At 50.5% G+C, this 144,179-nt stretch overlaps 2 protein-coding genes across 2 annotated transcripts; one reads left to right on the top strand and one right to left on the bottom strand.

Annotated features, from left to right (window-relative positions):
• Positions 1-23,744: 23,744 nt before the first annotated feature.
• Positions 23,745-28,426, top strand: LOC138793318 (polysialoglycoprotein-like). The gene is made up of 3 exons (XM_069971842.1): positions 23,745-23,791; positions 26,766-27,790; positions 28,119-28,426. The coding sequence occupies exons 1-3, from the start codon at positions 23,745-23,747 to the stop codon at positions 28,424-28,426; spliced, it is 1,380 nt and encodes a 459-aa protein (XP_069827943.1).
• A 1,070-nt stretch (positions 28,427-29,496) lies between these two features.
• On the bottom strand, positions 29,497-111,540 carry CCKBR (cholecystokinin B receptor). Its single transcript, XM_069971877.1, has 5 exons — positions 111,324-111,540; positions 53,515-53,763; positions 48,095-48,356; positions 31,913-32,040; positions 29,497-31,007 (listed from the first exon to the last, which is right to left on the bottom strand). Exons 1-5 carry the CDS (start codon positions 111,490-111,492, stop codon positions 30,475-30,477), a joined length of 1,341 nt encoding a protein of 446 aa, XP_069827978.1. The 5' UTR covers positions 111,493-111,540; the 3' UTR covers positions 29,497-30,474.
• Positions 111,541-144,179: the final 32,639 nt, after the last annotated feature.

The raw sequence follows: 144,179 nt of genomic DNA on the forward strand, positions 1-144,179 counted from the left end.
ACACCAGAGGAGACCACAGGGGGCAAAGACACCAGAGGAGACCACAGGGGGCAAAGACACCAGAGGAGACCACAGGAGGCAAAGACACCAGAGGAGACCACAGGAGGCAAAGACACCAGAGGAGACCACAGGAGGCAAAGATACCAGAGGAGACCACAGGGGGCAAAGACACCAGAGGAGACCACAGGGGGCAAAGACACCAGAGGAGACCACAGGGGGCAAAGATACCAGAGGAGACCACAGGGGGCAAATATACCAGAGGAGACCACAGGAGGCAAAGATACCAGAGGAGACCACAGGGGGCAAAGACACCAGAGGAGACCACAGGGGGGCAAAGACACCAGAGGAGACCACAGGGGGCAGTATAGGAGGGGTCACCGTTACTAGTGGAGACCACAGGGGGCAGTATTGTGTACAGTTCCTCTGTGTATTAGTGATTATTCCCGGTTGCTCTGGTGCAGTAATGGAATCAGATGACGATTATATTATATTACAGTGATGTCCGGGGGGAGGGGGGAGGGGGGACAGCTCTTAGACGGAGAGTAATAGTACAGACCTGCTGCAGAGAGAGACTGCTCTACACCAATCTGTATACAGCCCCCTACACATCATATACAGCAGGGACACCGCCCCCTACACATCATATACAGCAGGAACACCTCCCCCTACACATCATATACAGCAGGGACACCGCCCCCTACACATCATATACAGCAGAGACACCTCCCCCTACACATCATATACAGCAGGGACACCTCCCCCTACACATCATATACAGCAGGGACACCTCCCCTACACATCATATACAGCAGAGACACCGCCCCCTACACATCATATACAGCAGGGACACCTCCCCTACACATCATATACAGCAGGGACACCACCCCCTACACATCATATACAGCAGGGACACCGCCCCGTACACATCATATACAGCAGGGACACCGCCCCCTACACATCATATACAGCAGGGACCCCCGCCCCCTACACATCATATACAGCAGGGACACCGCCCCCTACACATCATATACAGCAGGGACACCTCCCCCTACACATCATATACAGCAGGGACACCGCCCCCTACACATCATATACAGCAGGGACACCGCCCCCTACACATCATATACAGCAGGGACACCGCCCCCTACACATCATATACAGCAGGGACACCTCCCCTACACATCATATACAGCAGGGACACCTCCCCCTACACATCATATACAGCAGGGACACCTCCCCTACACATCATATACAGCAGGGACCCCCGCCCCCTACACATCATATACAGCAGGGACACCTCCCCTACACATCATATACAGCAGGGACACCTCCCCCTACACATCATATACAGCAGGGACACCGCCCCCTACACATCATATACAGCAGGGACACCTCCCCTACACATCATATACAGCAGGGACACTGCCCCCTACACATCATATACAGCAGGGACACCTCCCCTACACATCATATACAGCAGGGACACCTCCCCTACACATCATATACAGCAGGGACACTGCCCCCTACACATCATATACAGCAGGGACACCTCCCCCTACACATCATATACAGCAGGGACACCGCCCCCTACACATCATATACAGCAGGGACACCGCCCCTACACATCATATACAGCAGGAACACCGCCCCCTACACATCATATACAGCAGGGACACCGCCCCTACACATCATATACAGCAGGGACACCTCCCCCTACACATCATATACAGCAGGGACACCTCCCCTACACATCATATACAGCAGGGACCCCCGCCCCCTACACATCATATACAGCAGGGACACCTCCCCTACACATCATATACAGCAGGGACACCTCCCCCTACACATCATATACAGCAGGGACACCTCCCCCTACACATCATATACAGCAGGGACACCTCCCCTACACATCATATACAGCAGGGACACTGCCCCCTACACATCATATACAGCAGGGACACCTCCCCTACACATCATATACAGCAGGGACACCTCCCCTACACATCATATACAGCAGGGACACTGCCCCCTACACATCATATACAGCAGGGACACCTCCCCCTACACATCATATACAGCAGGGACACCGCCCCCTACACATCATATACAGCAGGGACACCGCCCCTACACATCATATACAGCAGGAACACCGCCCCCTACACATCATATACAGCAGGGACACCTCCCCTACACATCATATACAGCAGGGACACCTCCCCTACACATCATATACAGCAGGGACACCTCCCCTACACATCATATACAGCAGGGACACCGCCCCTACACATCATATACAGCAGGGACACCTCCCCTACACATCATATACAGCAGGGACACCTCCCCTACACATCATATACAGCAGGGACACCGCCCCCTACACATCATATACAGCAGGGACACCTCCCCTACACATCATATACAGCAGGGACACCTCCCCTACACATCATATACAGCAGGGACACCGCCCCCTACACATCATATACAGCAGGGACACCGCCCCCTACACATCATATACAGCAGGGACACCGCCCCCTACACATCATATACAGCAGGGACACCTCCTCCTACACATCATATACAGCAGGGACACCGCCCCCTACACATCATATACAGCAGAGACACCGCCCCCTACACATCATATACAGCAGAGACACCTCCCCTACACATCATATACAGCAGGGACACCTCCCCCTACACATCATATACAGCAGGGACACCTCCCCTACACATCATATACAGCAGGAACACCTCCCCCTACACATCATATACAGCAGAGACACCACCCCCTACACATCATATACAGCAGGGACCCCGCCCCCTACACATCATATAGAGCAGGGACACCTCCCCTACACATCATATACAGCAGGGACACCGCCCCCTACACATCATATACAGCAGGGACACCGCCCCCTACACATCATATAGAGCAGGGACACCGCCCCTACACATCATATACAGCAGGGACACCTCCCCTACACATCATATACAGCAGGGACACCTCCCCCTACACATCATATACAGCAGGGACACCGCCCCCTACACATCATATACAGCAGGGACACCTCCCCTACACATCATATACAGCAGGGACACCGCCCCCTACACATCATATACAGCAGGGACACCTCCCCTACACATCATATACAGCAGGGACACCTCCCCTACACATCATATACAGCAGGGACACCGCCCCTACACATCATATACAGCAGGGACACTGCCCCCTACACATCATATACAGCAGGGACACCGCCCCCTACACATCATATACAGCAGGGACACCTCCCCTACACATCATATACAGCAGGGACACCTCCCCTACACATCATATACAGCAGGGACACCGCCCCCTACACATCATATAGAGCAGGGACACCGCCCCCTACACATCATATACAGCAGAGACACCTCCCCCTACACATCATATACAGCAGGAACACCTCCCCTACACATCATATACAGCAGAGACACCGCCCCCTACACATCATATACAGCAGGGACACCTCCCCTACACATCATATACAGCAGGGACACCGCCCCCTACACATCATATACAGCAGGGACACCGCCCCCTACACATCATATACAGCAGAGAGACCACCCCCTACACATCATATACAGCAGGGACCCCGCCCCCTACACATCATATACAGCAGGGACACCGCCCCCTACACATCATATACAGCAGGGACACCGCCCCCTACACATCATATACAGCAGGGACACCGCTTCCTACACATCATATACAGCAGGGACACCGCCCCCTACACATCATATACAGCAGAGACACCACCCCCTACACATCATATACAGCAGGGACCCCGCCCCCTACACATCATATACAGCAGGGACCCCCGCCCCCTACACATCATATACAGCAGGGACACCGCCCCCTACACATCATATACAGCAGGGACACCGCCCCCTACACATCATATACAGCAGGGACACCTCCCCTACACATCATATACAGCAGGGACACCGCCCCTACACATCATATACAGCAGGGACACCTCCCCCTACACATCATATACAGCAGGGACACCGCCCCCTACACATCATATACAGCAGGGACACCGCCCCTACACATCATATACAGCAGGGACACCTCCCCTACACATCATATACAGCAGGAACACCTCCCCCTACACATCATATACAGCAGGGACACCGCCCCCTACACATCATATACAGCAGGGACACCTCCCCCTACACATCATATACAGCAGGGACACCGCCCCCTACACATCATATACAGCAGGGACACCGCCCCCTACACATCATATACAGCAGGGACACCTCCCCTACACATCATATACAGCAGGGACCCCGCCCCCTACACATCATATACAGCAGGGACACCTCCCCTACACATCATATACAGCAGGGACACCGCCCCCTACACATCATATACAGCAGGGACCCCGCCCCTACACATCATATACAGCAGGGACACCTCCCCCTACACATCATATACAGCAGGGACACCTCCCCTACACATCATATACAGCAGGGACACCGCCCCCTACACATCATATACAGCAGGGACACCTCCTCCTACACATCATATACAGCAGAGACACCGCCCCCTACACATCATATACAGCAGGGACACCGCCCCCTACACATCATATACAGCAGGGACACCGCCCCCTACACATCATATACAGCAGGGACACCGCCCCCTACACATCATATACAGCAGGGACACCTCCCCCTACACATCATATACAGCAGGGACACCTCCCCTACACATCATATACAGCAGGGACACCTCCCCCTACACATCATATACAGCAGGGACACCTCCCCTACACATCATATACAGCAGGGACACCTCCCCCTACACATCATATACAGCAGAGACACCGCCCCCTACACATCATATACAGCAGGAACACCGCCCCCTACACATCATATACAGCAGGGACACCGCCCCTACACATCATATACAGCAGGGACACCTCCCCCTACACATCATATACAGCAGGGACACCGCCCCTACACATCATATACAGCAGGGACACCTCCCCTACACATCATATACAGCAGGGACACCTCCCCTACACATCATATACAGCAGGGACACCGCCCCTACACATCATATACAGCAGGGACACCTCCCCTACACATCATATACAGCAGGGACACCGCCCCCTACACATCATATACAGCAGGGACACCTCCCCCTACACATCATATACAGCAGGGACACCTCCCCCTACACATCATATACAGCAGAGACACCGCCCCCTACACATCATATACAGCAGAGACACCGCCCCCTACACATCATATACAGCAGGGACACCTCCCCCTACACATCATATACAGCAGGGACACCGCCCCCTACACATCATATACAGCAGGGACACCTCCCCCTACACATCATATACAGCAGGGACACCTCCCCCTACACATCATATACAGCAGGGACACCGCCCAATGGATGACCCAATGGAAGATGCAATGACTGTGTAGGTGCCGGTACAATTATCACTGAGTCCTGTTACCATAAATAAAATCTTTACTGAAGGAAGGCTTAATACACCAGCTGATAATAGACATCTGACTTGACTAGACAAGATCTGCGCTGAGAGCTTTAGAGGTAGAATAGTAGTGCTGACTTGGTTGCGGGCTGAGAAGTAGAGGAGAGGAGTTTGTCTCGAGAGTCCCAACCCAGTTTAGAAATGTGCTCTGCCAGAACTTTAGAAGAAGTAGAGTACTCAAGAGTAAAAGTATACTTGTGCCTGTGTTTCGGCCTCTGTCGTGATACCACCTATTGCCCTGCAGTGTCGGGTTACCCATCCTAACAGGTTGACACAAGCCCCAGTCCTTGTTACCTGAATTGAGCAAGGTGGACAAAATTACCTGGTTACACCTGCGCTGCGAGATAGAGTATGTAGGCTTGTAGCAACTTTGCTCTATCCGGATCAGTTCCTCTAGCTTTAGCATACTGTCCTGCTCCTTTAGAGACATTAAACGGCGCGGGTTAGGGTGATCTCTGACTTGTCCTCTTTTGAGTGGTTTAGCACCGCATAGTTGAAGTAGTGGTAGCTTTCACGGAAGGAGTCTTTGCGTTTCCCATGTGTGTCCGTCTACTTCCACACTCCAGACTAGACTACACTAGACTTGCTCTCTTTCTCTGACAGGGGACCAGGCATAAGCCAGGGCAGAGCTTGACTACAGCAGGGACTGTCTTGTCTTGCTTCCTCTCTCTACTGAGGCTTAGATAAGACTAAGTGTGGTTGTGCACTTCCTCTCCCCATGTTACAACTTCCTACTGGGTATGTAATAACTCCTGTGAGTGGTGAAGAAGAAAGTGTAGAAAAAAAAGAGGATAGAGATAGGTGGAGAAAAGGAAGAGGTCTCATCGGTGCACAGATCACAAATAAACAATAACCCCTTTCTCGGTACAAATGTGCAATATACAAGTACATATATATATATATATATATTTATTTATAAATTAGTGACATCTAGTGGCAAAACTTAGGCATAACTTCATTACCACTAAACTTTGAGTACAGGCTTTTACAAGGGGTGTACAGACTAGCAACACCTGTGGTGGGACACCACAAGGGGAGGAGGGATGCTTTCAATGTGCATCATGTTCATCCAAGGCCTATTCTAGGGCTGCAAAACCTCCGTAAACACCTTACTCTACTCCAGGGGCGTAACTAGAAATGGCTGGGCCCCATAGAAAACTTTTGATTGGGCCCCCCTTCCTTTCCGACTGACCCTAAACTGTCCACCTGGTGCTGCAGATGATGACAGTTCAGGGGGCCCAGTGTATTGCGGGAGTGGGCAATGGGGCCCTCCTGATGTGGTGGTCCCCATAGCAGCTGCTATAGTGGTAGTTACGCCCCTGCTCTACTCCCCTGCACTCAACACTCCATCACTTTAGTCAACTCTACCTGCATCCTCTGATGGGACATATTGACACAAGGTTTACTCCACCTGCCCCCTATGGTGGACATATTGACGCCAGGTCTACTCTGCCTGCACCCTATGGTGGGACATATCAAGACTGGGTCTAGTCTACCTGCACCCTCTGGTGGGACATATCGAGACCAGATCTACTCCACCTGTGCCCTTTGATAGGAAATATCAAGACAGAGTCTACTCTACCTACACAGTATGGTGGGACATATCAAGAACAAGTCTTCCCCACCTGCACCCTATGGTGGGACATATCGAGACCAGGACTACTCCACCTGCACCCTATGATGGGACATATCGAGACCAGGTCTACTCCACCTGCACCCTGTGGTGGATATATCAAGACCAGGTCTACTGCACCTGCACCCTATAGTGGATATATCCACACCAGGCCTACTCCACCTGCACCCTGTGGTGGGACATATCCACACCAGGCCTACTCCACCTGCACCCTATAGTGGACATATCGAGACCAGGACTACTTCACCTGCACCCTGTGGTGGGGCATATCCACACCAGGACTACTCCACCTGCACCCTATAGTGGACATATCGAGACCAGGACTACTTCACCTGCACCCTGTGGTGGGGCATATCCACACCAGGACTACTCCACCTGCACCCTGTGGGATTTGTCTCTCCAGATGAGATTTTACGGTCCCAGCATTTAGCATCAGTAACGATCACTAATGTTCAAACCCTGAGGAGCGATGACAAGTGGAGTCAGAGGAGGCCATGAAGTCCCTACAGATAAGTCTCCTCCATTCCCATCAGTCACTTGGGGATGTCCCGCATGATGACAGGGACTGTCCGCCAGGCAAATCTCTCATCAGATCATCGGAGTAAATTCCCCAAAACTGCAGTCACTGGTTATGTGAGGTCACAGTGCTTGTAAGTAGAGCTTATATCTGTACGTTCTATCATGTCATGTGCTGCACCGAACTGAGAGCAGTCTATAGGTGAACGTGGGGGGGGGGGTGGTGACACTGCTGGAAGTGGTGGTGGGGGTGACACTGCTGGTAGTGGTGATGGTGACACTGCTGGCAGTGGTGATGGTGACACTGCTGGTAGTGGTGGTGACACTGCTGGTAGTGGTGGTGGTGGTGACACTGCAGGTAGTAGTGGTGATGGTGGTGACACTGCTGGTAGTGGTGATGGTGACACTGCTGGAAGTGGTGATGGTGGTGACACTGCTGGTAGTGATGATGGTGGTGACACTGCTGGTAGTGGTGATGGTGACACTACTGGTAGTGGTGATGGTGGTGATACTGCTGGTAGTGGTGGTGGTGGTGGTGGTGACACTGCAGGTAGTGGTGGTGATGGTGGTGACACTGCTGTAGTGGTGGTGGTGACACTGCTGGTGGTGGTGGTGGTGACACTGCTGGTAGTGGTGATGGTGACAGTGCTGGTAGTGGTGGTGGTGACACTGCTGGTAGTGGTGGTGGTGACACTGCTGGCAGTGGTGATGGTGGTGACACTGCTGGTAGTGGTGGTGGTGACACTGCTGGTAGTGGTGGTGACACTGCTGGTAGTGGTGGTGGTGACACTGCTGGTAGTGGTGATGGTGACAGTGCTGGTAGTGGTGGTGGTGACACTGCTGGTAGTGGTGATGGTGACACTACTGGTAGTGGTGATGGTGGTGATACTGCTGGTAGTGGTGGTGGTGGTGGTGGTGACACTGCAGGTAGTGGTGGTGATGGTGGTGACACTGCTGTAGTGGTGGTGGTGACACTGCTGGTGGTGGTGGTGGTGACACTGCTGGTAGTGGTGATGGTGACAGTGCTGGTAGTGGTGGTGGTGACACTGCTGGTAGTGGTGGTGGTGACACTGCTGGCAGTGGTGATGGTGGTGACACTGCTGGTAGTGGTGGTGGTGACACTGCTGGTAGTGGTGGTGACACTGCTGGTAGTGGTGGTGGTGACACTGCTGGTAGTGGTGATGGTGACAGTGCTGGTAGTGGTGGTGGTGACACTGCTGGTAGTGGTGATGGTGACAGTGCTGGTAGTGGTGGTGGTGACACTGCTGGTAGTGGTGACACTGCTGGCAGTGGTGATGGTGGTGACACTGCTGGTAGTGGTGATGGTGGAGACACTGCTGGTAGTGGTGGTGGTGACACTGCTGGTAGTGGTGATGATGGTGACACTGCTGGTAGTGGTGATGGTGGTGACACTGCTGGTAGTGGTGATGGTGGTGACACTGCTGGCAGTGGTGATGGTGACACTGCTGGTAGTGGTGATGATGGTGACACTGCTGGTAGTGGTGATGGTGGTGACACTGCTGGTAGTGGTGATGGCGGTGACACTGCTGGCAGTGGTGATGGTGGTGACACTGCTGGCAGTGGTGATGGTGGTGACACTGCTGGTAGTGGTGGGGGTGACACTGCTGGTAGTGGTGGTGGCGGTGACACTGCTGGCAGTGGTGATGGTGGTGACACTGCTGGTAGTGGTGATGGTGGAGACACTGCTGGTAGTGGTGGTGGTGACACTGCTGGTAGTGGTGATGATGGTGACACTGCTGGTAGTGGTGATGGTGGTGACACTGCTGGTAGTGGTGATGATGGTGACACTGCTGGTAGTGGTGATGGTGGTGACACTGCTGGTAGTGGTGATGGTGGTGACACTGCTGGTAGTGGTGATGGTGGTGATACTGCTGGTAGTGGTGATGGTGGTGACACTGCTGGTAGTGGTGATGGTGGTGACACTGCTGGCAGTGGTGATGGTGGTGACACTGCTGGTAGTGGTGATGGTGGTGACACTGCTGGTAGTGGTGGTGGCGGTGACACTGCTGGTAGTGGTGATGGTGGTGACACTGCTGGTAGTGGTGATGGTGGTGACACTGCTGGTAGTGGTGATGGTGGTGACACTGCTGGTAGTGGTGATGATGGTGACACTGCTGGTAGTGGTGATGGTGGTGACACTGCTGGTAGTGGTGATGGTGGTGACACTGCTGGCAGTGGTGATGATGGTGACACTGCTGGTAGTGGTGATGGTGACACTGCAGGTAGTGGTGATGGTGGTGACACTGCTGGTAGTGGTGATGGTGGTGACACTGCTGGTAGTGGTGATGGTGGAGACACTGCTGGTAGTGGTGATGGTGGTGACACTGCTGGTAGTGGTGATGGTGACACTGCAGGTAGTGGTGATGGTGGTGACACTGCTGGTAGTGGTGATGGTGGTGATACTGCTGGTAGTGGTGATGGTGGTGACACTGCTGGTAGTGGTGATGGTGGTGACACTGCTGGTAGTGGTGATGGTGGTGAGCCACTCCTCAGACCCTGTGGGAAAGAACACGTCCCCCTCAGTGCACCGATCTGCTGAGATATCCGATGAAGCCATGTCTGCCACTGTGGCATCTGTACTGGTGACCCTCCCAGCTCACCACCAGGAGGCACCATAGGTCTCTGCTACCTCTGGTCCATGTCTATGGTATAGTCTAGGTTTAGAATAAAGGATATACCTTCTTCTAGAAACAACGCCCCCTCTGGTTCATGGCCGTGACTGCTATTGCATCCGATCACGGACTATATCAGATGAAGTGCTCGGAGTCCGGCAGTCTGTCTATAAGGGGGGCTACAAGGACCCTGGAACACAATGTTGTCTGATCCCAGGAATGGAATGATCCGGAACCTCCGCCTACATCTGGCAGCCAGGTCTATAGGAAATGAGTGTGGCCCCTGAGGAAAGGACGCCGGGCCCCCCCATCCTCCCAATCAGCGGCCAAACACGCGCTCAGAAAACACATTTACTGCTTAATGGAGAACTTGGCAGCTGCTGCTCGGCCTCTTATCTCTCCCATTATATCCCCGGCTGGATCCACACCGGCGTTCCCTGCCCCCCCGTCACCCTGTGATGTCACCGCCGCCACCGCGCCCGCATATCAACTACCACCGCTTATTGATTCTTGATAAGGAATTAGACGACACTTTATCTGCAATTACCCTTGAAATTGATAGACTGGGAGCGTGGCAAGAATCCTTCCGGAGGAGGGGGGAGCGGCACATGGGGGAGGAGGGGAGAGAGGCACATGGGGGAGGAGGGGAGAGAGGCACATGGGGGAGGAGAGGAGAGCGGCACATGAAGGAGGGGAGAGCGGCACATGGGGGAGGAGGGGAGAGCAGCGCATGGGGGAGGAGGGGAGAGCGGCACATGGGGGAGGAGAGGAGAGCGGCACATGAAGGAGGGGAGAGCGGCACATGGGGGAGGAGGGGAGAGCGGCACATGGGGGAGGAGGGGGGAGAGGCACATGAGGGAGGAAGGGGGAGCGGCACATGGGGGAGGAGGGGAGAGCGGCACATGGGGGAGGAGAGGAGAGAGGCACATGGGGGAGGAAGGGGGAGCGGCACATGGGGGAGGAGGGGGGAGCGGCACATGGGGGAGGAGGGCAGGAGGGGAGAGCGGCACATGGGGGAGGAGAGGAGAGAGGCACATGGGGGAGGAAGGGGGAGCGGCACATGGGGGAGGAGGGGAGAGAGGCACATGGGGGAGGAGGGGGGAGCGGCACATGGGGGTGGAGGGGGGAGAGGCACATGGGGGAGGAGGGGGGAGCGGCACATGGGGGAGGAGGGGAGAGAGGCACATGGGGGAGGAGGGGAGAGAGGCACATGGGGGAGGAGGGGAGAGCGGCACATGGGGGAGGAGGGGGGAGAGGCACATGGGGGAGGAGGGGAGAGAGGCACATGGGGGTGGAGGGGGGAGCGGCACATGGGGGAGGAGGGGAGAGAGGCACATGGGGGAGGAGGGGGGAGCGGCACTTGGGGGAGGAGGGGAGAGAGGCACATGGGGGAGGAGGGGAGAGCGGCACATGGAGGAGGAGAGGAGAGCGGCACATGGGGGAGGAGGGGAGATCGGCACATGGGGGAGGAGGGGAGAGCGGCACATGGGGGAGGAGAGGAGAGCGGCACATGAAGGAGGGGAGAGCGGCACATGGGGGAGGAGGGGGGGAGCGGCACATGGGGGAGGAGGGGAGAGCGGCGCATGGGGGAGGAGGGGGAGCGGCACATGGGGAGGAGGGGAGAGTGGCACATGGGGGAGGAGGGGAGAGCGGCACATGGGGGAGGAGGGGAGAGCGGCACATGGGGGAGGAGGGCAGGAGGGGAGAGAGGCACATGGGGGAGGAGGAGGGGAGAGCGGCACATGGGGGAGGAGGGGAGAGCGGCACATGGGGGAGGAGGGGAGAGCGGCACATGGGGGAGGAGGGCAGGAGGGGAGAGTGGCACATGGGGGAGGAGAGGAGAGCGGCACATGAAGGAGGGGAGAGCGGCACATGGGGGAGGAGGGGAGAGTGGCACATGGGGGAGGAGGGGAGAGCGGCACATGGGGGAGGAGGGGGGAGCGGCACATGGGGGAGGAGGGCAGGAGGGGAGAGAGGCACATGGGGGAGGAGGGGGGAGCGGCACATGGGGGAGGAGAGGAGAGAGGCACATGGGGGAGGAGGGGGGAGCGGCACATGTGGGAGGAGGGGAAAGAGGCACATGGAGATGGGGGGAGGAGGGGAGAGAGGCACATGGGGGTGGAGGGGGGAGAGGCACATGGGGGAGGAGGGGGGATCGGCACATGGGGGAGGAGGGGGGAGAGGCACATGGGGGAGGAGGGGAGAGCGGCACATGGGGGAGGAGGGGAGAGCGGCACATGGGGGAGGAGGGGAGAGCGGCACATGGGGGAGGAGGGGAAAGCGGCACATGGGGGAGGAGGGGGGAGCGGCACATGGGGGAGGAGGGGGGAGAGGCACATGGGGGAGGAGGGGAGAGCGGCACATGGGGGAGGAGGGGAGAGCGGCACATGGGGGAGGAGGGCAGGAGGGGAGAGAGGCACATGGGGGAGGAGGAGGGAGCGGCACATGCTTTACTCTACAGCTCTGCTCTTTCTCCTCCATGCTTTACACTGCAGCTCTGCTCCTCCTCCTCCATGCTTTACACTACAGCACTGCTCCTCCTCCTCCTCCATGCTTTACACTACAGCTCTGCTCCTCCTCCTCCTCCATGCTTTACACTACAGCACTGCTCCTCCTCCTCCTCCATGCTTTACTCTACAGCTCTGCTCTTTCTCCTCCATGCTTTACACTGCAGCTCTGCTCCTCCTCCTCCATGCTTTACACTACAGCACTGCTCCTCCTCCTCCTCCATGCTTTACACTACAGCTCTGCTCCTCCTCCTCCTCCATGCTTTACACTACAGCACTGCTCCTCCTCCTCCTCCATGCTCTACACTACAGCTCTGCTCCTCCTCCTCCATTTTTTACACTACAGCACTGCTCCTCCTCCTCAATGCTTTACACTACAGCTCTGCTCCTCCTCCTCAATGCTTTACACTACAGCTCTGCTCCTCCTCCTCAATGCTTTACACTACAGCTCTGCTCCTCCTCCTCCATGCTTTACACTACAGCTCTGCTCCTCCTCCATGCTTTATACTACAGCTCTGCTCCTCCTCCTCCATGCTTTACACTACAGCACTGCTCCTCCTCCTCCATGCTTTACACTACAGCACTGCTCCTCCTCCTCCTCCATGCTCTACACTACAGCTCTGCTTCTCCTCCTCCATGCTCTACACTACAGCTCTGCTCCTCCTCCTCCATTTTTTACACTACAGCACTGCTCCTCCTCCTCCATGCTTTACACTACAGCTCTGCTCCTCCTCCTCAATGCTTTACACTACAGCTCTGCTCCTCCTCCTCCATGCTTTATACTACAGCTCTGCTCCTCCTCCATGCTTTGCATGTTCTCCCTGATTCTTATAGCTGTCATGTCATCCTCCACCTCTCTATAACACATTTGGTTATTCCTGGCATGGCGGCAGTGCGGACCCCAGGGACACATCTCAGGGCCGTGTCGTGATCTCTGCCCCCACTGATTTTCACTTCATCTCATTTTTTTTTTATATAAAACAATTTGATGTAAAATTAAAAATCTGCCGGTTCCCACAGAAGGAGAATTCCCCGGAGGTGTGGACATGGGTCCTGGTGGATCAGGGGGTCCCAGGAGGGATCATGGGGGTCACACACAAATATGTCCCTCTTTCATCTCCACGTCTGAAACTATCATCACACAATGTTCCCTCAATCTGTTTATATGAAGAAGGAGGAGGTGGTCGGGCGCTTCGTGCAGAAGATCACTCATGTCTACGAAAGAGAGTTATATGTAACAATGATTTATATGTAAGAAGTGGAATATATATATATATATATATATATATATATACACCCTGAGGTATAAGGTATAACACTGCCCAGATGCTCCTCAGGCTGACCCATTGACGGCTGGGCTTTATAGACCTGTGAAGGTGTCCAGCGGGACGTTTCAATGAGCTCCTCTTTGGGATTGGACCAGATGGGCTTCACTCCTCACCCACAGCAATGAGCCTTGGACCCCATGACCCCGTACCCGGTTGTCTTTCCTTTGGATCCAATAAATCTATCCCCAGTTGCCATTTCTTGTCCCACATGATCCTTTCCCTAGTTGTCCTTCCTTTTCCCCCAGGATTATTTTCCCAGTTTTTCTTTCTAGTCACCCATGACCCTGTTGTCTTTCTTTGGATCTTATGATCGTTTCCCTGGTCACCCTTCCTTGTTCCTCCATACCCTGTCCCTGGTCATCCTTTTATGTTTCTCCGTTACCCTGTCCCTGGTCATTCTACCTTGTTCATTCATACCCTGTCCTCGGTCATCCTTCTTTGTTCCTCTCTACCCTGTCCCCGGTCATCCTTCCTTGTTCCTCCATACCCTGTCCCCGGTCATCCTTCCTTGATCCTCCATACCCTGTCCCCGATCATCCTTCCTTGTTCCTCCATACCCTGTCCCCGGTCATCCTTCCTTGATCCTCCATACCCTGTCCCCGATCATCCTTCCTTGTTCCTCCATACCCTGTCCCCGGTCATCGTTCCTTGATCCTCCATACCCTGTCCCCGATCATCCTTCCTTGTTCCTCCATACCCTGTCCCCGGTCATCGTTCCTTGTTCCTCCATACCCTGTCCCCGGTCATCCTTCCTTGTTCCTCCATACCCTGTCCCTGGTCATCCTTCCTTGATCCTCCATACCCTGTCCCCGATCATCCTTCCTTGTTCCTCCATACCCTGTCCCCGGTCATCCTTCCTTGATCCTCCATACCCTGTCCCTGGTCATCCTTCCTTGTTCCTCCATACCCTGTCTCCGGTCACCCTTCCTTGTTCCTCCATACCCTATCCCTAGTCACCCCTTCTTGTTCCTCCAAACCCTGTCCCTAGTCATCCTTTTATGTTCCTCCGTTACCCTGTCCCTAGTCATCCTTTTATGTTCCTCCGTTACCCTGTCCCTGGTCATCCTTCCTTGGATCCCATGACCTTGCCCTTGGCCATTCTTCCTTGGATTCCATGACTCATGACTTGGATCCCCCATTACCCTTAACCTGGTCATCCTTCCTTGTTCCTCCGTTACCCTTTCCCTGGACATCCTTCCTTGTTCCTCCATACCCTGTCCCTGGTCATCCCTCCTTGGATTCCATGACTCATGACTTGGATCCCCTAACTTTTTCCCCCATTACCCTTTCCCTGGTCATCCTTCCTTGTTCCTCCGTTACCCTTTCCCTGGACATCCTTCCTTGTTCCTCCATACCCTGTCCCTGGTCATCCTTCCTTGTTCCTCCATACCCTGTCTCCGGTCACCCTTCCTTGTTCCTCCATACCCTATCCCTAGTCATCCCTTCTTGTTCCTCCATACCCTGTCCCTGGTCATCCTTTTATGTTTCTTTGTTACCCTGTCCCTGGTCATTCTACCTTGTTCATTCATAACCTGTCCCCGGTCATCCTTCCTTGTTCCTCTATACCCTGTCCCCGGTCATCCTTCCTTGTTCTTCCATACCCTGTCCCCGGTCATCCTTCCTTGTTCCTCCATACCCTGTCCCCGGTCATCCTTCCTTGATCCTCCATACCCTGTCCCCGATCATTCTTCCTTGTTCCTCCATACCCTGTCCCCGATCATCCTTCCTTGATCCTCCATACCCTGTCTCCGGTCACCCTTCCTTGTTCCTCCATACCCTATCCCTAGTCAACCCTTCTTGTTCCTCCATACCCTGTCCCTAGTCATCCTTTTATGTTCCTCCGTTACCCTGTCCCTGGTCATCCTTCCTTGGATCCCATGACCTTGCCCTTGGCCATTCTTCCTTGAATTCCATGACTCATGACTTGGATCCCCTAACTTGTTCCCCCATTACCCTTACCCTGGTCATCCTTCCTTGTTCCTCCGTTACCCTTTCCCTGGACATCCTTCCTTGTTCCTCCATACCCTGTCCCTGGTCATCCTTCCTTGGATCCCCTGTCCCTGGTCATCCTTCCTTGGATTCCATGACTCATGACTTGCATCCCCTAACTTGTTCCCCCATTACCCTTTCCCTGGTCATCCTTCCTTGTTCCTCCGTTACCCTTTCCCTGGACATCCTTCCTTGTTCCTCCATACCCTGTCCCTGGTCATCCTTCCTTGGATCCCCTGTCCCTGGTCATCCTTCCTTGGATTCCATGACTCATGACTTGCATCCCCTAACTTGTTCCCCCATTACCCTTTCCCTGGTCATCCTTCCTTGTTCCTCCGTTACCCTTTCCCTGGACATCCTTCCTTGTTCCTCCATACCCTGTCCCTGGTCATCCTTCCTTGGATCCCATGACCTTGGCCATTGTTCTTTGGATCCCATAACTTGTTCCTCCGTTACCCTTTCCCTGGACATCCTTCCTTGTTCCTCCATACCCTGTCCCTGGTCATCCTTCCTTGCATCCCCTGACCCTGTCCCTGGTCATCCTTCCTTGGATCCCATGACCTTGTCCTTGGCCATTCTTCCTTGGATCCCATAACTTGTTCCCCCATTACCCTTTCCCTGGACATCCTTCCTTGTTCCCCCATACCCTGTCCCTGGTCATCCTTCCTTGGATCCCCTGACCCTGTCCCTGGTCATCCTTCCTTGGATCCCATGACCTTGTCCATTCTTCCTTGGATCCCATAACTTGTTCCCCCATTACCCTTTCCCTGGTCATCCTTCCTTGGATCCCCTGACCCTGGTCATCCTTCCTTGGATCCCATAACTTGTTCCTCGTTACCCTTTCCCTGGACATCCTTCCTTGTTCCTCCATACCCTGTCCCTGGTCATCCTTCCTTGGATCCCATAACTTGTTCCCCCATTACCCTTTCCCTGGTCATCCTTCCTTGGATCCCATGACTCTGTCCCTGGTCATCCTTCCTTGGATCCCATAACTTGTTCCTCGTTACCCTTTCCCTGGACATCCTTCCTTGTTCCCCCATACCCTGTCCCCGGTCATCCTTCCTTGTTCCCCCATACCCTGTCCCTGGTCATCCTTCCTTGGATCCCATGACCTTGGCCATTCTTCCTTGGATCCCATAACTTGTTCCCCCATTACCCTTTCCCTGGACATCCTTCCTTGTTCCCCCATGACCCTGTCCCTGGTCATCCTTCCTTGTAACCCATAACTTGTTCCTCATTACCCTTTCCCTGGACATCCTTCCTTGTTCCTCCATACCCTGTCCCTGGTCATCCTTCCTTGTAACCCATAACTTGTTCCTCATTACCCTTTCCCTGGACATCCTTCCTTGTTCCTCCATACCCTGTCCCTGGTCATCCTTCCTTGGATCCCATGACCTTGTCCTTGGCCATCCTTCCTTGGATCCCATAACTTGTTCCCCCATTACCCTTTCCCTGGACATCCTTCCTTGTTCCCCCATACCCTGTCCCTGGTCATCCTTCCTTGGATCCCATAACTTGTTCCCCCATTACCCTTTCCCTGGTCATCCTTCCTTGGATCCATGACCCTGTCCCTGGTCATCCTTCCTTGGATCCCATAACTTGTTCCTCGTTACCCTTTCCCTGGACATCCTTCCTTGTTCCCCCATACCCTGTCCCCGGTCATCCTTCCTTGTTCCCCCATACCCTGTCCCTGGTCATCCTTCCTTGGATCCCATGACCTTGGCCATTCTTCCTTGGATCCCATAACTTGTTCCCCCATTACCCTTTCCCTGGACATCCTTCCTTGTTCCCCCATGACCCTGTCCCTGGTCATCCTTCCTTGTAACCCATAACTTGTTCCTCATTACCCTTTCCCTGGACATCCTTCCTTGTTCCTCCATACCCTGTCCCTGGTCATCCTTCCTTGCATCCCCTGACCCTGTCCCTGGTCATCCTTCCTTGGATCCCATGACCTTGTCCTTGGCCATTCTTCCTTGGATCCCATAACTTGTTCCCCCATTACCCTTTCCCTGGACATCCTTCCTTGTTCCCCCATACCCTGTCCCTGGTCATCCTTCCTTGGATCCCCTGACCCTGTCCCTGGTCATCCTTCCTTGGATCCCATGACCTTGTCCATTCTTCCTTGGATCCCATAACTTGTTCCCCCATTACCCTTTCCCTGGTCATCCTTCCTTGGATCCCCTGACCCTGGTCATCCTTCCTTGGATCCCATAACTTGTTCCTCGTTACCCTTTCCCTGGACATCCTTCCTTGTTCCTCCATACCCTGTCCCTGGTCATCCTTCCTTGGATCCCATAACTTGTTCCCCCATTACCCTTTCCCTGGTCATCCTTCCTTGGATCCCATGACCCTGTCCCTGGTCATCCTTCCTTGGATCCCATAACTTGTTCCTCGTTACCCTTTCCCTGGACATCCTTCCTTGTTCCCCCATACCCTGTCCCCGGTCATCCTTCCTTGTTCCCCCATACCCTGTCCCTGGTCATCCTTCCTTGGATCCCATGACCTTGGCCATTCTTCCTTGGATCCCATAACTTGTTCCCCCATTACCCTTTCCCTGGACATCCTTCCTTGTTCCCCCATGACCCTGTCCCTGGTCATCCTTCCTTGTAACCCATAACTTGTTCCTCATTACCCTTTCCCTGGACATCCTTCCTTGTTCCTCCATACCCTGTCCCTGGTCATCCTTCCTTGTAACCCATAACTTGTTCCTCATTACCCTTTCCCTGGACATCCTTCCTTGTTCCTCCATACCCTGTCCCTGGTCATCCTTCCTTGGATCCCATGACCTTGTCCTTGGCCATCCTTCCTTGGATCCCATAACTTGTTCCCCCATTACCCTTTCCCTGGACATCCTTCCTTGTTCCCCCATACCCTGTCCCTGGTCATCCTTCCTTGGATCCCATAACTTGTTCCCCCATTACCCTTTCCCTGGTCATCCTTCCTTGGATCCCATGACCCTGTCCCTGGTCATCCTTCCTTGGATCCCATAACTTGTTCCTCGTTACCCTTTCCCTGGACATCCTTCCTTGTTCCCCCATACCCTGTCCCCGGTCATCCTTCCTTGTTCCCCCATACCCTGTCCCTGGTCATCCTTCCTTGGATCCCATGACCTTGGCCATTCTTCCTTGGATCCCATAACTTGTTCCCCCATTACCCTTTCCCTGGACATCCTTCCTTGTTCCCCCATGACCCTGTCCCTGGTCATCCTTCCTTGTAACCCATAACTTGTTCCTCATTACCCTTTCCCTGGACATCCTTCCTTGTTCCTCCATACCCTGTCCCTGGTCATCCTTCCTTGGATCCCATGACCTTGGCCATTCTTCCTTAGGGCTCGTTCCCACTGAGCAAAAGCAGCTGAATTTCTGCGCTGAATCAGCGCTGAAATTTCAGTCGTTAAAATAGGTGCAGAGCTAATTCCCATTGTGTTAAATGGAAATTCTGCTCTGCAGTTCACACAGTGGAATTTCCGCACTGAACTAATCCGCTTTCCGCCAGAAGAATGAACATGTTCATTCTTCCGCTAGCGGAAGCCTATACAAATCAATGGGGCTCTGATTTTCTGTTTCAGCGCGGAATACAAGCGGAAATTACTCGCTGAATCAGCGCGGAAATGGGGAAAAGGGGGTGGGAGGAGGATTCTAGTATATGTTCTGGTATAGTCTAGTTTACTCACCAAATACTCGCTGAAATTCAGCTCTGAATGCATGCGGATTCGGCGCGGATTCCTCGAGTATTCCGCGCTGAATTTGTCAAGAGCTGATTACGAGCTGAACACTTTCCTAGCAGAATACGCAGGGATTCTGCTTACATTCTGCTTATATTCTGCTCGGATTCTGCTTATATTCAGCGTCAGTTGATTTCAGGCGGAAATATTTCCTTGCGTAATCCGCTCCTTTTGCTCTGTGTGAACGTAGCCTTAGATCGCATAACTTGTTCCTCCGTTACCCTTTCCCCGATCATCCTTCCTTGGTCCTCTATGATCCTGTTCCCAGTTGTCCTTCCTTGGACACTTTTGGTCGGCACTGACCTCTACACACCAGGGACCCCACAAGACGGGCTGCTCTGGAGATGATCCCGGGGATGACTATTTGGATCTGGTCACAGTCATATTCTTGCTCCTGTTCCATCATCACCAGTTAATCCCTGACATCCAGTTTTTACTTATATGGCTGATCGGTGTTCACACTATTCCTGACACTTCCCGCAGGATATTAGATGGTCCTGCCTGTACAGCTATGTGAATGGTGTGTGTGTGTGGGGGGTCATCCTCTGCGTCTCCGGTCTCCACTCTCACATCACAGCTTTGTTCTTATCCAGACACTGATCTGGAGATTGGGCAGATATGCGGCTTCTCTCCCTCCAGGACCTTATAGGTTAACAATCCCCGGCCTCGCTGTGACAGTCCTTCCAGCTCTGTCCTGAGATTAAAGCTCATGCATCTGACTGATGGGGGTGTCTCAGCATTACTGACTGTTTCCATATTGGTGGAAGGGAGATCATTCATTGTGTCCTCACATAGACCACCTGCACCCAGCGCTCCAGGCTGTCACTTCATTCACGACAAAACCATTTATCCTCACATCTTTAAATCCACCAAGAAAAGGCGACAAAGGCGAAAGAGAAAGTCACAGGAAATCAGGAAACTCCCTGTCGCTTTCTCCTTATACATCACAGCACATTAAGTAAGATTACAGCTCCGGGTGCCACCAGACAGCGCAGCTACAGACCCCAACACAAAGTCATGTGACCAACCGGGCCATAAACTGGGGTTCATCCCGAAGACCTGTCCTGTTTGGTAAACCACAGGGTACTATATACCCATGGACTCTGTGAGGACCCAGGATGGAGGAGCTGCTATATACCCATGGACTCTGTGAGGACCCAGGATGGAGAAGCTGCTATATACACATGGACTCTGCTGCTATATACCCATGGACTCTGTGAGGACCTGGGATGGAGAAGCTGCTATATACACATGGGGGGAGATTTATCAAACATGGTGTAAACACTGCTAACACTGGAACCTCCCGGGGCCACCATCACTGTGCTGCTAACACTGGAACCTTCCGGGGCCACCATCACTGTGCTGCTAACACTGGGACTTCCCGGGGCCGCCATCACTGTGCTGCTAACACTGGGACCTCCCGGGGCCGCCATCACTGTGCTGCTAACACTGGGACCTCCCGGGGGCCGCCATCACTGTGCTGCTAACACTGGGACCTCCCGGGGCCGCCATCACTGTGCTGCTAACACTGGGACCTCCCGGGGCCGCCATCACTGTGCTGCTAACACTGGAACCTTCTGGGGCCGCCATCACTGTGCTGCTAACACTGGAACCTTCTGGGGCCGCCATCACTGTGCTGCTAACACTGGAACCTCCCGGGGCCGCCATCACTGTGCTGCTAACACTGGAACCTTCTGGGGCCGCCATCACTGTGCTGCTAACACTGGAACCTCCCGGGGCCGCCATCACTGTGCTGCTAACACTGGAACCTCCCGGGGCCGCCATCACTGTGCTGCTAACACTGGGACCTCCATCTCTGTCCGCCATCACCGTGCTGCTAACACTGGAACCTCCCGGGGCCGCCATCACTGTGCTGCTAACACTGGAACCTCCCGGGGCCGCCATCACTGTGCTGCTAACACTGGAACCTCCCGGGGCCGCCATCACCGTGCTGCTAACACTGGAACCTCCCGGGGCCGCCATCACTGTGCTGCTAACACTGGAACCTCCCGGGGCCGCCATCACCGTGCTGCTAACACTGGAACCTCCCGGGGCCGCCATCACTGTGCTGCTAACACTGGAACCTCCCGGGGCCGCCATCACTGTGCTGCTAACACTGGAACCTTCTGGGGCCGCCATCACTGTGCTGCTAACACTGGAACCTTCCGGGGCCGCCATCACTGTGCTGCTAACACTGGGACCTCCCGGGGCCGCCATCACTGTGCTGCTAACACTGGAACCTCCATCTCTGTCCGCCATCACCGTGCTGCTAACACTGGAACCTTCCGGGGCCGCCATCACTGTGCTGCTAACACTGGAACCTTCCGGGGCCGCCATCACTGTGCTACTAACACTAGAACCTTCCGGGGCCGCCATCACTGTGCTGCTAACACTGGAACCTCCCGGGGCCGCCATCACTGTGCTGCTAACACTGGAACCTTCCGGGGCCGCCATCACTGTGCTGCTAACACTGGGACCTCCATCTCTGTCCGCCATCACTGTGCTGCTACTACTGGGACCTCCATCTCTGTCCGCCATCACCGTGCTGCTAACACTGGGGCCGCCACCACCACACTGCTAACACTGGAACCTCCCAGGGCCACCATCACCGTGCTGCTAACACTGGGACCTCCATCTCTCTCCGCCATCACTGTGCTGTTAACACTGGGACCTCCATCTCTGTCCGCCATCTCTCTCCGTCATCACTGTGCTGCTAACACTGGGACCTCCATCTCTGTCCGCCATCTCTCTACGCCATCACCGTGCTGCTAACACTAGGACCTCCATCTCTTTCCGCCATCACTGTGCTGCTAACACTGGGACCTCCATCTCTGTCCGCCATCACTGTGCTGCTAACACTGGGACCTCCATCTCTCTCCGTCATCACTGTGCTGCTAACACTGGGACCTCCATCTCTGTCCGCCATCACTGTCCTGCTAACACTGGGACCTCCATCTCTGTCCGCCATCACTGTGCTGCTAACACTAGGACCCCCTGGGGCCGCCATCTCTCTCCGTCATCACTGTGCTGCTAACACTAGGACCCCCTGGGGCGCCATCTCTCTCCGTCATCACTGTGCTGCTAACACTAGGACCCCCTGGGGCCGCCATCTCTCTCCGTCATCACTGTGCTGCTAACACTAGGACCCCCTGGGGCCGCCATCTCTCTCCGTCATCACTGTGCTGCTAACACTAGGACCCCCTGGGGCCGCCATCTCTCTCCGCCATCACTGTGCTGCTAACACTAGGACCTCCTGGGGCCGCCATCTCTCTCAAGGACTGTGGTGGAGCTACTGTCACTCTACACTGCCCCATCTACTTGCACAATAAGCAGTGACTATTCCTGGGAGGATCGGCAGGCAGCGGTGCAGGTAACATGGAGGCCCCAGCTCTGCTGTAAAGGTTGTAACCAGACCCCTAACAACAAGGTCGCAGCATGCCGGCCCTGGAGCGCATCGTGGGTGTGCAGTGCCGGGAATATCATCTAATCAACTGAGCAAGGACATCAGCGAGTCACAGCTCTGAGGGTAATACTGCAGTCACCCACCTATCACTTCTACCAGGAATATCCCTGAAAGCGACAAGATACATATGGAACCAGATGTAATGTGACAGAGCATGAGGGGGGGAAGACTGCGCCAAAGCTACAGCCAGAGGACAATGGAGGGGAAGACTGGGCCTAAGCTACAGCCAGAGGACAATGGAGGAGAAAGACTGTACTAAAGCTACAGCCAGAGGACAATGGAGGAGAAAGACTGGGCCAAAGTTATGAACAGAGAACAATGGGGGGGGAGACTAGGCCAAAGCTACAGCCAGAGGACAATGGAGGAGAAAGACTGCACCAAAGCTACAGTCAGAGGACAATGGAGGAGAAAGACTGCACCATAGCTAAGACCAGTGGACAATGGAGGTGAAGACTGCACTAAAGCTAAGACCAGAGGACAATGGATGAGAAAGACTGGGCTAAAGCAACAGCCAGAGGACAATGGAGAAGAAAGACTGGGCCAAAGTTATGAACAGAGAACAATGGGGGGGGGGGACTAGGCCAAAGCTACAGCCAGAGGACAATGGAGGAGAAAGACTGCACCAAAGCAACAGCCAGAGGACAATGGAGGAGAAAACTAGGCCAAAGCTATGACCAGAGGACAATGGAGGGGAAGACTGGGCCAAAGCTACAGCCAGAGGACAATGGAAGGGAAGACTGGGCCAAAGCTATGACCAAAGGACAATGGAGGAGAAAGACTGGGCCAAAGCTATGACCAGAGGACAATGGAAGGGAAGACTGCACCAAAGCTATGACCAAAGGACAATGGAGGAGAAAGACTGGGCCAAAGCTACAACCAGAGGACAATGGAGGAGAAGACTGCACCAAAGCTATGACCAGAGGACAATGGAGGAGAAAGACTGGGCCAAAGCTACAGCCAGAGGACAATGGAGGAGAAAGACTGGGCCAAAGCTATGACCAGAGGATAATGGAGGAGAAAGACTGCACCAAAGCTACAGCCAGAGAACAATGGAAGGGAAGACTGGGCCAAAGCTATGACCAGAGGACAATGGGGGGGGGGGGGGGGGGGAGACTGGGCCAAAGCTACAGCCAGAGGACAATGGGGGGGGGGGACTGGGCCAAAGCTACAGCCAGAGGACAATGGGGGGGGGGACTGGGCCAAAGCTACAGTCAGAGGACAATGGAAGGGAAGACTGGGCCAAAGCTATGACCAGAGGACGATGGGGGGGGGGGGAGACTGGGCCAAAGCTACAGCCAGAGGACAATGGGGAGGGGGGGGGGGACTGGGCCAAAGCTACAGCCAGAGGACAATGGGGGGGGGGACTGGGACAAAGCTACAGTCAGAGGATTGGGGGGGATCCTCAGATGATATGGACACCTCCCATTTGGTAAACAGTGTTCACATCAACCGCTATAATGACCTCCGTACTGCTAGGGGGTGTTGCTCAACAACCAGTACAAGTGTCTGTAATATATGCAAAAGAGAAATTGTGGCACTCACCCAGATAGGCAGTTTAAAAAGCCTTTATTGCAGAGCGGCTTGGTGAAGATGCTGACAAGTAACTGGGCTACAGCAGTTTCACGCGCCTTGAGGAAGCACGCTGCACATGCGTGTGAAACGGCTGTGGCCCAGTCACTTGTCAGCATCTTCCACGAGCCATAGAAACATAGAAGATTGTCGGCAGAAAAAGACCACTGGGTCCATCTAGTCTGCCCTTTTAGTATTTTCTTTCTTATTATCTTAGGATAGATGTATGTTTATCCCAGGCGTGTTTAAATTCTGTTATTGTAGATTTACCAACCACCTCTGCTGGAAGTTTGTTCCAGGTATCTACTACTCTTTCAGTAAAATAATATTTTCTCACGTTGCTTCTAATCTTTCCCCCAGATAACCTCTCACTGTCTCCTCTTGTTCTTGAGCTTAGTTGTTTACTAAAAACACTTCCCTCTTGAACCTTATTTAGTCCTTTAACATACTTAAAGGTTTCCATCATGCCCCCCCCTTTCCCTTCTTTCCTCCAGGGAAAGGGGGGACATGATTGAAACCTGCAATTGAAGCTCTGCAATAAAGGCTTTTTAAACTGCTTTTCGGGGTGAGTGCCACAATTTCTCTTTTGCATATATATGCACTGTATATATATCACATCATATGGCCCCTCTATATATATATATATCACATCATATGGCCCCTCTCTCTCTCTCTCTCTCTCTCTATATATATATATATATATATATATATATATATCACATCATATGGCCCCTCTATATATATATATCACATCATATGGCCCCTCTATATATATATCACATCATATGGCCCCTCTATATATATATATCACATCATATGGCCCCTCTATATATATATCACATCATATGGCCTCTCTATATATATATCACATCATATGGCCCCTCTATATATATATCACATCATATGGCCCCTCTCTCTCTCTCTCTCTCTCTCTATATATATATATATATATATCACATCATATGGCCCCTCTATATATATATCACATCATATGGCCCCTCTATATATATATCACATCATATGGCCCCTCTATATATATATCACATCATATGGCCCCTCTCTCTCTCTCTCTCTATATATATATATATATCACATCATATGGCCCCTCTCTCTCTCTCTCTCTCTCTCTCTCTCTCTCTCTCTATATATATATATATATATATATATATATCACATCATATGGCCCCTCTATATATATATATCACATCATATGGCCCCTCTATATATATATATCACATCATATGGCCCCTCTATATATATATCACATCATATGGCCCCTCTATATATATATCACATCATATGGCCCCTCTATATATATATCACATCATATGGCCCCTCTCTCTCTCTCTCTCTCTATATATATATATATCACATCATATGGCCCCTCTATATATATATCACATCATATGGCCCCTCTATATATATATCACATCATATGGCCCCTCTATATATATATATCACATCATATGGCCCCTCTCTATATATATATCACATCATATGGCCCCTCTATATATATATATCACATCATATGGCCTCTCTCTCTCTCTATATAGATATATATATATATATATATATATATATATATATATATCACATCTCACACAGTTATACAGGACTGCCGGCTCTGCTTCATCAGTGTGTGTGCGGCTGCCTGTCCCTGCAGGTTACATCACCCTTGGCACACGCACAGATCACCATTAGACGAGGCATTAATGTATTTCCTGAGTCGCCCGTCCATGCGTGTGATGTGCCGGGGTTGGTGCCCAGTGCTCTGATATCAGGGGGATATCGCTGCTGTTTGCTGATAAATAATACACGGGGCTAGTGAAATATTTATTACTGATGGTGGAGGAGAATACCGCTGGCCCAGAAACCAGCAGCAAGTGTGCCGCCACAACACGGCAAGTGTGCCGCCACCCAACCAGCCGACCGCAAAACAGGCAAGTGTGCCGCCACCCAACCAGCCGACCGCAACACAGGCAAGTGTGCCGCCACCCAAGCAGCCGACCACAACACAGGGAAGTGTCCCGCCACCCAACCAGCCGACCGCAAAACAGGCAAGTGTGCCGCCACCCAACCAGCCGACCGCAACACAGGCAAGTGTGCCGCCACCCAACTAGCCGACCGCAACACAGGCAATTGTGCCGCCACCCAAGCAGCCGACCACAACACAGGGAAGTGTGCCGCCAGCCAACCGGCCGACCGCAAAAGAGGCCAGTGTGCTGCCACCCAAACAGCCGACCACAACACAGGCAAGTGTGCCGCCACCCAACCAGCCAATCGCAACACAGGCAAGTGTGCCGCCAGCCAACCGGCCGACCGCAACAGAGGCAAGTGTGCCGCCACCCAACCAGCCGACCGCAACACAGGCAAGTGTGCCGCCAGCCAACCAGCTGACCGCAACAGAGGGTGCTGTGCTGCCACCCAACCAGCCGACCGCAACACAGGCAAGTGTGCCACCACCCAACCAGCTAACCGCATCACAGGCAAGTGTGCCACTACCCCACTAGCCATCCGCAACACAGGCCAGTGTGCCGCCATCCAACCAGCTGACCGCAACACAGGCAAGTGTGCCGCCACCCAACCAGCCGACCGCAACACAGGCAGGTGTGCCGCCACCCAACCAGCCGACCGCAACACATGCAAGTGTGCCGCCACCCAACCAGCCGACCGCCACACAGGCAGGTGTGCCACCAGCCAACCAGCCGACCTCAACACATGCAAGTGTGCCGCCACCCAACCAGCCGACCACAACACAGGCAAGTATCTCGCCACCCAACCAGCTGACCGCAACACATGCAAGTGTGCCGCCACCCAACCAGCCGACCACAACACAGGCAAGTATCCCGCCACCCAACCAGCCGACTGCAACATAGGCAAGTGTGCCGCGAGCCAACCGACTGACCACAACAGAGGCCAGTGTGCTACCAGCCGACCGCAACACAGGCAAGTGTGCCGCCAGCCAACCGGTTGACCGCAAAAGTGGCCAATGTGCTGCCACCCAACCAGCTGACCGCAACACAGGCAAGTGTCCCGCCACCCAATAGGCCGACAGCAACACAGGCAAGTGTGCTGCCAGCCAACCGGCCGATCGCAACAGAGGCCAGTGTGCTGCCGCCAAACCAGCCGACTGCAACACAGGCAAGTGTGACGCTACCCAACCAGCTGACCGCAACACAGGCAAGTGTGACGCCACCTAACCAGCCGACCGCAACACAGGCAAGTATCCCGCCACCCAACCAGACGACCGCAACATAGGCGAGTGTGCCACCACCCAACCAGCCGACTGCAACACAGGCAAGTGTGCCGCCACCCAACCAGCCAACCACAAGACAGATCAGTGTGCTGCTATCCAACCAGCCAACCGCAACACAGGCAAGTGTGTCGCCACCCAACCAGCTGTTCGCAACACAGGCGAGTGTGCCGCCACCCAATCAGACGTCCGCAACACAGGCGAGTGTGCCCCCACCAAACCATCCAAACCCAACACAGGCAAGTGTGCCGCCACCTAACCAGCCGAACACAACACAGGCAAGTGTGCCACCACCTAACCACCCACCTGCAACACAGTTGCTTCCATCCAACCGCAAGACAGAGAAGTGTTCCGCCACCCAACCCCATGACAGATGAGTGTGCTGCTACCCAACTGGCCGACCGCAACACAGGCAAGTGTGCCACCACCCAACCCCAAGACAGATGAGTGTGCTACCACCGAACCAGCCAACCACAAGACAGATGAGTGTGCTACCACCGAACCAGCCAACCACAAGACAGAGGTGTGTGCCGGACAGAGCATAGACCAGATCTGGAGCATAGCGCATAGACTGAGATTCTCTGTGATATACAGTTCAGGACATCTATGACACTGTACACATCCCTCTTATCACCCCTGACCCCAGGAGCTTACACGCAGTGTATAAATCCCATACACACCTCAATATAAATGGTTTGCTGCATTCAGCATTCAAATATAAGAGCCCCTTCTATGTATAAATGCCCCCTGTTTATATAACTAACCCCCCTCCATGTACAAATGCCCCCTCCATGAATAAATGCCCGCCTCCATGTACAAATGCCCCCTCCATGTATAAATGCTCCCTCCATGAATAAATGCCCGCCTCCATGTACAAATGCCCCCTCCATGAATAAATGCCCGCCTCCATGTACAAATGCCCCCTCCATGAATAAATGCCCGCCTCCATGTACAAATGCCCCCTCCATGAATAAATGCCCGCCTCCATGTACAAATGCCCCCTCCATGAATAAATGCCCGCCTCCATGTACAAATGCTCCCTCTATATATAAGTGCCCCCCTCCATGGATAAATGCTCCCTTTATATATAAGTGCCCCCCTCTGTGTATAAATGCTCCCTCTATATATAAGTGTATATATAATTCCCCCTCTCCATGTATAAATATCCCCTCCATATATAAGTGCCCCTCAATGTATAAATGCCCCCCTCCATATATAAGTGCCCCCCTCCATGTATAAATGCTCCCTCTATATATAAGTGCCCCCCTCCATGTATAAATGCCCCCTCCATATATGAATGCCCCCCATGCCGTCACATTAGTGTCTTGGTTCTGGTCACACAGGTGTCTCCACACTTTATATATTACATTATAATACAATACAATACAGTAACACTTGTCTCTGCCGGCTCCTTGGATCCACAATGCGTCCATGATACTGGTTCCTGTGAACATAAAAGGATACGGCACCAGAACAGGAGGAACCAGAGTCATGTGGTCCATGAGTGCCGCTCCTTGTGGAGCTCAGTGCCTGGGGATGCCATGATGGGAGATGGGTGGTATTGGTCTATACTGGAGTGTCCCGAGGGGCCTCTAGGTGAGGAGCTCAGTGCCTGGGAATCCATTAAGGGTGGTACTAGTCTATACCGGAGTGTCCTAAAGATGCCTCCGGGTGAGGAACTCAGTGCCCAGGGATCCATAACCGGTGGTTATGGGTGGTACTGGTCTATACTTGAGAGTCCTGAGATGTCTCCAGGTGAGGAGCTCAGTGCCTGGAGATCCATGATGGGTGGTACTGGTCTATACTGGAGAGTCCTGAGATGTCTCCAGGTGAGGAGCTCAGTGCCTGGGGATCCATGATGGGTGGTACTGTTCTATACTGGAGAGTCCTGAGATGTCTCCAGGTGAGGAGCTCAGTGCCTGGGGATCCATGATGGGTGGTACTGGTCTATACTGGAGAGTCCTGAGATGTCTCCAGGTGAGGAGCTCAGTGCCTGGGGATCCATGATGGGTGGTACTCGTCTATACTGGAGAGTCCTGAGATGTCTCCAGGTGAGGAGCTCAGAGCCCAGGGATCCTTGATGGGTGGTTATGGGTGGTACTGGTCTATACTGGAGAGTCCTGAGATGTCTCCAGGTGAGGAGCTCAGTGCCCTGAGATCCATGATGGGTGATTATGAGTGGTACTGGTCTATACTGGAGAGTCCTGAGAGGTCTCCAGGTGAGGAGCTCAGTGCCTGGGGATCCATGATGGGTGGTCCTGGTCTATACTGGAGTGTCCTGAGATGCCTCCAGGTGAGGAGCGTCGCTCAGGGAGGCCCTAAGCTGCTGACTGTAGTGTAGCTGAACTTGGAAAGAGAAGCCCCTGTGGCCCCAATATCCTCCTCCAGGTCACGGAAACGCCGGCAAGGCTTGATGCAACCAGCGAAAGTGGCCAGGAAGGCTTTCCGAAAGCGCTTGTTCATGAAGCAGTAGATGATTGGGTTGACGCACGCGGAGGTGTAAGACAGGAGGTGGATGAAGGATATGGGGGCGCCAGAGAGCAGATTGAATGCTGACTTCTCATCAAACGCCTTCCAGGTGTTGGCGACGTAAACAGGCATCCAACAGATGAAGAACATGGCCACGATGACGATGAGCATGCGGATGACACGCTTCTTGGCCATTAGCTTGGCCTCTGAGCTGTTGATGCGGGCGCGGTCCATCTTGGCACATGCGCCTGGAGTCAGGGTGGACATCTCCATGGTGTTACGCCGTTTGCTGACTTGGATGTAGCAGCCGTCACTCTCGTCACAGTTGGCTGGAGATGTTGCTATGGCAACACTGACCCCATTCTTATTGGCTGCGGAGAAACAATACAGGTCTCAGGCTTTATGTGCAACATGGAGAAAGCTCTAACCTGAGGGGTCCCATGCTATGTCTACCAGATAATAACAAGAGACATCTACCAGAATATAGCAAGAGGGGGTCCCTCGAAACCTCCAATGATAAACTCCACCCCCCTCAGGGACCTATGATGATATATCTACCAGATAATAGCAAGAGGGGGTCCCTTAACACCTCCAGTGATGACCTCCACCCCCTCAGGGACCTATGATGATATATCTACCAGATAATAGCAAGAGGGGGTCCCTCAATGCCTCCAGTGATGACCTCCACCCCCCAAGGGACCATATGACGGTATATCTACCAGATGATAACAAGAGGGGGGCCTTCAAAGCCTCCAATGATGACCTCCACCCCCCCAGGGACCGTATGATGGTACATCTACCAGATTGTAGCAAGAGGGGGTCCCTCGAAACCTCCAATGATAAACTCCACCCCCCTAAGGGACCTATAAAGATATATCTACCAGATAATAACAAGATGGGATCCCTCAACACCTCCAGTGATGACCTCCACCCCCCAAGGGATCGTATGACGGTATATCTACCAGATTATAGCAAGAGGGGGTCCCTCAATGCCTCCAGTGATAGACAACTGACCCCCCACCCCAACCCACCCAGGGACTTTAGGATGATATATCTCCCAATACTGACTAGTGGGAGTCTGTCAATATCACCAATGATGGACCCCACTCCCAGGGGCCGTAGGATGAAATATTATATCTACAACCATGTTGTGAGCTGCACATTGGTTGTTCTTCCAGAGCGAAAAGAAAAAAAACAAAACAGTCTGCTCTCGAGTGGAAATAGGTCAAGTGATTCCAGGAACACAAGTGTGCAGCGATCTCAAGGTGTCAAGTACCTTTGGCCTCTTTGTTCAGGTCCATCTCGAACTGAATGCCTCTGTAGAGCTCGTGTGAGATGAGTCCATATGCCACAATCATGACCACCCCGGGGATGAAGAAAAGGACGGTGAGCAGGATGACGTACCTGGAGCCGAAACACAGGAGACAAGCTGAGCTTCAGAGCACGGACCCGATGTAGGGCCACAAGTCATACCATACATCAATTCAATGAGGCCACAGGTCGTACCATACATCCATACAACGGGGCCACAGGTCATACCATACATCCATACAACAGGGCCACAGGTCATACCATACATCCATACAACAGGGCCACAGGTCATACCATACATCCATACAACAAGGCCACAAGTCATACCATACATCAATTCAACGAGGCCACAGGTCGTACCATACATCCATACAACTGGGCCACAGGTCATACCATACATCCATACAACAGGGCCACAGGTCATACCATACAACGGGGCCACAGGTCATACCATACATCCATACAACAGGGCCACAGGTCATACCATAAATCCATACAACGGCGAAACAGGTCACACCATACTTATCCACACTGGGTTACACCATCTTCACACTGGGTTACACCATCTCCACATCGGGTCACAATGGGTCACATCATCTGTACACTGGGTTACATCATCTCCACACTAGATCCCATTATCTCCACCTTGGGTAACACTGGGTTACACCATCTCCACACCAGATCATAACATCTACACACTGGGTTACACCATTTCCACACTGGGTTACACCACCTCCACACCAGGTCACAACATCTCCACACTGGGTCACATCATTTCCACACTGGGTTACACCATCTCCACACCGGGTTACACCATCTCCACACTGGGTTACACCACCTCCACACCAGGTCACAACATCTCCACACTGGATCACACCATCTCCACATTGGGTCATATCATCTCCATACCGGGTCCACCATCTCAACACCTGGTCACAAGATTTCCACACCGAGTTACACCATCTCCACACTAGGTAACATCATCTCCACTATGGGTCACACCATCTCCACACTGGGTCACATCATCTCCACACCAGGTAATATCTCCACACCGGGTCACATCATGTCCACGCCGGGTCAAGTCATCTCCACGCCGGGTCAAATCATCTCCACACCGGGTCAAATCATCTCCACACCGGGTCAAATCATCTCCACGCCAGGCACATCTCCACACCGGGTCACATCTGCACACTGAGTTGCACCATTTTCACACTGAGCTATACCATCTCCATACAGAGTTACCCCATCTCCACACATGATCACATCATCTCAATACTTTGCCACACCAGGTTACACCATCTCCACACCGGGTTACACATGTCCACACTGGGTCACACCAGGTTACACCATCTTCACACCAGGTCACATAACCTCCACACTTGGTCACAATAGGTTACATTATCTCCACACTGGGTCACACCGGGTTACATCATCTCCGCACTGGGTCACACCCCCTCCACACTGGGTCACACTGGGTCACATCCCCTCCACACTGGGTCACACCGGGTCACATCCGCTCCGCACTGGGTCACACCAGGTTACATCATCTTCACACCGGGTCACATCCGCTCCACACTGGGTCACACCGGGTCACATCCGCTCCGCACTGGGTCACACTGGGTTACATCATCTCCACACTGGGTCACACCAGGTTACATCATCTTCACACCGGGTCACATCCGCTCCACACTGGGTCACACCGGGTCACATCCGCTCCGCACTGGGTCACATGCGCTCCACACTGGGTGACACCGGGTCACATCCGCTCTGCACTGGGTCACACCGGGTCACATCCGCTCCACACTGGGTCCATACAACAAGGCAGCAAGTCCTACCATACATCCATACAACAGCGCCACAGGTCACACCATACTTATCCACACTGGGTTACACCATCTTCACATCGGGTCACAATGGGTCACATCATCTCCACACTAGATCCCATCATCTCCACCCTGGGTAACACTGGGTTACACCATCTCCACACCAGATCATAACATCTACACACTGGGTTACACCATTTCCACACTGGGTCATATCATCTCCACAGCAGTCACAACATCTCCACACCGGGTTACACCATCTCCACACTGGGTTACACCATCTCCACACTGGGTTACACCATCTCCACACTGGGTTACACCATCTCCACACCGGGTTACACCATCTCCACACCGGGTTACACCATCTCCACACCGGGTTACACCATCTCCACACCGGGTTACACCATCTCCACACCGGGTTACACCATCTCCACACTGGGTTACACCATCTCCACACTGGGTTACACCATCTCCACACCGGGTTACACCATCTCCACACCGGGTTACACCATCTCCACACTGGGTTACACCATCTCCACACTGGGTTTCACCATCTCCACACCGGGTTACACCATCTCCACACCGGGTCACATCATCTCCACACCGGGTTACACCATCTCCACACCGGGTTACACCATCTCCACACCGGGTTACACCATCTCCACACCGGGTTACACCATCTCCACACCGGGTTACACCATCTCCACACTGGGTTACACCATCTCCACACTGGGTTACACCTTCTCCACACCGGGTTACACCATCTCCACACCGGGTCACATCATCTCCACACCGGGTTACACCATCTCCACACCGGGTTACACCATCTCCACACCGGGTTACACCACCTCCACACCAGGTCACATCATCTAGCATAGCAGCTGCGTCTCCACGACCCGAGCGCTCACAGTCTCCGCAGAGCTCCGTCCGTCACTTCTGCTCCGCGCCCTTACACTTCCAGACTTATCGGTTATTGGAGCGTCTCCCTCATCAGGGATCTCCGCCAGACAATCCCCACAGCAGCAACCCCCCCCCCTCTCTCCCCTCCCCCCTCACTCTCCCCCTTTCTCTCTCCCCCCCCCCTTTCTCTCTCTCCCCCCTTTCTCTCCCCACCCCCCTCTCCCCTCCCTCTCCCCCCCTCTCCCCTCCCTCCCCCCCTCACTCTCCTTTCCCCCCTCTCTCTCCCCCCCCCCCTCGCTCTCTCTCTCCCTGTGGTAACATTGCTGCCATTCCTTCTGCTGTTTACTAAGAGCCGATAATCTGAAGTAAACAGCAGATATGATGCCCTTGTGGAGTTCACAACCCTCTCCGACCCATGTGCAGAGCATTGCTATATCTCCGGCCCTTGTGGAGTTCACAACCCTCTCCGACCCATGTGCAGAGCATTGCTATATCTCCGGCCCTTGTGGAGTTCACAACCCTCTCCGACCCATGTGCAGAGCATTGCTATATCTCCGGCCCATGTGCAGAGCATTGCTATATCTCCGGCCCTTGTGGAGTTCACAACCCTCTCCGACCCATGTGCAGAGCATTGCTATATATCCGACCCATGTGCAGAGCATTGCTATATCTCCGGCCCTTGTGGAGTTCACAACCCTCTCCGACCCATGTGCAGAGCATTGCTATATATCCGACCCATGTGCAGAGCATTGCTATATCTCCGACCCATGTGCAGAGCATTGCTATATCTCCGGCCCTTGTGGAGTTCACAACCCTCTCCAACCCATGTGCAGAGCATTGCTATATATCCGACCCATGTGCAGAGCATTGCTATATCTCCGGCCCTTGCGGAGTTCACAACCCTCTCCAACTCATGTGCAGAGCATTGCTATATATCCGACCCATGTGCAGAGCATTGCTATATCTCCGGCCCTTGTGGAGTTCACAACCCTCTCCGACCCATGTGCAGAGCATTGCTATATCTCCGGCCCATGTGCAGAGCATTGCTATATTTCTGGCCCTTGTGGAGTTCACAACCCTCTCCGACCCATGTGCAGAGCATTGCTATATCTCCGGCCCATGTGCAGAGCATTGCTATATCTCCGACCCATGTGCAGAGCATTGCTATATATCCGACCCATGTGCAGAGCATTGCTATATCTCCGGCCCATGTGCAGAGCATTGCTATATCTCCGGCCCTTGTGGAGTTCACAACCCTCTCCAACTCATGTGCAGAGCATTGCTATATATCCGACCCATGTGCAGAGCATTGCTATATCTCCGGCCCTTGTGGAGTTCACAACCCTCTCCGGCCCATGTGCAGAGCATTGCTATATCTCCGGCCCTTGTGGAGTTCACAACTCTCTCCGACCCATGTGCAGAGCATTGCTATATCTCCGGCCCATGTGCAGAGCATTGCTATATCTCCGGCCCTTGTGGAGTTCACAACCCTCTTCGACCCATGTGCAGAGCATTGCTATATCTCCAGCCCATGTGCAGAGCATTGCTATATCTCCGGCCCTTGTGGAGTTCACAACCCTCTCCGGCCCATGTGCAGAGCATTGCTATATCTCCAGCCCATATGCAGAGCATTGCTATATCTCCGGCCCTTGTGGAGTTCACAACCCTCTCCGGCCAATGTGCAGAGCATTGCTATATCTCCGGCCCTTGTGGAGTTCACAACCCTCTCCGGCCCATGTGCAGAGCATTGCTATATCTCCGGCCCATGTGCAGAGCATCGCTGTATCTCCGGCCCGTGTGGAGTTCACAACCCTCTCCGACCCATGTGCAGAGCATTGCTATATCTCCGGCCCATGTGCAGAGCATTGCTATATCTCCGGCCCTTGTGGAGTTCACAACCCTCTCCGACCCATGTGCAGAGCATTGCTATATATCCGACCCATGTGCAGAGCATTGCTATATCTCCGCCCCTTGTGGAGTTCACAACCCTCTCCGACCCATGTACAGAGCATTGCTATATCTCCGACCCATGTGCAGAGCATTGCTATATCTCCGGCCCATGTGCAGAGCATTGCTATATCTCCGGCCCTTGTGGAGTTCACAACCCTCTCCAGCCCATGTGCAGAGCATTGCTATATCTCCGGCCCATATGCAGAGCATCGCTATATCTCCGGCCCATGTGCAGAGCATCGCTATATCTCCGGCCCATGTGCAGAGCATCGCTATATCTCCGGCCCATTTGCAGAGCATCGCTATATCTCCGGCCCATGTGCAGAGCATCGCTATATCTCCGGCCCATGTGCAGAGCATCGCTATATCTCTGGCCCATGTGCAGAGCATCGCTATATCTCCGGCCCATGTCCAAAGCATCGCTATATCTCCGGCCCATGTGCAGAGCACCGCTATATCTCTGACCCATGTGCAGAGCATCGCTATATCTCCGACCCATGTGCAGAGCATCGCTTTATTTCCGGCCCATGTGCAGAGCATCGCTATATCTCTGGCCCATGTGCAGAGCATCGCTATATCTCCGGCCCATTTGCAGAGCATTGCTATATCTCCGGCCCATGTGCAGAGCATCGTCCGGGTCCGGGTACACTATCAGGGTCCGGAAGCACTGTCGGGGTCCGGGTACACTGTCGGGGTCAGAGTACACTGTCGGGGTCCGGGTACACTGTCGGGGTACAGGTACACTGTCGGGGTCCGAGTACACTGTCAAGGTCCGGGTACACTGTCGGGGTCCGGAAGCACTGTCGGGGTCAAGGTACACTGTCGGGGTCAAGAAGCACTGTCGGGGTCCGGGTACACTGTCGGGGTCTGGAAGCACTGTCGGGGTCCGAGTACACTGTCGGGGTCCGGGTACACTGTCGGGGTCCGGGTACACTGTCAGGGTCCGGAAGCACTGTCAGGGTACGAGTACACTGTCGGGGTCCGAGTACACTGTCGGGGTCCGGAAGCACTGTCGGGGTCCGAGTACACTGTCGGGGTCCGGGTACACTGTCGGGGTCCGGGTACCCTGTCGGGGTCTGGAAGCACTGTCAGGGTCCGGGTACACTGTCGGGTCTGGAAGCACTGTCGGGGTCCGGGTACACTGTCGGGGTCTTGAAGCACTGTCGGGGTCCGGGTACACTGTCGGGGTCCGGAAGCACTGTCGGGGTCTGGAAGCACTGTCGGGGTCTGGGTACACTGTCGGGGTCCGGAAGCACTGTCGGAGTCAGGAAGCACTGTCGGAGTCAGGAAGCACTGTCGGGGTCCGGAAGCACTGTCGGGGTCTGGAAGCACTGTCGGGGTCTGGAAGCACTGTCGGGGTCTGGGTACACTGTCGGGGTCTGGAAGCACTGTCGGGGTCCGGGTACACTGTTGGGGTCAAGGTACACTGTCGGGGTCCGGAAGCACTGTCGGGGTCCGGGAACATTGTCGGGGTCCGGGTACACTGTCGGGGTCCGGAAGCACTGTCGGAGTCAGGAAGCACTGTCGGAGTCAGGAAGCACTGTCGGGGTCTGGAAGCACTGTCGGGGTCTGGGTACACTGTCGGGGTCTGGAAGCACTGTCGGGGTCCGGGTACACTGTTGGGGTCAAGGTACACTGTCGGGGTCCGGAAGCACTGTCGGGGTCCGGGAACATTGTCGGGGTCCGGGTACACTGTCGGGGTCCAGGTACACTGTCGGGGTCTGGAAGCACTGTCGGGGTCCGGGTACTCTGTCGGGGTCTGGAAGCACTGTCAGGGTCCGGGTACACTGTCGGGTCTGGAAGCACTGTCGGGGTCCGGGTACACTGTCGGGGTCTTGAAGCACTGTCGGGGTCCGGGTACACTGTCGGGGTCTGGAAGCACTGTCAGAGTCCTGGTACACTGTCGGGGTCCGGAAGCACTGTCGGGGTCCGGAAGCACTGTCGGAGTCAGGAAGCACTGTCGGGGTCTGGGTACACTGTCGGGGTCTGGAAGCACTGTCGGGGTCCGGGTACACTGTTGGGGTCAAGGTACACTGTCGGGGTCCGGAAGCACTGTCGGGGTCCGGGAACATTGTCGGGGTCCGGGTACACTGTCGGGGTCTGGAAGCACTGTCGGGGTCCAGGTACACTGTCGGGGTCCGGAAGCACTGTCGGGGTCCGGGTACACTGTTGGGGTCAAGGTACACTGTCGGGGTCCGGAAGCACTGTCGGAGTCTGAATACACTGTCGGGGTCCGGCTACACTGTTGGGGTCCGGAAGCACTGTCGGGGTCCGGGTACACTGTCAGGGTCTGGAAGCACTGTCTGGGTCCGGGTACACTGTCGGGGTACGGAAGCACTGTCGGAGTCCGGGTACACTGTCGGGGTACGGAAGCACTGTCGGAGTCCGGGTACACTGTCGGGGTACGGAAGCACTGTCGGAGTCCGGGTACACTGTCGGGGTCCGAGTACACTGTCGGGGTCCGGGTACACTGTCGGGGTCCGGAAGCACTGTCGGGGTCAAGGTACACTGTCGGGGTCAGGAAGCACTGTCGGAGTCCGGGTACACTGTCGGGGTCCGGAAGCACTGTCGGGGTCTGGAAGCACTGTCGGAGTCCGTGTACACTGTCGGGGTCCGGAAGCACTGTCGGGGTCCGGGTACACTGTCGGAGTCCGGGTACACTGTCGGGGTCTGGAAGCACTGTCGGGGTCCGGGTACACTGTCGGGGTCTGGAAGCACTGTCGGGGTCTGGGTACACTGTCGGGGTCTGGAAGCACTGTCGGGGTCCGGGTACACTGTTGGGGTCAAGGTACACTGTCGGGGTCCGGAAGCACTGTCGGGGTCCGGGTACACTGTCAGGGTCTGGAAGCACTGTCAGGGTCCGGGTACACTGTCGGGGTCTGAAAGCACTGTGGGGGTCCGGGTACACTGTCGGGGTCCGGGTACACTGTCGGGGTCTGGAAGCACTGTCGGGGTCTGGAAGCACTGTCGGGGTCCGGGTACACTGTCGGGGTCTGGAAGCACTGTCAGGGTCCGGGTACACTGTCGGGGTCTGGAAGCACTGTGGGGGTCCGGGTACACTGTCGGGGTCTGGAAGCACTGTCGGGGTCCGGAAGCACTGTGGGGGTCCGGGTACACTGTCGGGGTACGGGTACACTGTTGGGGTCTGGAAGCACTGTCGGGGTCCGGAAGCACTGTCGGGGTCTGGAAGCACTGTCGGGGTCTGGAAGCACTGTCGGGGTCCGGGTACACTGTCGGGGTCTGGAAGCACTGTCGGGGTCCGGGTACACTGTCGGGGTCTTGAAGCACTGTCGGGGTCCAGGTACACTGTCGGGGTCTGGAAGCACTGTCGGAGTCCGGGTACACTGTCGGGGTCCGGAAGCACTGTCGGGGTCCGGAAGCACTGTCGGAGTCCGGAAGCACTGTCGGAGTCCGGAAGCACTGTCGGAGTCCAGGTACACGGTCAGGGTCCGGAAGCACTGTCGGAGTCCGGAAGCACTGTCGGGGTCCGGGTACACTGTCAGGGTCTGGAAGCACTGTCGGGGTCCGGGTACACTGTAGGGGTCTGGAAGCACTGTCGGAGTCCGGGTACACTGTCGGGGTCCGGAAGCACTGTCGGGGTCCGGGTACACTGTTGGGGTCCGAGCACACTGTCGGGGTCCAGGTACAGTGTCGGGGTCTGGAAGCACTGTCGGGGTCGGGGTACACTGTCGGGGTATGAAAGCACTGTCAGGGTCCGGGTACACTGTCGGGGTCTGTAAGCACTGTCGGGGTCCGGGTACACTGTCGGGGTCCGGGTACACTGTCGGGGTCTGGAAGCACTGTGGGGGTCCGGGTACACTGTCGGGGTCCGGGTACACTGTCGGGGTCTGGAAGCACTGTCGGGGTCTGGAAGCACTGTCGGGGTCCGGAAGCACTGTCGGGGTCCGGGTACACTGTCGGGGTCCGGAAGCACTGTCGGAGTCCGAGTACACTGTCGGGGTCCGGAAGCACTGTCGGGGTCCGGGTACACTGTCGGGGTCCGGAAGCACTGTCGGAGTCCGAGTACACTGTCGGGGTCCGGAAGCACTGTCGGGGTCCGGGTACACTGTCGGGGTCTGGAAGCACTGTCGGGGTCTGGAAGCACTGTCGGGGTCCGGGTACACTGTCGGGGTCTGGAAGCACTGTCGGGGTCTGGGTACACTGTCGGGGTCTGGAAGCACTGTCGGGGTCCGGGTACACTGTCGGGGTCTGGAAGCACTGTCGGGGTCCGGGTACACTGTCCGGGTCCGGAAGCACTGTCGGGGTCCGGGTACACTGTCGGGGTTCTGGAAGCACTGTCGGGGTCCGGGTACACTGTTAGGGTCAAGGTACACTGTCGGGGTCCGGAAGCACTGTCGGGGTCCGGAAGCACTGTCGGAGTCCGGGAACACTGTCGGGGTCTGGAAGCACTGTCGGGGTCCGGGTACACTGTCGGGGTCCGGGTACACTGTCGGGGTCCGGAAGCACTGTCGGGGTCCGGGTACACTGTTGGGGTCAAGGTACACTGTCGGGGTCCGGAAGCACTGTCGGGGTCCGGAAGCACTGTCGGGGTCCGGAAGCACTGTCGGGGTCCGGGTACACTGTCGGGGTCCGGACACACTGTCGGGGTCCAGGTACAGTGTCGGGGTCTGGAAGCACTGTCGGGGTCGGGGTACACTGTCGGGGTATGAAAGCACTGTCAGGGTCCGGGTACACTGTCGGGGTCTGTAAGCACTGTCGGGGTCCGGGTACACTGTCGGGGTCCGGGTACACTGTCGGGGTCTGGAAGCACTGTGGGGGTCCGGGTACACTGTCGGGGTCCGGGTACACTGTCGGGGTCTGGAAGCACTGTCGGGGTCTGGAAGCACTGTCGGGGTCCGGAAGCACTGTCGGGGTCCGGGTACACTGTCGGGGTCCGGAAGCACTGTCGGAGTCCGAGTACACTGTCGGGGTCCGGAAGCACTGTCGGGGTCCGGGTACACTGTCGGGGTCCGGAAGCACTGTCGGAGTCCGAGTACACTGTCGGGGTCCAGGTACACTGTCAGGGTCCGGAAGCACTGTCGGGGTCCGAGTACACTGTCGGGGTCCGGAAGCACTGTCGGAGTCCGAGTACACTGTCGGGGTCCGGAAGCACTGTCGGGGTCCGGGTACACTGTCGGGGTCCGGAAGCACTGTCGGGGTCTGGGTACACTGTAGGGGTCAAGGTACACTGTCGGGGTCCGGAAGCACTGTCGGGGTCCGGGTACACTGTTGGGGTCCGGAAGCACTGTCGGGGTCCGAGTACACTGTCGGGGTCTGGAAGCACTGTCGGGGTCCGGGTACACTGTCGGGGTCCGGGTACACTGTCGGGGTCCGGAAGCACTGTCGGGGTCCGGGTACACTGTCGGGGTCTGGAAGCACTGTCGGGGTCCGGGTACACTGTCGGGGTCCGGGTACACTGTCGGGGTCCGGGTACACTGTCGGGGTCCGGAAGCACTGTCGGGGTCCGGGTACACTGTCGGGGTCCGGGTACACTGTCGGGGTCCGGGTACACTGTCGGGGTCCGGGTACACTGTAGGGCAGCATTACTTGTGTTAATTGTGTATGTGACTAAGTGCTGCCACCTACTGGAGATCTGTAAGGTCATCCCTAGGTCACCCGAGCTAACAGTAACTTCCTTTAATTGTCTGGCCTATCATGGCCCAGCCCTGCTGTCTATTTATTCTACTGTCCAATCACAAGTGGAGTTACCTCAGGCCTCTCTCCACCAATGGGAGCCCCCTCCCTGCAGGATAGAAGGGTGGAGCGTGTCATGTCAGAGTCCGTCAGGGAGTTCTGTCCCCTGTGTGTTCCTGTCTGTGCTGTATCCAAAGTGTCTTACAAGGGGCCCGGCCAGTGCCTGATCCCAGAGCTAGAGATTATTTTACATGGGGCCCAGCCCACCGGCCAGTGCCTGATCCCAGAGCCAGAGATTATCTTACATGGGGCCCGGCCCTCCGGCCAGTGCCTGATCCCAGAGCCAGAGATTATCTTACATGGGGCCCGGCCCACCGGCCAGTGCCTGATCCCAGAGCTAGAGATTATCTTACATGGGGCCCAGCCCACCGGCCAGTGCCTGATTCCAGAGCCTGACAGCGTCTTACATGGGGCCCGGCCCACCGGCCAGTGCCTGATCCCAGAGCCAGAGAGTGTCTAATATGGGGCCCAGCCCACCGGCCAGTGCCTGATCCCAGAGCTAGAGAGTGTCTAATATGGGGCCCAGCCCACCGGCCAGTGCCTGATCCCAGAGCTAGAGATTATCTTACATGGGGCCCAGCCCACCGGCCAGTGCCTGATTCCAGAGCCAGAGAGTGTCTAACATGGGGCCCGGCCATCCCGCCAGTGCCTGATCCCAGAGCCAGAGATTATCTTACATGGGGCCCGGCCCTCCGGCCACTGCCTGATCCCAGAGCCAGAGAGTGTCTAATATGGGACCCAGCCCACCGGCCAGTGCCTGATCCCAGAGCTAGAGATTATCTTACATGGGGCCCAGCCCACCGGCCAGTGCCTGATTCCAGAGCCTGACAGCGTCTTACATGGGGCCCGGCCCACCGGCCAGTGCCTGATCCCAGAGCCTGACAGCGTCTTACATGGGGCCCGGCCCACCGGCCAGTGCCTGATCCCAGAGCCAGAGAGTGTCTAACATGGGGACTGGCCCTTCAGCCAGTGCCTGATCCCAAGGCCAGAGAGTGTCTTACGTGGGGCCCGGCCCTCCGGCCAGTGCCTGATCCCAGAGCCAGAGAGTGTCTAACATGGGGACTGGCCCTCCAGCCAGTGCCTGATCCCAAGGCCAGAGAGTGTCTTACGTAGGGCCCGGCCCTCCGGCCAGTGGCTGATCCCAGAGCCAGAGAGTATCTTAAATGGAACCCAGGCCTCCGGACAGTGCCTGATCCCAGTGCCTGATCCTAGAGCCTGATCCCTGTGCCCGATTCCAGAGCCTGAGCCCAGCTATGTGCTGCTAAACCACCAGGGGTGTGAGTAATGCCCAAAGAAACTAGTCTGTCCATGCTGAGGGAGTGATCTTCAAGTCTTCTAAGTCCTGCACTTTGCTGTGCTTCAGTCTCACGTCAGCAGATGGAGAAGTTTGCTTTTCGTTGATGTGCCCTGCTGCAACTTGTCAAGCCATAAGACTAAAACTGATGGTTGGCTCCTCCCAGTGTTCCACCTACGGCCTGTGCTCCTGGATGTGCTGCTCAGTACTCAGCTTTATGTATATGTGATGGGGTCACTGTGCAGTATATATTATGTATAAGTATATGTGATAGGGGTCACCATACAGTATATATTATGTATATGTGATGGGGTCACCATACAGTATATATTATGTATATGTGATGGGGTCACCATACAGTATATATTATATATATGTGATGGAGGTCACCATACAGTATATATTATGTATATGTGATGGGGTCGACATACAGTATATATTATATATATGTGATGGAGGTCACCATACAGTATATATTATGTATATGTGATGGGGTCACTGTGCAGTATATATTATATATAAGTATATGTGATAGGGGTCACCATACAGTATATATTATGTATATGTGACGTGGTCACCGTGCAGTATATATTATGTATATGTGATGGGGTCACCATACAGTATATATTATGTACATGTGATGGGGTCGACATACAGTATATATTATGTATAAGTATATGTGATAGGGGTCACCATACAGTATATATTATGTATATGTGACGTGGTCACCGTGCAGTATATATTATGTATATGTGATGGGGGCACCATACAGTATATATTATGTATATGTGATGGGGTCACTGTGCAGTATATATTATGTATAAGTATATGTGATAGGGGTCACCATACAGTATATATTATGTATATGTGATGGGGTCACCATACAGTATATATTATGTATATGTGATGGGGTCACCATACAGTATATATTATGTATATGTGATGGGGTCACCATACAGTATATATTATGTATATGTGATGGGGTCACCATACAGTATATATTATGTATATGTGATGGGGTCACCATACAGTATATATTATGTATATGTGATGGGGTCACTGTGCAGTATATATTATGTATATGTGATGGGGTCACCGTGCAGTATATATTATGTATAAGTATAAGTGATAGGGGTCACCATACAGTATATATTATGTATATGTGATGGGGTCACCATACAGTATATATTATGTATATGTGATGGGGTCACCATACAGTATATATTATGTATATGTGATGGGGTCACCATACAGTATATATTATGTATATGTGAAGGGGTCACCATACAGTATATATTATGTATATGTGAAGGGGTCACCATACAGTATATATTATGTATAAGTGATGGGGTCACCATACAGTATATATTATGTATATGTGATGGGGTCACCATACAGTATATATTATGTATATGTGATGGGGTCACCATACAGTATATATTATGTATATGTGATGGGGTCACCATACAGTATATATTATGTATATGTGATGGGGTCACCATACAGTATATATTATGTATATGTGATGGGGTCACCATACAGTATATATTATGTATAAGTGATGGGGTCACCATACAGTATATATTATGTATATGTGATGGGGTCACCATACAGTATATATTATGTATATGTGATGGGGTCACCATACAGTATATATTATGTATATGTGATGGGGTCACCATACAGTATATATTATATATATTTGATGGGGTCACTGTGCAGTATACATTATATATGTGTGATGGGGTCACTATGCAGTATATATATTATATATATATATATATATATATATATATATGATGGGGTCACTGTGCAGTATATATTATATATGTGTGATGGGGTCACGGTGCAGTATACATATATATGTGTGATGTGGTCACGGTGCAGTGTATATTATATATGTGTGATGGGGTCACGGTGCAGTATACATATATATGTGTGATGGGGTCACGGTGCAGTGTATATTATATATGTGTGATGGGGTCACGGTGCAGTATACATATATATGTGTGATGTGGTCACGGTGCAGTGTATATTATATATGTGTGATGGGGTCACGGTGCAGTATACATATATATGTGTGATGGGGTCACGGTGCAGTGTATATTATATATGTGTGATGGGGTCACTATGCAGTATACATATATATGTGTGATGGGGTCACGGTGCAGTATACATATATATGTGTGATGTGGTCACGGTGCAGTGTATATTATATATGTGTGATGGGGTCACGGTGCAGTATACATATATATGTGTGATGGGGTCACGGTGCAGTGTATATTATATATGTGTGATGGGGTCACTATGCAGTATACATATATATGTGTGATGGGGTCACGGTGCAGTATACATATATATGTGTGATGGGGTCACGGTGCAGTATACATATATATGTGTGACGGGGTCACGGTGCAGTATACATATATATGTGTGATGGGGACACTATGCAGTATACATATATATGTGTGATGGGGTCACGGTGCAGTATACATATATATGTGTGACGGGGTCACGGTGCAGTATACATATATATGTGTGACGGGGTCACAGTGCAGTATACATATATATGTGTGATGGGGTCACGGTGCAGTATATATATATATGTGTGATGGGGTCACCGTGCAGTGTATATTATATATGTGTGATGTGGTCACGGTGCAGTATACATATATATGTGTGACGGGGTCACGGTGCAGTATACATATATATGTGTGATGGGGACACTATGCAGTATACATATATATGTGTGATGGGGTCACGGTGCAGTATACATATATATGTGTGACGGGGTCACGGTGCAGTATACATATATATGTGTGACGGGGTCACAGCGCAGTATACATATATATGTGTGATGGGGTCACGGTGCAGTATATATATATATGTGTGATGGGGTCACCGTGCAGTGTATATTATATATGTGTGATGTGGTCACGGTGCAGTATACATATATATGTGTGTTGGGGTCACCGTGCAGTATACATATATATGTGTGATGGGGTCACCGTGCAGTATACATATATATGTGTGATGGGGTCACCGTGCAGTATACATATATATGTGTGATGGGGTCACTATGCAGTATACATATATATGTGTGATGGGGTCACGGTGCAGTGTATATTATATATGTGTGATGGGGTCACTGTGCAGTGTATATTATATATGTGTGATGTGGTCACAGTGCAGTATACATATATATGTGTGACGGGGTCACGGTGCAGTATACATATATATGTGTGATGGGGACACTATGCAGTATACATATATATGTGTGATGGGGTCACGGTGCAGTATACATATATATGTGTGACGGGGTCACGGTGCAGTATACATATATATGTGTGACGGGGTCACAGTGCAGTATACATATATATGTGTGATGGGGTCACGGTGCAGTATATATATATATGTGTGATGGGGTCACCGTGCAGTGTATATTATATATGTGTGATGTGGTCACGGTGCAGTATACATATATATGTGTGACGGGGTCACGGTGCAGTATACATATATATGTGTGATGGGGACACTATGCAGTATACATATATATGTGTGATGGGGTCACGGTGCAGTATACATATATATGTGTGACGGGGTCACGGTGCAGTATATATATATATGTGTGATGGGGTCACCGTGCAGTGTATATTATATATGTGTGATGTGGTCACGGTGCAGTATACATATATATGTGTGTTGGGGTCACCGTGCAGTATACATATATATGTGTGATGGGTCACCGTGCAGTATACATATATATGTGTGATGGGGTCACCGTGCAGTATACATATATATGTGTGATGGGGTCACTATGCAGTATACATATATATGTGTGATGGGGTCACGGTGCAGTGTATATTATATATGTGTGATGGGGTCACTGTGCAGTGTATATTATATATGTGTGATGTGGTCACAGTGCAGTATACATATATATGTGTGATGTGGTGACGGTGCAGTATACATATATATGTGTGATGGGGTCACGGTGCAGTGTATATTATATATGTGTGATGGGGTCACTGTGCAGTGTATATTATATATGTGTGATGTGGTCACAGTGCAGTATACATATATATGTGTGATGTGGTGACGGTGCAGTATACATATATATGTGTGATGGGGTCACCGTGCAGTGTATATTATATATGTGTGATGTGGTCACCGTGCAGTATACATATATATGTGTGATGGGGTCACCGTGCAGTATACATATATATGTGTGATGGGGTCACCGTGCAGTATACATATATATGTGTGATGGGGTCACCGTGCAGTATACATATATATGTGTGATGGGGTCACCGTGCAGTATACATATATATGTGTGATGGGGTCACCGTGCAGTATACATATATATGTGTGATGGGGTCACCGTGCAGTATACATATATATGTGTGATGGGGTCACTGTGCAGTATACATATATATGTGTGATGGGGTCACGGTGCAGTATACATATATATGTGTGATGGGCTTACCATGCCTGCTGCACCTGGTCGTTGGGCCACTTGAGGCGGCACTGGTAGCCTTCCTGGTTCCCGGCCATGTTGAAGCTCACCAGCGTGTTGTACACCAGGTAGGGGATCATTATAATGATGGATAATATCCAGGTGGCGGCGATCACCTTGTAGGCGTGCGATCGGGTCTGCCACACTCGGGATTTCAATGGATTGCAGATAGCGCTGTAGCGTTCAATGGCGATGGCCACCAGGTTAAAGGTGGAGACGCTGACAGAGATGCCTGTGAAGAGAGGAGGGGATCAGTAATATACAGGTGGGGGGTCTGTAATATACAGGTGGGGGAGGGGATGTGTAATATACAGGTGGGGAGGGGGATCTGTAATATACAGGTGGGGGAGGGGATGTGTAATATACAGGTGGGGAGGGGGATCTGTAATATACAGGTGGGGGGTCTGTAATATACAGGTGGGGGAGGGGATCTGTAATATACAGGTGGGGGAGGGGGATCTGTAATATACAGGTGGGTGAGGGGATCTGTAATATACAGGTGGGGATCTGTAATATACAGGTGGGGAAGGGGATCTGTAATATACAGGTGGGGGAGGGGATCTGTAATATACAGGTGGGGGATCAGTAATATACAGGTGGGGAGGGGATCTGTAATATACAGGTGGGGGGTCTGTAATATACAGGTGGGGGAGGGGATCTGTAATATACAGGTGGGGGATCTGTAATATACAGGTGGGGGATCTGTAATATACAGGTGGGGGAAGGGGATCAGTAATATACAGGTGGGGAGGGGATCTGTAATATACAGGTGGGTGAGGGAATCTGTAATATACAGTTGGGGGGTCTGTAATATACATGTGGGGGAAGGGGATCAGTAATATACAGGTGGGTGAGGGAATCTGTAATATACAGGTGGGGAAGGGGATCTGTAATATACAGGTGGGGGTCTGTAATATACAGGTGGGGGAGGGGATCTGTAATATACAGGTGGGGGATCTGTAATATACAGGTGGGGGATCTGTAATATACAGGTGGGGGAAGGGGATCAGTAATATACAGGTGGGGAGGGGATCTGTAATATACAGGTGGGTGAGGGAATCTGTAATATACAGGTGGGGGGTCTGTAATATACATGTGGGGGAAGGGGATCAGTAATATACAGGTGGGTGAGGGAATCTGTAATATACAGGTGGGGGGTCTGTAATATACAGGTGGGGGAAGGGGATCAGTAATATACAGGTGGGGGGTCTGTAATATACAGGTGGGGGAGGGGATCTGTAATATACAGGTGGGGGGTCTGTAATATACAGGTGGGGGAGGGGGTCCGTAATATACAGGTGGGGAGGGGGATCAGTAATATACAGGTGGGGGAGGGGGATCAGTAATATACAGGTAGGGGGTCTGTAATATACAGGTGGGGGAGGGGATCTGTAAAATACAGGTGGGGGATCTGTAATATACAGGTGGGGGAGGGGGATCTGTAATATACAGGTGGGGGAGGGGGATCAGTAATATACAGGTGGGGGGTGGGATCTGTAATATACAGGTGGGGGAGGGGGATCAGTAATATACAGGTGGGGGAGGGGATCTGTAATATACAGGTGGGGGAGGGGGATCTGTAATATACAGGTGGTGGAGGGGGATCTGTAATATACAGGTGGGGGAGGGGATCTGTAATATACAGGTGGGGTAGGGGATCTGTAATATAGAGGTGGGGAGGGGGATCTGTAATATACAGGTGGGGGAGGGGATGTGTAATATACAGGTGGGGAGGGGGATCTGTAAAATACAGGTGGGGGAGGGGATCTGTAATATACAGGTAGGGGAGGGGATGTGTAATATACAGGTGGGGAAGGGGATCTGTAATATACAGGTAGGGGAGGGGATCTGTAATATACAGGTGGGGGAGGGGGGTCTGTAATATACAGGTGGGGGAGGGGATCTGTAATATACAGGTGGGGGAGGGGATCTGTAATATACAGGTGGGTGAGGGAATCTGTAATATACAGTTGGGGGGTCTGTAATATACATGTGGGGGAAGGGGATCAGTAATATACAGGTGGGTGAGGGAATCTGTAATATACAGGTGGGGAAGGGGATCTGTAATATACAGGTGGGGGGTCTGTAATATACAGGTGGGGGAGGGGATCTGTAATATACAGGTGGGGGATCTGTAATATACAGGTGGGGGATCTGTAATATACAGGTGGGGGAAGGGGATCAGTAATATACAGGTGGGGAGGGGATCTGTAATATACAGGTGGGTGAGGGAATCTGTAATATACAGGTGGGGGGTCTGTAATATACATGTGGGGGAAGGGGATCAGTAATATACAGGTGGGTGAGGGAATCTGTAATATACAGGTGGGGGGTCTGTAATATACAGGTGGGGGAAGGGGATCAGTAATATACAGGTGGGGGGTCTGTAATATACAGGTGGGGGAGGGGATCTGTAATATACAGGTGGGGGGTCTGTAATATACAGGTGGGGGAGGGGGTCCGTAATATACAGGTGGGGAGGGGGATCAGTAATATACAGGTGGGGGAGGGGGATCAGTAATATACAGGTAGGGGGTCTGTAATATACAGGTGGGGGAGGGGATCTGTAAAATACAGGTGGGGGATCTGTAATATACAGGTGGGGGAGGGGGATCTGTAATATACAGGTGGGGGAGGGGGATCAGTAATATACAGGTGGGGGGTGGGATCTGTAATATACAGGTGGGGGAGGGGGATCAGTAATATACAGGTGGGGGAGGGGATCTGTAATATACAGGTGGGGGAGGGGGATCTGTAATATACAGGTGGTGGAGGGGGATCTGTAATATACAGGTGGGGGAGGGGATCTGTAATATACAGGTGGGGTAGGGGATCTGTAATATAGAGGTGGGGAGGGGGATCTGTAATATACAGGTGGGGGAGGGGATGTGTAATATACAGGTGGGGAGGGGGATCTGTAAAATACAGGTGGGGGAGGGGGTCTGTAATATACAGGTAGGGGAGGGGATGTGTAATATACAGGTGGGGAAGGGGATCTGTAATATACAGGTAGGGGAGGGGATCTGTAATATACAGGTGGGGGAGGGGGGTCTGTAATATACAGGTGGGGGAGGGGATCTGTAATATACAGGTGGGGGAGGGGATCTGTAATATACAGGTGGGTGAGGGTATCTGTAATATACAGGTGGGGGAGGGGATCTGTAATATACAGGTTAGGGAAGGGGGGTCTGTAATATACAGGTGGGGGAGGGGATCTGTAATATACAGGTGGGGGGTCTGTAATATACAGGTGGGGGAGGGGGATCAGTAATATACAGGTGGGGAGGGGATGTGTAATATACAGGTGGGGGAGGGGATCTGTAATATACAGGTGGGGAGGGGATGTGTAATATACAGGTGGGGAGGGGGATCTGTAATATACAGGTGGGGAGGGGATGTGTAATATACAGGTAAGGGAGGGGATCTGTAAGATACAGGTGGGGGAGGGGATCTGTAATATACAGGTGGGGGAGGGGGATCTATAATATACAGGTGGAGGAGGGGATCTGTAAATATACAGGTAGGGGAGGGGATGTGTAATATACAGGTGGGGGAGGGGATCTGTAATATACAGGTGGGGGAGCGGATCTGTAATATACAGGTGGGGGAGGGGATCTATAATATACAGGTGGGGGAGGGGATCTGTAATATACAGGTGGGGGAGGGGGATCTGTAATACACAGGTGGGGGAGGGGATCTGTAATATACAGGTGGGGGAGGGGATCTGTAATATACAGGTGGGGAGGGGATCTGTAATATACAGGTGGGGGAGGGGGATCTGTAATATACAGGTGGGGGAGGGGGATCTGTAATATACAGGTGGGGGTGGGGGGTCTGTAATATACAGGTGGGTGAGGGGATCTGTAATATACAGGTGGGGGTCTGTAATATACAGGTGGGGGTGGGGGGTCTGTAATATACAGGTGGGGAGGGGATCTGTAATATACAGGTGGGGGGTCTGTAATATACAGGTGGGGGTGGGGGGTCTGTAATATACAGGTGGGGAAGGGGATCTGTATTATACAGGTGGGCTCTACTTTATTATTTCAGGTCTCTTCCTTTCTATCTCTGGCCTCTGCCTTACTATCTCTGGGCTCTACCTTATTATCTCTGGGCTCTGCCTTATTATCTCTGGGCTCTACCTTATTATCTCTGGGCTCTACCTTATTATCTCTGGCCTCTACCTTATTATCTCTGGGCTCTACCTTATTATCTCTGGCCTCTACCTTATTATCTCTGGGCTCTACCTTATTATCTCTGGGCTCTACCTTATTATCTCTGGGCTCTACCTTATTATCTCTGGGCTCTACCTTATTATCTCTGGGCTCTACCTTATTATCTCTGGGCTCTACCTTATTATCTCTGGGCTCTACCTTATTATCTCTGGGCTCTACCTTATTTTCCCTGGCCTCTACCTTATTATCTCTGGGCTCTACCTTATTATCTCTGGGCTCTACCTTATTATCTCTGGCCTCTACCTTATTATCTCTGGGCTCTACCTTATTATCTCTGGGCTCTACCTTATTATCTCTGGGCTCTACCTTATTATCTCTGGCCTCTACCTTATTATCTCTGGCCTCTACCTTATTATCTCTGGCCTCTACCTTATTATCTCTGGGCTCTACCTTATTATCTCTGGGCTCTACCTTATTATCTCTGGGCTCTACCTTATTATCTCTGGCCTCTACCTTATTATCTCTGGGCTCTACCTTACTATCTCTGGGCTCTACCTTACTATCTCTGGCCTCTACCTTATTATCTCTGGGCTCTACCTTATTATCTCTGGGCTCTACCTTATTATCTCTGGGCTCTACCTTATTATCTCTGGCCTCTACCTTATTATCTCTGGGCTCTACCTTATTATCTCTGGGCTCTACCTTATTATCTCTGGGTTCTACCTTATTATCTCTGGGCTCTACCTTATTATCTCTGGCCTCTACCTTATTATCTCTGGGCTCTACCTTATTATCTCTGGCCTCTACCTTATTATCTCTGGGCTCTACCTTATTATCTCTGGCCTCTACCTTATTATCTCTGGGCTCTACCTTATTATCTCTGGGCTCTACCTTATTATCTCTGGGCTCTACCTTATTATCTCTGGGCTCTACCTTATTATCTCTGGGCTCTACCTTATTATCTCTGGGCTCTACCTTATTATCTCTGGGCTCTACCTTATTATCTCTGGGCTCTACCTTACTATCTCTGGGCTCTACCTTATTATCTTTGGCCTCTACCTTAGGATACCTCATTATTACCCCAGGGCACTGCCTTATTATCTCTGGGCTCTACCTTAGGACACCTCATTATTATCTCGGGTCTCTGCATTATTACCCCAGGGCACTGCCTTATTATCTCAGAGGCTGAAATCTTATTATTCACACAATCATTACCCATGAAGTAAGCGGCCGTCTTGCAGATGACTTCTCCAAAGATGAAGTTCCCCATTAGGTTGGGGATGAGGGTGAAGGGCATGCAGAGCAGAGACACCATGATGTCGCTGACAGCCAGGGACAGCAGGAAGCAGTTGGTGATGGTGCGCAGACGCTTGTTCATCACCAGTACGATGATGATGAGGGTATTCCCGAAAACACTGAGCAGGAAGATGAGGCAGTAGAGCAGGATCCGCACCCAGTTCAGATCTGAAAGGACAAAAACATTAATATCACAGGGCTATGGGGTCCGGGGGGGACACATCATAGGGCTATGGGGTCCGGGGGGACACATCACAGGGCTATGGGGTCCGGGGAGAAAACATCACAGGGCTATGGGGTCCAGGGGGGACACATCACAGGATATGGGGTCTTGGGGACACATCACAGGGCTATGGGGTCCGGGGGGACACATCACAGGGCTATGGGGTCCGGGGGGGACACATCACAGGGCTATGGGGTCCAGGGAGGAAACATCACAGGGCTATGGGGTCCGGGGGGGACACATCACAGGGCTATGGGGTCCGGGGGGGACACATCACAGGGCTAAGGGGTCCGGGGGGACATATCACAGGGCTATGGGGTCCGGGGGGGACACATCACAGGGCTATGGGGTCCGGGGGGGACATATCACAGGGCTATGGGGTCCGGGGGGGACACATCACAGGGCTATGGGGTCCGGGGGGGACACATCACAGGGCTATGGGGTCCGGGGGGGACACATCACAGGGCTATGGGGTCCGGGGGGGACACATCACAGGGCTATGGGGTCCGGGGGGGACACATCACAGGGCTATGGGGTCCGGGGGGGACACATCACAGGGCTATGGGGTCCGGGGGGGACACATCACAGGGCTATGGGGTCCGGGGGGGACATATCATAGGGCTATGGGGTCCGGGGGGACACATCACAGGGCTATGGGGTCCGGGGGGGACATATCATAGGGCTATGGGGTCCGGGGGGACACATCACAGGGCTATGGGGTCCGGGGGGACACATCATAGGGCTATGGGGTTCGGGGGGGACACATCACAGGGCTAAGGGGTCCGGGGGGGACATATCATAGGGCTATGGGGTCCGGGGGGACACATCACAGGGCTATGGGGTCCGGGGGGGAAACATCACAGGGCTATGGGGTCCGGGGGGGACACATCACAGGATATGGGGTCTTGGGGACACATCACAGGGCTATAGGGTCCGGGGGGGACACATCACAGGGCTATGGGGTCCGGGGGGACATATCACAGGGCTATGGGGTCCGGGGGGACACATCACAGGGCTATGGGGTCCGGGGGGACATATCACAGGGCTATGGGGTCCGGGGGGACACATCACAGGGCTATGGGGTCCGGGGGGACACATCACAGGGCTATGGGGTCCGGGGGGGACACATCACAGGGCTATGGGGTCCGGGGGGACATATCACAGGGCTATGGGGTCCGCGGGTATATAGATCCTGTATATAGTGATGGGGGTATATAGGTATATAGATCCTGTATATAGTGATGGAGGTATATAGGTATATAGATCCTGTATATAGTGATGGAGGTATATAGGTATATAGATCCTGTATATAGTGATGGGGGTATATAGGTATAAAGATCCTGTATATAGTGATGGAGGTATATAGGTATATAGATCCTGTATATAGTGATGGAGGTATATAGGTATATAGATCCTGTATATAGTGATGGAGGTATATAGGTATATAGTCCCTGTATATAGTGATGGAGGTGTATAGTGTAGGGATCTTCCCGGGGGATGGTGTGTTTGGACACAGTTCAGACAGCAAACTTGGACTTATAAAAACAGCTGGGTGTTTATTAGCTGCATAAACAGTCCTCAACAGAAATGTAGCAATACCATGCTTTTCAGAACAAAACAAAACAAAAAGGTCCTTGCCCGTCTGGGCACTTACTAACACAGGTCTCCTATCTGACTCTTCAGTAGGCAGTATCACAGGGTATGAATAGGCCCCAGTGGCGGCAGTATTCGTTGCTCCCAGGAGATACAGCATGCAAGCTGTTCACCCCTGGCTGAGAGCAATCCCTTTCAGACTGACCAGAGCTTTTGCCTTCTCAGGCTGATTGGGATCAGAGCTCACCTGATCCCAAAACCCACACTGGATCGAGGGGGAGGGAATGGCAGGTCCCACTACCAACCTACCCACCATTCCAGTAAATCCGGCCCGGAAAATTTAAAGAACAACTCAGCAGCATATCACTGCTGAGTGACAGGTCTCTTCCAGATTTACCATCTCCCCATAAGCAGTAGCCTGGGTGAGATGTACCTCCCCTCGAGCACTTTTCCTGTGACATGTCCACATATCCCCCCCCTCTTTTTCAGACCGGAGGGCTGAGCATTCTGTCCCCACAGACAGTGTACCCTTGATAGGGCGTCAGCATTTGCCTGTAACTTTCCTGGCCTGTGTTCCACTGTAAAATTAAAGTTTTGGAGGGATAGAAACCATCTAGTCACCCTCGCATTTTTCTCCTTGTTCAGCTTCATCCATGTTAGGGGGGCATGGTCTGTAACTAACTTGAATTTTCTACCCAGCAAGTAGTACCTTAGGGACTCTAGGGCCCATTTCACTGCCAGACATTCTCGCTCAACAATGGCGTAGTTTTTTTCGGCCGGGGATAGCTTCCTGCTTAAGTACATCACCGGGTGTTCCTCGCCATTCACGACCTGCGAGAGGACGGCACCTAACCCTGTATTAGAGGCATCTGTCTGGACCAGAAATTCTTGCCTAAAGTCAGGGGTAACTAGCACAGGTTGTTGACACAAGGCAGATTTAAGGCTTTGAAAAGCCTTCTCGGCCTCTGGAGTCCATGTCACCATTGCGGACTTCGCACCCTTTGTCAGGTCAGTTAGCGGGGCTGCAACTGTGGCAAAGTTTGGCACAAACCTACGGTAATAGCCCGTAATACCCAGGAAAGCTCTGACCTGTTTTTTTGTGAGGGGTTTGGGCCAATTCTGTATTGCCTCAATTTTATTTAGTTGTGGTTTCACTAACCCCCTCCCAATAATGTAGCCCAGGTATTTGGCCTCCTCTAAGGCTAGTGCACACTTCTCTGCATTGATGGTTAACCCCGCATCACTTATGGCCTCTAACACCGCCTGGACCTTACAGAGGTGACTTTCCCAATCAGGGCTAAAAATGACCACATCATCGAGGTAGGCAGCAGAGTAATCCCGATGTGGTCGCAGGATCAAGTCCATCAACCTCTGAAAAGTGGCAGGGGCTCCATGTAACCCGAATGGCATCACTACATATTGGAAGAGCCCATCAGGGGTGGAGAATGCAGTCTTCTCTCTAGCCTCAGGAGTGAGGGGGATCTGCCAGTAGCCCTTTGTGAGATCGAGGGTGGTTATGTACCTGGCACTACCCATTCTCTCAATCAACTCATCTACCCTGGGCATGGGGTACGCATCGAACTTGGAGATCTCATTTAACTTTCTAAAGTCATTACAGAACCTCCAAGTTCCATTGGGCTTTGGGATTAACACAATCGGGCTGGACCACTCGCTCTGGGACACCTCAATGACTCCTAGGTCAAGCATACGTTTTACCTCGGCTGACACCGCCTCCCTCCGTGCTTCTGGTATCCTATAGGGCTTAAGGTTTACTCTGCTTCTAGGCTCAGTTTCAATGTGATGGTGAATGAGATGCGTACGCCCTGGGAGGTCAGAAAACTTGTCTTTATTTTTCTGCAAAAACTCTTTAGTCTCCTGCTTCTGTGACACTGATAGAGTATCACCAATCTTGACCGGAGGGATTGGTTGTGACAAATGATTAACAAAGTTTGTCGCCACCAAGGATTCCCTGTCTTTCCAGGGTTTGATCAAGTTTATGTGATAAACTTGGAAAGGCTTCCTTCTACCTGGTTGGTGTACCTTGTAGTTGACCTCACTGATCTTCTCTACAATTTCATAGGGACCCTGCCACTTGGCTAAGAATTTGCTTTCTACCGTGGGAACAAGTATGAGTACCCGGTCACCTGGGCTAAATGTCCTGATTCTTGCAGAACGGTTGTAAATTCTGCTTTGGCCCTCTTGCGCCTTCTGGAGGTGTTCCCTTACTAGGGGCATTACAGTGGCTATACGGTCCTGCATTTGTGCTACATGCTCTATAACACTCTTGTATGGGGTGGACTCACTTTCCCATGTCTCTTTCGCTATATCCAACAAACCCCTAGGGTGACGACCATAGACCAACTCGAAGGGAGAGAACCCTGTGGATGCTTGGGGCACTTCTCTAATAGCAAACATCAGGTAAGGTAGTAAGTGATCCCAATCCCGACCATCTTTTTCCACCACTTTCTTTAACATATGTTTTAGGGTTTTATTAAACCTCTCCACTAATCCATCTGTCTGGGGATGATATACAGAGGTACGAAGGTGTGAGATTTTAAACAGTTTGCATACATCCTGCATCACCTTTGACATAAACGGAGTACCTTGGTCGGTCAAGATTTCTTTGGGGATCCCCACCCTGGAAAACATATAAAACAACTCACGGGCAATTGTTTTAGACGCAGTGTTTCTTAGGGGTACAGCCTCAGGATAGCGGGTTGCGTAGTCTAAGACCACCAAAATGTACTGGTGTCCCCTTGCCGACTTTACAATGGGACCCACCAAGTCCATTGCAATGCGGTCAAAAGGTACCTCTATGATGGGGAGCGAAACCAAAGGACTGCGGAAATGCGACACTGGGGCGCTAAGCTGACATGTGGGGCACGACTCGCAGTAATTTTTTATGTCAGCATAAATCGCAGGCCAAAAAAACCTCTGGAGGACTCTCTCCTGTGTTTTATCTGTCCCCAAGTGGCCCCCAAGGACATGATTATGGGCCATGTCGAGTACCTGACGCCGGTACGACTTAGGCACCAGAAGCTGTTCCACAACCTCATCATTAATCTTAGTGACTCTATAGTAGAGATCATTAGTCACAGAAAAATGTGGAAACTTTTTCTCAGCTTCTGGTTCCTGAGGTACCCCATTCATAACAGTGACCTGCTCTCTAGCATTTTTGAGAGTGGGGTCCTGTAATTGTGCAGTACCAAAATTATCCCTAGACACCTCTAAGTCTGGAACATTCTGCTCAGTGGGAGGAGACTCTTCCTCACCAGCCAGGACCTGCAAAGGAAAAGCATCATATTCCTCCTGTACATTTTTATCATTTACCGTGGGTAATGCAATAGACTTAGGGGTCTCCTCACTCCTTTCAGGGGATTGTTGTTTTCCCCATAGAGCCCAGAACAATGGAAAATCACGCCCCAATATCACATTATGCATAAGGTTTTTAACCACACCCACTTCATATTGTACAGTGCCTAGTTCAGTCCCGACATTAGCCAGTACTATAGGGTAAACCTTTGTATCACCATGTATGCACACAACGCTCATATGTCTTTTTGGCACAAAGTCCCCAGCCACCAGGCTGGCATGCACCAAGGTGACAAGGCTTCCTGAGTCCAGCAACGCCTTAACAGGGAAGTCATTGACCGTAATGTTGCAGACTTGTGGTTCAGTCTCTAGTCCAGGAACTGCAACACATGACGGCTCCGCAAATAGCGACTGACGCCGGCTAGCGTCACACTCCATGGGCTCAGAGGTAAGAGGGCAATGGGCAGACACATGTCCCGTCTCGTGGCATCTCCAGCACTGGATAGGGCCTGGTCTCCTTGGCAGGGAGTCCTTTTTAGGGCCACTTAGCCACCGGGGACCATCACCAGTCTTTTGCCCCTGAGACACCTCCTGAGCGCTCTTCCCTCTATCAGCACCCCTCCACACTCCCCCAATAGATGGAAGTCTCTTACCAGATGATGGCACAGATCTGGCACTCCGGGGAGGTGACGGTGCTGCAGGAACATCACGGAGGTAGTCCTCGGTCGCCTGGAACCTCTCCACAAGGCTGACGAGTTCGTCGGCACTCCTAGGGTCACCTTGTCCTACCCAGCGTTGTAGATCAGCAGGAAGGGCACGGAGGTAGCGATCCATCACGACCCTCTCTAGGATCTGGGCAGGAGTAGAGGTGTCTGGCTCCAACCACTTTCTTGCCAAATGGATCAGGTCGTACATCTGGGACCTCGCTGATTTGTCCAGACTGTAGCTCCAGTTGCGGACCCTCCGGGCACGGACAGCAGCAGTAACTCCTAGTCGGGCAAGTATCTCTGCTCTTAGCCGAGGATAGTCTTTGACCTCTTGCTCACTGAGGTCATAATAGGCCTTTTGAGGTTCGCCTGTTAAATAGGGCGCAATCACTTCTGCCCACTCAGTGGAGGGTAACTTCTCTCGCTCAGCCACCCGCTCAAAGACAGTTAAGTAGGCCTCAATATCATCATCAGCAGTCATCTTTTGCAGCGCTCGCTGCACGGCTCTTTTCACAGACAAGGTCTCTGGCGCGGCTGCGGCCACCAGCTGGGGATTAGCACCTGCAGACGCCTCCTGCTTTGCGATTAGGTGCTCAATAAGTTTCTGTTGTTGAGCCATCGCTTGCTGATGTGCAGCCATTGTCTGTTCATGGCGCAGGTTAGCGGCTGCCTGATCCTGTTTAGCGGCTGCCTGAGCCTGTTGTTGTGCGGCCAATGCCTGTTGTTGCTGCAAACTCACTTGTATTAACTGCTTCATCATCTCCTCCATGTTGCTTGGCTGCTTTTGGAGTGAAGCAGCAGCCTTCACCCAGGACATACGCAGCTGTAGCCAAGTTGATGCACACCGTTGCCCCTAGCAACCGTTTTGCCCGCTCCGCAGCACCAATTGTAGGGATCTTCCCGGGGGATGGTGTGTTTGGACACAGTTCAGACAGCAAACTTGGACTTATAAAAACAGCTGGGTGTTTATTAGCTGCATAAACAGTCCTCAACAGAAATGTAGCAATACCATGCTTTTCAGAACAAAACAAAACAAAAAGGTCCTTGCCCGTCTGGGCACTTACTAACACAGGTCTCCTATCTGACTCTTCAGTAGGCAGTATCACAGGGTATGAATAGGCCCCAGTGGCGGCAGTATTCGTTGCTCCCAGGAGATACAGCATGCAAGCTGTTCACCCCTGGCTGAGAGCAATCCCTTTCAGACTGACCAGAGCTTTTGCCTTCTCAGGCTGATTGGGATCAGAGCTCACCTGATCCCAAAACCCACACTGGATCGAGGGGGAGGGAATGGCAGGTCCCACTACCAACCTACCCACCATTCCAGTAAATCCGGCCCGGAAAATTTAAAGAACAACTCAGCAGCATATCACTGCTGAGTGACAGGTCTCTTCCAGATTTACCATCTCCCCATAAGCAGTAGCCTGGGTGAGATGTACCTCCCCTCGAGCACTTTTCCTGTGACATGTCCACAATAGGTATATAGTCCCTGTATATAGTGATGGAGGTATAAAGGTATATAGATCTTGTATATAGTGATGGGGGTATATAGGTATATAGATCCTGTATATAGTGATGCAGGTATATAGGTATAGACCCTGTATATAGTGATGGAGGTATATAGGTATAGTCCCTGTATATAGTGATGGAGGTATATACTGTAGATCCTGTTTATAGTGATGGAGGTATATAGGTATATAGATCCTGTATATAGTGATGGAGGTATATAGGTATATAGTCCCTGTATATAGTGATGGACGTATATAGGTATATAGTCCCTGTATATTGTGATGGAGGTATATAGGTATATAGTCCCTGTATATAGTGATGGACGTATATAGGTATATAGATCCTGTATAAAGTGATGGGGGTATATAGGTATAAAGATCCTGTATATAGTGATGGAGGTATATAGATCCTGTATATAGTGATGGAGGTATCTAGGTATATAGATCCTGTATATAGTGATGGAGGTATATAGGTATATAGATCCTGTATATAGTGATAGGGGTATATAGGTATATAGATCCTGTATATAGTGATGGGGGTATATTGGTATATAGATCCTGTATATAGTGATGGGGGTATATAGGTATATAGATCCTGTATATAGTGATGGAGGTATATAGGTATATAGATCCTGTATATAGTGATGGGGGTATATTGGAATATAGATCCTGTATATAGTGATGGGGGTATATAGGTATATAGATCCTGTATATAGTGATGGAGGTATATAGGTATATAGTCCCTGTATATAGTGATGGGGGTATATTGGTATATAGATCCTGTATATAGTGATGGGGGTATATAGGTATATAGTCCCTGTATATAGTGATGGGGGTATATTGGTATATAGATCCTACATATAGTGATGGAGCTATATAGGTATACAGTCCCTGTATATAGTGATGGGGGTATATAGGTATATAGTCCCTGTATATAGTGATGGAGGTATATAGGTATATAGATCCTGTATATAGTGATAGGGGTATATAGGTATATAGTCCCTGTATATAGTGATGGTGGTATATAGGTATATAGTCCCTGTATATAGTGATGGAGGTATATAGGTATATAGTCCTTGTATATAGTGATGGAGGTATATAGGTATATAGTCCCTGTATATAGTGATGGGGGTATATAGGTATAGATCCTGTATATAGTGATGGAGGTATATAGGTATATAGTCCCTGTATATAGTGATGGAGGTATAAAGGTATATAGATCTTGTATATAGTGATGGGGGTATATAGGTATATAGATCCTGTATATAGTGATGGAGGTATATAGGTATATAGATCTTGTATATAGTGATGGGGGTATATAGGTATATAGATCCTGTATATAGTGATGCAGGTATATAGGTATAGACCCTGTATATAGTGATGGGGGTATATAGGTATAGTCCCTGTATATAGTGATAGAAGTATATAGGTATATACCGATGGAGGTATATAGGTATAGATCCTGTATATAGTGATGGAGGTATATAGGTATATAGATCCTGTATATAGTGATGGAGGTATATAGGTATATAGATCCTGTATATAGTGATGGGGGTATATAGGTATATAGATCCTGTATATAGTGATGGGGGTATATAGGTATATAGGTCCTGTATATAGTGATGGGGGTATATAGGTATATAGTCTCTGTATATAGTGATGGTGGTATATAGGTATATAGATCTTGTATATAGTGATGGAGGTATATAGGTATATAGTCTCTGTATATAGTTGTGGAGGTATATAGGTATATAGATCTTGTATATAGTGATGGGGGTATATAGGTATATAGTCCCTGTATATAGTGATGGTGGTATATAGGTATATAGTCCCTGTATATAGTGATGGAGGTATATAGGTATATAGTCCTTGTATATAGTGATGGAGGTATATAGGTATATAGATCCTGTATATAGTGATGGAGGTATAAAGGTATATAGTCCCTGTATATAGTGATGGAGGTATATAGGTATATAGTCCCTGTATATAGTGATGGAGGTATATAGGTATATACTGTAGATCCTGTTTATAGTGATGGAGGTATATAGGTATATAGTCCCTGTATATAGTGATGGAGGTATATAGGTATATAGTCCCTGTATATAGTGATGGAGGTATATAGGTATATAGATCCTGTATATAGTGATGGGGGTATATAGGTATATAGATCTGTATATAGTGATGGAGGTATATAGGTATATAGATCCTGTATATAGTGATGGAGGTATATAGGTATATAGTCCCTGTATATAGTGATGGACGTATATAGGTATATAGTCCCTGTATATTGTGATGGAGGTATATAGGTATATAGTCCCTGTATATAGTGATGGGGGTATATAGGTATATAGTCCTTGTATATAGTGATGGAGGTATATAGGTATATAGATCCTGTATATAGTGATGGGGGTATATAGGTATAGATCCTGTATATAGTGATGGGGGTATATAGATATATAGTCCCTGTATATAGTGATGGGGGTATATATGTATATAGATCCTGTATATAGTGATGGAGGTATATAGGTATATAGTCCCTGTATATAGTGATGGAGGTATATAGGTATATAGTCCCTGTATATAGTGATGGTGGTATATAGGTATATAGATCCTGTATATAGTGATGGAGGTATATAGTCCCTGTATATAGTGATGGAGGTATATAGGTATATAGTCCTTGTATATAGTGATGGAGGTATATAGTCCCTGTATATAGTGATGGGGTATATAGGTATATAGTCCTTGTATATAGTGATGGAGGTATATAGGTATATAGATCCTGTATATAGTGATGGAGGTATATAGGTATATAGATCCTGTATATAGTGATGGGGGTATATAGGTATATAGATCCTGTATATAGTGATGGAGTTATATAGGTATATAGATCCTGTATATAGTGATGGAGGTATATAGGTATATAGATCCTGCATATAGTGATGGAGGTATATAGGTATATAGATCCTGTATATAGTGATGGGGGTATATAGGTATATAGATCCTGTATATAGTGATGGGGGTATATAGGTATATAGATCCTGTATATAGTGATGGGGGTATATAGGTATATAGATCCTGTATATAGTGATGGAGCTATATAGGTATATAGTCTCTGTATATAGTGATGGGGGTATATAGCTATATAGTCCCTGTATATAGTGATGGAGGTATATAGGTATATAGTCCCTGTATATAGTGATGGGGGTATATAGGTATATAGTCCCTGTATATAGTGATGGGGGTATATAGGTATATAGTCTCTGTATATAGTGATGGGGGTATATAGGTATATAGTCCCTGTATATAGTGATGGAGGTATATAGGTATATAGTCCCTGTATATAGTGATGGGGGTATATAGGTATATAGATCCTATATATAGTGATGGGGGTATATAGGTATATAGATCCTGTATATAGTGATGGGGGATATAGGTATATAGATCTTGTATATAGTGATGGGGGTATATAGGTATATAGATCCTGTATATAGTGATGGAGGTATATAGGTATATAGTCCCTGTATATAGTGATGGGGGTATATAGGTATATAGATCCTGTATATAGTGATGGGGGTATATAGGTATATAGATCCTGTATATAGTGATGGAGGTATATAGGTATATAGATCCTGTATATAGTGATGGAGGTATATAGGTATATAGTCTCTGTATATAGTTGTGGAGGTATATAGGTATATAGATCTTGTATATAGTGATGGGGGTATATAGGTATATAGTCCCTGTATATAGTGATGGTGGTATATAGGTATATAGTCCCTGTATATAGTGATGGAGGTATATAGGTATATAGTCCTTGTATATAGTGATGGAGGTATATAGGTATATAGTCCCTGTATATAGTGATGGGGGTATAAAGGTATATAGATCCTGTATATAGTGATGGGGGTATATAGGTATATAGATCTTGTATATAGTGATGGGGGTATATAGATCCTGTATATAGTGATGGAGGTATATAGGTATATAGATCCTGTATATAGTGATGGAGGTATATAGGTATATAGGTCCTGTATATAGTGATGGGGGTTTATAGGTATATAGATCCTGTATATAGTGATGGAGGTATATAGGTATATAGATCCTGTATATAGTGATGGAGGTATATAGGTATATAGATCCTGTATATAGTGATGGGGGTATATAGGTATATAGTCCCTGTATATAGTGATGGGGGTATATAGGTATATAGTCTCTGTATATAGTTGTGGAGGTATATAGGTATATAGATCTTGTATATAGTGATGGGGGTATATAGGTATATAGTCCCTGTATATAGTGATGGAGGTATATAGGTATATAGATCCTGTATATAGTGATGGAGGTATATAGGTATATAGGTCCTGTATATAGTGATGGGGGTATATAGGTATATAGATCCTGTATATAGTGATGGAGGTATATAGGTATATAGATCCTGTATATAGTGATGGAGGTATATAGGTATATAGTCCCTGTATATAGTGATGGGGGTATATAGGTATATAGTCTCTGTATATAGTTGTGGAGGTATATAGGTATATAGATCTTGTATATAGTGATGGGGGTATATAGGTATATAGTCCCTGTATATAGTGATGGAGGTATATAGGTATATAGTCCCTGTATATAGTGATGGAGGTATATAGGTATATAGTCCCTGTATATAGTGATGGAGGTATATAGGTATATAGATCCTATATATAGAGATGGGGGTATATAGGTATATAGATCCTGTATATAGTGATGGAGGTATATAGGTATATAGTCCCTGTATATAGTGATGGGGGTATATAGGTATATAGTCTCTGTATATAGTTGTGGAGGTATATAGGTATATAGATCTTGTATATAGTGATGGGGGTATATAGGTATATAGTCCCTGTATATAGTGATGGAGGTATATAGGTATATAGTCCTTGTATATAGTGATGGAGGTATATAGGTATATAGTCCCTGTATATAGTGATGGGGGTATAAAGGTATATAGATCCTGTATATAGTGATGGGGGTATATAGGTATATAGTCCCTGTATATAGTGATGGGGGTATAAAGGTATATAGATCTTGTATATAGTGATGGAGGTATATAGGTATATAGATCCTGTATATAGTGATGGAGGTATATAGGTATATAGATCCTGTATATAGTGATGGAGGTATATAGGTATATAGTCCCTGTATATAGTGATGGGGGTATATAGGTATAGATCCTGTATATAGTGATGGAGGTATATAGGTATATAGTCCCTGTATATAGTGATGGGGGTATATAGGTATATAGTCTCTGTATATAGTGATGGAGGTATATAGGTATATAGATCTTGTATATAGTGATGGGGGTATATAGGTATATAGTCCCTGTATATAGTGATGGTGGTATATAGGTATATAGTCCCTGTATATAGTGATGGAGGTATATAGGTATATAGTCCCTGTATATAGTGATGGAGGTATATAGGTATATAGTCCCTGTATATAGTGATGGAGGTATATAGGTATATAGATCCTGTATATAGTGATGGGGGTATATAGGTATATAGATCCTGTATATAGTGATGGTGGTATATAGGTATATAGATCCTGTATATAGTGATGGAGGTATATAGGTATATAGTCCCTGTATATAGTGATGGGGGTATATAGGTATATAGATCCTGTATATAGTGATGGGGGTATATAGGTATATAGATCCTGTATATAGTGATGGGGGTATATAGGTATATAGATCCTGTATATAGTGATGGGGGTATATAGGTATATAGATCCTGTATATAGTGATGGGGGTATATAGGTATATAGATCCTGTATATAGTGATGGAGGTATATAGGTATATAGATCCTGTATATAGTGATGGGGGTATATAGGTATATAGTCTCTGTATATAGTGATGGGGGTATATAGGTATATAGATCCTGTATATAGTGATGGGGGTATATTGGTATATAGTCCCTGTATATAGTGATGGAGGTATATAGGTATATAGATCCTGTATATAGTGATGGGGGTATATAGGTATATAGTCTCTGTATATAGTGATGGGGGTATATAGGTATATAGATCCTGTATATAGTGATGGGGGTATATAGGTATATAGATCCTGTATATAGTGATGGAGGTATATAGGTATATAGATCCTGTATATAGTGATGGGGGTATATTGGTATATAGTCCCTGTATATAGTGATGGGGGTATATAGGTATATAGATCCTGTATATAGTGATGGGGGTATATAGGTATATAGATCCTGTATTCGTCCACCCTCTCGCTCGCTGTCTGCGCATTCCTGTTGTTTCTCTTATTAATCCAGTAGATAAATCCTCTATAGAGCGGCTGATAATCCCCCATCATCTGCTGTCATATCCATCATACAGAGGAGAGAGTCATGTGACCCCAGCCCCTCCCCCTCTATAATATATGTCAGATTCTACACACAGAGGAGAGGGTCATGTGACCCCAGCCCCTGGTTTGTTACGAGATCGGCCACAATTCGGCCATTCACTACCTCGACGATTTCCTATTCGTGGGTCCAGCGGGGGAGGGGGTTTGTAATTGTATGCTGTCCACTTTTCAATTTTTTATGTCACGGTTCGGGGTTCCCTTATCGGTGGAAAAGACGGAAGGCCCTGCTACTAGGTTTTCCTAGTAGCACCGATAAGTTGTCCCGGTTGTTGGATTTGATCGAAGGGTTTTTGAGTGTTGAAAAGGTCACTCTGCGGCAATTGCAATCGTTATTGGGGTTACTAGATTTTGCATGGCGGATCATGCCCATGGGCAGGATTTTTTCTAGGCAATTAGCCATGGCCATGTCGGGTGCGAAGCGTCCCGACCACCGCATTCGTTTGACTTGTGTGCTTAAGGCGGACCTTTTAGTATGGCATCAGTTTCTCCGCACATACAACGGCCGTACCTGCCTTAGGTCTACAAGACTGACTAATTCGGAGTTAGCCCTGTTCACGCACGCTGCGGGTTCCTGTGGTCGTACAACTGTGGGGCCCTCGTTGTCTAACAGGCACATTTGTTTCTGGTCGGACAACATGGGGGTTGTTTCATGTGTTAACAGCCTTTCCTCCGGGTCTCCCCGTCATTAGTTTATTACGCCACCTTGTGCTAAGATGTTTAGAATTTAATATCTACTTTAGGGCCAGTCACGTCCCGGGGGTTGAAAATGTGGTTGCTGACGCGTTATCTCGATTCCATTGGCAGGAATTTCGATCCCTACTGTCTGGGGCCGTGGAAGTGGGCAGGCGGTGCCCAGCTCATCTATGGGGCCTGATCGGCAACAACTAATGTCGTTGGTATCGTCTTCAGTTACGCCAGCCACCTGGCGGCATCACGGTAAGGCTTGGGCTGAGTGGTGCGCGTTGGTAGGTACGCGCAATGTAGCTTGTAACTCCTCCGAGAGATTGGAAGTGACAACTGAGTATTTTTTGGGTTTGAGGGCACAGGGCGTCCCAGGTTCACTCGCGAAGCGCAGATTGTCAGGGGTGGCTTTCTTTTTTCAGCTCATGGGCTAGGAGGATGTGCCGAAGGCGTTGGTTTTGAGGCAAGCACTCAAAGGGTGGCTGAAGGAGAAGAAGCGGGTCGATTTGCGCCGTCTGGTGTCATTCCATCTGCTGGCGCGTATAATTGAGCACTGCTCTACGGCTTGTGGGTCCTCCTATGAGGCGAAGCTGTTTGCTGCTGCATTTTGTATCGCTTTCTTTGGGGCACTACGGGTCGGGGAGCTGCTCCCCCCGTCCAAATTAAAACCTGGTGGCCTGCAGTTTTTCGGATGTATTTCGGGGTAACGGGGCTATTCGCATCCGGCGGTCAAAGACGGATTGTTATGGGCGGGGCGCGTGGTTGCCGCTGCCTGCCGTTGTGGGCCCCACATGTCCAGTGGCCTTGTCTGATGAATACATGAGCTGCAGGGCCCAAGTTTCTTTCAGATGTGATTCTCCCATCAGTTTTTATCATTGGGCACTCTTATATCTTTCGTGCAAGTCAAAGGGCTGAAATCCGTCCCGGAGGGAGAAGACTGGGCTTCAGGAACATCGAGGTGTCATGGAGGGGCATACGAGGCCTGAGGTGGCCTCAGATTCTATCCGAGGTTATGTCCTTTGCGGGCCTGCTATCAGGCCCTGTTATACTAGCAGTCCACGCAGGGGGCAATGACCTGTGCCAGATGAAGATTGGAGAACTGATGACCCTCATGAGAGCGGATATCGAGAGATTTGGTTTGCTTTTCTCTGAAATGGTACTGGTATGGTCGGAAATAGTACCCCGAGTGTTATGGCAGCATGCTAGGGACCCTGATGCAGTGGAACGGGCGAGACGGTCGCTTAACGCTAGGATGTCTTGGTTCGTTCGCTCCCGCTCCGGAGTGGTGGTTCGCCACAGATTACTAGAGGGTGACAACAGGAGCCTAATGTCCTCGGATGGCGTTCACTTGAACGAGATCGGGACTGACATTTTCTTGTTGGGCCTCCAGGACGGGATCGAGCAGGCCCTTTATTTACTGGGTGGAGGTCGGAGCCCCGTGTAAGGGTACACGGGCTCCTTGGTGGCGGAAATTTACCCGGTGGTGATAGCTGAACAGACGCGCACGGTGGGAGTCCGCCGTCGGTGCACCGTATGCTATGGTTATGGTTTGGCACATAGTGCCCGTTGGTTGGAAAAGTTATGAAGAATGTTATTTAATAAACAAATGCTGTGGCCGATCTCCACCCAGCAAAAAGATGGAAATCCAGTATCCCGTGTTTTTATTCCAGGCGACGGGTTAGTTTATGGTTGCAGTGTTGTATGCGTGTCTGTATGCAGTCAGAGGAGAGAGCAGGGCCGGATTAAGGAATGGGCACCAGGGGCACGTGGCTCTGGGCCCCCACCACAAAGGGGCCCCCACCAACCCGAACCCGGAAGCAGAGTTCCGGGTTCAGATTGGTGCATCTATGGCTGCATTTCCACGTTCCGTGATCCTGTCGAATCACGGACGTGGAATGCATGTACCGGAGCCCCCCCGCGGCCGGACAGCATCTGTAATTAGATGCTGGGAGCGGGGGAGACTGTATTCATAAGCGCCGCGCTGTAATAAATCAGCTGTTACTACAGCGCGGCAATTATGAATACAGTCTCCCCCGCTCCCAGCATCTAATTACAGATGCTGTCCGGCCAAGGGGGGACTCCGGTACTGGCATTCCACGCCCGTGATCCGTTAGGATCACGGAACGTGGGAATGCAGCCTATGGCATCCAGCGCTCTCCTGTGTTCGGTTGCCGCTAGACACAGGAGAGCGCTGTGCCTGTGAGCTCCTGTGAGGCGGCGCACGCCTCTTCTCTCTGGCGGGCTGCGCGCGATGACGTCATTTCATCGCGCGCCGCCTGCCGGAGAGGACGTGCGCTGCAGAAGATGGCAGAGGGCCCGGCCATCTCAGGAGCGAGGAAAGGTGAGTGTAGTGTTTTTTGTTTTTTTTACTACATCAGCACACCACAGGGGATTGGGGGGGGATACAGCTACCAGCACACTAGAGGGGATTGGGGGGGATACAGCTACCAGCACACCAGAGGGGATTGGGGGGGGGGGGGATACAGCTACCAGCACACCAGAGGGGATTGGGGGGGGATACAGCTACCAGCACACCAGAGGGGATTGGGGGGGATACAGCTACCAGCACACCAGAGGAGATTGGGGGGGGGAAATACAGCTACCAGGGGGGGATACAGCTACCAGCACACCACAGGGGATTGGGGGGGATACAGCTACCAGCACACCACAGGGGATTGGGGGGGGGGAAATACAGCTACCAGGGGGGGATACAGCTACCAGCACACCACAGGGGATTGGGGGGGGGATACAGCTACCAGCACACCCGAGGGGATTGGGGGGGGATACAGCTACCAGCACACCAGAGGGGATTGGGGGGATACAGCTACCAGCACACCAGAGGGGATTGGGGGGGATACAGCTACCAGCACACCAGAGGGGATTGGGGGGGGATACAGCTACCAGCACACCAGAGGGGATTGGGGGGGGATACAGCTATCAGCACACCAGAGGGGATTGGGGGGGGGGGGGGAATACAGCTACCAGCACACCAGAGGGGATTGGGGGGGCATACAGCTACCAGCACACCAGAGGAGATTGGGGGGGGGGAAATACAGCTACCAGGGGGGGATACAGCTACCAGCACACCACAGGGGATTGGGGGGGATACAGCTACCAGCACACCACAGGGGATTGGGGGGGGGGGGAAATACAGCTACCAGGGGGGGATACAGCTACCAGCACACCACAGGGGATTGGGGGGGGGATACAGCTACCAGCACACCAGAGGGGATTGGGGGGGGATACAGCTACCAGCACACCAGAGGGGATTGGGGGGGGGGGGGGATACAGCTATCAGCACACCAGAGGGGATTGGGGGGGATACAGCTACCAGCACACCAGAGGGGATTGGGGGGGATACAGCTACCAGCACACCAGAGGGGATTGGGGGGGGGGATACAGCTACCAGCACACCAGAGGGGATTGGGGGGGATACAGCTACCAGCACACCAGAGGGGATTGGGGGGGGGATACAGCTACCAGCACACCAGAGGAGATTGGGGGGGGGGGGGGATACAGCTACCAGCACACCAGAGGGGATTGGGGGGGGGGATACAGCTACCAGCACACCACAGGGGATGGGGGGGGGGGGGATACAGCTACCAGCACACCACAGGGGATGGGGGGGGGGGATACAGCTACCAGCACACCACAGGGGATTGGGGGGGGGATACAGCTACCAGCACACCACAGGGGATAGCTACATGAGCACCACTAAATCGTTAATTACAATGCTAGGGGCACTGGGGGCGCAAGTACTTTTCCTTGCCCCAGGTGCAGCTAACCCACACACAGCACATCTGCACACAGTATAACATTAAGTGCGGACACAGCAGGAGCAGAAGATATTATTGATATTATAGAAGATACTATATGGAGGCACAGCCAGGGACATTATGACTATATGGAGGCACAGCGGGAGACATTACTACTATATGGAGGCATAGCGGGAGACATTACTACTATATGGAGGCACAGCCAGGGACATTATGACTATATGGAGGCACAGCGGGAGACATTACTACTATATGGAGGCACAGCCAGGGACATTATGACTATATGGAGGCACAGCGGGAGACATTACTACTATATGGAGGCACAGCGGGAGACATTACTACTATATGGAGGCACAGCGGGAGACATTACTACTATATGGAGGCACAGCAGGAGACATTACTACTATATGGAGGCACAGCGGGAGACATTACTACTATATGGAGGCACAGCGGGAGACATTACTACTATATGGAGGCACAGCGGGAGACATTACTACTATATGGAGGCACAGCGGGAGACATTACTACTATATGGAGGCACAGCGGGAGACATTACTACTATATGGAGGCACAGCGGGAGACATTACTACTATATGGAGGCACAGCGGGAGACATTACTACTATATGGAGGCACAGCGGGAGACTCCAGTCTTTCCTCTATGACCTGTTCTCTGATTATAGTCTGTTCCTGGCTTTGGCTTCAAATCTTTGGCAGATAATTTGTTGTCAGATCTGTTGGTGGAATAGGGCCTGAGCCTTCTTTGCGGTTGCCATGGCAGCAGTAACAGTCTAACTCCACATGGACTTCCTGTCAGGTGACCTACAGTGTTTACAAAGTGTATGCAAGGTCAGTCTGCTGTTGTTACCATGGCAGCCTGAGAGCGAGCGGGCCATGTCATTATTCTCCATTCACCCTGTAATCTGTATATGAGCTAACACCCCCCATGTGTGACCTCTTATAATGATGACATCACAGCCAATCAGATTGTGGCCTCTGGGGGTCACATGATCTGGGTGATTGTAGTCTAATCTTATCTTGTTACAGAACAATTAGCGGCAGCGATTGAGAAGGAATGACCCCGATGACCGAGCCGCGTCCTGACTGTCGCCAGGGAGCCCCCATACATATCACAGTACTGCTGCAGGAACTACAACCCCCAGCATGCCCTCACCACTAATCATGGGGAGACTGCCAGCAAGCAGGACTGTCAGGAAACCTCTGGGAGGAGAAGAGCGCCAGCATGGAGGACTGCCAGGAAACCTCTGGGAGGAGACCACCAGCATGGAGGACTGTCAGGAAACCTCTGGGAGGAGACCATCAGCATGGAGGACTGTCAGGAAACCTCTGGGAGGAGGAGAGCGCCAGCATGGAGGACTGTCAGGAAACCTCTGGGAGGAGGAGAGCGCCAGCATGGAGGACTGTCAGGAAACCTCTGGGAGGAGGAGACCATCAGCATGGAGGACTGTCAGGAAACCTCTGGGAGGAGGAGAGCGCCAGCATGGAGGACTGTCAGGAAACCTCTGGGAGGAGGAGACTAACAGCATGGAGGACTGTCAGGAAACCTCTGGGAGGAGGAGACCACCAGCATGGAGGACTGTCAGGAAACCTCTGGGAGGAGGAGACTACCAACATGGAGGACTGTCAGGAAACCTCTGGGAGGAGACCACCAGCATGGAGGACTGTCAGGAAACCTCTGGGAGGAGGAGAGCGCCAGCATGGAGGACTGTCAGGAAACCTCTGGGAGGAGGAGAGCGCCAGCATGGAGGACTGTCAGGAAACCTCTGGGAGGAGGAGACCACCAGCATGGAGGACTGTCAGGAAACCTCTGGGAGGAGGAGACCACCAGCATGGAGGACTGTCAGGAAACCTCTGGGAGGAGGAGACTACCAGCATGGAGGACTGTCAGGAAACCTCTGGGAGGAGGAGACCACCAGCATGGAGGACTGTCAGGAAACCTCTGGGAGGAGAAGAGCGCCAGCATGGAGGACTGTCAGGAAACCTCTGGGAGGGGAGACCACCAGCATGGAGGACTGTCAGGAAACCTCTGGGAGAGGAGACCACCAGCATGGAGGACTGTCAGGAAACCTCTGGGAGGAGGAGACCACCAGCATGGAGGACTGTCAGGAAACCTCTGGGAGGGGAGACCACCAGCATGGAGGACTGTCAGGAAACCTCTGGGAGAGGAGACCACCAACATGGAGGACTGTCAGGAAACCTCTGGGAGGAGGAGACCACCAGCATGGAGGACTGTCAGGAAACCTCTGGGAGGAGGAGACTACCAGCATGGAGGACTGTCAGGAAACCTCTGGGAGGAGGAGACTACCAGCATGGAGGACTGTCAGGAAACCTCTGGGAGGAGGAGACCACCAGCATGGAGGACTGTCAGGAAACCTCTGGGAGGAGGAGAGCGCCAGCATGGAGGACTGTCAGGAAACCTCTGGGAGGGGAGACCACCAGCATGGAGGACTGTCAGGAAACCTCTGGGAGGGGGAGAGCGCCAGCATGGAGGACTGTCAGGAAACCTCTGGGAGGAGGAGAGCGCCAGCATGGAGGACTGTCAGGAAACCTCTTGGCAGGGGAGAGTGCCAGCATGGAGGACTGTCAGGAAACCTCTGGGAGGAGGAGACCACCAGCATGGAGGACTGTCAGGAAACCTCTGGGGGGAGGAGACTACCAGCATGGAGGACTGTCAGGAAACCTCTGGGAGGAGGAGACCACCAGCATGGAGGACTGTCAGGAAACCTCTTGGCAGGGGAGAGTGCCAGCATGGAGAACTGTCAGGAAACCTCTTGGCAGGGAAGACCGCCAGCATGGAGGACTGTCAGGAAACCTCTTGGCAGGGAAGACCGCCAGCATGGAGGACTGTCAGGAAACCTCTTGGCAGGGAAGACCACCAGCATGGAGGTGCGGTTCCCTGGAATACATTGTATATCAGCCGACATACCTGGTGGGATTAGAAGGAATTTATTCCTGGAGTTTTCCTTTAAGCTGCTCCCATGGGGGTGTATAGAAGGGAGTAAGGCAGCCGAATAATAGTGCACGCCTGTCGCTATCGATTTGCTCTTGGCACCTCTTCTATTTGCACTTTCTATTAGATCCTCCATAGTGAGGGACTCCGCACGCCTGACTCCGCTTATCAGCTCCTTAATGGAAGGACAAATTATCAATTACCAGGAGCTCTGGTTCAGCTTCACTGCTCTATAATAACCTCTGGGGACACAAGAGAATTACCAAGCAGCCATCATTGTGTCACCGACCGCAGCAGCATGGCGAGGCGGAGAACCAGTCCATCAATAGGCGGCACAGTCTATCAGCACTCAGTGTCAGAAACATACAAGTCCTTACTATACTCCACCACAGAATATTAACCAAAGCTGATAAGTAATGGGTGTCTATAGGTCAGATACTGATAGGATGAAGCTGATAAGTGATGGGTGACTATAGGTCAGATACTGATAGGATGAAGCTGATAAGTGATGGGTGTCTATAGGTCAGATACTGATAGGATGAAGCTGATAAGTAATGGGTGTCTATAGGTCAGATACTGATAGGATGAAGCTGATAAGTGATGAGTGACTATAGGTCAGATACTGATAGGATGAAGCTGATAAGTGATGGGTGTCTATAGGTCAGATACTGATAGGATGAAGCTGATAAGTGATGTCTATAGGTCAGATACTGATAGGATGAAGCTGATAAGTGATGGGTGTCTATAGGTCAGATACTGATAGGATGAAGCTGATAAGTGATGTCTATAGGTCAGATACTGATAGGATGAAGCTGATAAGTGATGGGTGTCTATAGGTCAGATACTGATAGGATGAAGCTGATAAGTGATGGGTGTCTATAGGTCAGATACTGATAGGATGAAGCTGATAAGTGATGGGTGTCTATAGGTCAGATACTGATAGGATGAAGCTGATAAGTGATGGGTGACTATAGGTCAGATACTAATAGGATGAAGCTGATAAGTGATGGTGACTATAGGTCAGATACTGATAGGATGAAGCTGATAAGTGATGTGTATAGGTCAGATACTGATAGGATGAAGCTGATAAGTGATGGGTGACTATAGGTCAGATACTGATAGGATGAAGCTGATAAGTGATGTGTATAGGTCAGATACTGATAGGATGAAGCTGATAAGTGATGGGTGACTATAGGTCAGATACTGATAGGATGAAGCGGATAAGTGATGTGTATAGGTCAGATACTGATAGGATGAAGCTGATAAGTGATGTGTATAGGTCAGATACTGATAGGATGAAGCTGATAAGTGATGGGTGACTATAGGTCAGATACTGATAGGATGAATAGTGATAAGTGATGGGTGACTATAGGTCAGATACTGATAGGATGAAGCGGATAAGTGATGTATATAGGTCAGATACTGATAGGATGAAGCTGATAAGTGATGGGTGACTATAGGTCAGATACTGATAGGATGAATAGTGATAAGTGATGGGTGACTATAGGTCAGATACTGATAGGATGAAGCTGATAAGTGATGGGTGACTATAGGTCAGATACTGATAGGATGAAGCTGATAAGTGACTATAGGTCAGATACTGATAGGATGAAGCTGATAAGTGATGGGTGTCTATAGGTCAGATACTGATAGGATGAAGCTGATAAGTGATGTGTATAGGTCAGATACTGATAGGATGAAGCTGATAAGTGATGTGTATAGGTCAGATACTGATAGGATGAAGCTGATAAGTGATGGGTGTCTATAGGTCAGATACTGATAGGATGAAGCTGATAAGTGACTATAGGTCAGATACTGATAGGATGAAGCTGATAAGTGATGGGTGATTATAGGTCAGATACTGATAGGATGAAGCTGATAAGTGATGTATATAGGTCAGATACTGATAGGATGAAGCTGATAAGTGATGGTGACTATAGGTCAGATACTGATAGGATGAAGCTGATAAGTGATGGTGACTATAGGTCAGATACTGATAGGATGAAGCTGATAAGTGATAAGTGTCTATAGGTCAGATACTGATAGGATGAAGCTGATAAGTGATGTCTATAGGTCAGATACTGATAGGATGAAGCTGATAAGTGATGAGTGTATAGGTCAGATACTGATAGGATGAAGCTGATAAGTGATGGGTGACTATAGGTCAGATACTGATAGGATGGAGCGGATAAGTGATGTGTATAGGTCAGATACTGATAGGATGAAGCTGATAAGTGATGACTATAGGTCAGATACTGATAGGATGGAGCGGATAAGTGATGGTGACTATAGGTCAGATACTGATAGGATGAAGCTGATAAGTGATAAGTGTCTATAGGTCAGATACTGATAGGATGGAGCGGATAAGTGATGGGTGACTATAGGTCAGATACTGATAGGATGGAGCGGATAAGTGATGGGTGTCTATAGGTCAGATACTGATAGGATGGAGCGGATAAGTGATGGGTGACTATAGGTCAGATACTGATAGGATGAAGCTGATAAGTGATGGCTGTCTATGCAGGCTATGGTATTCTCTGTATATAAGGCTATGGTATTCTCTGTATATAAGGCTATGGTATTCCCTGTATATAAGGCTATGGTATTCCCTGTATATAAGGCTATGGTATTCCCTGTATATAAGGCTATGGTATTCCCTGTATATAAGGCTATGGTACTCTCTGTATATAAGGCTATGGTACTCTCTGTATATAAGGCTATGGTATTCCCTGTATATAAGGATATGGTATTCCCTGTATATAAGGCTATGGTATTCCCTGTATATAAGGCTATGGTATTCCCTGTATATAAGGCTATGGTATTCCCTGTATATAAGGATATGGTGCTGGATGGGACGTGCAGCTATCAGGGGCTCCAGTGTAAATTCTCCTCCTAAATCCCAAGTAATCTTCCTGTAGAGCACACGGCCCCCTGGGAAATCACTGCAGCGGCAGCGTCTGCCCTGGAGCTGCTCTTATCCCGGCAGCTATAGATGTCATAGAAGAGAGAGTACGGCTGACGTATGGTATAGTGTATGGCTGACGTATCGTATAGTGTATGGCCGACGTATCGTATAGTGTATGGCCGACGTATCGTATAGATGGTGTATGGCTGATGTATGGTATAGTGTATGGCCGACGTATCGTATAGTGTATGGCTGACGTATCGTATAGATGGTGTATGGCTGATGTATGGTATAGTGTATGGCCGACGTATGGTATAGATGGTGTATGGCTGACGTATCGTATAGATGGTGTATGGCTGACGTATCGTATAGATGGTGTATGGCTGACGTATCGTATAGATGGTGTATGGCTGACGTATCGTATAGTGTATGGCTGACGTATCGTATAGATGGTGTATGGCTGATGTATGGTATAGTGTATGGCCGACGTATCGTATAGTGTATGGCTGACGTATCGTATAGTGTATGGCCGACGTATCGTATAGTGTATGGCCGACGTATCGTATAGATGGTGTATGGCTGATGTATGGTATAGTGTATGGCCGACGTATCGTATAGTGTATGGCCGACGTATGGTATAGATGGTGTATGGCTGACGTATCGTATAGATGGTGTATGGCTGACGTATCGTATAGATGGTGTATGGCTGACGTATCGTGTAGATGGTGTATGGCCGACGTATCGTATAGTGTATGGCTGACATATCGTATAGTGTAAGGCCGACGTATCATATAGATGGTGTATGGCTGACGTATCGTATAGTGTATGGCTGACGGATTGTATAGTGTATGGCCGACGTATCGTATAGATGGTGTATGGCCAACGTATCGTATAGATGGTGTATGGCTGACGTATTGTATAGTGTATGGCCGACGTATCGTATAGATGGTGTATGGCCGACGTATCGTATAGATGGTGTATGGCCAACGTATCGTATGGATGGTGTATGGCCGACGTATGGTATAGTGTATGGTTGACGTATCGTATAGTGTATGGCTGACGTATCGTATAGATGGTGTATGGCTGACGTATCGTATAGTGTATGGCCGACGTATCGTATAGATGGTGTATGGCTGACGTATCGTATAGTGTATGGCCGACGTATCGTATAGATGGTGTATGGCCAACGTATCGTATAGATGGTGTATGGCTGATGTATCGTATAGATGGTGTATGGCTGATGTATCGTATAGATGGTGTATGGCTGACGTATCGTATAGATGGTGTATGGCTGATGTATCGTATAGATGGTGTATGGCTGATGTATCGTATAGATGGTGTATGGCTGACGTATCTTATAGATGGTGTATGGCTGATGTATCGTATAGTGTATGGCTGACGTATCGTATAGATGGTGTATGGCTGACGTATCGTATAGATGGTGTATGGCTGACGTATCGTATAGATGGTGTATGGCTGACGTATCGTATAGATGGTGTATGGCTGACGTATGGTATAGTGTATGGCTGACGTATCGTATAGTGTATGGCTGACGTATGGTATAGTGTATGGCTGACGTATCGTATAGATGGTGTATGGCCGACGTATGGTATAGTGTATGGCTGACGTATCGTATAGTGTATGGCTGACGTATCGTATAGATGGTGTATGGCTGACGTATCGTATAGATGGTGTATGGCTGACATATCGTATAGATGGTGTATGGCTGACGTATGGTATAGTGTATGGCTGACGTATGGTATAGTGTATGGCCGACGTATGGTATAGTGTATGGCTGACGTATCGTATAGATGGTGTATGGCCGACGTATGGTATAGTGTATGGCTGACGTATCGTATAGTGTATGGCTGACGTATCGTATAGATGGTGTATGGCTGACGTATCGTATAGATGGTGTATGGCTGACGCATCGTATAGATGGTGTATGGCCGACGTATCGTATAGTGTATGGCTGACGTATAATATAGATGGTGTATGGCTGACGTATCGTATAGTGTATGGCTGACGTATTGTATAGTGTATGGCCGACGTATCGTATAGATGGTGTATGGCCAACGTATCGTATAGATGGTGTATGGCTGACGTATTGTATAGTGTATGGTCGACGTATCGTATAGATGGTGTATGGCTGACGTATCGTATAGATGGTGTATGGCCAACGTATCGTATGGATGGTGTATGGCCGACGTATGGTATAGTGTATGGTTGACGTATCGTATAGTGTATGGCTGACGTATCGTATAGATGGTGTATGGCTGACGTATCGTATAGTGTATGGCCGACGTATCGTATAGATGGTGTATGGCCAACGTATCGTATAGATGGTGTATGGCTGACGTATCGTATAGTGTATAGCTGACGTATCGTATAGTGTATGGCCGACGTATCGTATAGATGGTGTATGGCCGACGTATCGTATAGATGGTGTATGGCTGATGTATCGTATAGATGGTGTATGGCTGATGTATCGTATAGATGGTGTATGGCTGACGTATCGTATAGTGTATGGCTGACGTATCGTATAGATGGTGTATGGCTGACGTATAGTATAGATGGTGTATGGCTGACGTATCGTATAGATGGTGTATGGCTGACGTATCGTATAGATGGTGTATGGCTGACGTATCGTATAGATGGTGTATGGCGTATGGCTGACGTATGGTATAGTGTATGGCTGACGTATCGTATAGATGGTGTATGGCCGACGTATGGTATAGTGTATGGCTGACGTATCGTATAGTGTATGGCTGACGTATCGTATAGATGGTGTATGGCTGACGTATCGTATAGATGGTGTATGGCTGACATATCGTATAGATGGTGTATGGCTGACGTATGGTATAGTGTATGGCTGACGTATGGTATAGTGTATGGCTGACGCATCGTATAGATGGTGTATGGCCGACGTATCGTATAGTGTATGGGTGACGTATCGTATAGTGTATGGCTGACGTATAATATAGATGGTGTATGGCCGACGTATCGTATAGATGGTGTATGGCCGACGTATCGTATAGATGGTGTATGGCTGACGTATCGTATAGATGGTGTATGGCTGACGTTTCGTATAGATGGTGTATGGCTGACGTATCGTATAGATGGTGTATGGCCGACGTATCGTATAGTGTATGGCCGACGTATCGTATAGTGTGTGGCCGACGTATCGTATAGATGGTGTATGGCCGACGTATCATATAGTGTATGGCCGACGTATCGTATAGATGGTGTGTGGCCGACGTATCGTATAGATAGTGTATGGCTGACGTATCGTATAGATGGTGTATGGCTGACGTTTCGTATAGATGGTGTATGGCTGACGTATCGTATAGATGGTGTATGGCCGACGTATCGTATAGTGTATGGCCGACGTATCGTATAGATAGTGTATGGCCGACGTATCGTATAGATGGTGTATGGCCGACGTATCGTATAGATGGTGTATGGCCGACGTATCGTATAGTGTATGGCCGACGTATCGTATAGTGTATGGCCTACGTATCGTATAGTGTATGGCTGACGTATCTTATAGATGGTGTATGGCCGATGTATCGTATAGATGGTGTATGGCTGACGTATCGTATAGGTGGTGTATGGCTGACGTATCACATAGATGGTGTATGGCCGATGTATCGTATAGATGGTGTATGGCTGACGTATCGTATAGATGGTGTATGGCCGACGTATCGTATAGTGTATGGCCGACGTATCGTATAGTGTATGGCCGACGTATCGTATAGTGTATGGCCGACGTATCGTATAGATGGTGTATGGCCGACGTATCATATAGTGTATGGCCGACGTATCGTATAGATGGTGTATGGCCGACGTATCGTATAGATGGTGTATGACCGACGTATCGTATAGTGTATGGCCGACGTATCGTATAGTGTATGGCCGACGTATCGTATTGTGTATGGCTGACGTATCGTATAGATGGTGTATGGCTGATGTATCACATAGATGGTGTATGGCTGACGTATCGTATAGATGGTGTATGGCCGACGTATCGTATAGATGGTGTATGGCCGACGTATCGTATAGATGGTGTATGGCCGACGTATCGTATAGATGGTGTATGGCCGACGTATCGTATAGTGTATGGCCGACGTATCGTATAGTGTATGGCCGACGTATCGTATAGTGTATGGCTGACGTATCGTATAGATGGTGTATGGCTGACGTATCGTATAGTGTATGGCCGACGTATCGTATAGTGTATGGCTGACGTATCGTATAGATGGTGTATGGCTGACGTATCGTATAGATGGTGTATGGCTGACGTATCGTATAGATGGTGTATGGCTGACTTATCGTACAGTGTATGGCTGACGTATCGTATAGATGGTGTATGGCTGACGTATGGTATAGATGGTGTATGGCTGACGTATGGTATAGATGGTGTATGGCTGACGTATGGTATAGATGGTGTATGGCTGACGTATGGTATAGATGGTGTGTGGCTGAAGTATCGTATAGATGGTGTATGGCTGATGTATCGTATAGATGGTGTATGGCTGACGTATCGTATAGTGTATGGCTGACGTATCGTATAGTGTATGGCTGACGTATTGTATAGATGGCGTATGGCTGACGTATCGTATAGTGTATGGCTGACGTATCGTATAGTGTATGGCTGATGTATCTTATAGATGGTGTATGGCTGACGTATCGTATAGTGTATGGCCGACGTATGGTATAGATGGTGTATGGCTGACGTATGGTATAGATGGTGTATGGCTGACGTATCGTATAGTGTATGGCCGACGTATGGTATAGATGGTGTATGGCTGACGTATGGTATAGATGGTGTATGGCTGACGTATCGTATAGATCAGTGATTTTCAACCTTTTTTGAGCTGCGGCACACTTTTTATACTTAAAAAATGCCGGGGCACACCACCAACCAAAATGGCACAAAATGACACTAAAACAGTACATATTATACATATAGTTAATAATATAGATTCTAAATGTATTTATACACAGTGTGAAACCTGGGCCTGTTTTCTTCTCCCCCCTGTGCTTCTCTCCCCCATGCTTCTCTCCTGTGCTTCTCTCCTGTGCTTCTCTCCACCGTACTTCTCCCCCCTACTTCTCTCCTGTGCTTCTCTCCAGCATACTTCTCCCCCTGCTTCTCTCCTGTGCTTCTCTCCACCATACTTCTTCCCCCTGCTTCTCTCCTGTGCTTCTCTCCCCCCTGCTTCTCTCCTGTGCTTCTCTCTCCCATGCTTCTCTCCTGTGCTTCTCTCCACCATACTTCTCTCCACGTTTCTCTCCTGTGCTTCTCTCCACCATACTTCTCCCCTCTGCTTCTCTCCTGTGCTTCTCTCCACCATACTTCTCCCCCCTGCTTCTCTCCACCATACTTCTCCCCCCTGCTTCTCTCCACCATACTTCTCCCCCCCTGCTTTTCTCCTGTGCTTCTCTCCACCATACTTCTCCCCCCTGCTTCTCTCCTGTGCTTCTCTCCCCCATGCTTCTCTCCACCATACTTCTCCCCCCTGCTTCTCTCCTGTGCTTCTCTCCCCCCTGCTTCTCTCCTGTGCTTCTCTCCCCCATGCTTCTCTCCTGTGCTTCTCTCCACCATACTTCTCCCCTCTGCTTCTCTCCTGTGCTTCTCTCCACCATACTTCTCCCCCCTGCTTCTCTCTTGTGCTTCTCTCCCCCATGCTTCTCTCCTGTGCTTCTCTCCACCATACTTCTCCCCCCTGCTTCTCTCCACCATACTTCTCTCCCCCATGCTTCTCTCCCCCATGATTCTCTCCTGTGCTTCTCTCCACCATGATTCTCCCCCCTGCTTCTCTCCTGTGCTTCTCTCCACCATACTTCTCCCCCCTGCTTCTCTCCTGTGCTTCTCTCCACCATACTTCTCCCCCCTGCTTCTCTCCACCATACTTCTCTCCCCTGATTCTCTCCTGTGCTTCTCTCCCCCATGCTTCTCTCCTGTGCTTCTCTCCCCATGCTTGAGGAACTTTCCCCGCGGCACACCCGACCATGTGTCGCGGCACACTACACTACACACTGGTTGAAAATCACTGGTATAGATGGTGTATGGCTGACATATCGTATAGATGGTGTATGGCTGACGCATCGTATAGTGTATGGCTGACGTATCGTATAGATGGTGTATGGCTGACGTATCGTATAGATTGTGTATGGCTGAAGTATCGTACAGTGTATGGCTGACGAATCGTATAGATGGTGTATGGCTGACGTATCGTATAGATGGTGTATGGCTGACGTATCGTATAGATGGTGTATGGCCGACGTATCGTATAGTGTATGGCTGACGTATTGTATAGATGGTGTATGGCTGATGTATGGTATAGATGGTGTATGGCTGACGTATGGTATAGATGGTGTATGGCTGACGTATCGTATAGATGGTGTATGGCCGACATATCGTATAGATGGTGTATGGCTGACGTATCGTATAGATGGTGTATGGCTGACGTATCGTATAGATGGTGTATGGCTGACGTATCGTATAGATGGTGTATGACTGACGTATCGTATAGTGTATGGCCGACGTATCGTATAGTGTATGGCTGACGTATGGTATAGATGGTGTAAGGCTGACGTATGGTATAGATGGTGTATGGCTGACGTATGGTATAGATGGTGTAAGGCTGACGTATCGTATAGATGGTGTATGGCCGACGTATCGTATAGTGTATGGCCGACGTATCGTATAGTGTATGGCTGACGTATCGTATAGATGGTGTATGGCTGACGTATGGTATAGATGGTGCATGGCTGACGTATCGTATAGATGGTGTATGGCCGACATATCGTATAGATGGTGTATGGCTGACGTATCGTGTAGATCGTGTATGGCTGACGTATCGTATAGTGTATGGCTGACGTATCGTATAGATGGTGTATGGCTGACGTATGGTATAGATGGTGTATGTCTGACGTATCGTATAGTGTATGGCTGACGTATCGTATAGATGGTGTATGGCTGACGTATCGTATAGATGGTGTATGGCTGACGTATTGTATAGTGTATGGCTGACGTATCGTATAGTGTATGACTGACGTATCGTATAGATGGTGTATGACTGACGTATCGTATAGATGATGTATGGCTGACGTATCGTATAGATGATGTATGGCTGACGTATCGTATAGATGGTGTATGACAGCCATGTTATTTACCAGACACCAGCGCTCCGCAGGTCTACACATCATTATTCACTAATAGAGTAGGCTCTCATCTACGAGACCTACTGAGCAGAAGCCGCTCCCATCCCTGCCGGTCTGCGTGGTGGAAGCCGCTCCCATCTCTGCTGGTCTGCAGATCTCCTTGTACGTGGTGGAAGCCACTCCTGTCTCTGCTGCTCTGTGTGGTGGAAGCCGCTCCCATCACTGCCGGTCTGCAGATCTCCTCGTGTGTGGTGGAAGCTGCTCCCATCTACTCATGTGTGGTGGAAGCCGCTCGCATCTCTGGCGGTCTACAGATCTTCTCGTGTGTTGTGGTGGAAGCCGCTCCCATCTCTGCCAGTCTGCAGATCTCCTCATGTGTGGTGAAAGCCGCTCCCATCTCTGCCAGTCTGCAGATCTCCTCATGTGTGGTGAAAGCCGCTCCCATCTCTGCCGGTTTTCAGATCTCCTTGTGTGTGGTGGAAGCCGCTCCCATCTCTGCCAGTCTGCAGATCTCCTCGTGTGTGGTGGAAGCCGCTCCCATCTCTGCCGGTCTACAGATCTCCTCGTATGTGGTGGAAGCCGCTCCCATCTCTGCCGGTCTACAAATCTCCTCGTGTGTGGTGGAAGCCGCTCCCATCTCTGCCAGTCTGCAGATCTCCTCATGTGTGGTGAAAGCCGCTCCCATCTCTGCCGGTTTTCAGATCTCCTCGTGTGTGGTGGAAGCCACTCTCATCTCTGCCAGTCTGCAGATCTCCTCGTGTGTGGTGGAAGCCGCTCCCATCTCTGCCGGTCTGCAGATCTCCACGTGTGTGGTGGAAGCCGCTCCCATCTCTGCCAGTCTGCAGATCTCCTCCTGTCTGGTGGAAGCCGCTCCCATCTCTGCCAGTCTGCAGATCTCCTCGTGTGTGGTGGAAGCCGCTCCCATCTCTGCCGGTCTGCAGATCTCCACGTGTGTGGTGGAAGCCGCTCCCATCTCTGCCGGTCTGCAGATCTCCACGTGTGTGGTGGAAGCCACTCCCATCTACTCGTGTGTGGTGGAAGCCGCTCCCATCTCTGCCGGTCTGCAGATCTCCACGTGTGTGGTGGAAGCCGCTCCCATCTCTGCCGGTCTGCAGATCTCGTGTGTGGTGGAAGCCGCTCCCATCTCTGCCAGTCTGCAGATCTCCTCGTGTGTGGTGGAAGCCGCTCCCATCTCTGCCGGTCTACGGATCTCCTCATGTGTGGTGGAAGCCGCTCCCATCTCTGCCGGTCTACGGATCTCCTTGTGTGTGGTGGAAGCCGCTCCCATCTCTGCCAGTCTGCAGATCTCCTCGTGTGTGGTGGAAGCCGCTCCCATCTCTGTCAGTCTGCAGATCTCCTCGTGTGTGGTGGAAGCCGCTCCCATCTCTGCCAGTCTGCGCTTCCTCTGAGGTGTCTCTTCATAAAATGTACATAATGGTAGTGATATCATAAAAGATCCCCTTGTTTAAGACAGGAGCCAATCCATCGGCAGATCTCCTTGTATAAGACGGAGGCCAATCTATCATGTATGGATTGGTATCGGACCTATCGTCAGATCTCGTGTGTGGTGGCATCTGACCTATTATCAGATCTCGTGTGTGGTGGCATCTGATCTATCATCAGATCTCGTGTGTGTGGTGACATCTAACCTTTCTTAAGATCTGGTGGCTGGTGGCATCCGACCTATCATCAGATCTTGTGCGTGGGGGCATCTGACTTATCATCAGATCTCGTGTGTGGTGGCATCTGATCTAACAACAAATATCGTGTGTGGTGGCATCTGATCTATCATCAGATCTCATGTGTGGTGGCATCTAACCTTTAAGATCTGGTGGGTGGTGGCATCCGACCTATCATCAGATCTTGTGCGTGGTGGCATCTGACTTATCATCAGATCTCGTGTGTTGTGGCATCTGATCTATATTCAGATCTCGTGTGTGGTGGCATCTAACCTTTCTTAAGATCTGGTGGGTGGTGGCATTCGACCTATCGTCAGATCTTGTGTGTGGTGCATCTGACCTTTCGGCAGATCTCTTTGTACAAGACAGGAGCTGACTTATTGGTAAATTTAGTTACTGGTGGTCAGATTAGATTGTCAGCTCTCCTTGTGTGTGGTGGGATCTGACCTTGTACAAGATGGTGGTGGGATCTGACCTATTAGCAGATCTCCTTGTAGGTAGGGAAACGGATCTTTCGTCAGATCTTGTGTGTGCTGGCATCTGACCTATCCTCAGATCAACAGATCTCGTGTGTGGTGCATCTAACCTTTCGGCAGATCTCTTTGTACCAGACAGGAGCTGACTTACTGGTGGTCAGATTAGATCGTCAGATCTCCCTATATGTGGTGGGACCTGACCTTTCGGTAGATCTCCTTGTATGTGGTGGGATTTGACCTATTAGCAGATCTTGTAGGTAGGGGAACCGATCTATCATCAGATCTCCTTGTATGTGGTGGGATTTGACCTATTGTTAGATCTCTTTGTATGTGGTGGGATCTGACCTATCGTTGGATCTCCTTGTAAGAGATGGGAGCTGGTTTATGGGCAGATGGTGGATTTAGTTACTGGCGGTTCCTTCTGGACCTCAGATGACATCATCCTAATCTGGGATTTGCAGTAAATTACGGCCAGTGAAACAGATCAAAAGAGATCACATCTCCTAGGAATCCATCGAGTAGATACGCCGTGACATTTTCTGCATCCTTATCTCCACAAGAACAAAGGGCCATAAAATGTGAGACCAAAATCCAGGCCTTAGCGTAATGAAATCACACGCCGCAGTGCCCAACCACCATCTCGGCAGATCAGTGATGCATCTGCAGGACGTGAACCTCGCTCCGCCACCTCCGTCTATCTGACCGCTCTGTGAGTTGTAGCTCCAGGCTTTGCCTGTGATGAAATGTCCGCACTGTGACCTCAGGACGGGCTGCAGAGCTCGGAGACGCTCTTGGCACTGGCCACAAGAAATCTCACTTTCATCAAACGTAAAGCTGAGAAGGTAAGTGCCGGGCTCTGAAGGGTTCATGAATTAGTAATCACCCAAAAAACTCACTGAAGCTCATCCCTGCTGCCGATGAGCCAAGATCTGCGCAAGGCTGGTGGGATCTGGATCAGACAAACACATTACCGTCCTTTTCTGTTTGCAGCCAGTATTCAGGTATCTATCTGGAGGAGGCACAGGCACATAAGCAATACTGTACCAATCCTCCAGAGCTGCACTCACTATTCTGCTGGTGCAGTCACTGTGTACATACATTACATTACTGATCCTGTACTGATCCTCCAGAGCTGCACTCACTATTCTGCTGGTGGGGTCACTTTGTACATACATTACATTACTGATCTTGTACTAATCCTCCAGAGCTGCACTCACTATTCTGCTGGTGCAGTCACTGTGTACATACATTACTGATCCTGTACTGATCCTCCAGAGCTGCACTCACTATTCTGCTGGTGGGGTCACATTTTTTACATACATTACATTACTGATCTTTTACTAATCCTCCAGAGCTGCACTCACTATTCTGCTGGTGCAGTCACTGTGTACATACATTACATTACTGATCCTGTACTGATCCTCCAGAGCTGCACTCACTATTCTGCTGGTGGGGTCACTGTGTACATACATTACATTACTAATCCTGTACTGATCCTCCAGAGCTGCACTCACTATTCTGCTGGTGGGGTCACTGTGTACAACATACATTACATTACTGATCCTGTACTGATCCTCCAGAGCTGCACTCACAATTCTGCTGGTGGGGTCACTGTCTACATACATTAATTACTGATCCTGTACTGATCCTCCAGAGCTGCACTCACTATTCTGCTGGTGGGGTCACTGTGTACATACACTACCGTTCAAAAGTTTGTGGTCACACTGAAATGTCCTTATTTTTGAAGGAGAAGCACTGTACTTTTCAATGAAGATAACTTTAAACTAGTCCTAACTTTACACAAATCCACTCTATACATTGCTAATGTGGTAAGTGACTATTCTAGCTGCAAATGTCTGGTGTTTGGGGCAATATCTACATAGGTGTATATAGAGGCCCATTTCCAGCAACTATCACTCCAGTCTTCTAATGGGACAATGTGTTTGCTCATTGGCTCAGAAGGCTAATTGATGATTAGAAAACCCTTGTGCAATCATGTTCACACATCTGAAAGCAGTCTAGCTCGTTACAGAAGCTACAAAACTGACCTTCCTTTGAGCAGATTGTGTTTCTGGAGCATCACATTTGTGGGGTCAATTAAACGCTCAAAATGGCCAGAAAAAGAGAACTTTCATCTGAAACTCGACAGTCTATTCTTGTTCTTAGAAATGAAGGCTATTCCATGCCAGAAATTGCTAAGAAATTGAAGATTTCCTACAACGGTGTGTACTACTCCCTTCAGAGGACAGCACAAACAGGCTCTAACCAGAGTAGAAAAAGAAGTGGGAGGCCGCGTTGCACAACTAAGCAGGAAGATAAGCACATTAGAGTCTCTAGTTTGAGAAACAGACGCCTCACAGGTCCCCAACTGGCATCTTCATTAAAGGGGTCGGCCACTTTATAGTAAAATAGGTCAGTACAAAGTATTAGTAACTGTACTCACTGTATATACTGAAAGCTGCTCCCTGTTTACCTCATAGAGCTAAAATCAGACTCCCATTCACCAGACTGGGCTGCCCTGCTCTGTTTTGTTTCAGTCCACAAAATGGCTGACATGGAGGAGCATGTGACCAGGCCCTGTCCACTGTGTCCTCCATAGTATACAGGCTCAGTGGTGGACACTGGGGTGCGGGGCCTGGTCACATGCTTCTCCATGTAAGCAATCTTATGGACCAAAACACCACAGAGCAGAGCAGCACAGCCTGGAGTAGGGGAGCCTGATATTAGCTCTATGAGGTACACAGGGAGCTGCTGTCAGTATATACAGTGAGTACACAGGGAGCTGCTGTCAGTATATACAGTGAGTACACAGGGAGCTGCTGTCAGTATATACAGTGAGCACAGGGAGCTGCTGTCGGTATATACAGTGAGTACACAGGGAGCTGCTGTCAGTATATACAGTGAGTACACAGGGAGCTGCTGTCAGTATATACAGTGAGTACAGGGAGCTGCTGTCAGTATATACAGTGAGTACAGGGAGCTGCTGTCAGTATATACAGTGAGTACAGGGAGCTGCTGTCAGTATATACAGTGAGTACACAGGGAGCAGCTGTCAGTATATACAGTGAGTACACAGGGAGCTGCTGTCAGTATATACAGTGAGTACACAGGGAGCTGCTGTCAGTATATACAGTGAGTACAGGGAGCTGCTGTCAGTATATACAGTGAGTACACAGGGAGCTGCTGTCAGTATATACAGTGAGTACAGGGAGCTGCTGTCAGTATATACAGTGAGTACAGGGAGCTGCTGTCAGTATATACAGTGAGTACACAGGGAGCTGCTGTCAGTATATACAGTGAGTACACAGGGAGCTGCTGTCAGTATATACAGTGAGTACACAGGGAGCTGCTGTCAGTATATACAGTGAGTACAGGGAGCTGCTGTCAGTATATACAGTGAGTACACAGGGAGCTGCTGTCAGTATATACAGTGAGTACACAGGGAGCTGCTGTCAGTATATACAGTGAGTACACAGGGAGCTGCTGTCAGTATATACAGTGAGTACAGGGAGCTGCTGTCAGTATATACAGTGAGTACACAGGGAGCTGCTGTCAGTATATACGGTGAGTACACAGGGAGCTGCTGTCAGTATATACAGTGAGTACAGGGAGCTGCTGTCAGTATATACAGTGAGTAGACAGGGAGCTGCTGTCAGTATATACAGTGAGTACACAGGGAGCTGCTGTCAGTATATACAGTGAGTACACAGGGAGCTTCTGTCAGTATATACAGTGAGTACACAGGGAGCTGCAGTCAGTATATACAGTGAGTACAGGGAGCTGCTGTCAGTATATACAGGGAGTACACAGGGAGCTGCTGTCAGTATATACGGTGAGTACACAGGGAGCTGCTGTCAGTATATACAGTGAGTACAGGGAGCTGCTGTCAGTATATACAGTGAGTACAGGGAGCTGCTGTCAGTATATACGGTGAGTACACAGGGAGCTGCTGTCAGTATATACAGTGAGTACAGGGAGCTGCTGTCAGTATATACAGTGAGTACACAGAGAGCTGCTGTCAGTATATACAGTGAGTACACAGGGAGCTGCTGTCAGTATATACAGTGAGTACAGGGAGCTGCTGTCAGTATATACAGTGAGTACACAGGGAGCTGCTGTCGGTATATACAGTGAGTACACAGGGAGCTGCTGTCGGTATATACAGTGAGTACACAGGGAGCTGCTGTCGGTATATACAGTGAGTACACAGGGAGCTGCTGTCGGTATATACAGTGAGTACACAGGGATCTGCTGTCAGTATATACAGTGAGTACACAGGGAGCTGCTGTCAGTATATACAGTGAGTACACAGGGAGCTGCTGTCAGTATATACAGTGAGTACACAGGGAACTGCTGTCAGTATATACAGTGAGTACAGGGAGCTGCTGTCAGTATATACAGTGAGTACACAGGGAGCTGCTGTCAGTATATACAGTGAGTACACAGGGAGCTGCTGTCAGTATATACAGTGAGTACACAGGGAGCTGCTGTCAGTATATACAGTGAGTACACAGGGAGCTGCTGTCAGTATATACAGTGAGTACAGGGAGCTGCTGTCAGTATATACAGTGAGTACAGGGAGCTGCTGTCAGTATATACAGTGAGTACACAGGGAGCTGCTGTCAGTATATACAGTGAGTACAGGGAGCTGCTGTCAGTATATACAGTGAGTACAGGGAGCTGCTGTCAGTATATACAGTGAGTACACAGGGAGCTGCTGTCAGTATATACAGTGAGTACAGGGAGCTGCTGTCAGTATATACAGTGAGTACAGGGAGCTGCTGTCAGTATATACAGTGAGTACAGGGAGCTGCTGTCAGTATATACAATGAGTACAGGGAGCTGCTGTCAGTATATATGGTGAGTATACAGGGAGCTGCTGTCAGTATATACAGTGAGTACAGGGAGCTGCTGTCAGTATATACAGTGAGTACACAGGGAGCTGCTGTCAGTATATACAGTGAGTACACAGGGAGCTGCTGTCAGTATATACAGTGAGTACAGGGAGCTGCTGTCAGTATATACAGTGAGTACAGGGAGCTGCTGTCAGTATATACAGTGAGTACAGGGAGCTGCTGTCAGTATATATAGTGAGTACAAAGGGAGCTGCTGTCAGTATATACAGTGAGTACAGGGAGCTGCTGTCAGTATATACAGTGAGTACAGGGAGCTGCTGTCAGTATATACAGTGAGTACAAAGGGAGCTGCTGTCAGTATATACAGTGAGTACAGGGAGCTGCTGTCAGTATATATAGTGAGTATACAGGGAGCTGCTGTCAGTATATACAGTGAGTACACAGGGAGCTGCTGTCAGTATATACAGTGAGTACACAGGGAGCTGATGTCAGTATATACAGTGAGTACAGGGAGCTGCTGTCAGTATATACAGTGAGTACAGGGAGCTGCTGTCAGTATATACAGTGAGTACAAAGGGAGCTGCTGTCAGTATATACAGTGAGTACAGGGAGCTGCTGTCAGTATATATAGTGAGTATACAGGGAGCTGCTGTCAGTATATACAGTGAGTACAGGGAGCTGCTGTCAGTATATACAGTGAGTACAGGGAGCTGCTGTCAGTATATACAGTGAGTACAGGGAGCTGCTGTCAGTATATACAGTGAGTACAGGGAGCTGCTGTCAGTATATACAGTGAGTACACAGGGAGCTGCTGTCAGTATATACAGTGAGTACACAGGGAGCTGCTGTCAGTATATACAGTGAGTACACAGGGAGCTGCTGTCAGTATATACAGTGAGTACACAGGGAGCTGCTGTCAGTATATACAGTGAGTACAGGGAGCTGCTGTCAGTATATACAGTGAGTACACTTACTAATACTGTACACTGAGCAATTTTACTATAAAGTGGCCGCAAAACACCAGTGTCACCATCTACAGGGAGGAGGCGGCTCTGGGATTTTGGGCTTCAGGGCAGAGAAAAAGTCATATCTGAGACCGGCCAATAAAAGAAAAAGATTAAGATGGACAAAAGAACACAGACATTGGACAGAGGAAGACTGGAAAAAAGTGTTGTGGACGGATGAATCCAAGTTTGAGGTGTTTGGATCACAAAGAAGAAGGTTTGTGAGACGCAGAAGAAATGAGAAGATGCTGGAAGAATGCCTGACGCCATCTGTTATACATGGTGGAGGTCATGTGATGGTCTGGGGTTGGTGCTGGTAAGGGGGGAGATTTGTACAGGGTAACAGGGATTGTGAATAAGGAAGGCTATCACTCTGCACCGCCATGCCATACCCAGTGGGCAGCGCTTGGTTGGAGCCAATTTCATCCTACAACAGGACAATGACCCTAAACACCTCCAAATTGTGCAAGAACTATTTCCAGCAGAAGCAGCAGCTGGTATTCTATCATAGGGAATGGAGTGGCCAGCGCAGTCACCAGATCACCACCCCATTGTGGGAGCAGCTGGACCGTATGGTACGCCAGAAGTGCCCATCCAACCAATCCAACTTGTGGGAGCTGCTTCTAGAAGCGTGGGGGGCAATTTCTCCAGCTTACCCCAACAGATTAATAGCTAGAATGCCAAAGGTGGGCAATGCTGGAATTGCTGCAGAAGGAGGATTCTGGGACGGAAGCAAAGTGTGATGGAAGAACAATGTTATTTCCCATACAAATCAGTATTTCTAACCTTGTCAGTGTCTTGTCTCTATTTTCTATTCTTTTCACAACGTCTGGGGGTGAATAAGTGCGACTACATGGAAAACACTAAATTGTTTGGGTGACCCCTATTCTGCTGGGGCAGTCCCGCGTCTCGAGTCTCTTGGGGCTGGAATCACACAGCAGTGTTTGTGCCAAAACCAGAAGTAGATTCAAATTGGAAGGAAAAGGGGGGGGGGGGGGGGGGGTGCTTCTCTTTCCTGCTGGATCCACAAACGGATATACACTCATATACACTGCCGTTCACTGGTATACACTGACATACACTAGTATACACGGATATACAATGATATGCATGGCCACACACTAGTATACACTGCCATACACTGATATATACTGGTATACACTGCCATACACTGCCATACACTCATATACACTGCCATACACTGATATATACTGGTATACACTGCCATACACTGCCATACACTCATATACACTGCCATACACTCATATACACTGCCATACACTGATATACACTCATATACACTGCCGTTCACAAGTATACACTGCCATACACTCGTATACACTGCCATACACTCGTATACACTGCCGTTCACAAGTATACACTGCCACACACTCATATACACTGCCGTTCACAAGTATACACTGACATACACTAGTATACACGGATATACAATGATATGCATGGCCATACACTAGTATACACTGCTATACACTGCCATACACTGATATATACTGGTATACACTGCCATACACTGGTATACACTGCCATACACTCATATACGCTGCCTTTCACTGGTATACACTGATATACACTGCCATACACACTGCCATACACTGATATATACTCATATACACTGCCATTCACTGGTATACACTGCCATACATTGATATATACTGGTATACATTTCCATACACTGATATACACTGCCACACACTGATATACACTGTCATACACTCATATATACTTGTATTAACTGCCACACACTGGTATACACTGCCATACACTGATATACACTGGTATACACGGCCATATACTGATATAAACTGGTATACACTGCCATACACTCATATACACTGCCATACACTCATATACACTGGTATACACTCAAATACACTGGTATACACTGCCACACACTGGTATACACTGCCACACACTGGTATACACTGCCACACACTGGTATACACTGCCATACACTCATATACACTGGTATACACTCATATACACTGGTATACACTGCCACACACTGGTATACACTGCCACACACTGGTATACACTGCCACACACTGATATACACTGCCATACACTCATATACACTGGTATACACTCATATACACTGGTATACACTCATATACACTGGTATACACTGCCACACACTGGTATACACGGCCATATACTGATATAAACTGGTATACACTGCCATTTACTCATATACACTGCCATACACTCATATACACTGCCATACACTCAAATACACTGGTATACACTGCCACACACTGGTATACACTGCCATACACTCATATACACTGGTATACACTCATATACACTGGTATACACTGCCACACACTGGTATACACTGCCACACACTGGTATACACTGCCACACACTGATATACACTGCCATACACTCATATACACTGGTATACACTGCCACACACTGGTATACACTGCCACACACTGATATACACTGCCATACACTGATATATACTGGTATACACTGCCACACACTGATATACACTGCCATACACTGATATACACTGCCATACACTGATATATACTGGTATAAACTGCCACACACTGATATACACTGCCTTACACTGATATACACTGCCATACTCTGATATATATACTGGTATACACTGCCACACACTGGTATACACTGCCATACACTGATATATACTGGTATACACTGCCACACACTGATATACACTGCCATACACTCATATACACTGCCATACACTCATACACACTGCCACACACTGATATACACTGATATACACTGCCATACTCTGATATATATACTGGTATACACTGCCACACACTGGTATACACTGCCATACACTGATATACACTGCCATACTCTGATATATATACTGGTATACACTGCCACACACTGGTATACACTGCCATACACTGATATATACTGGTATACACTGCCACACACTGGTATACACTGCCATACACTCATACACACTGCCACACACTGATATACACTGCCATACACTCATATACACTGCCATACACTCATACACACTGCCACACACTGATATACACTGATATACACTGCTATACACTGCCATACATTGATATACACTGATATACACTGCTATACACTGCCATACATTGATATACACTGATATACACTGCCATACACTCATATACACTGCTATATACTGGTATACACTGCCATACACTAGTATACACTGCCACACACTGATATACACTGCCATACACTCATATACACTGCCACACACTGATATACACTGATATACACTGCTATACATTGATATACACTGATATACACTGCCATACATTGATATACACTGATATACACTGCCATACATTGATATACACTGACATACACGGGATTACACTGACATACACTAGTATACAATGATAAATACTGACATACTCTGCTATACAATGACACACAGGGGCACCAGGTATATGCGGTAACAGGGACACTAGGTAAACAGGGTTACAGGTGCATCAGGTATATCAGGGTACAGGGGCACCAGGTATATGGGGATACAGTGGCACCAGGTATACAGGGTACAGGGGTACCAGGTATATGGGGTTACAGGGGCACCAGGTAGATCAGGTTACAGGGGCACCAGGTATATCAGGTTACAGATACACCAGGTATATCAGGTTACAGATGCACCAGGTATATCAGGTTACAGATGCACCAGGTATATCAGGTTACAGATGCACCAGGTATATCAGGTTACAGATGCACCAGGTATATCAGGTTACAGGGGCACCAGGTATATCATGTTACAGATGCACCAGGTATATCAGGTTACAGATGCACCAGGTATATCAGGTTACAGATGCACCAGGTATATCAGGTTACAGATGCACCAGGTATATCAGGTTACAGGGGCACCAGGTATATCAGGTTACAGATGCACCAGGTATATCAGGTTACAGGGGCACCAGGTATATCAGGTTACAGGGGCACTAGGTATATCAGGTTACAGATACATCAGGTATATCAGGTTACAGATGCACCAGGTATATCAGGTTACAGATGCACCAGGTATATCAGGTTACAGGGGCACCAGGTATATCAGGTTACAGATGCACCAGGTATATCAGGTTACAGATGCACCAGGTATATCAGGTTACAGATGCACCAGGTATATCAGGTTACAGATGCACCAGGTATATCAGGTTACAGATGCACCAGGTATATCAGGTTACAGGGGCACCAGGTATATCAGGTTACAGATGCACCAGGTATATCAGGTTACAGATGCACCAGGTATATCAGGTTACAGGGGCACCAGGTATATCAGGTTACAGGGGCACCAGGTATATCAGGTTACAGATGCACCAGGTATATCAGGTTACAGATGCACCAGGTATATCAGGTTACAGGGGCACCAGGTATATCAGGTTACAGATGCACCAGGTATATCAGGTTACAGGGGTACCAGGTATATCAGGTTACAGATGCACCAGGTATATCAGGTTACAGATGCACCAGGTATATCAGGTTACAGGGGCACCAGGTATACAGGGTACAGGGGTACCAGGTATATCAGGTTACAGGGGTACCAGGTATATCAGGTTACAGGGGCACCAGGTATATCAGGTTACAGATGCACCAGGTCTATCAGGTTACAGATGCACCAGGTATATCATGTTACAGGGGCACCAGGTATATCAGGTTACAGATGCACCAGGTATATCAGGTTACAGGGGTACCAGGTATATCAGGTTACAGATGCACCAGGTATATCAGGTTACAGATGCACCAGGTATATCATGTTACAGGGGCACCAGGTATATCAGGTTACAGATGCACCAGGTATATCAGGTTACAGGGGTACCAGGTATATCAGGTTACAGATGCACCAGGTATATCAGGTTACAGATGCACCAGGTATATCATGTTACAGGGGCACCAGGTATATCAGGTTACAGATGCACCAGGTATATCAGGTTACAGGGGTACCAGGTATATCAGGTTACAGATGCACCAGGTATATCAGGTTACAGATGCACCAGGTATATCAGGTTACAGGGGCACCAGGTATACAGGGTACAGGGGTACCAGGTATATCAGGTTACAGGGGTACCAGGTATATCAGGTTACAGGGGCACCAGGTATATCAGGTTACAGATGCACCAGGTATATCAGGTTACAGATGCACCAGGTATATCAGGTTACAGATACACCAGGTATATCAGGTTACAGATGCACCAGGTATATCAGGTTACAGATGCACCAGGTATATCAGGTTACAGATGCACCAGGTATATCAGGTTACAGGGGCACCAGGTATATCAGGTTACAGGGGCACCAGGTATATCAGGTTACAGATGCACCAGGTATATCAGGTTACAGATGCACCAGGTATATCAGGTTACAGATGCACCAGGTATATCAGGTTACAGATGCACCAGGTATATCAGGTTACAGGGGCACCAGGTATAAGAGCTTATAGCAGCCGCACCGAGTACCCCGTAGTATAAGCTTATGAACTATAACACATTACAGCACCAAGAATAACAGAATAAAGCAACGCAGAAAACAGCAGGTTACTGCAGCACCAAATTTACCAGGTTACAGCAGCAATGAATCCAAAGTTCCGAAACTCATGTGTACCAAGATTATCACTGCACTAGAGGACTAGAGGTTACAGCGGCACCGAGTATAGGAGGTTACAGCGGCACCGAGTATAGGAGGTTACAGCGGCACCGAGTATAGGAGGTTACAGCGGCACCGAGTATAAGAGGTTACAGGGGCACCGAGTATAGGAGGTTACAGCGGCACCGAGTATAGGAGGTTACAGCGGCACCGAGTATAGGAGGTTACAGGGGCACCGAGTATAGGAGGTTACAGCAGCACCGAGTATAAGAGGTTACAGCGGCACCGAGTATAAGAGGTTACAGCGGCACCAACTATAAGAGGTTACAGGGGCACCGAGTATAAGAGGTTACAGCGGCACCGAGTATAAGAGGTTACAGGGGCACCGAGTATAAGAGGTTACAGCGGCACCGACTATAAGAGGTTACAGGGGAACCGAGTATAAGAGGTTACAGGGGCACCGAGTATAAGAGGTTACAGCGGCACCGACTATAAGAGGTTACAGGGGCACCGAGTATAAGAGGTTACAGGGGAACCGAGTATAAGAGGTTACAGGGGCACCGAGTATAAGAGGTTACAGCAGCACCGAGTATAAGAGGTTACAGCGGCACCGAGTATAAGAGGTTACAGCGGCACCGAGTATAAGAGGTTACAGCAGCACCGAGTATAAGAGGTTACAGCAGCACCGAGTATAAGAGGTTACAGCAGCACCGAGTATAAGAGGTTACAGCGGCACCGACTATAAGAGGTTACAGGGGCACCGAGTATAAGAGGTTACAGGGGCACCGAGTATAAGAGGTTACAGCGGCACCGAGTATAAGAGGTTACAGGGGCACCGAGTATAAGAGGTTACAGGGGCACAAAATACATATAGGGAACATATATGATGTATCAAGTGCAACCGGTTACAGTAAAAAGAAAAACATAGCACTGGCAATACCAGGAGACACTGGGAAAGGAGAAGAGAGAGCATGAGAGAAGAGGACATAGTAGGATAGCAGATCATATAGAAGGAGAGGAGAGGATATAGTAGATAGAAAAGGATATAGTAGATAGGAGAGGATATAGTAGGAGAGGATAGAGTAGATAGGAGAGGATATAGTAGGAGAGGATAGAGTAGATAGGAGAGGATATAGTAGGATAGGAGAGGATATAGTAGGAGAGGATAGAGTAGATAGGAGAGGATATAGTAGGAGAGGAGAGGATATAGTAGGAGAGGATATAGTAGGATAGGAGAGGATATAGTAGATAGGGGAGGATATAGTACATAGGAGAGGATATAGTAGGAGAGGAGAGGATATAGTAGATAGGAGAGGATATAGAAGAAGAGGAGAGGAGATAGTAGATAGGAGAGGATATAGTAGAGAGGGAAGGATATAGTAGATAGGAGAAGATATAGTAGAGAGGGGAGGATATAGTAGATAGGAGAGGATATAGTAGGAGAGGAGAGGATATAGTAGGAGAGGATATAGTAGATAGGAGAGGATATAGTAGGTAGGAGAGGATATAGTAGATAGGAGAGGATATAGTAGGAGAGGATAGAGTAGATAGGAGAGGATATAGTAGGAGAGGAGAGGATATAGTAGGAGAGGATATAGTAGGATAGGAGAGGATATAGTAGATAGGGGAGGATATAGTACATAGGAGAGGATATAGTAGGAGAGGAGAGGATATAGTAGATAGGAGAGGATATAGAAGAAGAGGAGAGGAGATAGTAGATAGGAGAGGATATAGTAGAGAGGGAAGGATATAGTAGATAGGAGAAGATATAGTAGAGAGGGGAGGATATAGTAGATAGGAGAGGATATAGTAGGAGAGGAGAGGATATAGTAGGAGAGGATATAGTAGATAGGAGAGGATATAGTAGGTAGGAGAGGATATAGTAGATAGGAGAGGATATAGTAGGTAGGAGAGGATATAGTAGGAGAGGATATAGTAGATAGGAGAGGATATAGTAGGAGAGGATATAGTAGATAGGAGAGGATATAGTAGATAGGAGAGGATAGAGTAGATAGGAGAGGATATAGTAGGAGAGGATAGAGTAGATAGGAGAGGATATAGTAGGAGAGGAGAGGATATAGTAGGAGAGGATAGAGTAGATAGGAGAGGATATAGTAGGAGAGGAGAGGATATAGTAGGAGAGGATATAGTAGGATAGGAGAGGATATAGTAGATAGGGGAGGATATAGTACATAGGAGAGGATATAGTAGGAGAGGAGAGGATATAGTAGATAGGAGAGGATATAGAAGAAGAGGAGAGGAGATAGTAGATAGGAGAGGATATAGTAGAGAGGGAAGGATATAGTAGATAGGAGAAGATATAGTAGAGAGGGGAGGATATAGTAGATAGGAGAGGATATAGTAGGAGAGGAGAGGATATAGTAGGAGAGGATATAGTAGATAGGAGAGGATATAGTAGGTAGGAGAGGATATAGTAGATAGGAGAGGATATAGTAGGAGAGGATAGAGTAGGAGAGGATAGAGTAGGAGAGGATATAGTAGATAGGAGAGGATATAGTAGGAGAGGATATAGTAGATAGGAGAGGATATAGTAGATAGGAGAGGATATAGTAGATAGGAGAGGATATAGTAGGTACGAGAGGATATAGTAGGAGAGGATATAGTAGATAGGAGAGGACAGGATATAGTAGGAGAGCATGTAGGAGAGGAGAGGATATAGTAGATAGGAGAGGATATAGTAGATAGGAGAGGATATAGGAGAGGATATAGGAGATAGGAGAGGATATAGTAGATAGGAGAGGATATAGTAGATAGGAGAGGATATAGTAGGATAGGAGAGGATATAGTAGGAGAGGAGAGGATATAGTAGATAGGAGAGGATATAGTAGAAGAGGAGAGGATATAGTAGGATAGGAGAGGATATAGTAGATAGGAGAGGATATAGTAGATAGGAGAGGATATGGTAGGATATGAGAGGATATAGTAGATAGGAGAGGATATAGTAGGAGAGGACAGGATATAGTAGGAGAGGAGAGGATATAGTAGAATAGGAGAGGATATAGTAGGAGAGGAGAGGATATAGTAGGAGAGGAGCGGATATAGTAGGATAGGAGAGGATATAGTAGATAGGAGAGGATATAGTAGATAGGAGAGGATATAGTAGATAGGAGAGGATATAGTAGATAAGAGAGGATATAGCAGATAAGAGAGGATATAGTAGATAGGAGAGGATATAGTAGGAGAGGATATAGTAGATAGGAGAGGATATAGTAGATAGGAGAGGATATAGTAGATAGGAGAGGATATAGTAGATAGGAGAGGATATAGTAGGAGAGGATATAGTAGGAGAGGATATAGTAGGAGAGGACAGGATATAGTAGGAGAGGAGAGGATATAGTAGATAGGAGAGGATATAGTAGGAGAGGAGAGGATATAGTAGGAGAGGATATAGTAGGAGAGGACAGGATATAGTAGGAGAGGATATAGTAGGAGAGGAGAGGATATAGTAGATAGGAGAGGATATAGTAGGAGAGGAGAGGATATAGTAGATAGGAGAGGATATAGTAGGAGAGGATATAGTAGATAGGAGAGGATATAGTAGGTAGGAGAGGATATAGTAGATAGGAGAAGATATAGTAGATAGGAGAGGATATAGTAGGAGAGGATATAGTAGATAGGAGAGGATATAGTAGATAGGAGAGGATATAGTAGGAGAGGATATAGTAGATAGGAGAGGATATAGTGGATAGGAGAGGATATAGTAGATAGGAGAGGATATAGTAGATAGGAGAGGATATAGTAGATAGGAGAGGATATAGTAGGATAGGAGAGGATATAGTAGGAGAGGATATAGTAGAGAGGAGAGGATATAGTAGATAGGAGAGGATATAGTAGATAGGAGAGGATATAGTAGATAGGAGAGGATATAGTAGGAGAGGATATAGTAGGAGAGGATATAGTAGATAGGAGAGGATATAGTAGGAGAGGAGAGGATTTAGTAGGAGAGGATATAGTAGGAGAGGAGAGGATATAGTAGATAGGAGAGGATATAGTAGGAGAGGAGAGGATATAGTAGATAGGAGAGGATATAGTAGATAGGAGAGGATATAGTAGGTAGGAGAGGATATAGTAGATAGGAGAGGATATAGTAGATAGGAGAGGATATAGTAGATAGGAGAGGATATAGTAGGAGAGGATATAGTAGATAGGAGAGGATATAGTAGATAGGAGAGGATATAGTAGATAGGAGAGGATATAGTAGATAGGAGAGGATATAGTAGGAGAGGATATAGTAGATAGGAGAGGATATAGTAGATAGGAGAGGATATAGTAGATAGGAGAGGATATAGTAGGATAGGAGAGGATATAGTAGGAGAGGATATAGTAGATAGGAGAGGATATAGTAGATAGGAGAGGATATAGTAGGATAGGAGAGGATATAGTAGGAGAGGATATAGTAGGAGAGGATATAGTAGAGAGGAGAGGATATAGTAGATAGGAGAGGATATAGTAGATAGGAGAGGATATAGTAGATAGGAGAGGATATAGTAGATAGGAGAGGATATAGTAGGAGAGGATATAGTAGGAGAGGATATAGTAGATAGGAGAGGATATAGTAGGAGAGGAGAGGATATAGTAGGAGAGGAGAGGATATAGTAGGAGAGGATATAGTAGGAGAGGATATAGTAGGAGAGGAGAGGATATAGTAGGAGAGGATATAGTAGGAGAGGAGAGGATATAGTAGGAGAGGAGAGGATATAGTAGGAGAGGATATAGTAGGAGAGGATATAGTAGGAGAGGAGAGGATATAGTAGATAGGAGAGGATATAGTAGATAGGAGAGGATATAGTAGGAGAGGAGAGGATATAGTAGGAGAGGAGAGGATATAGTAGGAGAGGATATAGTAGATAGGAGAGGACATTATAAACAGTGGACAGTATGGGGTTCTCTGCATCTAAATATGATTATATTGGAACATGTGGTATTGGTTGGGGCTATCAGTGCTGTGTGCCCCCTGCAGTACAATTATCTCTAATATTGAGAGGATATGCCCAGTATCCCCCCCATGCGCAGTATACATATATACCCCCGTACCTGTGGGGCTGGCTGTCCTCCTGCTGCCCAGTATACATATATACCCCCGTACCTGTGGGGCTGGCTGCCCAGTATACATATATACCCCGTACCTGTGGGGCTGGCTGTCCTCCTGCTGCCCAGTATACATATATACCCCCGTACCTGTGGGGCTGGCTGCCAGTATACATATATACCCCCGTACCTGTGGGGCTGGCTGCCCAGTATACATATATACCCCCGTACCTGTGGGGCTGGCTGTCCTCCTGCTGCCCAGTATACATATATACCCCGTACCTGTGGGGCTGGCTGTCCTCCTGCTGCCCAGTATACATATATACCCCGTACCTGTGGGGCTGGCTGCCAGTATACATATATACCCCCGTACCTGTGGGGCTGGCTGTCCTCCTGCTGCCCAGTATACATATATACCCCGTACCTGTGGGGCTGGCTGCCCAGTATACATATATACCCCCGTACCTGTGGGGCTGGCTGTCCAGTATACATATATACCCCCGTACCTGTGGGGCTGGCTGCCCAGTATACATATATACCCCCGTACCTGTGGGGCTGGCTGTCCTCCTGCTGCCCAGTATACATATATACCCCGTACCTGTGGGGCTGGCTGCCAGTATACATATATACCCCCGTACCTGTGGGGCTGGCTGTCCAGTATACATATATACCCCCGTACCTGTGGGGCTGGCTGCCCAGTATACATATATACCCCCGTACCTGTGGGGCTGGCTGTCCTCCTGCTGTCCAGTATACATATATACCCCGTACCTGTGGGGCTGGCTGCCAGTATACATATATACCCCCGTACCTGTGGGGCTGGCTGTCCAGTATACATATATACCCCCGTACCTGTGGGGCTGGCTGCCCAGTATACATATATACCCCCCGTACCTGTGGGGCTGTCTGTCCTCCTGCTGCCCAGTATACATATATACCCCGTACCTGTGGGGCTGGCTGCTCTCCTGCTGCCCAGTATACATATATACCCCCGTACCTGTGGGGCTGGCTGTCCAGTATACATATATACCCCCGTACCTGTGGGGCTGGCTGCCCAGTATACATATATACCCCCGTACCTGTGGGGCTGCCTGTCCTCCTGCTGCCCAGTATACATATATACCCCCGTACCTGTGGGGCTGGCTGCCCAGTATACATATATACCCCCGTACCTATGGGGCTGGCTGCCCAGTATACATATATACCCCCGTACCTGTGGGGCTGGCTGTCCTCCTGCTACCCAGTATACATATATACCCCCGTACCTGTGGGGCTGGCTGTCCTCCTGCTGCCCAGTATACATATATACCCCCGTACCTGTGGGGCTGGCTGCCCAGTATACATATATACCCCCGTACCTGTGGGGCTGGCTGTCCTCCTGCTGCCCAGTATACATATATACCCCGTACCTGTGGGGCTGGCTGTCCTCCTGCTGCCCAGTATACATATATACCCCGTACCTGTGGGGCTGGCTGTCCAGTATACATATATACCCCCGTACCTGTGGGGCTGGCTGCCCAGTATACATATATACCCCGTACCTGTGGGGCTGGCTGTCCTCCTGCTGCCCAGTATACATATATACCCCCGTACCTGTGGGGCTGTCCTCCTGCTGCCCAGTATACATATATACCCCGTACCTGTGGGGCTGGCTGCCCAGTATACATATATACCCCTGTACCTGTGGGGCTGGCTGTCCTCCTGCTGCCCAGTATACATATATACCCCGTACCTGTGGGGCTGGCTGTCCTCCTGCTGCCCAGTATACATATATACCCCCGTACCTGTGGGGCTGGCTGCCCAGTATACATATATACCCCTGTACCTGTGGGGCTGTCCTCCTGCTGCCCAGTATACATATATACCCCCGTACCTGTGGGGCTGGCTGCCCAGTATACATATATACCCCCGTACCTGTGGGGCTGGCTGTCCTCCTGCTGCCCAGTATACATATATACCCCTGTACCTGTGGGGCTGGCTGTCCTCCTGCTGCCCAGTATACATATATACCCCCGTACCTGTGGGGCTGGCTGCCCAGTATACATATATACCCCCGTACCTGTGGGGCTGGCTGCCCAGTATACATATATACCCCTGTACCTGTGGGGCTGTCCTCCTGCTGCCCAGTATACATATATACCCCGTACCTGTGGGGCTGGCTGCCCAGTATACATATATACCCCCGTACCTGTGGGGCTGGCTGCCCAGTATACATATATACCCCGTACCTGTGGGGCTGGCTGTCCTCCTGCTGCCCAGTATACATATATACCCCGTACCTGTGGGGCTGGCTGCCCAGTATACATATATACCCCGTACCTGTGGGGCTGGCTGTCCTCCTGCTGCCCAGTATACATATATACCCCGTACCTGTGGGGCTGGCTGTCCAGTATACATATATACCCCCGTACCTGTGGGGCTGGCTGCCCAGTATACATATATACCCCCGTACCTGTGGGGCTGGCTGCCCAGTATACATATATACCCCCGTACCTGTGGGGCTGGCTGCCCAGTATACATATATACCCCTGTACCTGTGGGGCTGTCCTCCTGCTGCCCAGTATACATATATACCCCGTACCTGTGGGGCTGGCTGCCCAGTATACATATATACCCCTGTACCTGTGGGGCTGGCTGCCCAGTATACATATATACCCCCGTACCTGTGGGGCTGGCTGCCCTCCTGCTGCCCAGTATACATATATACCCCGTACCTGTGGGGCTGGCTGCCCAGTATACATATATACCCCGTACCTGTGGGGCTGGCTGCCCAGTATACATATATACCCCTGTACCTGTGGGGCTGTCCTCCTGCTGCCCAGTATACATATATACCCCCGTACCTGTGGGGCTGGCTGCCCAGTATACATATATACCCCCGTACCTGTGGGGCTGGCTGTCCTCCTGCTGCCCAGTATACATATATACCCCGTACCTGTGGGGCTGGCTGCCCAGTATACATATATACCCCGTACCTGTGGGGCTGGCTGTCCTCCTGCTGCCCAGTATACATATATACCCCGTACCTGTGGGGCTGGCTGTCCTCCTGCTGCCCAGTATACATATATACCCCGTACCTGTGGGGCTGGCTGTCCTCCTGCTGCCCAGTATACATATATACCCCGTACCTGTGGGGCTGGCTGCCCAGTATACATATATACCCCCGTACCTGTGGGGCTGGCTGTCCTCCTGCTGCCCAGTATACATATATACCCCGTACCTGTGGGGCTGGCTGCCCAGTATACATATATACCCTGTACCTGTGGGGCTGGCTGTCCTCCTGCTGCCCAGTATACATATATACCCCGTACCTGTGGGGCTGGCTGTCCTCCTGCTGCCCAGTATACATATATACCCCCGTACCTGTGGGGCTGGCTGTCCTCCTGCTGCCCAGTTTACATATATACCCCGTACCTGTGGGGCTGGCTGCCCAGTATACATATATACCCCCGTACCTGTGGGGCTTGCTGTCCTCCTGCTGCCAGTATACATATATACCCCCGTACCTGTGGGGCTGGCTGCCCAGTATACATATATACCCCGTACCTGTGGGGCTGTCCTCCTGCTGCCCAGTATACATATATACCCCGTACCTGTGGGGCTGGCTGTCCTCCTGCTGCCCAGTATACATATATACCCCTGTACCTGTGGGGCTGGCTGCCCAGTATACATATATACCCCGTACCTGTGGGGCTGGCTGTCCTCCTGCTGCCCAGTATACATATATACCCCGTACCTGTGGGCTGGCTGTCCTCCTGCTGCCCAGTATACATATATACCCCGTACCTGTGGGGCTGGCTGTCCTCCTGCTGCCCAGTATACATATATACCCCGTACCTGTGGGCTGGCTGCCCAGTATACATATATACCCCCGTACCTGTGGGGCTGGCTGTCCTCCTGCTGCCCAGTATACATATATACCCCCGTACCTGTGGGGCTGGCTGCTCTCCTGCTGCCCAGTATACATATATACCCCCGTACCTGTGGGGCTGGCTGCCCAGTATACATATATACCCCCGTACCTGTGGGGCTGGCTGTCCTCCTGCTGCCCAGTATACATATATACCCCCGTACCTGTGGGGCTGGCTGCCCAGTATACATATATACCCCCGTACCTGTGGGGCTGGCTGTCCTCCTGCTGCCCAGTATACATATATACCCCGTACCTGTGGGGCTGGCTGCCCAGTATACATATATACCCCGTACCTGTGGGGCTGGCTGCCCAGTATACATATATACCCCCGTACCTGTGGGGCTGGCTGTCCTCCTGCTGCCCAGTATACATATATACCCCGTACCTGTGGGGCTGGCTGCCCAGTATACATATATACCCCGTACCTGTGGGGCTGGCTGCCCAGTATACATATATACCCCCGTACCTGTGGGGCTGGCTGCCCAGTATACATATATACCCCGTACCTGTGGGGCTGGCTGTCCTCCTGCTGCCCAGTATACATATATACCCTGTACCTGTGGGGCTGGCTGTCCTCCTGCTGCCCAGTATACATATATACCCCGTACCTGTGGGGCTGGCTGTCCTCCTGCTGCCCAGTATACATATATACCCTGTACCTGTGGGGCTGGCTGCCCAGTATACATATATACCCCCGTACCTGTGGGGCTGGCTGTCCTCCTGCTGCCCAGTATACATATATACCCCGTACCTGTGGGGCTGGCTGTCCTCCTGCTGCCCAGTATACATATATACCCCGTACCTGTGGGGCTGGCTGCCCAGTATACATATATACCCCCGTACCTGTGGGGCTGGCTGTCCTCCTGCTGCCCAGTATACATATATACCCCGTACCTGTGGGGCTGGCTGTCCTCCTGCTGCCCAGTATACATATATACCCCGTACCTGTGGGGCTGGCTGCCCAGTATACATATATACCCCCGTACCTGTGGGGCTGGCTGTCCTCCTGCTGCCCAGTATACATATATACCCCCGTACCTGTGGGGCTGGCTGCTCTCCTGCTGCCCAGTATACATATATACCCCCGTACCTGTGGGGCTGGCTGCCCAGTATACATATATACCCCCGTACCTGTGGGGCTGGCTGTCCTCCTGCTGCCCAGTATACATATATACCCCCGTACCTGTGGGGCTGGCTGCCCAGTATACATATATACCCCGTACCTGTGGGGCTGGCTGTCCTCCTGCTGCCCAGTATACATATATACCCCCGTACCTGTGGGGCTGGCTGTCCTCCTGCTGCCCAGTATACATATATACCCCGTACCTGTGGGGCTGGCTGCCCAGTATACATATATACCCCTGTACCTGTGGGGCTGTCCTCCTGCTGCCCAGTATACATATATACCCCGTACCTGTGGGGCTGGCTGTCCTCCTGCTGCCCAGTATACATATATACCCCTGTACCTGTGGGGCTGTCCTCCTGCTGCCCAGTATACATATATACCCCGTACCTGTGGGGCTGGCTGTCCTCCTGCTGCCCAGTATACATATATACCCCGTACCTGTGGGGCTGGCTGCCCAGTATACATATATACCCCGTACCTGTGGGGCTGGCTGTCCTCCTGCTGCCCAGTATACATATATACCCCGTACCTGTGGGGCTGGCTGCCCAGTATACATATATACCCCGTACCTGTGGGGCTGGCTGTCCTCCTGCTGCCCAGTATACATATATACCCCGTACCTGTGGGGCTGGCTGCCCAGTATACATATATACCCCGTACCTGTGGGGCTGGCTGTCCTCCTGCTGCCCAGTATACATATATACCCCCGTACCTGTGGGGCTGGCTGTCCTCCTGCTGCCCAGTATACATATATACCCCCGTACCTGTGGGGCTGGCTGTCCTCCTGCTGCCCAGTATACATATATACCCCAGTACCTGTGGGGCTGGCTGCCCAGTATACATATATACCCCCGTACCTGTGGGGCTGGCTGCCCAGTATACATATATACCCCGTACCTGTGGGGCTGGCTGTCCTCCTGCTGCCCAGTATACATATATACCCCGTACCTGTGGGGCTGGCTGTCCTCCTGCTGCCCAGTATACATATATACCCCTGTACCTGTGGGGCTGGCTGTCCTCCTGCTGCCCAGTATACATATATACCCCCGTACCTGTGGGGCTGGCTGCCCAGTATACATATATACCCCGTACCTGTGGGGCTGGCTGTCCTCCTGCTGCCAGTATACATATATACCCCGTACCTGTGGGGCTGGCTGCCCAGTATACATATATACCCCCGTACCTGTGGGGCTGGCTGTCCTCCTGCTGCCCAGTATACATATATACCCCGTACCTGTGGGGCTGGCTGTCCTCCTGCTGCCCAGTATACATATATACCCCCGTACCTGTGGGGCTGGCTGCCCAGTATACATATATACCCCGTACCTGTGGGGCTGGCTGTCCTCCTGCTGCCCAGTATACATATATACCCCTGTACCTGTGGGGCTGGCTGTCCTCCTGCTGCCCAGTATACATATATACCCCCGTACCTGTGGGGCTGGCTGCCCAGTATACATATATACCCCGTACCTGTGGGGCTGTCCTCCTGCTGCCCAGTATACATATATACCCCGTACCTGTGGGGCTGGCTGTCCTCCTGCTGCCAGTATACATATATACCCCGTACCTGTGGGGCTGGCTGCCCAGTATACATATATACCCCCGTACCTGTGGGGCTGGCTGTCCTCCTGCTGCCCAGTATACATATATACCCCGTACCTGTGGGGCTGGCTGTCCTCCTGCTGCCCAGTATACATATATACCCCGTACCTGTGGGGCTGGCTGCCCAGTATACATATATACCCCCGTACCTGTGGGGCTGGCTGTCCTCCTGCTGCCCAGTATACATATATACCCCAGTACCTGTGGGGCTGGCTGCCCAGTATACATATATACCCCCGTACCTGTGGGGCTGGCTGCCCAGTATACATATATACCCCGTACCTGTGGGGCTGGCTGTCCTCCTGCTGCCCAGTATACATATATACCCCGTACCTGTGGGGCTGGCTGCCCAGTATACATATATACCCCGTACCTGTGGGGCTGGCTGTCCTCCTGCTGCCCAGTATACATATATACCCCGTACCTGTGGGGCTGGCTGCCCAGTATACATATATACCCCGTACCTGTGGGGCTGGCTGCCCAGTATACATATATACCCCGTACCTGTGGGGCTGGCTGTCCTCCTGCTGCCCAGTATACATATATACCCCCGTACCTGTGGGGCTGGCTGTCCTCCTGCTGCCCAGTATACATATATACCCCCGTACCTGTGGGGCTGGCTGCCCAGTATACATATATACCCCGTACCTGTGGGGCTGGCTGTCCTCCTGCTGCCCAGTATACATATATACCCTGTACCTGTGGGGCTGGCTGCCCAGTATACATATATACCCCCGTACCTGTGGGGCTGGCTGCCCAGTATACATATATACCCCCGTACCTGTGGGGCTGGCTGTCCTCCTGCTGCCCAGTATACATATATACCCCGTACCTGTGGGGCTGGCTGTCCTCCTGCTGCCCAGTATACATATATACCCCGTACCTGTGGGGCTGGCTGCCCAGTATACATATATACCCCGTACCTGTGGGGCTGGCTGTCCTCCTGCTGCCCAGTATACATATATACCCCGTACCTGTGGGGCTGGCTGCCCAGTATACATATATACCCCGTACCTGTGGGGCTGGCTGTCCTCCTGCTGCCCAGTATACATATATACCCCGTACCTGTGGGGCTGGCTGCCCAGTATACATATATACCCCCGTACCTGTGGGGCTGGCTGCCCAGTATACATATATACCCCGTACCTGTGCGGCTGGCTGCCCAGTATACATATATACCCCGTACCTGTGGGGCTGGCTGTCCTCCTGCTGCCCGGGCTGTCACAGGTCAGGTTGAGGGCAGCTGTCAGGTTCCAGGTGGCATTGGCGCTGAGGTGGTGCCAGTTCTTGGTGAGGCGGCGGCACAGCAGCTCCTGGATGCCGGCGCTCATGTTCCCGGGCATCCTCTCAGTCATTGTGCTGCTGACAGGTGCCCCTGTGCTGCCATGTGCAGCCTGCGATACACGGAGATACACTGCGCGCAGCCCCGCTCTGCCGCCCGCTCTCATACACTAAGACGCAGCGCCCTCGTGTGGCCCATCTGCGGCACTGCACCCGCTGCTGGGACCCACTACGAGATGGTGACAGATGCGGGGTATGATCCGCAATGTGTGCACGGCCCCAGAAATACCGCATAGTATACTGCAAGACAAACAGTCATTGGCTATACTGCAGCAGTCTGATGTGTAATGATGCAGTCTCATCTACTGCCAGGGAGGGGCGCTCAGGAGGAGGCTCTAATGGGATTTAGTGCTGGACATTCATCAGTGGTGTCCCTGGAGGTGACAGACATCAATGACACATGATGGATTCCATCTCTCTCTACCTCTCCTCCCAGTGGTTGTAATATTACACCATCAGTATTGAATGGGTTTGTGTGGTGGACATATTGGTGTGTGTTCCCAGTAAGTCCTCCGCAGCGTCCCGTCTTGTGTTCCTCTATAGTGTCCCGTCTTGTGCTCCTCAGCAGTGTCCCGTCTTGTGCTCCTCAGCAGTGTCCCGTCTTGTGCTCCTCCGCAGTGTCCCGTCTTGTGCTCCTCCGCAGTGTCCCGTCTTGTGCTCCTCCGCAGTGTCCCATCTTGTGCTCCTCCGCAGCGTCCCGTCTTGTGCTCCTCCGCAGTGTCCCGTCTTGTGCTCCTCCGCAGTGTCCCGTCTTGTGCTCCTCCGCAGTGTCCCATCTTGTGCTCCTCCGCAGCGTCCCGTCTTGTGCTCCTCCGCAGTGTCCCGTCTTGTGTTCCTCCGCAGTGTCCCGTCTTGTGCTCCTCCGCAGCGTCCCGTCTTGTGCTCCTCCACATTGTCCCGTCTTGTGCTCCTCCACATTGTCCTGTCTTGTGTTCCTCCGCAGTGTCCCATCTTGTGTTCCTCCGCAGCGTCCCGTCTTGTGTTCCTCTGCAGCGTCCCGTCTTGTGTTCCTCTATAGCGTCCCGTCTTGTGTTCCTCTATAGCGTCCCGTCTTGTGTTCTTGTGCTCCTCCGCAGCGTCCCGTCTTGTGCTCCTCTATAGAGTCCCGTCTTGTGCTCCTCCGCAGCGTCCCGTCTTGTGCTCCTCTGCAGCGTCCTGTCTTGTGCTCCTCAGCAGCGTCCCATCTTGTGCTCCTCAGCAGCGTCCCGTCTTGTGCTCTTCCACAGCGTCCCGTCTTGTGCTCCTCCGCAGCGTCCCGTCTTGTGCTCCTCCGCAGCGTCCCGTCTTGTGCTCCTCAGCAGCGTCCCGTCTTGTGCTCCTCAGCAGCGTCCCGTCTTGTGCTCCTCAGCAGCGTCCCGTCTTGTGTTCCTCTATAGCGTCCCGTCTTGTGTTCCTCTATAGAGTCCCGTCTTGTGCTCCTCCGCAGCGTCCCGTCTTGTGCTCCTCTGCAGCGTCCCGTCTTGTGCTCCTCAGCAGCGTCCCGTCTTGTGCTCCTCAGCAGCGTCCCGTCTTGTGCTCCTCAGCAGCGTCCCGTCTTGTGCTCCTCCGCAGCGTCCCGTCTTGTGCTCCTCCGCAGTGTCCCGTCTTGTGCTCCTCCGCAGTGTCCCGTCTTGTGCTCCTCCACCATGTCCCATCTTGTGTTCTTCCACAGTGTCCCGTCTTGTGCTTCTCCATAGTGTACCGTCTTGTGCTCCTCCGAAGTGTCCCGTCTTGTGCTCCTCCGCAGCGTCCAGTCTTGTGTTCCTCCACAATGTCCCGTCTTGTGTTCCTCCACAATGTCCCGTCTTGTGTTCCTCCACAATGTCCCGTCTTCTGCTCCTCCACAGTGTCCCTTTTTGTGCTGCTCTATAGTGTCCCGTCTTGTGTTCCTCCACCATATCTCGTCTTGTGCTCCTCCAGTGTCCGGCCTTGTGTTCCTCCACCATGTCCGTCTTGTGTTCCTCTGTAGTGTCCCATCTTATGTTCCTCCAGTGTCCCGTCTTGTGCTCCTCCACCATGTCCCATTTTGTGCTCTTCTACCGTGTCCCGTCTTGTGTTCCTCCAGTGTCCCGTCTTGTGTTCCTCCAGTGTCCCGTCTTGTGTTCCTCCAGTGTCCCGTCTTGTGTTCCTCCAGTGTCCCGTCTTGTGTTCCTCCAGTGTCCCGTCTTGTACTCCTCTATCATGTCCCGTCTTTTGTTCCTCCATAAAGTTCCGTCTTGTGCTCTTCCATAATGTCCTATCTTCTTATCTATGTCTAATGTTGTGTTTCATCCTATATTCCTCTAGAATGTTCCATGTTGTGTTTCTTCAGAACCTTGTGTTGTATTCGCCACAATGTCCTGTCTTGTGTTTTCCATGATTATCCCTTGTTGTGTTTCTCCACAATGCTCCTGCAGAGTGTTGTCCAGTGTCTATGGTTAGGATGGCTGGGATAGTCTTCCTCTTCTTCGCCCTTGGTGGCGCCCTTGGAGTCTGTGTTTTCCAGGTATAGGGTTGGGTGTTTCTTTGGCTGCAGTCAGTATATTGTTGTGTATCGTTCCTCTAGTTAAGAGACGTGCCGCGCGCTGCAGACACCACAGTTATTAGCTCTCCCCCAGTGAGTGACATCTCGGCAGATGGCTCCCTCAGGGCCTTGCTTTGCATCGTCTGATCCAGAATTGATAACAGGACTTGTCTCTTTCAATTCCCATAACTGTAAAGCTGTCGCCGAAACCTGCAGGACGATAATGTGAATGTGTGTACAGGTCCTCAGGCCCGCGGGGGGGGGGGGGGGGGGGGGGGGGGGGGAGGGGGGAGATAACAGGATGCCCACAGAACTGATATAATAGCAGAGGTGACGAGGTCTGTACTGTATCACACTGCGGTCAGTGGGGGCACAATCCCATGGGGGTCTGTACTGTATCATACTGCGGTCAGTGGGGGCACAATCCCATGGGGGTCTGTACTGTATCACACTGCGGTCAGTGGGGGCACAATCCCATGGGGGTCTGTACTGTATCACACTGCGGTCAGTGGGGGCACAATCCCATGGGGGTCTGTACTGTATCACACTGCGGTCAGTGGGGGCACAATCCCATGGGGGTCTGTACTGTATCACACTGCGGTGAGTGGGGGCACAATCCCATGGGGGTCTGTACTGTATCACACTGCGGTCAGTGGGGGCACAATCCCATGGGGGTCTGTACTGTATCACACTGCGGTCAGTGGGGGCACAATCACATGGGGGTCTGTACTGTATCACACTGCGGTCAGTGGGGGCACAATCCCATGGGGGTCTGTACTGTATCACACTGCCATCAGTGGGGGCACAATCCCATGGGGGTCTGTACTGTATCACACTGCGGTCAGTAATGGGCACAATCCCATGGGGGTCTGTACTGTATCACACTGCGGTCAGTGGGGGCACAATCCCATGGGGGTCTGTACTGTATCACACTGCGGTCAGTGGGGGCACAGTCCCATGGGGGTCTGTACTGTATCACACTGCCATCAGTAATGGGCACAATCCCATGGGGGTCTGTACTGTATCACACTGCGGTCAGTGGGGGCACAATCCCATGGGGGTCTGTACTGTATCACACTGCGGTCAGTAATGGGCACAATCCCATGGGGGTCTGTACTGTATCACACTGCGGTCAGTAATGGGCACAATCCCATGGGGGTCTGTACTGTATCACACTGCGGTCAGTGGGGGCACAATCCCATGGGGGTCTGTACTGTATCACACTGCGGTCAGTGGGGGCACAATCCCATGGGGGTCTGTACTGTATCACACTGCGGTCAGTAATGGGCACAATCCCATGGGGGTCTGTACTGTATCACACTGCGGTCAGTGGGGGCACAATCACATGGGGGTCTGTACTGTATCACACTGCGGTCAGTAATGGGCACAATCCCATGGGGGTCTGTACTGTATCACACTGCGGTCAGTAATGGGCACAACCCCATGGGGGTCTGTACTGTATCACACTGCGGTCAGTAATGGGCACAATCCCATGGGGGTCTGTACTGTATCACACTGCGGTCAGTAATGGGCACAACCCCATGGGGGTCTGTACTGTATCACACTGCGGTCAGTGGGGGCACAATCCCATGGGGGTCTGTACTGTATCACACTGCGGTCAGTAATGGGCACAGCACACAAGGAGTTAGCGTGGTCCTTCCATTCCTGGTGGTGAGGTACTGGCAGTGTGTCCCCATCCCCCCTTGGTCTGACCTTCCTGCCTCCATCTGTGATTGCTGCCGCTGCCGCTGTCATTGGGATTTTGCTTCCGGTTGTCAGGTGTCATTTATCTCATATGCCACGTCCTTGTTTTTGGCATGGAATGACCTGTACACCCAGCAGCATATACTGGATAGGGGCTGTCTATGGGCGTACGCCAGCCAGCAGGGGCTGTCTATGGGCGTACGCCAGCCAGCAGGGGCTGTCTATGGGCGTACGCCAGCCAGCAGGGGCTGTCTATGGGCGTACGCCAGCCAGCAGGGGCTGTCTATGGGTGTACGCCAGCCAGCAGGGGCTGTCTATGGGCGTACGCCAGCCAGCAGGTATGCCCAGGTATAATGCCGCACTGTAGGGGATCCATTGAGTTTAATGGACTGAACGGAGTGGAGGAAACGGTAGCATAGGGGATGAGTATATGATCTTCATTCTCTATGGAGCGGCCAGAGGTACTCAGCTCCAAGCTTCTAGTGTACCCCTATAAATGCTGATTGCATGTATACTATGGCTGGCGTCAGACCCTACAGACCTGCCCTGATATCTGTCAGGTCTGACAGGTGAAGTATAACACAGATGAAGAGGGCAGACGGGTATCCGAGCCCACACACTGCATAGAGCCAGCAATGGCTGATGGAAGAGGCAGGTGTTACAGTAATATAATAGTAGTATTATATATAATATATCACTGAGCAGTATAATACCTGTATACACTGCATTATACTGACATCTAGTGGCCGCTGCTGGGACATGACACCACACACTGCATAGATCCAGCAATGGCTGATAGAAGAGGCAGGTGTTATACACTCACCGGCCACTTTTTTTTTTTAAACTGTTTATTTTCAAACAAATTTACCATTTTCCAATCACATAACATATAGGCATGGAGTAATGACAGAAAATCAACTCAAACATGAGTCACATATCACATATCGCCAACAATGCACTATGAACCACACGTTCCCAGGAAAGAGGGACTCTAGCATGTTAATCGTCTGTGACTGATATATAACTCGAACATCAGAAAGCATAGGAACAGGGATTCTCAACTCGAGCCTAAAGCTCAATCAAAACCGTACACACCAACAACATATAAACCAACAAGACAAGGGGGGGGGGACACATAAGGAGGGGGAAGGGGGTAGGAAGAGCTCACACCTCACCAGACTATATAGGTAGAGGAAAGGCCCTATCCCAGGGGTCCCATATCTTCTCAAACTTCGAACATCTGCAATTTTAGCCATCAATCGCTCTCGGGACGGGGGGACCGTTAATTTCCAGCAACTTGCTATTAAACATTTGGCAGCCGTAAGGATATGCAGCAGCAACTTAGCCGCAAATTTGCTTAATTGCTTAGGAGGAACATTAAGAATATAATGAAACGGGTCAAGCGGCAAATCTATAGATAGGACCGATTGAACAACCTCCTTATCTGACCTCTAGTAAGTCTGTAAGATAGCACAGTCCCAAAATATATGGGGTAGGGTCCCCCGGTCCCGAGAGCCACGCCAGCACGTCATGGACACCTGAGGGAAAATGCGGTGTAGTAAGTCTGGGGTATGGTACCAGTACATTAAAATTTTGAACTGATTTTCCTTATAGGACACACAGGAGGACGATTTGGCTGCTCGAGACCAAATAATACTCCAGATCTCAGGGGACAGCTCCCTGCCTAGATAGGATTCCCACTTGGTCATATATGTATGTTTAGAAGAGGGAGCGTCCGCAGAGGGTGCCAAAAGATCATATATGTCTGAGATCAAATCCCTAGTAGACTTCGTACATTTACATAACCACTCAAACGGGGTAGGCTTGGAGACCGGCTCCGTCCCGTGGAGATCCTCCAGCCACCGAGCTAATACGGCATAATAGGGGTAGGCCTGTGGTGGAAGAAGGTATCTATCACATAACTTAGCAAAAGGTAACAGCTTTCTTTGAAATATGTCCACGACGTCCACCAGGTGGAAAAGCTTAGCTGCTTGCCAGGGTCCAATCATGCCCCCCCGCATACTATCAGGGATATTAGGGTTATAGAGGATAGGGACTAGTGGTGTCCTGGAGGATCTCAACGGGAAAAGCCGCCCAGCGGAAACCTACACATCTCTAGTGTGCTTCATAGGGCCTAAAAGAGCAGGACCAGAACCCCCTGTCAGGGGAGACCAAAGTAAAGCACAGGGGTGGGTTGAAGCTATCCATAGTTTTTCTATCTCAAACCACCTCGAGAAGGCCTGGAGGGTCGTCCAGGATGGGATTCTACACAAGTGAGTAGCCAAATAATACCGGTACAAGTCAGGGACTCCCAAACCCCCTCTAGTGGTTTTAGAGAGCATTACTGAGTTAGGGATCCTATGACGGCCCTTATTCCATATAAATCTGAACAAGGTGGACTGGACGCTCCTAAGGGCAGATCTAGCAATAGGAATCGGAAGGGTCTCCATGAGATACAGTATCTTGGGTAAAATGGACATCTTCACCGCCGTAATCCTACCAAAGAAAGAGAGAGGTAAGGATGCCCATTTAGTAACAAGGCCCGTGACTTCCTTAAAAAGAGGGAGGAAGTTGGCCTTGAATAAAGTAGAAAAGGAAGGTGTGATGTTTGTCCCTAAGTATCTAAGCGACTTATCTCGCCATGTGAAGGGGTACGTTCGTTTAAGGGTCTCTACAACTGCCTTAGGTAGGTTAATAGGGAGGGCTTCAGTCTTTGTCTGGTTCACCTTATATCCCGACAATTTCCCATAGCTGTCAAGAATCCTATAGAGATTTGGGAGGGAGACATGGGGGTTACGCAGGGTCAGGAGTATGTCGTCAGCAAACAGGGATAATTTAAATTCCCTATCTTGCACTGGGATGCCTTGTACATCAGCACATAACCTAATCTGAGCTGCCAAAGGCTCTATGCATAAATCAAAAAGGAGGGGAGAGAGGGGCACCCCTGCCGAGTCCCATTTCTGATGGGTAACCTATTAGAGGTCGCATGTGGGAGACGCACCATCGTCTCAGGGTCAGAGTACAATGCAGTAATGGCCGTAAAGAACGACCCTGATATACCAAAGGCTGTCAAGGTAGCTCGCAGAAAAGGCCAACTCAGCCTGTCGAAGGCCTTTTCTGCATCGAGTCCTAAAAGAAGGCCCGATGATCTAGATTTGTGAAGGACCTCTACAAGGTCGATGGTGCGCCTGGTATTATCTCCAGCTTGCCTCGAGGACATAAAGCCCACTTGGTCTTTATGAATGAGAGTCGGCAGGAGGGCCCCCAGTCTATTTGCCAGTAATTAAGTAAAAATCTTCAGATCCGCATTAAGCAAGGATATGGGTCTATAGCTACTGCATTCTGCCGGATCTTTCCCTGGTTTCGGCACTACAGTCAGAAAAGATTCCAACATTGTACGGGGGATAGGAGAACCAGACAAAAAGGAATTGTATAAGGGCAGCAAATGGGGAGACAGTTCAGTCACCAGTGTCTTGTAATACGTGTATGGTAGGCCATCCGGCCCAGGGGCCTTACCATTCGGTAAATCTTTTAAGACCTCCGAAAGTTCCTCAAGGGAAATAGGAGAATTAAGTTCCTCTCTGTCAGTGTCCGTATGGGTCGGTAGCTGGCAGGACTCCAGGAACTGGGTAAGACATTGCTGCCTAGCTTCAGGATGTGGCGGTAACTTAGAGGGCAGGGAATACAATTTAGTGTAGTAGTCCGCGAATAGAGTAGCTATCCGATCGGGGGCATAATGCAAACCCCCGGTGGAATCCTTCACCGCCTGGGGAGAGGCCTGAATTTTAGCGTCTCGTAGTTGAGAGGCAAGTAAGTTATGGGCCTTATTAGCCCTGTCATAATATTTATGTCTGGTGTAAACCAGCAATTTGTCCACGTGAAGTACCATCATATCCTTTAGCTGGGAACGCACGTCCACTAATTTACGCAATATAGAAACCGAGGGTGAAGATACCAGAGCACGCTCAAGCTCTCGCATCCGGGCTAGCAGCTCCTGTTTCCTAAGACGGGCATCTCTCTTCAGTTTAGAGGATATAGATATACAATGCCCCCTAATCACCGATTTGTGGGCTTCCCAGAGAGTAGAAAGGGATGTAACACTCCCCTCATTTTCTGTGAAGTAATTACGAATACACTGTTTTAGAGAGTCTAGATGGGCCGGATTTTTTACTAGGAATTCATTAAGTCTCCAGTGACACACTCTACGAGGGGTATGTAAGGTTTTAAAGGTAAGAGTAACCGGGGAATGATCCGACCAAGTAATCCCCAAGATCTCGGAGGAGTCCAACAGCCTCAGACCCAGGATATTACTAAAAAGATAGTCAATACGTGTATGTGTAGAATGGACTGGTGAATAAAACGTATACGTTTTTTCTGAGGGGTTGGAGATCCTCCAGAGATCATAAAGATGGAACTTGTGGATGAGTTGCTGGAATCTCTGAGAGAGTTGAATCAAGGATGAGGAGGGGGACCCATGACGAACGGAGAGCCTGTCCATTCCCGGGGAAAATGGTACATTAAAGTCTCCTCCGACTAAAAGTATCGGAGAGGAAACAGATTGCTGAACTCTAGAGACTTTAGCCAGTACTCGGGTGAGGAAGGGGATCTGACCTGTATTAGGGCAATATAAATTACATAACACCACAGGAGAGTCTCTAAGGGCCCCCACCAAGATCACATACCTCCCTTGGGGATCTAGAAATGACTGAGAGACAGTGAATGGACAGTCCTTAGCTATCAGAATAGCAACCCCCCCCCCCCTTTTTTGTCCTCTCTAAAGGCCGAATAAGTTGTGGGAAATAGATGTTTAATAAAATTAAAGGAGCCTGAGCCATCATAGTGCGTCTCCTGAACATACACAATATCCGCTCGGGACGCCTTCAACTCTTTCAGCAGAAGTCGACGCTTACGGTTTGAATTCAGACCTTTAACGTTGAGTGTCAGGAAGCGCACCATGACTGCCTATGAAGGTAGAGGATACCAGCGTGACACCGCAGACTAAAGGGGAAAAACCGAAGATCAAACCTGAACGCCCTCAGACCCACTCGAGGTAGGAGTACACACGTGAGGATTCGTCCTAGAGTAACACGACAACCCTGGACAGGCCTGGAAAATAAAATACAATAGGTGAGGGAGAAACAATCAGGGAAACACAGTAGGGTAACACACAATGACAACACAAACCAACATGAAACAGTAACCACAGGAACTCTTTCTATATAGCTGTAGGGATGGGTAGAAGCACCCACCAACACGGCACCCACAGCTCCCGCTAGGGTGGAAACAGCAGAAGGGCAAAATGTAAACCAAAGAAAGTAAGAAAAATAGCACAGAGGGCACCAGAGGGTTAGAAAAGGGAAGAGAAAAGAGGTAGCAGGGGAACCACTCCACTGAGAAAAACTAGTAGAGAGGAGCAAAGGTAGAGTATGGCAATCCTCCCCAAGGCCTGTAAACAAACCTCGAAGAGACATAACAATCCCTAGCAGTAGGGGGAAAAGTCGGGGCAGGGTCAGCAGTGAAATCACAGTAGTCATCAAGAAACAGCGGCGCCGGGGGAACGCCCACAGAGAAACATTATTAACTAAAGATTATAACTGGGGAATACAGTGCAAAACATTATGCAAACACTCAGTAATAAAACATAAGGAGGAAGGAGAAACAGTGTGATATGTCCCAACAGGAAGCAGTACTTAGAACCAGTTCAACCAGGACTTCAGGACTTCCGGCGACCAGGCGACTTAGAGACAGGTTGGTTTGAATCTTTAGGTTGGGTCCTCTTGCGTCGCGATCTAACCTGGGACCAGACTGGGGCTGGCGGAGGAGGGAGGGGGACCATTTCCCAATGGGGCAAATCAGGGACTGCCAGCTCCAGGGTGTCACAAAAACTCTGCAGATCCACACCATAGCGGAGGGTAGCAGAGCGACCATTTTTGTGAGCTTGTAATGCCAGAAGGTTCTGCTGCAGTATTAGAGCATAAAGGTTGGAGGTTATCACCTCCGTCCAGCAGAGGGAGTCAGTTCCCAGCTAGGAGTAACAGAGGTAACTGGGGAAGGAAGAGCCAGAGACTCAGGAAGTGTCACCCATCCAGTTCCTGGAGAGAGAGAAGATTCCAGTGCTGGAGGTCAAGGGCAGTGACCTGTGCCAGAGCTAAAGAGATCTGTGACAAGGTGATCCACAGAAAGCAGGACAGCTCAGCCAGGTCCATAAGAGCTACAGCAGACAGAGCAGTGTGCAGCAGTGAGGGAAGAGAGCAACACAGCCCAGTGCCAGCAAGTGGAAAGCAGCGCACCTGGGACAAAGAGACACTGACACAGGAGTGTCCAGCCAGCCTCATCACTGCAGCAAGGAGAAAGGTACTGCTCAGGGGAGACAGAGCTGGTGCTGCAGGGGAGCCCATTGTTACCAGCAGAATCAGGAAGTGGGGCCCCCTGAGAGACTGTATATAGTTGTGCTACACCACATAGACTGAAGTGATATCCTCCCTGCTACTTACCTAGCTTCATAAAGAGACAGTGTTCCTGTTCAGTAAGAATCTACCTGTTATACAAGTTAAAGAATTGGTTGTACTGCTGAATTATCTACAGTAAAGTTATCCCAACATTACTCAGCTGTCAGAGTGAGTTTGTCGCCATCCACCTGCACCCCTTACACGTGGCGTAGTCGGCAGGATGGAAATGGATATGGCGACAGAAGGTGCAACATCATCTGTTAGCGGCATGCAGCCCATGATTCCAGTGGGGGCGCTACTGAGTCATCTGCCTAAGTTTAATGGATCCAGTGTGTTACTAGAGGACTGGAGAGAGAGGCTGGAGGGAGCCGCACGCCTGTGTAATATTGCCCCACATCTGAGAGCAGAGCTAGCCTTGAACACATTAGAAGGGGAAGCCAGAAAAACAGTATTGCTACAACCAGCAAGGCTGAGACAGACGTTTGAACAGATCTCAAGCATCCTTGAAGATGTGTATGGGGATACAACATCTGAAGCTATGCTGAGGAAGAAATTCTTCACCAGATATCAGGGGGAAGATGAGTCATTGCCCCAGTATGCAAATGGCTTGCAAGAGCTTATGGCCACATTACAAAGAAAAGAAGGACGGGGAGCCACCTCCTTTACTAATGCGGAAGTAGTGTTGCGTGATCAGTTTCTTCTCGGCCTGAGGAGCCAGCCTTTAAGGAGAACCCTACGTGAGAGATTCAAGCTAGAGCCACACTCAACCTTACATGAGGTGCTTAAGGAAGCTATTACTCTGGAAAAGGAGGAACAAGGTACTATTGTCACAATAGCCCAGCAAGCAGAGGTGCTGCCAGTCAAAGAGAAAAGTATGGAGGCACGTGTCTCATCATTGGAAGAAGTGATAAGAGAACTCAAGGAGGCACTGACTATAACAGTGGAGACGGCTGCACCTCAGACTCATTACCGAGGGGAGTCCTGTCCTGCATCCAGACAGTCCTACAGAGAGGCTCAACCTGCAAGAAGATGCTGGACATGTAATCAGGAGGGGCACCTAGCCAGAAACTGCCCCAACCGTGGCTTTGTCAGCAACAGGAGAGATTTAAACTAGTTCCACCTGCGATTGAGGGGCGAATCGCAGGAGGAAGTACAGGTTTGTGCCCCCTTCTGGAAGCTATGGACTTAGTAGGAGAAAGTCCAGTCGTTAGAGCCAAGTTTAATGGAATAGAACTGTCCTGTCTACTAGACACGGGGTCACAAGTGACGACAATGGCCAGGAAAGTCTTTGAGACTTACTTTCCCTCCTCCTTGCACCAGGGAAGTACAGAATGGGTAAATCTTAAAGCTGCCAATAGTCTGCCTATTCCAATAGTTGGAGTCATGCAAGTTGACATTGAGCTTTGGGGCCGATTTATGAAGAAGAAAGGAGTGGTGGTGGTACAGAGTGCAATGGACCCAGAAGTCCCTGTGATATTGGGAATGAATGTGTTAAAAGAATTAGATGGTCTGATGGCTCAAGAGCTGGGTCCCAAGTATTGGAAGAATGTCCCAAACCTGAAACCTCCACAAGTGGCCCTCCAGAGATCGCTGAAACAGTGCCGGATGCAGGCAACCCTGTCCTGCCATGTAGGAAAAGTGGGATGTGTGAGAGTACCCTGTTCAACCTCTTTGGAAGTGCCAGCAGGCCATGAAGTAGTAGTACCCCTACCAGTGGGCACCAGCCACCAATTGCTAGGAGCTACAGTGATGGTAGAGCCTGTGCTACAGAAAGAAGGGGTAGCAGTGGGACGAACCTTGTGCACAGTCCAGAGTGGCCAAGTCCTGATGAGAATAATGAACATTAACAGCCACAGTGTGGTACTGGCACCTAGAGAACTGGTGGCAGATGTGTTTCCTATTGAGGAGGTTGAAGCCATACAGGAGCCTAGCTGGCACATCAAGTCAACTGATATGGCCACTGTCACGATCCCCGTGACTTAGGTTCTGGCTAGTAGGCAACCGGGCTCACCTCGGACCGTCTTGGATCAGCTACCAACCAGAACCTACCACCAAGCTACACTTTTTCTGCTGCCACCACACGTCACAATAAGGCTGACGTGACACCTTACCCTTATGCACACCTAAGGCAACTACAAATTACATCTATCACAATCTTATGGTAATCACTTACCCCTGGTAACGTTTTACTTCAGAGACATAGGGCCTTTTTAGAACACAGGAAAGCTCTTATTAAAGTGAAATTTAATATCAAATAAAAAAAGGACAGTGCATACAGTACAGGTCACAATAAAAAAAAGAGATGGTACAAAATATACAGACACATACATACACAGTAAAAACAGTTCTTAAAATAAAAAGGAGAAAACCAGAACCTACTTTGCTATCGGGCTGTTTGGAACTGGAACGCTATGGGGATTAGCAGGAACGGCGGGCCAACACACTCATAACAAGTTCCCCAAGTGTTGAACACTCTCCCATCATCCTCCCTGCCTTATCAAGCATGGTGAGAGCAGTTGTCTCCCTCCCTCCTCTGACCTCACAGGGGGGGTGACAGGGACTATGCTAATGAGCTAATGGTCCATCTTTTATGACCGGAGACGCTTGCCTGAAGATTTTCAAATCCTCATAACTTGGCTGGCGCGTTTCCGATCAGCATTCCAGGGGCATCAAACTACGGGGCATCACCTGCCGGTCACGGGCATACCAACCATGGGTCTGGTGTGTACCCGATTAGGGGAGTTACAGGTTTCCCTGGGTTCCCCTAGAGCCACTTTCTTGCTTTTACAATGGTGGGTCCCTCTCCCTACCCTGCTGACCTGTAGCGAATCTCACCTCTGGAATATGACAGCTTATCATCTTTCTGAAGAGGTCAAATATCTCCATAGACGTCTACAGTGACCTCTGTTTGTCTCCTGCGTGAACTCTGGATGCATATTGCAGCCAGACCCCTTGTCATAAAGCCATTACGCCATGAGGACGTTTTATTGCGCCCCCAGTCTGGTAAGAGATAAGCGAACCTGTTAATATCCAGCACTCTCACTATATGGCCCCAATCCATCTAGCCATGACATCTAGTGCCCAAAGGAAAACAGGACACCAGCTTCAAAAAGAAACAAAAAAGGTGGGGGGGGGGGGGGGGGTGAGGAGCTTTGCCAAATATGAGTGATCAGGGATATTTTATTCAAGATCGTGAATATATATTGATCATCCTCACACCTCCCCCTTTGAGATATGGCACGGGACTATTGATCCATCCATCAATATCCCACGCCATCCTCAACCACTTCGCCCTGCCGGGACAATCCATCGGCATTACCATGATTACTTCCCTTCTTGTGTTGGATGGTGAACTCATACTGCTGCAGCGCCAAACTCCACCTCAGCAACTTCCCGTTGTCACCAGCTACCCGGTGTAACCAACTCAGCGGGTTGTGATCAGTAATGACCGTAAATCGGCGCCCATACAGGTACGGCTGCAACTTCTGCAGGGCCCACACGATGGCTAAGCACTCTTTCTCCACCGTGGCGTATGCTACTTCCCTAGATAGCAGTTTCCTACTCAGGTAAAGTATGGGATGCTCTTCCCCTGCTGCATTGACCTGACTGAGCACAGCGCCTAGGCCATATGCGCTGGCGTCAGTCTGGACGATGAATTGGCGGTTAAAGTCGGGGCTTTGCAAGACTGGTGCGCTTGCCAGGGCCTGCTTTAGCGCCGTTAGAGCTTGCTCACGATCTGGGGTCCAACTAATCACTTGTGGCAATCTCTTTTTTGTGAGGTCCGTTAAGGGTTTTGCAAGAGTGCTATAGTTGGGAATGAACTTCCTATAGTACCCTGCAGTCCCTAGAAAGGACATCACCTGCTTTTTGGTCTTGGGGGTGGGCCAGGCTACAACAGCCTCCACCTTACCTTGTTCAGGTCTCAAGGTCCCTCCCCCTACTCTGTGTCCAAGGTACTGGACCTCTGTCATGGCCATCTGACACTTTCCAGGCTTGATTGTCAGCCCGGCTGTTTGGATCCGCTGTAGCACCTGTGACAGGTGGGACAGGTGATCCTCCCAGGTCTGACTAAACACAGCGATGTCATCCAGGTAAGCTACTGCAAACCCTTCAAACTCCTCGAGCAGCTGGTTAACCAAGCGCTGAAATGTGGCAGGGGCATTCTTCATGCCAAAGGGCATGACGACATACTCGTACAGCCCAAATGGCGTGATGAAGGCTGACCTCTCCTGGGCTTCTTTGGACATGGGAATCTGCCAGTATCCCCTACTTAAGTCCATAATCGTGATGTATTGGGCACCGGCGAGCTGATCCAGTAACTCTTCAATGCGGGGCATCGGATACGCATCGAACACCGTGATGGCATTCAGTTTCCGATAGTCCCCACAAAAACGAGTTGTCCGGTCTTTCTTAGGGATAAGAACAACCGGTGAGGCCCATGAGCTATGGGATCTCTGGATCACGCCCATGCCCAACATCTCCTCTATCTCCCTCTTCATGTCCGCCCGCACCTCTAAGGAGACCCGGTAGGCTGACTGTCGGATAGGGAGGTGCGCACCCGTGTCTACATGGTGCACCGCAAGGCTAGTCCTCCCTGGTTTCCCCGTGAACGTGGACAGGAAAGGGTTCAGCACCGCCCACAGCTGGGACTTCTGGGTCTCTGTTAGCTGTGGGTTCAGCTGGGCCTCGGCTAGGGTCCCCTCGGTCTTTGCGTCAGCTACGACGTCAACTAGACTGTCACTCTCCCCTTCCTCTGGCAGACTGCACACTGGCATGACACACGTGTCACGCTCCACATGGGCCTTGATCATGTTAACATGAAACACTTTGTGCTTCTTGCGAATATGATCAATAGTGACAACATAGTTCACATCATTCACCCGCTGGTGAATGGTGTAAGGTCCTTCCCATGCGGCCTGCAGCTTGTTTTGAGGCATGGGTATTAGTACCCACACCTTTTGTCCGACGGCGTAAATGCGCTCTCGGGCATTTCGGTCGTACCACCTTTTCTGACTATCCTGCGCCTGGGCCATGTTCTCCTGAACCAGGCCGGTCAGGGTTTCCATCCTCTCCCTGAATCTTAGTACATAGTCTACGACCGAGACGTCAGGGTGACCCACTTCTCCCTCCCAGGATTCCTTGATGAGATCTAGGGGACCCCGTACTCGTCTTCCATAGAGGAGCTCAAACGGAGAGAACCCAGTGGATGCCTGAGGTACTTCTCTGTAAGCAAATAGCAGGTGCGGGAGGTACCGCTCCCAGTCCCGTCCGTGGGACTCCACAAGCATCTTGAGCATCTGCTTGAGGACGCCATTGAACCGCTCACACAGACCATTAGTCTGTGGGTGATAGGCACTGGCGACCAGATGCTGCACCTGTATTTTCTTGCAGAGGCACTCCATCAAGTTAGACATAAACTGTGTTCCCTGATCCGTCAGCATCTCCTTAGGAAATCCTACTCGGGAAAAGATGGTGAGAAGTGCATCCGCAACTTTATCGGCCCTGATGGAGGATAGGGCAACTGCTTCTGGGTACCTAGTAGCATAATCTACCACGGTAAGAATGTAGCTTTTGCCAGAACTACTGGGTACTGCTAACGGTCCTACAATATCTACGGCCACCCGCTGGAACGGCTCATCTATGATCGGTAAAGGGATGAGGGGAGCCTTGGGAACATGCCCAGGCTTTCCCATCCTTTGACAGACCAGACATGACCGGCAGAAGTTAGCCACTTCTTTTCCCATACCCGGCCAATAGAAACGCTGTTTCAACCGGTCCTGGGTCTTGCGGATACCCAAGTGGCCTGCGAGGGGTATCTCATGGGCCACTTGCAGTAGTCGCTCCCGGAATGGACGAGGCACTACCAGCTGCCTACTCTGCACCCATTCCGGTTGATCCTCGGTGGGAATCATCTGCCTATAGAGACGGCCCTGATCCCAGGTTATCCGCTCGGTATCAGACTCAGCCGGGGTGCTATCAGCCAGCTCTCTCAGTTTCTGTAACGTCCCATCAGTCAGCAAAGCTGCCTGAAATTGGGCCCAGTCACTTTGAGAGTTGCCAGACATCACCTCGTCTGCTCTGATGCCTTGATTCAGCTGTGAGCTGTCAGCTGACCCTCCAGCTGCTGGTATACACACCGCAGGGGGGCTTCCACCCACTGTGTCAGAGTGGCCCCGCCCACTACGCGTCACCACAGCTATGTACTTACAATCTGTTCCGCCCACCTGCTGAGGATCAGGGGTGAGGGGGACAGAGGGAAGCCTGGTACAGTCCTGGTTATATACATCAGATTCATTACCTATGTAATTGGCATCAGGATTAGTACTCATGTTTATCACATTTAAAGGGTTAGTACAAACAGTGAGGTCATCTTTATAGACCTCCGCACTAGCACCAACCAATGAGGGGGATGCACATGAAATGCCAGGAACCTGTGAATCCTCCCTGACATCAGCAGGTACATAGTGGGAGACTAAGGAACCAAGATCAGTGGCTAATAAGACATCCGTGGGAATATGATCCGTCACTCCCACCTCCCTTATTCCACTCCCAGCCCCCCAGTCAAGAAATACCCTCGCCATGGGCAAAGCGGGGCTCACTCCTCCAATCCCAGTCACAGTTCGTGTTTTCCCAGGGATTAAGTCCTCTTCGTTCACCAGTTCCGGGCGAACCAGGGTGATCTCCGCCCCAGTGTCCCTCAAGCCCATCGTGATTTTGTTACCCACGGTAACGGCCTGCATGTTATCACTGAGCTTCCCTCCCCGTCCACCCACAAACAAAACAGTAGATGGGGAAACCGGTGATTTGGGCACAGGGGTTGGTTTCTTCCTCTCGGGACAGTCTCGACTAATATGTCCCCCTTTGCGACACATAAAACAGATGCGGGTATCAGCAACAGGTTTGGTGGGGACCACAGGGGTAAAACCCCCAGAGGGTAGAGTAGCAGGGACAGAGTTGGTAGAAGTCTGCTTACCCCCTTTCCAGCTGGTCACTGCCGGCTTCTGATAGTGCGGGGCCCGATTGGCAGTGTAGGTGTCGGCCAGCTTGGCTGCTTGCGCTGCGTCTCTGGGTTCTCGGTCCAAGATGAACTGACGAACTTCTGCGGGACACAGGTGCAAAAACTGATCCTTGACCATCAGGTCTTTGAGATCCTCAAAGGTGTGGATAGACAGTCCTTCGATCCACTGGTGAAAGTTGGTGTTCAATCCATCAACGACATCTGAGTAACTGTCATGAGGTCCACGCTGCATAGCCCGGAATCGTTTCCGATACATCTCTGGCGAGAGATTGTATTTCTGGATGAGGGCTTGCTTAATGGCCTCATAGTCACCGTCCTTGTCTCTGGGCAAGGAGACAAAAACCTCCAGGGCTTTGCCTCTCAGTCCTGGGGTCAAGTACCGCGCCCACTGCTCACAAGGCAACTGGTACTGTCTGCAAATTTTCTCAAAGCCTCTGAGAAACGTGTCCAGGTCCCCATCCTTCTCCATCACCGGGAAGTGATCTAAACGGGGTTTAAGGTGTCCCGTCTCACTGGACTCACGGTTGGGTGGGAAATTACTGGACCTCTGGGCACGTGCTAGTTCCAGCTGATGCTGCCTCTCGGCCTCTGCCTGTCGTGCGGTGAATTCTCGTTCAGCTTGGCGTTCGCGTGCTGCGAATTCTCGATCAGCCTCCTGCTGTCGTGCTGCTGCAAATTCCCGTATAAGCTCCAACCGCACAGCTGGGTCGCAGTCGGCCATCTGTTGGAGAATCAAAGGTAAAGGAGAGTCCGTACCATTCTGGGGACTGGCGCTACCGGTACGTTGGTGCCCCATTGATTCCAGAACCGGACCCTCTGCTGCCTCCGATGATGGTGTGGGGCCCACAGGCTGCTCTGGCCGGGCATCATCTTCCATCAATGCTTGGATCAGCTGGTCTTTACTGCGATTCCCTCCTTCCAGACCTCTTTGCTCACAAAGACTGCGTAGCCCATCTCTCGTGTAGTTTCGATATGCCTCCGCCATTTTAGCAGGGATTTGCCAAATAAAAGATAGGATAGAAGAACAGAGAACAGGGGAGGGGGAAAAACTGTTTCACGTATATATATATGTCTGTTATAACCAAGTGTATGCACTGAGAGCCTTCCTGTAGACTGAGAAAGTCTGCTACAGATAACTCAGCCCTTAAGTGTACAGAGCAATTTATTACTCCACAGACTTAATGTTCTAAGATATCCCACCGCTGCCACCAATTTGTCACGATCCCCGTGACTTAGGTTCTGGCTAGTAGGCAACCGGGCTCACCTCGGACCGTCTTGGATCAGCTACCAACCAGAACCTACCACCAAGCTACACTTTTTCTGCTGCCACCACACGTCACAATAAGGCTGACGTGACACCTTACCCTTATGCACACCTAAGGCAACTACAAATTACATCTATCACAATCTTATGGTAATCACTTACCCCTGGTAACGTTTTACTTCAGAGACATAGGGCCTTTTTAGAACACAGGAAAGCTCTTATTAAAGTGAAATTTAATATCAAATAAAAAAGGACAGTGCATACAGTACAGGTCACAATAAAAAAAAGAGATGGTACAAAATATACAGACACATACATACACAGTAAAAACAGTTCTTAAAATAAAAAGGAGAAAACCAGAACCTACTTTGCTATCGGGCTGTTTGGAACTGGAACGCTATGGGGATTAGCAGGAACGGCGGGCCAACACACTCATAACCAGTTCCCCAAGTGTTGAACACTCTCCCATCATCCTCCCTGCCTTATCAAGCATGGTGAGAGCAGTTGTCTCCCTCCCTCCTCTGACCTCACAGGGGGGGTGACAGGGACTATGCTAATGAGCTAATGGTCCATCTTTTATGACCGGAGACGCTTGCCTGAAGATTTTCAAATCCTCATAACTTGGCTGGCGCGTTTCCGATCAGCATTCCAGGGGCATCAAACTACGGGGCATCACCTGCCGGTCACGGGCATACCAACCATGGGTCTGGTGTGTACCCGATTAGGGGAGTTACAGGTTTCCCTGGGTTCCCCTAGAGCCACTTTCTTGCTTTTACAATGGTGGGTCCCTCTCCCTACCCTGCTGACCTGTAGCGAATCTCACCTCTGGAATATGACAGCTTATCATCTTTCTGAAGAGGTCAAATATCTCCATAGACGTCTACAGTGACCTCTGTTTGTCTCCTGCGTGAACTCTGGATGCATATTGCAGCCAGACCCCTTGTCATAAAGCCATTACGCCATGAGGACGTTTTATTGCGCCCCCAGTCTGGTAAGAGATAAGCGAACCTGTTAATATCCAGCACTCTCACTATATGGCCCCAATCCATCTAGCCATGACATCTAGTGCCCACAGGAAAACAGGACACCAGCTTCAAAAAGAAACAAAAAAGGTGTGTGTGTGTGGGGGGGGGGGGGGGGGGGTGAGGAGCTTTGCCAAATATGAGTGATCAGGGATATTTTATTCAAGATCGTGAATATATATTGATCATCCTCACAGCCACCACCACCCTGACATTGTGCCAAGTAAGAACTGAAGCTGTCAGGACTACAGGAGGGCAGCTCTTGAACGAAGTACATTTGGAAGGTGCAGAGATGACTCCCGAGGAGAGGGAGCAGTTAGTCAGGGTCCTGGGATCTCACCCAAATGCTTTTTCCCGGCACGAAGCAGACTTTGGGAAGACACAGACGCTTGAACATGAAATTCCAACTGGAGATGCTCGGCCAGTACGGGAACGGTACCGACAAATACCCCCAGCACTGTATCAGGAGGTCAAGGCCCTGCTGAAACATATGCAGGAAAGTCACATCATTCAGCCTAGCAGGAGCCCCTGGGCCTCACCAATTGTGCTGGTAAAGAAAAAGGATGGGACCCTGCGATTCTGTGTTGACTACAGGCGCCTCAATGCATGTACAGTCCGGGATGCCTACCCATTACCTCGAATTGAGGAATCCTTGGCAGCGCTAGGCCGTGCCAAATTCTTCTCTACCCTTGACCTGGCAAGTGGGTACTGGCAAGTGCCAATGGCAGAAAAAGACAGAGAGAAGACTGCCTTTGTTACACCTATGGGACTGTATGAGTTCCTCCGCATGCCTTTTGGACTGAACAATGCACCAGCTACATTCCAGAGGCTAATGGAACTGTGCTTGGGTGATCTGAATTTTGAATGCCTGCTGATCTACCTAGATGACATAATCATCTTTTCATCAAGTTTTGCGGAACATTTGGAGCGGTTAGACGTGGTCCTCGGCCGCCTAGAGGAGCATGGGCTGAAGTTGAAACCCACTAAGTGCCACTTGTTCCAGAAGAGCATTGAGTATCTAGGTCATGTGGTAACAAGGCAAGGAGTTCAGCCCATAGACTCAAAGATTCAGGCCGTTAAACAGTGGCCCACACCCAGCAACAGCAGTGAGCTTCGGGCCTTCCTGGGGCTGGTTGGATATTACCGGCGATTCATCAAGGAGTTTGCCCAGGTAGCAGCGCCTCTGTATGCGCTCCTCCAGGGGTGCTTGCCTGGAGATACAAAAGGAAAGCCATTCGTCTGGGCTGAGGAGGCCGAACTGGCCTTTAGGGAGCTGAAGAAATTGTTGACCAGTGCCCCTATCCTGGCCTATGCTGATTTCACAAAGCCATTTGTGCTGCAAACTGATGGAAGCCTGAGGGGACTTGGAGCTGTACTGACCCAAGAGCAAGATGGTCAAGAACGTGTAATAGCATATGCCAGCAGAACTCTGCGGGAGAGTGAGAAGAACCCCGACAACTACAGCTCCTTCAAACTTGAGCTCCTGGCAGTGGTGTGGGCAGTGACAGAAAAGTTTGCGGACATCTTGACAGGAGTCGAGTTTGTGTTGATGACTGACAATAACCCACTGGTTCACCTGAATAATGCCAAGCTGGGTGCCTTGGAGCAGCGGTGGGCAGCTCGACTTAGTAAATTTAACTTCAAGACACAATACAGGCCGGGGCGGAGTAATGCTAATGCAGATGCCTTGTCTCGTAACCCGTTGGAGAATCCCAGTGGCCCCACAGACGAAGAGCGGGAAGAGGTCGAGACCCCCAATTTCATGAAAGTGCCTAAACCACTGAAGAGTGCTCCGGTTCAGAGGGTGGAGCAGGCTGTCGAGATCACTGCGGGAAGGTCCATGGAGGAGTGGCAGGACTGCCAACAGCAAGACCCACAAATTGCCAGAGTAAGAGAATGGCTCCTTACTGATCACCAGCCAGCGTACAGGGAGTGTGAGACCTTGACATCATTTGGAAAGAAGTTGTGGCTGCAGAGGGGCCGTCTGACCTTCCGCGAGGGAGTCCTATGCAGAAGAGTACAACTCCCCACAGAGATTGGTCCCACCTGGCAAGTAGTAATACCAGATAGTGAGGTAAGGAACGTAGCTGAGTGGATGCATGAAAGGAAAGGGCATTTTGGACCTGCCAAGACTTGGGCATGGCTACAGAGATTCTTCTATCATCCTAACTCACAAAAGGTGGCCCAGGACATTTGCAGAAGCTGCCGAAACTGCAACCTAGCAAGAGCTGGGGATCAGCAGGCCCCAATTGGTGTTATACAGACAAGCTACCCACTACAACTTGTGATGATGGACTATCTTACAGTAGGAGAGTCCCCGAGAGGATACAAGTATTTGCTGGTCATGGTGGACCACTTTACGAAGTTTGCTGTAGCGGTCCCCACCCGGGACCAAACTGCTGAATCAGCAGCACAGTGCCTGTGGAAAAATTTCATTCTGCCTTATGGCTGTCCTACACAACTGCACTCTGACCAAGGGGCTTGCTTTGAAGGAAGAGTGATAGAGGAGCTCTGTCGGTTGTACCAGATTCGGAAGACACGCACAACACCTTACCATCCACAGGGAAATGGCGCATGTGAGCGCCTGAACAGAACCCTTCTACAGCTCTTGAGGACACTGGAGGAACAGAAAAAGGAGAGATGGCCAGACTACATTGCAGAGTTAGTGTGGGTGTACAACAACACTTTACACTCAGCCACCGGTTATTCACCCTTCTTGTTGATGTTTGGGAGAAATGGGAGATGCCCTCTGACCATGATGATGCCTGACAGTGGAGAAGGTGAAGGGTGGACCCCTGAGACTTGGATGGGAGACCATCGGAAGAAGGTACAAGAAATGTACGACCTGGTCGCCCAGCGCCTTGGCCCCCGCACATTACCAGCAAACAAGAAATTGAAGGAGTTGCCGTTACAGGTGGGAGATCGGGTAATGGTACGCAATCGCACGGCCAGAAGGGCTGGAAAGCTGCAGTGGCGGTGGGAAGTCACGCCATATGAGGTGATCCGGCAACCCAACCCAACCATACCAGTGTATGAGGTAAGACCGGAGGGTGCAACTGGACCGATGCGCATAGTGCATCGAAATATGCTTAGACCATGCACTTTTCTGAGAAGAGTTCCTGAACCCCAGCCAGAGAGTATCAACATGCCCACGGTACCCTCTGGGGAAGAGGAATGGTGGGTACCACCCCAACCAGATCCAACCCCCTTGGAAAGAAGGGAAGATATGCAGCAAGAGGAGAACAACGCTCCCTCTGTGGAGCCTTCAGTTGAGCTAAGACATTCTGGACGTGCTAACTTTGGAAGGATGCCTGCACGTTATGAGGACTATGTCTTGGGTATGCAGGTTGCCGGGACGGCTACCCTCAAACGAGGGGGGGAAGGTGTAATGCCAGAAGGTTCTGCTGCAGTATTAGAGCATAAAGGTTGGAGGTTATCACCTCCGTCCAGCAGAGGGAGTCAGTTCCCAGCTAGGAGTAACAGAGGTAACTGGGGAAGGAAGAGCCAGAGACTCAGGAAGTGTCACCCACCCAGTTCCTGGAGAGAGAGAAGATTCCAGTGCTGGAGGTCAAGGGCAGTGACCTGTGGCAGAGCTAAAGAGAGGTGTGACAAGGTGATCCACAGAAAGCAGGACAGCTCAGCCAGGTCCATAAGAGCTACAGCAGACAGAGCAGTGTGCAGCAGTGAGGGAAGAGAGCAACACAGCCCAGTGCCAGCAAGTGGAGTGCAGAACACCTGGGACAAAGAGACACTGACACAGGAGTGTCCAGCCAGCCTCATCACTGCAGCAAGGAGAAAGGTACTGACACAGGAGTGTCCAGCCAGCCTCATCACTGCAGCAAGGAGAAAGGTACTGACACAGGAGTGTCCAGCCAGCCTCATCACTGCAGCAAGGAGGAAGGTACTGACACAGGAGCCAGCCTCATCACTGCAGCAAGGAGGAAGGTACTGACACAGGAGCCAGCCCCATCACTGCAGCAAGGAGGAAGGTACTGCTCAGGGGAGACAGAGCTGGTGCTGCAGGGGAGTCCATTGTTACCAGCAGAGTCAGGAAGTGGGGCCCCCTGAGAGACTGTATATAGTTGTGCTACACCACATAGACTGAAGTGATATCCTCCCTGCTACTTACCTAGCTTCATAAAGAGACAGTGTTCCTGTTCAGTAAGAATCTACCTGTTATACAAGTTAAAGAATTGGTTGTACTGCTGAATTATCTACAGTAAAGTTATCCCAACATTACTCAGCTGTCAGAGTGAGTTTGTCGCCATCCACCTGCACCCCTTACAAGCTATGAGACTAAACGGGAATCCCCAACAATAAGGGATATTGGAGTCTCTGAGCAATTGCAGGAGCGGCCGTAACAGCCTTCTCTTCTGTAAAGTGACCCAGGACAGGCCAGGCATCAATTGAACCACAGCATCTGCATATTCAATACGGTCTAGTCCTCTCGCTTTCGCCATTATGGCCTCCTTCAGGGCATAATCAGGTAATGCAACAGATAATATCTCGTGGTTGCGTCGACCTATCTTTGGGTCTCAAAGCTCTGTGAGCACGGTCCATCTTTATCACATGGTCTGCAGGGGCCTCCAGTACGCCATTAAAAATAGTCATAAGGGTAGTCTGCACATCTTCTTCCCCATCTACCTCAGGCACCCCCCGCACTCTAATGTTATGTCTGCGGCCTCGATTATCTAGATCTTCTAGATGGCGCTGATAATCACATAAGGCATCATGTTGAGCCACCACAGTAGTATGCAGGTCAGCTACATGGGCCCTAGTAGCATCGTGTTCCTCTTCAATATTATCCACTCTCTGTGCAATATGCTGTAAGTCCTTGTGAACTGCAGTTATTTCAGACCTGCAAGCACGCATTTCATGGATAAGGGACTTAAAGTCATCTTTAGTGGGGATATTTTGTAGGCACTGACGCCAGGCAGGGTCTGCAGGAGGAACAGGCAAGGTGGATTCCCCAAAATCTGAGGCAGATGATCTATTAGACCACCACAAATCAGTCTGAGCCCTGGAGACTGTGGCGTGCTTAGACATATGTGGGCCATCTCCCGTGTCCTGTAAAAACCAGTGTGGCAAAGGGGAGAAAGTTCTGCCAGGGTGGACCACTGGGGTCCCTTTACTGGGTCCTTGTTGTCGCTGGGGAAGAGGGGGTCTCTCCATACCTGTGGGTGCCCCTGCGTTAGCCGGGGTGGATGAGCAAGGAGGCTCTGCAGTCTGCTCAGTCTCTTGTGGGGCCACATTCTCATCTGCGGCAAGGCCCGACCGGACCGCCGCTGAATATGTCTGCCGTTCCGAGACCCCGGGCGGCTGTGCTACGGGGGCCTCCTGTTATCCCCCTGTCTGCCCATCTGACCTGCGGGAGTCTCGGCTGCTGGTGGAGTGCGCAGGAGATGAAGAGGGAGAGCCTACAGGCCGCTGCGAGGCTCGCCACGCTGCCGGCGCCATCTTGGTTTTCCTGGGGCCTCCGTCTCCGGCCAGAAAAGCGTCCAGGGGGCCGGTGGAAACCGGACCAATGGAGCTGGAACGGGTGCGGGACCTCTGTGACCCCCTCCTGGACATCTTTGGGGCAAAAAAGAGCGTGGATGGCCAAGATATTCCCCGGATAGCGGCGCTCCCCCGGCGGAGCTCTGAGGTATGCTACTGCTCACTCCAGCATCCGGCCACGCCCCCCTCACCGGCCACTTTATTAGGTACACCTGTCCAACTGCACGTTACCACTTAATTTCTAATCAGCCAATCACATGGCGGCAACTCAGTGCATTTAGGCATTCAGAAAAGGGTAAGACATGGTAGACATGGTCAAGACAATCTCCTGCAGTTCAAACCGAGCATCAGTATGGGGAAGAAAGGTGATTTGAGGCCTTTGAACGTGGCATGGTTGTTGGTGCCAGAAGGGCTGGTCTGAGTATTTCAGAAACTGCTGATCTACTGGGATTTTCACGCACAACCATCTCTAGGGTTTACAGAGAATGGTCCGAAAAAGAAAAAACATCCAGTGAGCGGCAGTTCTGTGGGCGGAAATGCCTTGTTGATGCCAGAGGTCAGAGGAGAATGGGCAGACTGGTTCCAGCTGATAGAAAGGCAACAGTGACTCAAATAGCCAACCGTTACAGCCAAGGTAGGCCGAAGAGCATCTCTGAACGCACAGTACGGCCAACTCTGAGGCAGATGGGCTACAGCAGCAGAAGACCACACCGGGGGCCACTCCGCTCAGCTAAGAACAGGAAACTGAGGCTACAATTTGCACAAGCTCATCGAAATTGGACAGTAGAAGATTGGAAAAACGTTGCCTGGTCTGATGAGTCTCGATTTCTGCTGCGACATTCGGATGGTAGGGTCAGAATTTGGCGTCAACAACATGAAAGCATGGATCCATCCTGCCTTGTATCAACGGTTCAGGCTGGTGGTGGTGGTGTCATGGTGTGGGGAATATTTTCTTGGCACTCTTTGGGCCCCTTGGTACCAATTGAGCATGGTTGCAACACCACAGCCTACCTGAGTATTGTTGCTGACCATGTCCATCCCTTTATGACCACAATGGACCCAACATCTGATGGCTACTTTCAGCAGGATAATGCGCCATGTCATAAAGCTAGAATCATCTCAGACTGGTTTCTTGAACATGACAATGAGGTCACTGTACTCCAATGGCCTCCACAGTCACCAGATCTCAATCCAATAGAGCATCTTTGGGATGTGGTGGAACGGGAGATTGGCATCATGGATGTGCAGCCGACAAATCTGCGGCAACTGTGTGATGTCATCATGTCACTATGGACCAAAATCTCTGAGGAAGATTCCAGCACCTTGTTGTATCTATGCCACCAAGAATTGGGGCAGTTCTGAAGGCAAAAGGGGGTCCAACCCGTTACTAGCATGGTGTACCTAATAAAGTGGCCGGTGAGTGTATATTACTATATCACTGAGCAGCGGTGACATCTCCCATACACTCCTATAATACCTGTATACACTGCATTATACTGACATCTAGTGGCCGCTGCTGGGAACACGACACCACAGGCTGGTATGCTGCATACATGAGGAGGTGTATACAGGAGTATATAGTCTGGGGGTCTTCAGTAGGGGGAGCAGGAAATGAAGCTGCCCCTGAACCAGAAGCGTCTGTCTGCCCCGGAACCTCTGGTGTAAAGTTGTGGTACACCGGCTGCGGGAACAGAGCTGTTGTGAGGCTCGGGGACGCCTTCTCTGCCTCCGGGCTCCATCTTACCATTGCTGACCTCCCACGGAGCAGCTACTGAGATCCAAACCTACCATAATCCCCCATAATAACCAGAAAAGCTCAGACCCACTTCTTTGTTAGGGGCCAATTCTGGATTGCCTCCATCTTGTATCGTTGAGGTGTGATAAACCCTCTGCCGATTCTCTAGCCGAGGTATTGGGCCTCCTCTAGCCCTCTGCCGATTCTCTAGCCGAGGTATTGGGCCTCCTCTAGCCCTCTGCCGATTCTCTAGCCAAGGTATTGGACCTCCTCTAACCCTCTGCCGATTCTCTAGCCGAGGTAATGGGCCTCCTCTAACCCTCTGCCGATTCTCTAGCCAAGGTATTGGACCTCCTCTAACCCTCTGCCGATTCTCTAGCCGAGGTAATGGGCCTCCTCTAACCCTCTGCCGATTCTCTAGCCAAGGTAATGGGCCTCCTCTAACCCTCTGCAGATTCTCTAGCCGAGGTAATGGGCCTCCTCTAACCCTCTGCCGATTCTCTAGCCGAGGTATTGGGCCTCCTCTAACCCTCTGCCGATTCTCTAGCCAAGGTAATGGGCCTCCTCTAACCCTCTGCCGATTCTCTAGCCGAGGTATTGGGCCTCCTCTAGCCCTCTGCCGATTCTCTAGCCGAGGTATTGGGCCTCCTCTAACCCCCTGCCGATTCTCTAGCCGAGGTATTGGGCCTCCTCTAGCCCTCTGCCGATTCTCTAGCCGAGGTATTGGGCCTCCTCTAACCCTAAGGCCCATTTCTCTGAATTTAGGGTGAGACCGGCGTCACTGACAGCATCCATAAAGGCCTGGACCTTAGAGGGGACTTTCCCAATCATCATGGTAGGCGGCGGCATAGTCACCATGTGGTGGCAGAATTAGTGTGGTAGGAGCCCCGGGCAACCCAAACGGCATCACTACATCCTGCAATACCCCATCCGGGGGGAGAGGGCAAAGCTCCCAGTCAGTGGGATCTGCCAGTAACCCTTTGTAAGATCCGGAGTAGTTATGTACCGGCTATTACCCTTCATTACTCCATCTACTCTGGCCAGAGAGGAAGCGGAGACCTCATTCAGCTGTCACTGCCTCCCTCCGGGCCTCGGCTATCCTGTACGGCCTGAGGCTTGCCTTACCTTTGGGCTCAGTCTCTATGTGGTGTTTGGTAAGGTGTGTGCCTCCCTCCGAGCCTCGGCTATCCTGTACGGCCGGAGGCTTGCCTTACATAGTTACATAGTTAATACGGTTGAAAAAAGACACATGTCCATCAAGTTCAACCAAGGAGGGGATGGATACAGGGAAGGGGGAGGGGGTGATAGGCTCTATACATACAGAGAAGGGGGAGGGGTGATAGGCTCTATACATACAGGGAAGGGGGAGGGGTGATAGTACTATACATACAGGGAAGGGGGAGGGGTGATAGTACTATACATACAGGGAAGGGGGAGGGGTGATAGGCTCTATACATACAGGGGAGGGGGAGGGGTGATAGCTTCTATACATACAGGGAAGGGGTGATAGGTTCTATACATACAGGGAAGGGGGAGGGGTGATAGCTTCTATACATACAGGGAAGGGGTGATAGGTTCTATACATACAGGGAAGGGGGAGGGGTGATAGGTTCTATACATATGCATATATATATTATTTTGCTCTAAGAATTTGTCTCTCCTGTTGTGAAGCCTCTACTGTTGTTGCTGTGACCAGATCCTGTGGTGACTGTTCCACAGCTTCACAGTTCTCATGGTAAAGAAGACTTCTCGCCTCCGGAGACTTAACCTTTTTTTCTCCAGGCGGAGGCAGCGCCCCCTTGTCTCTCTGGGTGGAGGCAGCGCCCCCTTGTCTCTCCAGGCGGAGGCAGCGCCCCCTTGTCTCTCCAGGCGGAGGCAGCGCCCCCTTGTCTCTCTGGGTGGAGGCAGCGCCCCCTTGTCTCTCCGGGCGGAGGCAGCGCCCCCTTGTCTCTCCAGGTGGAGGCAGCGCCCCCTTGTCTCTCCGGGTGGAGGCAGCGCCCCCTTGTCTCTCCGGGTGGAGGCAGCGCCCTCTTGTCCTTTGAGGGGGTTTTACCTGGAACATCTTTCCCCTGTTTCCTGTAGGGGCCCCCGTTATATATGTAAATACATTAATCATATCTCCTTAAACGTCTCTTCTCCAGACTAAACAAATGTAATTCTATTATCTCTCCTCATAACTAAGATGCTCCATTCCCCTTATTAGTTTAGTGGCCGTCTTTGTTCCCTCTCCAGCTCTAGAACGTCCTTTTTATGAATCCAAAACTGGACGGCGACTCCAGATGAGGCCGCACCAAAGCTTTATAGGGGGGTAATATTATATCCCTGTCCCCAGAGTCCAGGCCGGGTATATACATGACAATATCCTGCCGGCCTTACAAGCAGCTGACTGACATTGTGCTGTTCTGTAGTCTATTATCTACAAGTACAACCAGATCCTTCTCCATCAGTGACTGCACCAGTGTAACCACCCCAGGGCATAGGATGCTGCAGGTTATTACTCCCCCAGGACATAGGATGCTGCAGGTTATTACTCCCCCCAGGACATAGGATGCTGCAGGTTATTACTCCCCCCAGGACATAGGATGCTGCAGGTTATTACTCCCCCCAGGACATAGAATGCTGCATGTTATTACTCCCCCCAGGACATAGGATGCTGCAGGTTATTACTCCCCCCAGGACATAGGATGCTGCAGGTTATTACTCCCCCCAGGACATAGGATGCTGCAGGTTATTACTCCCCCCAGGACATAGGATGCTGCAGGTTATTACTCCCCCCAGGACATAGGATGCTGCAGGTTATTACTTCCCCCAGGACATAGGATGCTGCAGGTTATTACTCCTCCCAGGACATAGAATGCTGCATGTTATTACTCCCCCCAGGACATAGGATGCTGCAGGTTATTACTCCCCCCAGGACATAGGATGCTGCAGGTTATTACTCCCCCCAGGACATAGGATGCTGCAGGTTATTACTCCCCCCAGGACATAGGATGCTGCAGGTTATTACTCCTCCCAGGACATAGGATGCTGCATGTTATTACTCCCCCCAGGACATAGGATGCTGCATGTTATTACTCCCCCCAGGACATAGGATGCTGCAGGTTATTACTCCCCCCAGGACATAGGATGCTGCAGGTTATTACTCCCCCCAGGACATATGATGATGCAGGTTATTACTCCCCCCAGGACATAGGATGCTGCAGGTTATTACTCCCCCCAGGACATAGGATGCTGCAGGTTATTACTTCCCCCAGGACATATGATGCTGCAGGTTATTACTCCCCCCAGGACATAGGATGCTGCAGGTTATTACTCCCCCCAGGACATAGGATGCTGCAGGTTATTACCCCCCCCAGGACATAGGATGCTGCAGGTTATTACTCCCCCCAGGACATAGGATGCTGCAGGTTATTAGTACCCAGGTGCATAACTTTACATTTATCCATATTGAACCTCATTTGCCAAGTGGACGCCCAAACACTCAGTGTCTAAGTCATCCTAAGTGTCTCCTCCTCCTGCCCACCCTGTCCTTATACCATACAGACATCCTCCTCCCCCTGCCCGCCCTGTCCTTATACCATACAGACATCCTCCTCCCCCTGCCCGCCCTGTCCTTACACCATACAGACATACTCCTCCTCCCCCTGCCCCCCCTGTCCTTACACCATACAGACATACTCCTCCTCCTCCTGCCCTCCCTGTCCTTATACCATACAGACATACTCCTCCTCCTCCTGCCCCCCCTGTCCTTACACCATACAGACATACTCCTCCTCCTCCTGCCCGCCCTGTCCTTATACCATACAGACATACTCCTCCTCCTCCTGCCCACCCTGTCCTTATACCATACAGACATACTCCTCCTCCTCCTGCCCACCCTGTCCTTATACCATACAGACATACTCCTCCTCCTCCTGCCCACCCTGTCCTTATACCATACAGACATACTCCTCCTCCTCCTGCCCACCCTGTCCTTATACCATACATACTCCTCCTTCTGCCCGCCCTGTCCTTATACCATACAGACATACTCCTCCTCCTGCCCGCCCTGTCCTTATACCATACAGACATACTCCTCCTCCCCCTGCCCTCCCTGTCCTTATACCATACAGACATACTCCTCCTCCTCCTGCCCACCCTGTCCTTATACCATACAGACATACTCCTCCTCCTGCCCGCCCTGTCCTTACACCATACAGACATACTCCTCCTCCTCCTGCCAGCCCTGTCCTTACACCATACAGACATACTCCTCCTCCTCCTGCCCACCCTGTCCTTATACCATACAGACATACTCCTCCTCCTCCTGCCCACCCTGTCCTTATACCATACAGACATACTCCTCCTCCTGCCCACCCTGTCCTTATACCATACATACTCCTCCTTCTGCCCGCCCTGTCCTTATACCATACAGACATACTCCTCCTCCTGCCCGCCCTGTCCTTATACCATACAGACATACTCCTCCTCCTCCTGCCCGCCCTGTCCTTATACCATACAGACATACTCCTCCTCCTCCTGCCCGCCCTGTCCTTATACCATACAGACATACTCCTCCTCCCCCTGCCCACCCAGTCCTTATACCATACAGACATACTCCTCCTCCCCTTCTGCCCACCCTGTCCTTATACCATACAGACATGCGATGCCCTGGCCCCTGGGGGCCACTTCCGCAGTGCTGGTGTTATGAGCGGGCAATGACCGGGGCAGCTGCAGGGTGTATACTTGTCACGGTATAGGCCTGAGGGCAGCACAGCTGTAGGGCCGGTCTGTGGAATCTGCGGGTGATGATGGGCATGCGATTCCTCGCTGCACTTAGTCAGGGCACCAGTTAGTGGACACCAATGCCAGGGTTCAGTAACAGCGGTTTTATTATAGATGAAGTAACTAGTAGCAACAGTTCTGTCCGGATGCAACCGGGTATATAGCAGGCTTTGACAAATAAAGCAGGAGTGGTGCTGCATAGGCTGTGAGAATACGTGCCGGATGATGGGAGTAGGAGTATGAGAGAAATAGCGTTGCTGGGTGGATTAGCTTGAGAGTAATACTTGCTGTGAATCCTTGTAGCGATGAGGAGAGATAACGGAATGACACCCAGATGAGAGAGAAGAATCCGGACACTTGAGCAGGCAGATACAGCCGAAGACTTGAATACAGCAGCAGACCCGATCCACAACTCCTCTGAGGCAGGAGAGGGACGACACACACCCTCCTTGCTCAGCAGCAAGGGGAAGACTAACTTGTTAGGAGGAAGTGGGAGGTCACATGGTTGCTCCTGGCCAGAGCTAGTCGGCCATTGGAGGAACCATGGTTACAGGTCACGTGATCAACAGCTTTGCATACCACTGTACAATGCAATAATACACAGGAATACATGAGAATACACATGAAAATGCACAATACCAGAGAATACTAGGGGAAAACCAGCAGCAGTTGCAGTGCAAACACTTACCAGAACAGGCATTGACACAGCAAGAGAAATGGCCATAATAGGAGTAGTAGTCTGCATGTTCTGGGACACTGCATACCTC

This window comes from Dendropsophus ebraccatus, chromosome 5 (genome assembly GCF_027789765.1).
Source record: "Dendropsophus ebraccatus isolate aDenEbr1 chromosome 5, aDenEbr1.pat, whole genome shotgun sequence".
In the NCBI taxonomy this organism is placed as follows: Eukaryota; Metazoa; Chordata; class Amphibia; order Anura; family Hylidae; genus Dendropsophus; species Dendropsophus ebraccatus.

Bases quoted from the DNA above. Each gene is read 5' to 3' on its own strand.
- LOC138793318 (XM_069971842.1), top strand. From the start codon at position 23,745: ATGGAGGAGAAAGACTGCACCATAGCTAAGACCAGTGGACAATGGAG. The intron at 23,792-26,765 runs GTGAAGACTGCA...CTGATGGTGGAG, and splicing joins AAGACCAGTGGACAATGGAG to GAGAATACCGCTGGCCCAGA. The intron at 27,791-28,118 runs GCAAGTGTGCCG...CCACCTAACCAG, and splicing joins ACCAGCCGACTGCAACATAG to CCGACCGCAACACAGGCAAG.
- CCKBR (XM_069971877.1), bottom strand. From the start codon at position 111,492: ATGACTGAGAGGATGCCCGGGAACATGAGCGCCGGCATCCAGGAGCTG. The intron at 32,041-48,094 runs GTAAGCCCATCA...TTTCGGCTCCAG, and splicing joins GACCAGGTGCAGCAGGCATG to GTACGTCATCCTGCTCACCG. The intron at 31,008-31,912 runs GTACTTGACACC...GTTTCTCCGCAG, and splicing joins CCTGAACAAAGAGGCCAAAG to CCAATAAGAATGGGGTCAGT.